The sequence below is a fragment of the Planococcus citri genome, chromosome 1 (genome assembly GCF_950023065.1).
Source record: "Planococcus citri chromosome 1, ihPlaCitr1.1, whole genome shotgun sequence".
NCBI lineage: Eukaryota > Metazoa > Arthropoda > Insecta > Hemiptera > Pseudococcidae > Planococcus > Planococcus citri.
Window position 1 is genome coordinate 47,881,268 of NC_088677.1, and position 139,115 is coordinate 48,020,382.

The 139,115-nt window shown below is 33.6% G+C and overlaps 2 protein-coding genes and 1 long non-coding RNA gene across 3 annotated transcripts; 2 read left to right on the top strand and 1 right to left on the bottom strand.

The window, feature by feature from the left end:
* Positions 1–20,922: 20,922 nt before the first annotated feature.
* LOC135832389 (probable G-protein coupled receptor No18) lies at positions 20,923–49,310 on the bottom strand. The gene is made up of 3 exons (XM_065345607.1): positions 48,855–49,310; positions 35,851–36,004; positions 20,923–26,368 (listed from the first exon to the last, which is right to left on the bottom strand). The coding sequence occupies exons 2-3, from the start codon at positions 35,988–35,990 to the stop codon at positions 25,000–25,002; spliced, it is 1,509 nt and encodes a 502-aa protein (XP_065201679.1). The 5' UTR covers positions 35,991–36,004; positions 48,855–49,310; the 3' UTR covers positions 20,923–24,999.
* Positions 45,549–75,517, top strand: LOC135832387 (uncharacterized). The gene is made up of 2 exons (XM_065345604.1): positions 45,549–45,714; positions 73,553–75,517. Exon 2 carries the CDS (start codon positions 73,581–73,583, stop codon positions 75,207–75,209), a length of 1,629 nt encoding a protein of 542 aa, XP_065201676.1. The 5' UTR covers positions 45,549–45,714; positions 73,553–73,580; the 3' UTR covers positions 75,210–75,517.
* Positions 75,518–96,420: 20,903 nt separating this feature from the next.
* LOC135842257 (uncharacterized) lies at positions 96,421–137,752 on the top strand. The gene is made up of 2 exons (XR_010558099.1): positions 96,421–96,704; positions 137,554–137,752. It is a non-coding gene; the product is annotated as an uncharacterized LOC135842257 (long non-coding RNA).
* Positions 137,753–139,115: the final 1,363 nt, after the last annotated feature.

Sequence of the window (139,115 nt, forward strand, 5' to 3'; positions counted from 1 at the left end):
AAGCCCACACAGTTATGGCATCCAATTCCAAAGAATAGGAATAGGTGTTTATTCTTAAAGTTTATACATGTTGTATGTCAAGTGTCAATATCGATACATTAATATTGTTCTCTTTGATGTTTTGATTTTTTTATAACGATTTCGGCTTATATGGATTGTTTTTGTAAAGGAAGTATAAGACTTTGGTAGCAATGATTGCGTGAGAAACGATGTGTAAGATTTGTTTATAAACATCTCGTGTATGTACACTGTTACAAAACTGCTCAGCACTATTTTTATGATGTTCGATGTGAAGAATTGTATGATTATGGAAAATAATTTTCAAATGAGTAAGCACCAAGGTGTATGGAAATGGTACCTTACAAGTACAGTTCGACTGTATGCATTTTTGTCCGTGGCATGAGATACTTTTTATTGAATCTTCTATCGTCGGGTTTTAAGTGTTATTTTTGTATTCGTATATTATTGTATTTCTTTCTTGAAAACTAAATGTTCCATAAATTTACTTAATTGTACGCTGTAACGTCTTAATAGGTATATATGAAAATTGTAGGTGGAATGTGTACTTATCAAAAGAGTTCGATAAAAGTTTCAGCATGTAGTTTTATATGGGGTACTTAAACTTGTATTTACTTACTTAAAGTTACAGTCGCATTTTTAGAAAATGTATAGCGCCAGTACAATTGTTGTTGCTATTGAATCTGAAGGCTTTTATTTGCAAAATTAAAAGAAAGGTATACCTAGGTACTTAATGTTTTCTAAATTAGCGAATGAATCGACGAAAATTGTAATATTGCAGTTTTAGCCTTAAAATATTAAATTAATATGTTTTGGCAACAAAATCACAACATATGGAAGGATTCTCGCTTGCGTTTCAAATAAAATTATGAATCAGATGTACCTACTTCTTACTCGCGCGTTCAATTATAGAATGCTGACATAATATTACTCGTAGGTGTTGTTTTTTCCATACATTGACCTGTTTTTCTCAATATCATAGTGTGAATAGGCCTGTGTACAACAATAACTACAAATCTATGAATATACTTTTATAAATAAGTGTTAATACCTACTCACTTAATATAAATATACCAACGCAAAACTCGATGCGAAGTTGCATGTACATGCATATAACTACCTATGTATGTAAAAAAATATATCACCGAGTTTGTTATATAAGTATAATATTCTTTAAATAGACGTTCCATTTGTACTATGAGAAATGACATTTTCCGCATTCTCAACACAATTCAAAGTTTATATTTTGGCTTAGTAATAATGATAGGTGCATGATTCGACGTTTAAGATAAAAGAGGTAGGTAGGGTGCGATACTTTGTGACCATGAAACCTCAGCGGATATCGTGGTGGAAAAAAATACCTTCAACGAAAACTAGGCTACCTAGGTATATCGCGCATAAATGCAAGTCAATGATAATGAAACTACACATGTGATTGAGTTTACACTCTTATATAAATGGTTATAATTAAACAGATTCTTATCAGCCCTTGACATCAAATCATTTAAATGAAAAATTGAACTGCTGAAAGAAGGAAATCATCGTGATTCGTCGTTTGAATGGACAATTCACAGATGGATGCGCTATGTGAATTGGTTACTGCTTAAGATGATGAGCCTTCTCTTTTTAACATAAAATTCTCCCTGACAATTCTTACATGGGTGTTATTTTAATTTTTTTGTGAAATATTTAGCTACACAATTGAACTACTCCTATGAAATTCAAGTGAGCGAAGGGGGGTTTGGGGGCGCAGCCCCCAAGAGCGAGTTCCGAGGGCGAAGCCCGAGGAACGAGTATGGGGGTTGGGCCGCGAAGCGGCCAGGGGGCGTAGCCCCCTAGTACTAAAATAAAATACGAGCGTTGTGTAAAAAAAAAAAAAAAGAAATCATTAAAGAGAAACAGGACATGCGACTTCAAATATCTGTGATTGCTTATGGGAGGATTGAAATTAAAGGGAAAATCTTTGCGGTGAGAGAGCATTTTTTGACATTTTGAAAACTCATGTCACAATTCAACGCTAATTTTATGTGAAATTCTGAAAAGTATGGTATCATTTTCTGACACATGAATTTCTCTTGAGGCGATTTGCTTGGACGAGTAAGTCAACTTGGAAGATTACTTGGTGTATGTACTTTGGTGAGCATTTGAATTTCAAGATCGTAATGGATACAGTGTCACAAAGATTGCACTCAATCAATTCATTATCTGTGAGATAACTTCTGAAAAGTAATTCCAGTAATTCCATGACGTGACATATAGGTACAGGGTGTTCCAGAATAACCTTTCACTTTTGTTTTATTAGTAGCTCTGAGAGAAAAATGGTTACGGAAATTTTTTTATAACCAAAATGAAGTAGAAATGTGCCGTTTTTAGACCATATATTTGAGTTTTCATTATAAATTAAGTTTTAAAAATTATTCCACCAAGATGTTTTCCATCATTTTTGACACAATCGACCAAACGTTTTTTAAAATTATTGAACACTTTGTTGAGCATTTCTCTTCTAATCAGTCTTGATTCACGAATAATATTATCTAGGAGCTGTTTCAGAGTCCTAGGATCATCTTGATATACTTTTGACTTGAGGTAACCCCATAAAAAAAAATCACATACTGAAAAATCAGGGGATCGAGGTGGCCATGAAATTTCTGTGTTCAGCGAAATTATTCGATGACCAAAATGCTCACGCAATAAAGAAATCGTGTCCGTTGCGGAATGACAGGTAGCGCCATCCTGTTGGAACCAAGTAACTCTATACTTGTGTCTGCGTTTCAATTCAGGAATGAGAAACTCGTTTAACATTTTGCGATACCTCTCACCGTTCACCGTTTCATCAAACACATACGGTCCCACTATACCGAATTTAGCCACGCCCATCCAAACAGTCAACTTAGCGGAGTGTAGAGGTTTCTCCTGTATTATCATCGGATTCTCTGTCGACCAGTAGCGCATATTTTGTTTATTCACATCACCGTTTAGATAAAAATGAGCTTCATCAGTAAAGAGTAACGAGTTCAATGGAATCTCACCAGTATCAATTCTTGTAAGCATATCCTCGGCAAATGATTTTCTTCTCACAAAATCAGTTTTTTGTAACTTTTGAATGATTAAAATCTTATATGGATGGAAACTGAGGTCTTCAGATAAAATTCGTTGCAGAGAAGTTGGTTTGATTTTTAAATTTAACGCTCGTTTACGTATTGAAGTGGTAGGGGTAGTCTGTACTGAATGCCTTACTCGGTCCGTTGTTTCTGGCGTTCTTACTGATCTTTTCCGACCTGTAGGCTTATTTTTACAAGCATGAGCGGTTTTCTCGAAGTTTTTTACCCATAATTTCACTGTTGGCCTCGATGGCACTTCACTTTTACCGGTAAGTTTAAAATGTTTGCGGAAGGCACGAATTGCACTAATGTAAGAGTCATTATTTTTGAAAAAGGCCTTTACAATAAAAGCGCGCTGCACAGCCGTCCACTTCTCCATGGTAAAAAATTAATACTGAAACATAATTCGGCATGTGTTGGCTACCTGGAACCGCTTTTACCATTCCCCTAACACCATTTGAACGCAGATCAGTGCTCACCAAAATGTGAAAGGTTATTCTGGAACACCCTGTACATACGTAATATTGAATCTCGTATTTTATATAGACAGGATTCTGGTGGGAATCAACTTGATTTTGCTCTATAGTCAATTTGTTCGGTCATCTGGTCATCAAATAACTATCCAGTCTGACTAGCAGACGATTTAAATTTGGGCTGTCGGCTTTTGATACCTTGAGTATAAAGCATCGCGGAGGAAGAGGGATAAATATTTTCTGTATTCTTGAAACACTTCTTTTTCTGAGAGTGAGACACTGGCTTAACTATTATGACAATATTTCATGGGCAGTTCTGCCTTTGTTTATGGTAAAAACAAGACTAAAATACACATGAGAAATTCTTTTTTTTTCAGCAAATTTCAAAGTGGCACGGTTTTGTTTTTATTTTTATTGCAACGGAAATTTGAAATATCGAGTATTACCTATGCGGAAAAAATTTAACGTTTTGTAACACAACGAGAAATCAACTTTAGACTTCTGATTTGCTTGTATTCATTATTCGAATTCGAAAGCTACTCTTTATCTTTTGTCATGAGACATTTTTCAAAAAGTGAATTTCATTCATTTTTGTTTGTTTTAAAAAGTTATTAATCGACTTCTTCGACTTGTTTTTTATTTTTAAAATATTCGAGTGTAGGTGATTTATTAAATGTCTATTTTTACGCTTTGAGCTCCGATTATTAAATTTCTCTTTCAGGTTTTTCTTTTCAAATGAAATTAATACTTATCCACCTTGGAATGAAAAACTATTTTCAAAGGTAAAATTTTAATTTCAGTTTTCGACAAGTGAATCAATCGGCGAAAATTTTCGTGTAATGTTTACGTATTCAGTGTTTAATTTGCAGTGATCTGATAAATTAGGTATTTCTTGTGTCTGGTGATCGAGTTGAAGCATTTATGTGAAAATCTTAGCGTCTGAAAATTTGCTTATTTATGTAAGCTGAAAAAATCTGTAAAGTGAATCTAAGAAATTTATTTTCTGTAATGTTGCAAATTGTATAGTTCGCCCTTTGAATCTCAGCTGCTCAAGATTTTACAGGTTGAGATTTAAAAATTATTAGATTTTGAATGGGCTGTATGAAGGCAGATTTTGGTATATCTATAGGGTGACCCAGGAGTCCGGGAATGTTTTTTTTGGGGGTGGTAGGGGAGTTATAAATTTGTACCTACTGTATACTTAACTTAGGCGATATTTAATACTCTGAAACATTTTCTCATCTCGTAATGATGCACCTAGAACTGATTTTTTCTAATTTAAAAATCTTAACTCAATCCTAATTCCATCCCATTTACGCACTTCATGTTAAAAATTCAAATTTGTAATTACAGACGAAATCGTAATAACAAACCTGAAAACCAGCGTCACTTACTGACGCTTTTCCGCAAATCTGCTGTTCGTTCGCGTAAATTCGAGGCGAATAAATTTGCACCCGTTTCTGGTCGTGCCTTTTTGAAAAATTACGTAACGGTAAACTCGAAAAAATGACGATAACGTTGTTCAAATAATAAACGCCGTCGGGCTGATGCCGTCACAAAGAAAAATTTCACAAACGATGACGCAATTAGTTGTGTTTTATTTGAACATTTAAAATAAAAATCGACCGTGAACGCGGCTGGAAGAGCCTTGACTTATCATTGTGTATGTCAAATTTCGAAAAAAATTTAATGTCCTCGAGAAGTGTCACCCGGGTATTATTTTTCTTCGGTGTGAAAGTAATTGAGTAGCCTATAAGTATTTTTTTGAACACCTAATCGCGTTCGACTTGGAAATGTTTTGTTATACTTTCAGTCTTCCAGTGAAGCCTTGAGAATGAACGTACCTAGTATGTATTTTCCCAAAAATGGCCATTGGTGGAATAAGCTTTGAAATTTTGCTTAGTTTCTTTTCGAATGATTTTGCAGAAAATCATGGCCGAAGATCCACTGACGTGGGCTCTATGAACATTTCTCCTCGTCCCGAGGTACAGCTATAGTACCAACCTTCCCCCTCGCAACATACGAGTACAAATGCTTATTCAAATTTATTTTATACGATAGAATTTCTCAATATACTTAATTGATTTTTCGGTTTTTAACCGATTCTTGACGATTAGGAATCATACCTAATTAAAATTTTGCTTTTCATTTAACGTTGTTATTTTTTGAACAAAATAATATGGTTTTTAGGGATGAGAGAGATAAACATCGATTTTGTACGTTGATTAGACGAAAAATATACCTGTAAGGTTACCTTAGGTAGGTATTTGATGTAAGATTCACGCTTACAGTATACACTAGGTAGCTCGAAGAAATGTTGATTTTGTTCATACAAAAAAAATAGCCAGTTTCGTATTCGTGTGCGTGAAATGTGAAATTTCTAAAATTAATAACACCGACGACGACGTGTAAAAAGCCTTATCGGACACGAGCGTGTGTATAAAGACGATGATATAATTGTGTCAATATTAAGATAACATCAAAGATAACGGATTGCCGCGTCTTGGCGCGAGTCTGTCCCGCAACTTCATTATTCGAGGTCCGCCCTTCAACGATGTAAACAATAAACAGTAATGAACCTGGCAAAAATTACACCTGAGGCGATGAAAACAGGTCATAGAATTTAGGGATTCGATTAGGTAATTTTGTCGATTTTCGAGCTTTGTTTGAAATTTACTTAATCCTTTTCCTTTTTCTCGATTTTTTTCATTCCGTTTGTACGTATTGTGCTTGATGATAATATTATGCTCTCGCACCGTCGCACATGATCACGCGAGTCGGTAAATTCGAACGGGTATTAAAAAGGTATGCTGAAGGCACGCAACGTACCTACCTAGTACCTACAAATAAAAATTTAATTTATTAATTTCAGCAACAAGAGGGTCATAAATATTCCACTTTTTTTTTCTTTTTTTTCTCTTTTTGGCGGACTCGTAATGCGAAAAAATTGTTTAGTTGAAAATGAAGTCGTTAAAATGCAAACAAAAGGAAATGAAATTTTGAAGCTATTTATATTTTTAATTTTGAAAACACATCACGTGAAAAATTCTCACATTTTTCTCCATTCGTTATTCTGTAGGTATCTGTATTCTGAATACACATTAAATAAATGGCGATAATCGATTTTCTTACGAAATTGATAAAATGTCCCCTCCCTCGGGTCAAAGTATAATACATATAACGATGAAAGATTTTCCTTAAAAATTTCATAAGATTCAAAGACAAATGAACCAGCGAGTGATATAATAGGCTAAAGAATATTTTAAATATTCGATTTAAATTATCGGAATCGAGACTTTCGTAAACAGCTTATAATAGGTATTTGACCTTAAATTGCGCAATGTCACGATTTTGTTTGAAAATTCGATGTTTAAAATTTTGAATACCCTCGCTAAAAAACGTTGAATTCTGAAACATCTCAATCAACGCGCTGTTCCATACTTGATACTTGGGAAACAATTTTCAAACTGACTTTCGTGGCATTAAAACCGATATAGCATTCAATTGAAAATCAACGTCGAAAAGACGAAAAAAGCCTTCAAAACACGATGTAACATTACGAATATTTAATTTGATCAAACACAAAAATATCTGCGAATTTGATAAAATTAAGTCTAGAACTTTCTTTACAAACGAACCCGAGAGCCTTAAATATTTACAATCGAATCATAGAAAAGTACAAGGTTATGAGAAAAAGGGATGAAAAAAAAAACAAAAACAACGTGCTCGCGTAATACTATGTACTGAAAATTTGCAATATTTTTCTTTCTCCAACTCGCTATAAGCTGAACAAATTACCATAATGATATTACCCCCGTGTCGAGATGGTAAAATTTTGCGAATATTTAAAATTACCTGCGTCAAAAATCTAATTTTGTAATTTTATTCAAATACTTCGACTTTCTTTATTGTGGTAATGAATTTATACGCAATGGAATAAACTGCGTATTTGCAAAGCTTCAAATTACTCGTTTTTGATCTCAAGTTCGAGTCACGATTCGAGTTGAGAAATTTCAACTTCGGCCGGATTCATTGTTAATATGATTACAACTTCGATACAACGCTTTCGTCTCATAATCCACTACTTGTATCACTTTGTTTCTAATTTTCCAACAATCTCGAAAAGTTTATTGAAAGAGTCCGCGTCCGTATATCTCGATTCTTTGTGTTTCACGTGGTGATTGTCTAACGGGCATTAGCCTAAACCTAAACCATAAGAATCTCGGTTTTAGTCTGAGAAAACTTTTTTCTCGCGGTCAAAAAAATTTAATACGAGTATCTATCGACGATATCCGTAATCCGTATAAATTTGATAATTTCCCAACTGAAGGCAGTTTTCTAGAAATACGAGTAAAAGTATGCACACGAGTAAACGTAGTATCTTTTGGTCCTTAGACCGGCGCGGCGCTCGTGACTGTCTTTTTCAATGAAATTAGGCGTAAAAACCGATGCAAAAATAGCTCGAATTTATCATCAGGGCATTCAGCACATACTTACAGCTCCTTGTACTCCATTCGTTGTTCTCAGAATATAACTCGCAATATCCGTTTTCTTGAAAGATTCAAAATAGGTACACTCGTACGCGCTGACATTGAAAATGTTCTTCACTTTTTTTTTCTTCTTATACTTACTTTACACAATAATCAGTTTAAAGGAAGAGATAACCTTAGTGTATTTTAAAATGATGTTGCCACGACGTATATGATGGTCCACATATTCATATAGATACTAAAATCTTTATGATAATAGGTAGTAATTCTTCAAACAACCATAATCAATTTCAATAATAATTGCTTTCGTTTTCGTAGCCGCAGATTTCCTATGCATTTGTCGACATTCAAGGACGATCGATTATTTCTCCAGAGTAACTATAAATACACCAAGTAGAGCGTTTATTTTAGACTGCATTCGTTGTTGCAATGCGTGCAACGAGAACAAAAATAAATAGGTATATCGAAAAAGTACAATTGATGGTTTTCTATTTGTGTGAAAATACAATTGAATAAAAAAACTTTTCTATTTGCGAAATGAACAATAATAATGCTCTTTGATAGAAAGAAAAAGTCGGCACTTAAGCCAAAAACTGAAAACAAACTCATCGTATTATATTGGTGTGGGTACATTAAATATGTACTCGTAGTTAATTTGCCTAATATTATTGTATTATTCATTGAAACTATGGAAGTTATTAAAAAAAAAGAAAAAGTCCAGGGAAAAAACCAATAGGTTCGTTCTGAAGGCGTCAAAAAATCGTTAAGTAAATAAATCGAACTTTTTAGTTTTTTTTTTTTTTTTTTTTTTTACTAAATACGGAGCATTCTGTTCATGGTAATCAAGTATAGGAAAATCAAAAGCTTAATTCAAGAATTTCGGAGGTTGAAAATTGAGTAAGGACTAAGGACCAAATCTTGTATTTCAATTTGATCAAATTCGGTTTTTTTTCTGTTAGATATGGCTAAGATCATATAGATTCATAAAAATTTGCGTGCCAAAAATCAATTTCACCCTTATTGTGATTTCAGAGTCAACATCAAACGATCAACTATAGACGTAAAAATTTACGCTCGTAAATGAATTATCGATTGGTTTTTGCGTTCCAAATTTAGGTAGGTACCTTTACTGTTGGCACAGAAATTTAATTTAATTTATTGACATTGAAAAAAAAATGTATCCTTGAAAAACAATTAGTGCAAGGGAATTAAATGCAGCGATGGAATATGCTCGTAATTTTAATACCATCCTTGTAACTGTTTTAACGAAATTATCGCGTGCTGTTTGAACATTACTACGATGCCACAGTAGAAAAAAAAACACAATAACGATACGATATGATACCCACCAAATTAGCGAAGTGAAATGTATGTATAGATATTTTTCCGGTTTTTCAATACTACCTATACTTAGCTATATACTTATACGAGTAATGCCATAAGCTTAGAATATTTGTGCTTTACCTATATAGACTCCTTAAAAGCCACCTATATGATACTTAATTAAATACTCACAAATTAAAACTGTACGAAAAATGATTTATGGCTTATGGCTATTAAAAACCAATGAGGAATATAATGTTGTTCACTTTTTCAGGTAGGTAAGATACTGTTGGAACTTTTTTTTTAATTTTAGAAAAATTAACGTCGCCATATGGGGACACGTTTCGATTCAAAATAAAATAAGTGAAATTAATTATCAAAATTTCCTGCATAAATCTGAGAAAATTCTTAATGTTGCTTATTCGTTGTACTAGGTGGATTAATCTCAGTTAATTTATTAGTCTTCAATAATTTTCATTAGCCATGAGAAAGTAAATTTTGTTCTGGGAAATTTTTCATTTAAGTAAGGTACTAATCCACTAATTAGTATTCGTTATTCATTCTAGGAAAGTACCGTCTTCGCATAAATTTTATATTGGTAACAACCGAAAGTTGAAATAGGTAATTCAGATGATTCGCAAATTTCTGAATTAAAAAAAAATCGTGGTGGTGTGTACGTTTCACTGTGTCATCGTGCCCTAGAGAATCATCAGTGTTCGATTTATTTGTCCAGTTTCTATTTATGAGTCATTTAAAATTTTTCAGTTTATCAGATCATCTTTTTTTCTCACTTGGATGCCTACTTACTGATAAAAGATGCCTCGCCTTATTTAAAATTCGTATCGTTATTTATTTTCTCGCCAGTGATCTAAATACTCGTGTTGAAAAGAAAACACAGATCACCGTGACGAATAAATAATGATTCGTGTGGGAGGAATATGTGTTCGCACGTAGCTCTACGGAGATTTTTCCACTTTTACCGAATTCTTTAATTTTCAGCCAAAAAATTTTCCGATGTCAAATGCGAAATAATTGGTTATTCGGCCAGGTCGAGTAGATTCGAGATCTTTTCTTCCCTCTGTGGTTGGCAGTTAAATGTTCAGTTGTCAGATTTTTTAACAGTATGGTATTTTTTCCTGTTTTGACTGCGTTGAAGTAACTTTGTTTGTAGTCAAGCAAATTTGAAGTTGTTTTTCAGATATTATTTCTACTTTTCAACTTCTGCTCGTCAAATATAGTCACTATAGTGAAAAGCTTTTATTCGCGAGGCTTAAAATACAACTCAGTAAATTTCACAATAAAGTTGTGTTTATGTAAAAACAAATTTAACTAAAAAATTCTTAGATGAAGTTGTGCTGTATAGGTACAGGTAGGCACTCAAATGTAATTTATAAAATTATTTCAAGCTGGCACTTATACATGGGTATATATGAATTTTATTGTGGATAAGTATTGAAAAACAAGAGTATTATCGCCTATCGGAAGTGAAACGATGATGAGACGAAATTATATGCTAATTAAAATTAAATATTTTTTATTCGTCAACGTAACCCTAACCAATTTGAAAAAAATTACAATTTTCATCTTTTACTCGCCGCATAGCTACCTACCTACCTATTCATTGTAAGTACGAGCACAATGAAAATGTTTTTAATTCGAATGAGATTTTTTTACCAAAGTTGATTTTAGCGTGTTAGAAAAAAATTTAAATATCAAAGTATGAAATTTTTAAAAATAATTTACGAGCCGGTTTGTAAAGAAAACTCATCTCTAAATACGGCGTTTGGAAAAAAATTACTCGCACGCGAACAAATAAATCAAAGGAAATTGTGTTTGACATATTTACTAGTGAAATACCTACTATACGAGTACATATACAAATAAAATATGCGGTTTACTTTATTACAATGATGTTTTTTGTTCGAATGATTTTTTCAGACTTTTTCGAGTAAGCATGCAATCTTGTGAACGACATTTTCAAATTAATCAGATTTGAATTCGATGCAAAATTTGTACCATTCTGCATGAATTTTTTTACTCGAAATGTTTCAAACAAAATTTGTGTAGCATTTCCAGAGCTAATGCTCAATTTATGATTTTCGTTGGAAGCGGTGTGCAGAATCATGCTCAAGATGTTCCAAAAATTCTGTGTTAATCTCTTGGATTTAACTGATTACGCATATAAAACGCAAATATTTGGGAATTTTCGGTGACTTACTTCGTATTTTACAGATCGTGAAATTTTTCGTTTCAGACCCGATTCTGAAAATCTCGTTTGTATCATCGCAATTGTACGAAGAGGTACAATTTTAAATGTAATTTTGTTTTCCAAGTAGGTAAATGTTATTAAGTAGGTAGGTAGGTAGGTAGTGGTACATGGTATTGGCAATGAAAAAGGTGTACTGAAACTTCCATAGCAAAGGATTCACCTTTAAATCACATGCAGTTGTTGATTCGTAGGGAGAGGGGATGTCGGTCGTGTATCTTTCTCAGCCTGAGTAAATGTGCTGCGATCATTGACGTTATACCTCTTTGATAGAGATATAACGTCAATGGCTGCGATACAGATTCCGTTGACAGAACGTTGCAATTTGGTTTTAAAAATTATGAATGACACTGATATAATTTTTTTTAAAAATAATTCGAACAGGAAGTCGAAAAAAAATGATGAAAAATCGGGTAATACGCAAGAAATTCTGTAAACGTCTCAGAAACGACTTGCCAACGATGATTTTTTTATTACGACTATGCTCGATTGTACGTGTCTATGTATTTACCTATTTTATTCTTCACCTAAAAATATGGACTAAGACAGCATTTTATTTTTTGAAATCATTATTCTAAAACCATGAACCCTGGCCTTCTCGAAACCATCACAGTTCAGGGCGTTACAAACCCACGTGCGCTGTACGTATAATGTATTTATCCTTAAAACATTTTTATTTTAGAAAAAAAAGTAGAATAATTATTGTATGTACGTACTTAGATATTATTTGTATTTTATCTTTGATCTCGAATGCAGGTAATCATATAAAGGTAAAAAATACATTCGCAATACGTATCAACGAGAATTGATATTTTTTCATTTAAGATTGCGAAATGTTTTTGCAACCAGTAGGTCTCTAGGTAGTAGGTACATATTATTTTGCGTCAAACTAGCGAATAATTTTCTCAAAATAATACCATAGCATAGGTAGGTACTAAGTAGTAAGTACGTAAACCTGCACTGAAAGAAATAAACAGTATTAGTTACATTGAAACGATGCACTCAGTGCATTAAAACGCAGTAATTTTGGTATAGGAATGAAACGCATTAATCAGTACATATTTAGAGAAGTAACTATTACACAGAAGTGCGGTAACCATTCCATCGCTTTTATTCAACAATATTTAAAAAGTGGGGGGGATTGGTACTATCAATTTCACGTTTCTCCGCACATCTAAATAATTCTCACTGCAACAAATTTTTCAAGAACTTACTTCCTAACGAAAATTTTCCGACCTAACCGGGATTCGAACCTGGGACCTTTCGTTCCTAACTACCTACACTTAACGACATGGCCGCGAGTAGAACATTTGATTCAGGCCCTCGAAGTATTTATAGGGTTTTCACTGTTGAAAAAAAAATGATTTCATTGCAGTATGGCGATGTACTCAGTGCATCGTTTACTGTATTCAGTAAATCACTACATGGTTCTCAGTCATGTTTAAGGAATGTAATCATTGCTTACTATACGATGTAATTATTACCCACCAAACGATGTTTTGAATACCATGTCTGCAGGACTGAGTCCCCAAAGAAATGTATTAAGAACATAGAAACGAATTTTGAAAAGTGATGCAATAAATCCATCCTAGCAGTGTACTCATTCCATCACTTGATGCATTCTCTGATTTAACCTATGTAATCATTACATCAAAACGAGGTAATTTGAAAATTACTGTACTGTGCAGTAACCATTGCATCAATTTCGGGACTGAATAAAGCGTTTTGAAAATCATTTCTTTCAGTGTGTGCATACTTACATGTACATTTATCTTGATAGCATTGTACATAGATTTCAAAAACATGGAATTTTAGCGCATACGACGCGACGTTGATTTTTTTCAAATTACGTACGAATTAATTCGGCAACGAAATATTCAAATTAGATTTAGCTTGAGGAGGAAATCAAGTTTTTTCCTAACAAATTTCGTGCGTAAGTTGCTCCGCGCCGGGCTATAGTTACTTGTTCTCGTATGTATTTCGAATAAATTGCCATAATTTTGTATAGACGTAAGCGCATAATAATTCTGTACGATCCCACGTTGACGACAATGATGACATTCAGTTTATGGTCTTATGTACATACATACATACATACATACATACATACATAGATTTAAACTTAGTCATTGTGGTGCCCGTTTTAAGTATACGTAGTCATTGTGGTGCCCGGTTTTGGGCTTGTGGCGCCCAAATCGGGCACCACAAGGTCTTTTTATATAAAACGATGCAGAATCGAGTGAAATGCACTCTAAGGTGAAAAAAAAATTTTTGAGGCAGGCACCACAAGTACCAAGTTTATGTATCGGGCACCTCTATGACTAACTATGATGAAAAATCCAAACTGCACCAAAACACCTTTATCATACATATATATGTGATCCTCTATGTACGCGGGCACCACAATTACCATAAAAGACCCGGGCACCACAAGGTACTAGGTACGTGTATTCATACATACTGTTTTATAACATGACATTATTTCAGCTGTTTGAAGCGTGTTGAAAAATTTACTTTTCAAATTTGACACTTCCTACATAAATTTTACTTACTCGTTTTCTAAATTGTCGTGGGTATGTTTAACGTTTTCAAGCGCGCTGCCGCTGTACAATTCCAAACGAAATTTTCCGCGAGAAAAAAAAACCGCGATGATACGTTGAAAGAAAGCCCTTTCTGAACTTTACGTAAATTATATTACACGCCTATGGTAAGAAATTTAAAGGTTTTCCGGTCTCGGGAAAATAATGGAATGCTATACAAAGGTTCATTCTGAGGCTTGTTTTTGCTGTGGTTAGTTCATACTTTACTACCGTATGCTGTTTTGTTGCGGTTGGATTGTTTTTTAAAGCTGGTTTATACTCGTATATATGGATGGAATATTTTATGCCAACTTTCCAGCATTTTCTTGGTAAAACGATTCTTGTATTTGCGTATGATTGACGATATAAAAGGTGTGAATGTGAAGTGAAAAAATTCTTCGTGTAAGTGAAACGTTTCTAAAGCTGTGAAGCTTACACCTACTTATCAATATGTACCTACTTACCTGCCTACCCTACATGTTTTATAGATAGGTATTCCTGGAAATTTTAGTTTCTTGAAATGTTCGCGAAAATTCGGCATTGTGGAAAGATTTGGTCAGAAAAGTTTGCGAGAAATTTTGATGGAAGTTGGAAGTTTCATGAGAAGAAAATTAATTTGGGAAAATCTTTGCCCGTGTAGGCCGTTCGTTGATGCTTATAATCTAGCGATAAAAAATCACAAAGATGTACGAGTGCCATAATACAGGTGTGAAAGATGTTCATTTTTTTATCGAGCTACCCAATATTTCATTTATATTTTATTAATCGATTTTTCAGGAAAATTGACCTTTTACCTTGAATACATCACGAGATTTTGGGCCATTGTTCATGAGAGAAAGTCACGAACTCGGGAAGTTTAATGCACTATGTAAATGTGCAAGCAGAATTATCTATTTGTGGCAGGAAAATGAGTGTACTTAGACTTACTGCACGTACCCTCCAGAATTACCTATTCTATTCTTCGAGCGAATATCTTTTCAGACTGAGAACGTTGAGAATACATATTTTCAATAATAAACTGTTTTAATGAATCATGAAAAAGACTTAGTACATATTTCGATCCTAGGACTGACAGTAAATTAAAGTACGCATGCGAATGCGGTGCTGAAAACGCGCTTTCATATTTTACGTAGGTAATGAAAAATATCTCACAATGCAAGCACCCATAAAAACGCTCACTTTCGGTGCTTGTAATTGTAATATACTAGGTTGTGGAAGGGAAAATTATACCTTGATTTTTCAAGCTTTCTGCCTTGATGGCTTTTATTTGAAGAGCTCAATTCCAAAATGTGCTTTGTCCCAGATTTTTATTTTTGGCAAATCAAAAACAAAATTCGTGCACACACAAAGATGTTTTAATGTCATTTTTCAATATCAGACAGTGTAGTGTAAAGTATTCCGAAAATTTTCCCTGCAATTTTTTTTTTCAAAATGACACCTCTTTGTTCAATCTGTGTACGAAGTCGCGAAAAATGGGACTAAGCACGTTTTGGAACTGCATACAGATTAGTTTCAAAAATTATCACGTTGAAATGCAGTACTTGGCACGTTTTGGACTGGTACAATGTTTTGTTAGGTAATGGACTACTGCACCCTATTGGACTTGGCACTTTTTGGAGTGGTAGTTTGGTTGAATAGTTGAATAAAACAAATTTTTTCATGACATTTTGCCGGCAAAAACAAAAAATTTTTTAATCAAATCTAACGCCAAGTGGTACGTGCGGCGGCATATTCCCGCGCGTACTGATCCCCAGTATCTTCAAATTTATTCTCAAATATGTACTCAATTTAAAAAAATTTGAAAAAAATCATTTTGAATAATTTAAATTTTGCACAAAAATTCATTATAATATATTTCAAAAGAAAAAAACTTTTGTCAAAAATCAACTTTAAAAAAAATCGAAATTGTAAAAAAAATATGAAAAAAATTGAAAAAATTTTTTGCCTGAGGTCTCAATCGAACTGCCTACCTTCCGTTCTGCAATCCATCATCACTGCCACAGGGCTGGCGCTACGGATTATTATTCCGTGTTTTCAAACTGCATACAAGCTCAAACAGTGACGAAAACTACTCTCTCATCATGCATAAGCATACATGTATGTACATACGTATAAAAGGTGCCCCTTTTGCTGCAGATTGACGATTTTGATCAAAATATTGGACTAAGCACTTTTTGGAATTGTAAAAAAAAATGAAGAGGTTTTCGATGCCCTGGATAGAGGCGTTACAGGCTAATTTTTGGCTCGTTGACATCCTCCCTTTGTGAGTGACGATCTAAACTACAGAATTCCGTCAAAAAACGTATTTTTTTTTTTTTGGACAAAGCACATTTTGGAATTGAGCTCTTCATTTATTTGTGTGAACTTTTTTTGTTTTTTGCCGTTTTTTTTTTTCAATTCCCACCCTTCGAAGTTTATACTTTTCACTGAAAAAACGGTGCTTGTCAAGTGTCACTTTTTTAAATGAAGCGTAGTGGTATAGCCGAGTCCCTTATTTCAAAAATTGACATAAGTTTTTCCAGTGTTTGTACGTTTTTTGAAATCTTTCTTGATAAGGAATAAAAAGTATCTCTCTCTACCTACTCAGAGTTGGATGAAATCGCGGAAAATTTTTTTAATTGTAAGTTACGTATATTACAAAATTATTTCGAACGATTTAAAAATGTAAGTCTGCTGCTCAAAGTACCTTCAGTTTTAAAATTGATTTTGAACTCAAATAGAAAGTTTATGCGACATTGCAATTAGGGAAATTTTTAGAAAGAATATTATTCTACGTATTTTTTTTTAGCTTATATACTTATGCCTAATTATTTCGCATCACACAAATGCCTTCCTTCCTCCCTCTTCGTAATGCGTCTCTGAAAAGCTGTATGTATAGGGTGTGTAGGTAATTTTGTTGACAGAAAGATGATCGAATTTTGATTTGTTTGTTTTGCTCTCATGCTCCTAAATACATAGATAAGTTCAACTAACTTACGAGAATACAATAATCCTCCAAAAAAAACTCTTCAAAAAAGAATTACACCCCGCCCTCTCCACGATTCCTAATGAACCTACTCCATGAACAAAAATTAAAAATTTCAGTAAGAAAATGTTATGATATCATGGTGGAATCCGCCCCTAAGAAAAACAACCTACCACTTCACCATTTATCGTATAAGACAATCTATGAAACAGCTAATGAGCCAAAAATTTGGGGGCTGACAAATCTTCCACACTCCAGAGTCAAGATGGATTACTAAACTCATTTGAGGGATCTGTCCGCCCAAATTTTTGGCTCATTAGCTGTTTCATAGATTGTCTTATACGATAAATGGTGAAGTGGTAGGTTGTTTTTCTTAGGGGCGGATTCCACCATGATATCATAACATTTTCTTACTGAAATTTTTAATTTTTGTTCATGGAGTAGGTTCATTAGGAATCGTGGAGAGGGCGGGGTGTAATTCTTTTTTGAAGAGTTTTTTTTGGAGGATATCAGTACTTTTTTCCATATTATTGTGATGAAGTGTTTAATCTAATTAATGAAAATAGCATTGGTGGCAGGAGCATGCAGAGAGTGGACAGATTACTGGACATTTGTCATTAAACTGACTGGAATAAAAACAGTGGGTTTTCAAGAGTGATGGGGGAAGGGGTTGACCAAAAATTTGCCGATCAGTTAAAAAAAGACTTTCAATTTTGTCAAATAAAATGACAAATAGCAAATATAAATCTCTAAAATGAAATGAGAGATGAAATGACAAGTTTACCAATAATTGATGAAAATACCTATTAAAAAAATTATTATTTTCCTTTTTGAATTTTTTGAAGTTTCAAAATGGAATTTTTTAGTTCAGGAAAAGGATAGAAAAAATAGCTGAGTGATGCGAGTGAAAAAACGTTCAAAAATTCAAGAGGTGAAAAACAATGCGTTTTTCAGGTTCCATTTTTTGGCTTCAAAATTTTGGAATTTAAATGTCAACTTTAAAAAAATTTAAATTTTGAAAATGAAAACGAAAACCAAACAAACCTGAACAAAGTAAAGCAAAACGTCATTTCAAGAAGTAAAAAAAAAACATGTTTTTTCAGGTGAAAAAATGTATCTTGTTTGTTTTAAATAAATTTGCGTAATGAAATTTTTTCCATGTTTACTTTAAAAAAAAAAAAATGGGCAAAAGAAAATTTGTACTTTAGGAAGTGAAAAACAACGTTTTTTTACAATTTATTTTTAAAAATTGAACATGTTAAATAAAAATCATATTGAAAAAATCAGCTTACAAAATTAAAAATTGAAAAAAAATTTTGATTCTGATGGGGTTTGAACCCGAGTCTACTGCGTGGCGAGCGGAAGCTTAAATCATTCAGCCACTAGGCTGTTCAACGTTTTAGCGCATTTCAACTGCATACAACGCCGCCAACACGTGTTGTGCTTCAAAGTTAACGGTCACTTTGATATTGAGCATTTTATGCACAATAATAATGATTATTGCGCATAAAACCAAAGCTCCGTTTACTTTGAAATTAGTAAAAGGCACTTTTACCATGTTCAGAGTATATTTGAACAAAATTTCAGCGTTATTGGTGCAGTATTCGAAGCTGTAGCTTTGTCTAAAGAATCAAAAATGGCGAAAATTAGTATTATTAATTTACTGTTTCTTTAGACAAAGCTACAGCTTCGAATAGGGCACAAATCACGCTGAAATTTTGTTCAAATGTACTTTCAACATCGTAGATGTGCCTTTTGATGTACGTACATCTATCCCAGCTTTGGTTTGATTGTACTTTGGATAAATATGCTGCTCGTTTTTTCAAAATTTGTCATTTTTCAGCATCTTTAGACTCCACTCAAGCTTGATGTAATTGGGCTACAAAGCTCAATTTTTGCATGAACATCAAGTTTGTGGTGGAGAAGTGCCTTTTGATATTTTGGGTCAATTTTGAAAATTTTTGGGGCCCAAAAAGGGGGGGTGCAGGGTCAATTTTCAAAAAATTTACAATCTTTTGCTTTTAGTCAGTAATGGTTGACAAATCGAAGCTGTATTCCAAATTTCATCAAAATTGGTTCGGCCAATCCTTCAAACTTTGAGTAAGTGTTGAAGAACAATTTCGCCAAAATAACAAAAAAATGGCTACTTGAAACTTTGCGAATTTTTATCGTACAAAAATTATTCTTATATATTCTGAAAGGTCTTTGAAAAATAAGAAAAAAAGTATCTATGCGTTTTTTGAATAAACGCATAGTTTTTGAGAAAATTGCGTTGGAAATATTCTGGGTACACTGTCTATAATTCTGGGCTAACATTATGAAATGATTTGAGAATATAACTCCGTCTGGCGTTGCGCCGCCTACGGTAACGCGTTTCATGACGCGTTTGAAACCGTGGGAGGGCGGGGTGGCAACGCTACCGCGTCGCCTGATTTTATCACCTCATGGGTGTCCAATAAGTCATTATAGCGTCACTGGAAAACTAGGTACTAAATTCGTTTCTCAGTACTCAACCATCAAGGTCCGAAATGGAAAATTATAGGCTTTGGTGCTAAAAGATGTATATGGTGAAAAACTAATTTTAGCAAATAAGTTATACATAGTTTTATTCTATCTATACCTCATCAGTCATCAGATGTAGTAGTTTAGCTTCAATTTTCAACTTACAAATTTCAAAATATTCCTGATGCTACCAACTACACTTGTTTTGAGGAGAGAGAATCACGAAGAGAGGAGAGGAGGAAAGGAGAATACCGTGAAAGAATTATTGCAGTCTGTGCGATGAGTTTGAAACATGAAATATATTTTTCTGAAGATAGGAGTAAATAAAACAAAATACTTACTTGACCATCGAGGCAATTCTTTCGTTCCCATCCTCCTATGTAGCTTTATAGGGTAGATATTCCATTCCAAATTGTCAACTTGTTTAAAATGCAACTCGAAGCAACTTTCAGAAGAAAAAGAATGAAGAATAATCAAATACGCAGCAATCGAATCGTCAAGTTTTCGTTTTTTCTTTTTCTTTTTCTTTGTAGAATACGAGAGTAGGTAGAATTGAATTTGAATTCTCCGTAGGATGTGTCGGTCGCGTCGCGTCCTCGCATCGCGTATTTCAATATTGACATTATTACGCTACGTTATACATAGATGTTGTATATGTGAGATTATTTTGGAAATTTACAACTAATAAGCTGTGTGAACGGAAATTTGAACCTTTGAGCTATAAAGCTTCCTTATTTTGTTAGGTACGGCAAGCTCTTGGGAAATTGTAAAAAAAGAACTTATTTTTTTCGTACCGCCTACGCATATAATAGGAAGTCGATTATAGCTACTTAAATTGCCAATTGCATTAATCCTTGAGCTAGTTATAGTTTGAAGCTTTTCGCCATGCGATGGCCTCTTACAAGTAATAATCATTTTGAGCTCGAGTTCTTCGTTTGAGATTTTTTATTACGATGATTTTTTTCGCTCTCTTTTTCGTTGCCGACTGAACAATACGTTGTGTAATTTGCGGCGTTGATTGAGCCCGCGCTTATGATACCATCGCCATAATTAATTTAAAACATCGTTGATATCATTTTTTTACACGCGAGTTTGGCCAAGTAACATAATCGTAAAGTTAACTCGAAATCGTAAAACGTCGACCATTAATGAAAAATCGCGTATCGTTCTTGTGAAACGGGTCACTCGCAAACAGGAGAACAAAATAGACGAGTTTTTTTATTTTCTGGAATTCGTATATTAAAAACATACACATTAAGTAGGTAGGTAATCTTTAAGCGTACAATCTATAAGTAAGTACTAAATATATAATTTATTTTTATATATAATAGGTATCACAAATGAGATCAAACCTAACACAAAGAATGATAACTTGAAACAATTGGTACAAAATTTTGATCTAAAATAAAACACGCAGGATGTTTTAGTTTTTTCACGAATTGGCACAATATTCATAGCACGAGCGTACTACTGAAAGTTAAAATAAAAAGAAAAAAAAATCATATAAAAAAAAGAAGAATAAGTAAAGAGAATACTTCGACACAACACATTCACAATTTCACATACTTTTGCACTCGTTTACACATTTACAAACATACGAAACAAATTCGTCGACACATAAAAACAAAAAATTAAAAAAATACATTACAAAAAAAGTAATGTTAAAATGTAAAATATTAGTAGGAACTTGGAAAAAAAAGTTAAAAAGTGTAGGTATATTTGATTACACCAAATAAATAATGACGCAAAATACATAGCTGCGATTCGATTCCATTCGATTCCACATACGAAAAATAAAGCAAAGGTAGTTTTACAGTTGGTAAAAAAAAAAAAAGGTCAACTATTAGGTATAAATTATGATTTTGTTGTTATATACATATTTCAAAACCGATAATGATTAACTTAGGTATACAATAAGGTACCTATAGGTATTGTTTTTGTTTTCTTTTTTTCCAGGGACTATGACCTTTGTTGTGCTTGGTTCATTGCTTCGTTATAATATCGATCATCTTTTAGTTTACTATATAAATATGTATTAAGTTAATTATAATTATAGAATCGCAACATAATTTGGCAAAAAAGAATATGCTAGAAAAATTCATTTGAGAACTCGTTAAGTATAAGTAAGAATTTTGCTACGTTTTCCAATAGACTCGAACTCGTTCTGTTTTTACCGTCATCGTTTATAGCAAACGGTGTCAAAAAAGTTGATCAACCTAATAACTTAGGAGTAAATTTCCCAGTTTCATAATACTTGTATGTACTTATTCGTTACGCGACGTCATAGTTGCATTTAAAATTTTCAATGATTCCCAAAAAAAGTGGACGAAATGAACTTGGGAAACGTTTCTTTTACTGTGAATATTGATTTGTGTGAGAGGAACGAAATAGTTCTGTAATTTTTTAGTTGTAATTTACTTGTTCGTTAATTACTCGTCTCGTATATTCGTAGACTTGCTATTATAGGTAGCTCGTTGATGCATAATTACTAGAAAATTTTCATCAAAGGGGAAACCCCTGTGTACAAATTCAATGTCACAACGTGTAGTACCTAATTGCATTTTGAGTGGGTTCAAAAATTAATTAAATTTTATTTCCGATGATTGTTATCGTACCTATAAAGCCAACTTTTCGGCATGAAGTACATACAATGTATCCATGTCAAAATTCAACTGTTTGTTACGATCGTTGTGAAACAATTTTTCAAGCGCATAAAAATGTCATTTTTGATAAAATATTACTAATCGTATAATTTAAAACATTATTCTTATTCGTATAAAAATTGGTACAACTTTGAACAGCATTGTGGAAAATTTACGCACGTGAAAAAATTGATCTGATAAATAAAAATTCAACGACGCCGACGCCGACGTATCTTTTTACGGTTAAATGCAATTTGTGGAAAAATTTCGAGTTAACGTTACTCGGTATTATTGTATTTTTGAGGCTGTAAATGTGATCGTATCGAGTTTGAAGGAAGTTTTCTTGTATTTGGTATTCTCGTATCCTACCGAGTTGGTATGTTCGTTAAAATATCATCGTTACAGTTGCGTTGTAAATAGCGATGTGTAGACTTGGTCGGTTGAAAAATTATCAGAAAAGTCGAAACGGTTAGGTACTCCCGAAATAAAAAAAAAAAAAATACTCAAATCGCGATTAGAAGATAGACACACGCAAGCGCAATCAAAATTGAAATTTCGACTTGGAAAAATTCCTCTATATAGTTTACGAAACTAATATTATAATAGGTAGATGAAAATAGGTACATAGCTTAAAGATGCCGATAATATAAACATAAGCAGAATCGAAGTATAGGATTATGAAATAGGAAAATTCTGCTCTTTGGTATCAAATTATCGGTCCACAATAAATAATATAACCTCCTGAATTGAAAAGTTTACGCTTAGGTATTTTTAGTACAGGGTTCCTTTTTTCAAACGATTGATATAACATAGAAAAATTCTTAAATTAAAAGGATTCGTTCAAAAAAAAAAGGAAAAAAGGTATTTTATAAATATCATTTACGAATAATATGTTTAAAATCACAGAGAAAAAAAAACTAGAATCTCGAGAACTCTCCGCTCATTACGCGACGATGGTAATTTTATTTATAAACTGTTCCCGATACTTGGCAGATATTCGAATGATTCGGCGTAGTCGAGTTTTTAAATACGAGGAAACGAAGAAGAAACAACGAAATAAGAAGAAAACGATTAAGTAACTAGAATGACGTAGTTATGTATAAATTTTGGTCCACATAATTGCCGAATCTTTAAAGAAGCATAATAATTAGGTAGGTAGGTTACCTATCAACCTATACGTATCATGTGTAAGAAAGTACAGGTTAAAAAGAACAGGCGATTCAATTAATATTCAGGAGGTGTTAACATTGTGGTGGTTCTTTTTATTCTGGTGGTTATTTTTTGCTCCCTTCTCTACACCTAAGTAGTTGACAATATTTATGGAGAAAAAAAATGCTACAAAATTTCTGTTTTCTGATTGCGAAAAGAAAAATGACAAAAAGATGCTTAAAATTGAAAAAAAAAAATTCTAAAATGCAAGATCTTTCTCTAAAATTTTTCTATTTCTTCACGGAGAAATGGTTCTGCAAATTTTTGACTCTTTTCAACAAGACATGTGGGAAGTTGACACCTAAAATTAAAGGATTGAAAAAAATGAAAGACTCTTTCACAACTTGTCAGTTTCATTTCCTTGAATAGGAAAACGGTTTGAACTTTGGCGTGTTCTCACAAAAAAGAAGTCGAAGGGAGAGAAAGAAGGAGAAAAAGAAGATTTTCTCATTACTTCCACTCGTCACCATTCATTCCTTTGTAATTGATTTTAGATGAAATTTGAAGTTATTTTTAAAAATGAATTCGTTTTGTAAAATTTGTTTTATAGTATTTATACGTCCCTCTCGGCTCTCACGTCAGTTCTAGAACAACCTTTAAAAATATTTCCTTTTTTACTGATTAATCGCCTTGATGTTCTCGCTTTATTTTTCATTGAATGTTCTGAAACTATTTAAAGCACTCTCCGTTAAAAGAAACCAGATAGAAATTGATGCGAATCATCACTCAAAATTTTTCAATTTTTTTAACGATTAAAATTTTCATAGTTTGCTACGGAGCAGATTAGAATCACTTGACCTCTGTTTCTGAGGAAAGCAAAACTACTATAATTTATTCCCTATATAAAAATCGTCAACTTTAGGAGTAGCAGGATAAGATGTAGTAAAGTTTTAAGAATTGAAAAATAAGAACCACCTAAAACTAACTTGACAATGGGCATTAGTCGTACACATATATCGACATCGTTCATCACAAAAAAAGTAGGTAAGTCGAATAGTAAAAAAAAAATAATAATAATAATAAACAAACCACACGTCGAACATCATCAACACGAGTACCTACAGTACACCGAGTAATACACAGAAAGAAACAACTAAATACGAGTACATTTAGTAGGTATGTATATTATTCAACCATCCTTTACGGCAACGTACTACACGCTGCTTGATCTCCTCGACTTGAAAGCTTCAGCTGTACAGTCAGCAATAAAATCCATAACACTCACTCGTATTCTTACAGGCGAATTTGCCTGAAGTACACATCCATCTCAAACTCGATCCTTTGGCTGTAAGAGCGCGAACTAGGCGTTCGTCTGTCGCTGCGGAGGAGACGATATCATCGTGACCAAGAGAGAGAGACAGAGAAAGAATAAGAGACGCGTACAGTACAATAGAAGAAGTTTCTATAAAAAGTACCACGTTGGCAAAATGACTAGATTTCTTCGACGATATCGCTTATTGAGGCGGCCGACGTCGAACGATGATTAGACCCGCTGCTAGCATTACTGGAAAAGGAACTTCGACTAGTATCTGTTTCCAAGGCGATTTCCGGTAGGTGCAATGCTGTCTGATTTCCCGTTTCTATTTTAGTCACGCTCCACACCTTGCTCAAAATAGAAACGGCTTTTTGAAAAAACGCTGGACTTTTGTTAGCTGGTACGCACTCGATTTCGTTGCCGGTCAACGAGATGAGTAAATCGGTGTTCTTTTTGGCCAGTTCCGGATTATTGTAGATGGGACGTTTTTTCATGGATTTGCTGCGTCGCACGGCGTTCAAGTTATCGTAAAAACTGGTTCGACGTTTTGAGATACGAAATAACTTACAGAGTTCTCGATGGATGCGTCGATTACGGTGGGCGAATATGAACGGCGAGACGACAGCGTTCGACGACAGTGACAGGATACCTAGCTGTTTGACGAAATGCGGCAACATGATTTTGCCCAGTAACGGAGAATGAATGAGTATCATCAGCGTAAACGGAAGCCAACAAAATAACGCCATCACGATGACCAAAGCCGAGATTCTGGCCGCTCTGGTTTCTTCGCGATACCGGAACATGCTAGCGTTGGATATACGATGCCGTAATGAGTTCACAATCGAGCTAGATGTACTCTTGAGGCTGCTCTTGGTAGACGAATGATGTAACGGCCTGGGCAACTCGACGTTGGCAAATTTCTTATCGTTTGGATCGAACTCGACTGATTCGTGTATCGTGCTGACGATCGTATAATCTAGCGGCGCCTGTTCCGCGACGCAATTGCTAGCTGATCCGTTACGTTTGGTGCGTTGATTGTTTTCGTGGGCCGCCGAACAGATACTCATGTAGATCCAGCAAACAGCCACGAAAGGCACAACAAATACCAGAACCACGAATACTACAGGAAATGCCATCTTGTAAGCGTTTGGCAGAAAGTCGAAGCCACCGAATTGTTCAAAAGACGAGCAAGTTAACCACGTGCTTTTCTCGTTAACACTCAAGCTGCCTAAAACGCCGAATAACACCGAAATCGTCCACGAAACAGCCATCATTATAACTGACGTGGTGGCGTTGATCAACGAGTGATACCGTAACGGATCTATGACCGCGAAATACTGATCGATACCTATCATCAACACCGACAGTACCGTCGCAGTACATAAGGCAATAGCGATACCCTCCTTGATGGCACATATTGGAACGTAATTACAAGCCGCGAACTCGGCGCCTCCGGCGATCTTCCTCCAAACGTTGTCGAGCAACAATAAGGGCAGCAGTATCCAACAAGTTATCAAGTTGGTTATTAATAAGTTAATTACGAATCTGAAACAACACAAAAATACACATTTTTTTTTTTAGATATTTCGTATTGCCGCAATTTTTTGATTTTAATAGCTTACAAATACGTACACAAAACTTTTAATAAGTATTAGGTATACCTTAAACTAAAGTACTAGGCTTTATTGAGGCGCCGCAATCGTATTCAGCCACACGCCACGCCGGAAATCGTTAAATGTTTTATATTCGTTATAAAATTTTATAATTTTATGTAAATTTGCACCGATCTGACGACAACGGCCAAGGAAAATAACAATTAGTTTTTCATTGAGTAACTTTACAACTTCAAGTACATATTTGTGAAATTTTTTTAGCGGGATTTTCCAAATAAAATTAACGTTCTTGCGGATCGTTGAATCGTTAAAAATTGTGAGAGGAATGATGGTACTCATTCGAAAGACACGAATACATAATTATGTGTGTAGTAGGGGGAGGGTGTCAAGGGAAGTAAGGAGAGGTATTCAAAAAATTATAGGATATTCAAACTCAGGATCAACTCTGTAGTCTGTACTCTCAGAAACGTCAATAATTCTTAATTTTTGGTGGTTTGACCGTGTTTCAGCCGTTCAGAACACTTATGTGACCCACTCCGACAAAACCGACCATTTCGACGAAAAAAAGTTTCCGAAATAATGACGTTTAGAATAAATTTTAAGGGTTAAAAGATCAGATTTTTGAAAAAAAAAAAAACATTTCTTGAAATTTTGTCAGAGCGGGTCATATACAGTGAGAGATTCAGACTGATCAAATCGAAAAAAAGGTCAAATTTTGACCACCTGCATGAGTACTTTCAGATTGATAACGATGAATATAGCGCTTCACTTTTTGAAATTTTTTAAGATCTTGATAATAATTTAGATTTTTTCCCTTAGGGTTGTTGAGATATAAGGCAAAGTAGGTAGTTGTTTTTGTTTTTCGCTCAGGTAGGTACCTAGGTATGTGTAGTGTAGTAGTGTAGTGTAGTGTAGTCTTTTGACTACTACGCTGCTTCTCCCATTTGACCCGGAACATTGAAATTTACACGAGTTTATGAGGCTGTAGTTACATATAAGATCTTAAATTTGTATACCTATGTATTTCACTCAAATTGCTTTCTCCCAATTCTACCTCAAAAAAATTAGATAATTAATTTGTAAAATATATATGCAGGTGTTCTAATTATGGCTTATCTGTATAACCTTTTAAAATTTTAAACCGGCCAGTACCTAATCTTATACGTAAGAAACGCATGACGGGTGTCATTTATTCGGCACCTATAGTTTTTTATATTTCGAATTCCTATTCGAACAGATCACTATTTTTACACAGTCATAACTCATAAGTCACTAACGCTAATCGTCTCACGTTTAAATCAACTTTCAACCTATTCGTAGATGAAATTCCGACTCTCTTCCACATACAACACATAACGAAGCTTAATTAAGAACTGTAATTATCACTGTTACCGCGTGCCTTCGAAATTACGTAATGATTTTAACGACTCGATTCGAATCAACGGTTTTCTTGATTTTAAAGAAACCAAATCGCGCCTGTGTTTATTTCTGTTCACAATTTATCGATAAGGTTTGCCGCAAGGCCTTCGAGAAGCCAGATGAGGTTGTTAGGAATTTTGGATCACTTAGTGAAATGGCAAAATAATCGATGACTTTGCTGGAAACTGAACTTGGGAAGGGTACCTATGTTCTTATTATGTTTCAATTCACTGTGAGAGGAATGTAATGAATTTTGAGGATCATGACGTTGACAACTTTCGCATAAAATGAAAAGGTAAGCGTGGCCATGTTTTGTCACTGTTTCAAGATCATTGAACTGAGAAATACTGCATTGTCTAATTCAAGGTGCTATTATTTTGTTTCGAGTGATAACGATCATATTCGATCAGAAAAGAGTCATGAATCTATGGTAAAGGAATTTTTTAGGATAGGGATGTTCAGACTTTAAGCTTGAATGGACCGTTTCTTAGGATGAAGGAAAAAGTGAGGAGGTTAATCAGTAATGATGCTGAAAATGAAGAAGGATATTAGTTTAAATATTGCGTAGTTCTGTATTTTCGAGAGCTAAGTCCATCCATTTTTTTTCCATTTCGGTACACCCTGCAGTCCCTGCGCCCTTAATATCTTAAAATTTGCATTTCTTCAAACTATAGAAATGATGAAGAAAAAAAAACGAATCCATACATACACTCGATGTTTTGAAATATTCGTAAAGAATCTCATTTTTTTTTTAATAGCACCAGTTCGTAACGAAACAGGCGCGAGTCGTGAAAATATGCCTACACTATGTATACCTACAGTAAATTCACTTTTACCACGTGTTTCCAATTAAATTAAATCATTTTTGCCTATTCGAAGGGGGAAAAGTAATGATAATTTTAACGAAATTCTCGACTGGTTTGTCCTTAGAGGTGGAGATATCAACTAAACGTTTAATCTTGAGCAATATAATCAAGGTAAACACGTGATTTTTCGGCGACAGTGATACGATTTTATCGCTTTAATGTGATTTCATCGATGTAATTCGTGTTATAAATCATACGTGATCGAAAAATGATTGGATATTTAAAAAAGAAATTTTTTATGATATATTTTATAGGTAATTCAAATATTGCGCCATTTTTGATCGCAAAAAATTAACAATTTGTTGAAAGAGGAGAAAAAACAAAAAAAAATGGTTTTTAAAGTTGAAAAAAAAGGTACGATAAATTACACAACATAAAAGTGCAAACTCGTTGAATGATTTGAAGGCCTCAAATGTTTGATATAATGAACCAATCAATGAGTTAAAATGATCAATTATGATCAAATTGAATTTACATACCTTCTTTTGTTTAGGTTGTGAATTTTTTAATGAGCTTTATAACATTTTCCAAGATATTTTTAACTCAAACATGAAAACTTTCTCGTTTTTTTTTTCCTTTCTTTATTCTTGCACTAAGTAAAAAGTTATGTTCTTAATCTAAGAGAAAAAATTCCATAGGCGTATGAAAAATTACGAATTGCACCATTTTCATGTTACTTTCAACGCCATTTGAAGTACAAGAAAAATGCTCAGTTTTTATGTTCATCTCACGAGTCATTTAAAATCGCGTGTTAATCATCCAACGTGCCAAAAAAAACTCTCATTAATTTTTCAGCGCTTTTTTTTAGATAATGTGGCAGATTAATTATCCAAGTTACGTAAGTAAGTTAGCGATACATAGAATAGAAATGTTCGCTTATGGGTTTGATTGAATGAAACTGGTTGTTATAAAAGGTGTATGCAGATTGCGGAAAAGGTTAACCGAGACCTTGAAAATATCGCTTTTAGGTGAACGATTCTATTTTTTCTTTTTTTTCTCTCTCTCTCTCTCTTTCATTAATGCACACACAACGAGAACGACACATCCTCGCTATTGATAAACCGATTAAATTGATCGGTTTTTGCTATACACGAGACCTTAATGCGAATGCGAAACAATTCGCAAACAATGAACAATGCTATTTTGGTCGACCAATGTATACCTACGAGTTTTACCTACCTAGAGCTACTGTATGCCGTCGTCGTCGACCAAGTTCATCTCTTCTATTTAAAACGAGCTAGGTATCGGCTGGAATTCGTAGAAATGATCGAAACGTGCAAACTTGAAATTGGAAGTCTATAGGTAGGTAACTCGAAACCATAAACTTTTTCAATTTGCATTCGTCACCGGCCGGAAAGTTGAAGTGAAAAAAGAGGGTTTAATTGGCCATCGTTGCATGAAAGTTGTCGTAAAAGTGTCAAAATTTTAAAAAAAAATCCAACGAAGGTTTGATGCAAAACTTGGCTGGTTAAACGAAAGCGAAAATATGAATGAACCGGAGACCGACCTCATTAGTATTAAAAAAAAACTCGAGTCGAGTTATGATGTCGGAACGTTTTACGTCACAGAAGATCGTTTTTCACCGACAAACATATGATTCGAAACTGACGATTTTCTTGAATCGAGCATCACAAATATTATCCAGGTTCGGTGCGCTCATAAAATTAAATAATGACTCGCACTTCCGTCTATTGTGATGACGTGAAGTAATTCTGCTATGTAGTAGGTAGGTACATTGTAGACGTCACCAATGAAGACAAAAGAATTCAATGGCCGACGAAAGCGAATTTTCAAGTGCACCGTAACCGTACGGTACCTCTATGTAAGTTTGGCCTGGGTTCAGATAATGTCGAGCAAGAGGTGTAGGGCGGAACGGTCTTGTGCTGTGTTTAATCTTACATTATACTATCTCTGCAGTATATATGTTCGATATGTATGCTTTGAAATGCTTACGAAGCCTTTGAAATTCGGCTTAACTTCAAGTACCTACTACATATACTGCCACGAAAATATAAATTAATTCGATGACATTTTCAAGTAATCAGTGTTACAATACTGTGCGCCAAAGTATCTTATTACCTTTATATTCGTAGTTGGAAATCTCACTCGAGTTAACCAACACCTACCTAACTATGCTACTATGCATAAATCTATTTCCCATGTGTGGAACATTAGGTACCGTTCACAGGACGCCAATAGGTACATTATATGTAGGATTTAAGTGTATAAAATTATACATTTGTTACATCATTTTACACACAGAATTTATTATTTGAACAGAATATCTAGAATGAACCGATAATCGAACTAATAATCCCCACCTTATTCGAGCTTATCTATGCTTGGTTAATACGCGAGGTATTTAGTATGTTGATACAAGAGAGCTTTTTAAATTTAATGTGTACAAAAGAGAGAGACAGAGAGTGAAAAAAAACATACTCGCGTCAATTTGACAAACCCGAGTATTTGATAAAACCTCATGTATGGCAAAGAAATTACTCGAAAGATTACCGAGGCTCGCGTTACCATTTGTATTATATAACCAGATTAACATACGAGTATGTAATCGATCAACATTTCGGACACGAGCGAGTAAAATTTTTTTTCATAGATATCCAATTTGAGGAGATTACAGGTGTTTTGAGTAAACACATAGGTACTACGTACGTACGTAGCCTATTCGTATACGATTTATAATTAATATACTTAATTTTTTCATTTATCTCTTTTCGTATACGCAAGGTTAACGAATCGTTGAATTTGATGGCTGTTACGTAGGTAACTCGGCTGGTAATTGGATAACTCACGATAATAATTGTGTTGAAAAAAAAACGCGTAATTTTTTATTTACAAACAAGGTGTCTCTTGCATACTTGCATACTTAGTTACCTCATTTTCGCAGATTTTACTTTTTTCGAGAGAAAAGTTTATCAAGGAAGAAATTTAGAAAAAAATGTGGAACGATAAGTTCAGGTCATAAAGTTGACCCTGAACCCCCTCCCCTCATTATACAATATTATGTTAATCCTCAAGATGTAATCTTTTGACCTTTTACTACTTTTTGAAATAACCCGCGTGAAAAATTAAATTTAAAAAAATAATAATTTGAATGACGTTTGCTTTATTAGCCTATTTATCTCTAAAGTGCTTTAAAAATATGAAAAATTTCATTTTTTTTTCCTTCGAATTGAAAATATTTGGGAACCTTTAGTGACCTCTAGATAGTATCAACACGTTACTCTATATTTTTCCTGCTCTTATTTATAATCGTTCTCAAAATTGAGCGGAAATAGATGTAGAGCTAGTCGAGGGTATCATCCAAAAATGAGTAGGCCTACGTAAGTACATATTTGAACTCACGTCAGTACCTCTGAGGCTCTGAAAACCTAACTGACGACCCTCTTTAAAATTCAATGTGGATCTGTGAGAATTTATCTTGTTTAATCTTGTTTACGTATGTATTTTGTCCAGTCGATCAGTTTCAAAAACTTGATTCAGTCGATCAATTCATTTTCGAATTATTACAGAATCATTTTAAAAAATTTAAAGAACAAAACATCTCGTGATTTTAGTTTCTTCAGAAAATCATGAAAAAACTATAATAACTGTAGTTTTAAAGATTCTCTGCTTGTGAAAAGGTTATCATAATTATTAGTTCATTTTTACCATTTCTCATCACTCAGGCTGTCTCTTTCTCACGAATGAGCTCATTTGTTTGATACATTTGTTGATCCCTATTTTATTGTGTGAAGTGTTCGTACCTTTGCTTTAATAAATTATAAGGCAAAAGGTTTCGAATATGCTGCAAATATAAAATGATCGACCAAAAAATGTCCGAATAAATAATTCTGCCAAAATTTTTCATCGCTCAAACGGCCAACCATTTCGTCATAAAGGAAACCGTAGATATAGCACCTAAGTAGCTGTAGGTACCTGATATCATTCAAGGACTACACGTGTTCTCACAAACGGAATGAAGAATGCTTTAAATCATATTAGAAATTAATCAACCATTATGGTTAATTTGACCGATTAACCTTTTCTTGTAACATCGATGTGGAAACGTTCACCATTGTGTCTGAAACGTGTCATAAAATTAAGACATGGCAAATTTTCATTACCAAGGGCCTATTCAAATTTCCCCGCAATTAAGATGAGCATTGATAATACGAGCGGAGCGTAGAAAAATCTAGACAGATGGATGGATTGGATACAGCCGATGGAAAATTCTTAATTACCTACCGTACTCGGTAGTCAGACAAATTAGCCAGATTTGATTGTTGCATAGGCCCATACCGCTTCGAACGAGTACCTAATTAAAAGATATTTCCTAAATCTATGCTGTATTCTCCGACAAGTTTCGAGAGAATTTGACTAAAACTAGGGAAATTTCCAATTGTTCGTAACCGAGTATAAATTTTGAAGCTTCGTATCGCACATGTTTGAATGAGCTTTCAGGTTTGAAATGCCTCTTTGGTAAAACTTGGCGAATTCAAATTATAATTCGGTTTAAATATTGAAATTTCCCACGTGGTTGGTTGAATTTATGTTTATAACTAGGGCATCCAGTGGAATACGACTCGGTTAATGAAGTCTCACAACCGATGCCACGCGAAGTGAATTTTTGCGTAAGGTGTTGTTGGAAAAATCGGTTAATGGTGTTTTTCGCTAGCGTATGCGTTTCTTTCTGTTTTTCTCTTTCCATCTTTTTTGTTTGCTTCTTTAATTAATGGCTGAGTTGTGTGTATTTTTTTCCCTTTCGTATTACCTTTGCGTCTCTCGCAGGGATTATCTGTTGAAACACGTTTTGTTTCAAAAGGATAAAGTAATGGTTTACTTTGCACTTTGTTACCACGCATAAATTCAAATAAAGCTTTTTCCGACTTGGTCCGACTCCATTGTTAATTAATACCAACTAGTCGACGAAAAGAATCTTACATAAAAACTAACTACAAATCTTCCCAACCATGATACAGATGTTATCCGAGTACCAACTCCCTATTGTATTAAATCAAACTGAAAGTAAAACCTAAAGAAACGTCTGAGATTATAAAAATCGTCGACGAAAACAACGAAATTTTTCGAATCGTCTGAGCAACTTTTATTTATGGTTTGAAAGTTGTCATTTTTTAAAAAAGGATTAGGTATTTTAAACCGGATTTTTTGCATAGAATTATGACTAAGTATACGTATCATCGTGGCAAATTCAATTTGAAAAATTTGAAAGGCGACGACTTTTTAATATTTTTGAAACGTTAATTTTAATAGTCTTTTGAAAGGTTGGATTTTTAGCACATACGAGTACATCTACCTAAGTACATTGTTTAGTTTATTCGTTATCTGGGAGAGTAATGAAATAGAATATGAGACCGAGAAATTAGCCCTATGCACGTAACTGTGCTTTTATTGTGACTTGTCACTGACATATTGGCCTCGGCGTAGGAAGACCATATTAAAGGCTTTGAAAATGATTTGTACATAATCTGTCTTTTGAAGGCTCGACCTTTTGACGTCATCAAGTTGCAACAACAATATGAAGTCAGTGAAGGTAGCTGAATGAAGCTGAATTCTGAGAGTCAGTCTCGTCAGTTGGGATCGTAAAATACAAATTCGAAGCAGATGGCGAGGATAAAGTTGAGAAAGGTGCATGAGGGTAATGCCCCTTACCAAACAAAACATTAAAACAGGATGTTTTAGGTGACGGTCAGTCGAACTGTTGAGGTCAGGGTTTCGTGGATACAATGGCTCGAGCAATCATATTTTCTCACCAGCCGTTGGTTCAACATAGAGTTGGATAATTTGAAAAACTAGTCGAGATTATACGAGTACCTAAATTATATAATTCCAAAATCAAGAATTCGGCTCTTATGGAACCTTCATTCTGCCTATTATAGAGCTTTTTTCGTATTTTATTTTGATTAAATCGACGGATTTTTCGGGGTCGAACTCAAGATCATGTTACTTCACACTCCATTATTGTATATGTATAATAAGCAGGATAAGGGATGGAAGATACGCCGGAGAACATCGTTACAAAGTTTGTTGACACGTTGTTTATCTTGGCCGGGTTTACTTTCGAATATTTTCAGATGAGAAAAATTTCCCTCTAAAATGAAAACTTTTCGTGTTCTAAAACAATAGTTGCTTTTTCGATACAAGATCATAAAACGAATCTATGCTTCGAGGTTCGGTTTAAATGGCAAAAAATTACTTCCATTCAATTTACTCGAAGCACGACTAACTCAAGAGTAGCATTCACCTTTCTAACAAGTTGGCTACGAGTGTAATGTATTGTTTTACTCGATACTCAAGAGTGTACCGAGTGTACTCGAACTATGCGTGAAATTGAGAGGTAATCGAACAATTAAAGCACCCTATTTAGTGGTCACATGTATAGCCATTGCCATTTGAAAAATACAATATTCACCGCGAGTTGACGTATACGAAAACACTTTCAACTCTCGAGTTATAAAAAGTATCGGAGCGGCGACTCGTCAACGAGTCACTTGAGCATAGCACTTACACTTACTCGTAGTGGCGAAAATATTCGTACCTACACCGGGCATAATTCACTTCCAGACGTAGATTACGATGAGTATTTTTCGTTTATTTTTCAGACAGTTGAGAAAATTTTTAGACAAGTTGTTTTTTCACTTCGTCGACGAATTGCCTTTAAACATACAGCCAAATGTACACGTGATAACCGAAAAACAGTACCACATTCGTTTAGGATGAGTTTTTTCCCCTCTCTTTTCGCTTTCTTTTCACTTAGAGGATATTTTCAATCCTTCGAGAAGACGTGCACGTGGATTAAAATCGTAATATGCTACGATGAAAAGCGTATGGTTTCAGTCGCAGTAGGTGATCGAGCTATTTTTTTCTCATATTTATTGGGCTGAAAAGGTCTAAAAAAAATTTCCACGATTGGCGCCGAAATACGTAAACAATTAGAAAAAAAATGAAACTACTACCTCGGAAGGTCATAGAATCGATAAATTATTCGAGAAACGTTGCCCTCTCTGTACCTGCTCTATACCTTTACCTATAGCTGCGTGCAGTCATATGTTGTAGATAGATAGACGTACATTGCTCTTTACATATACGATAAAGTGCTTATTATTAAACTCACCTATTGGAAATCGTTCGTAATCCGGGTCTACGATGGAATACCAATAACAATAAGGAATTACTGATCGTTGCGATAATCAAAATGACACCAATTAGACTGTTTAATATCACGTTTTCGCTAGCGCTCGTCTGTACTACCATTCTTGATATTCGTTCTGTAAAAATATAAAAAAAGCCAAAAATGTCAACTCGATTTATCTTTTTACGATTTTACGCTTGGTAAAATATTTTATACTACGTGAAAATTTTTATTACACACGTATCGTTCTTAAAATGTCGTCGTCGTTTGCATTAGAATATTATACATTATACGAATAATACCCAGTAGTAGGTAGGTACCTACTTTATATCTAGTAGCAAAATACCTTCTCTCTGTACTGTGAAACAAACACACGAGTGAAAAAATAATTCGCCATCGTTGTTTGAAAATGCTTCCAAGTAATTGTACATTGTTAAAATTTTCTCAAAATTCATCCTTCTTATGAATAAATTATTAAATCGAGCTTATGTAATATATGCGGATGAATTGGTAATAGGTACTCTAAAGATTTTGACAGCGAATGGTAATTATTTTTATCATTTCGGGTAAATAAATGATCGAATTTTTCCAACATATCATTACATCATGGCGGCAGCAGGCGTAATTAATTATAATATTATACAAATGCCTCTTTTTTTTTTTTTTTTTTTTTTTTTCATTCATTCTTCTTTTTAATTGAAAGAAAGTAAAATTTAGCGCAGCTTCATGAATAATGTACGAGTAAATTATCGTATCTTTGTGTAACAGATTTTAACGTATTTTTAATCGGTCTAGCCGGCATTATTAATTGGTGAATTGTAACTGATGAAAAATGATGATCTCGCGAGTATACATTTGCTTAGATCTTTTTTGATTCGATTACAAATAAGTAAGTGAAAAAAAATTCCACAATGAAATTAGATACGCGTATTATGCGAGCATCATTGACGTATTATAGATAAATGCAATCCGTTGGGAATCGAAGGATGAATCTGCATTTATTTGAATAATGCATGTATATTGTATGGTGTGTTTATCGCAGTTTTCCGGTCTTCTTTTTTTCATTCTTTAAAAAGAATTTTACGTTTATGAACTGAAGCGAGATATTATAGACTCTTCCAAAGAGTATTTTTAGTAGTGATGCCTGTGCGATAATTTCGTTGATTTTTCTCGTCGATAAAAAAAGCTAGGTTATCTAATTGATGCGTGTAGATTACTATATCGATAAAATGCTGTATGATTTTATTTTAAATTAAATGTCATTTATTTCGTATACGGATTCGCTTCGATAAAATGCTTTTAATGATGAAATAAAGAGTCAATATGTAACGGATGTACGAGTATTTAATTAAATTCGCTATTTTTAGAAATAAGTTAGAGAAAGTTCCAGAAGCATTTTTTCAGCCAGGGTTTTATGGTAGGTAAGGTATGTTGCTTCGATCGCGTGGGCAGCTAGGTTAGAAACCAATGGTTTCAATCCCCTTCCCTTATATGTAATTTGATAGTAAAAAAGGTAAGTAGGTAGAAAAAAAAAGAAAATCCACCAAATGAAATTTTTGGATCAAAATTGGATTTTAATACTAGGCATACTTATAAAGACTTTCTCAATTTTTGTAACTTCTTGCATTTCTACGCAATTAAATTGTACATACCCATACCCTGTACTTATTGAATACGTAATTTCTTATCATTCTGGAAAAACACCTCAAATTCTTAATGAGATTCTAATGAATAAAAAGTTGTGTTTTTTTTGCGAAAAATTGAAAAAAATTTAATTGATGTTAATATTTTACTCTGCAGCAATGATAAATAATTATTTTCACACTATAAGTTGTATTTTAAGAGAGGGCGAACGGTGAAGCAAATTGTGATAGTTCTTCACTATACCTACTTTACATTATTTTTTTTTCTTTTCTTTTAAGCCTTTTTTGATCTTTTCAAAACAACCTTCAGCATTTTTTCTGTGCATTTCTTCGTTTTTTGTCTTTCTAACCATTCAAATATTTACCTTCCCATTTACTTTTGAGTTTTCTACATTTCTACAACGTTTTAAAATGTAATATAATTTTCAATTGTTTGGAAATAATTTTTCATACTTTTTGCTTTGAAAATTGTTTCGAGTATTTTAATAAAAGATGTTCAAGTTGGTGTGTGTGTTTTTTTTATTATTATTATTTATTTCTTTTAGATTATTTTTGTCATGAAACTTGAGAAAATCTGTTTTACTCTGGAAATTATTAAAAATTAATTCGTTGTACGTATTTATCTACAAAAAAAAAAAAAAAACAAAAAAAACACAATTATAAACTTGAAGGTTGTGGTTTATATTGTATGTATACAAAGCCAATTAGATGTGGGTAAAAATATTTTTTAAGGGAACACGTTCTATTATTACCTACTTTTATCTCGTATTTTCTTGACAAATAGGTACGATTTGTCAACTCGATTTGCGATTATTCCAAATCTGAACAAACTCAAGATGTAGTATGTAGTAATTATTATTCTTTGAAATAATTAACACGTCAACACCGAACGATTTTTTTTCCTAATAAGACCAACTCGATCACATCATACGTCGGAAACCTAACATACGTTCATCAATTGCTCGAGAAAAACATGAGTATGACTCGTACTTTTCGTAAGAAAGCAATTTGAATAGCATTCGAGTGAAAAATTCCATTGTATGTACATATTATTAGAAATATCTGAAAAACTAGAGGTTGACAGAGAACTCGAAGTATTTTTTTTCTTTCGTTTCGATACAAAAAAGAGAATAACGATTGAAAAGATTTCAAGTACTATTTGATTCGTTTCTATACAAGGAAACCGTGTCTGGTGAAAATTTCAACGTCCATGTTGCAAGAAAATGAGAAAAAACGGATCCAAATTTTTCGCTTTTATTTACGAGCATTTTTTTGCATCTCAAATGACTGTCGAGGTATTGCTGGTCGAGTCATCTCATGAGATAGTGGAATTTGTCTAAAAAATTGGTTTTCAAAAGAGGATTTTCTTTTCGTGGAATTTTTTTGTTGTCATTTGAAAAGATTAAAATAGTAGCACGAATTTCAACTCGTTAAAGTTCTCATCTCTCGATATAGATTTAAAAAAACTATGACGTGATTTTTAACGAAACATTAGCTGCTACGCGACGCCTCTACTGCCTTTTACTTTCGCGCATCTAATTTCCCTCCGCTGAGAGTAAAAATAGATAAAATCCAAGCTGGAAAAAATCGTCCAATTTAAAACATAATTTTCCGCTATATTCACCCGATTAAAATTTTCCAGCTAAAAAACTCGAATAATTTATCGGTTAAAATTTGAAACGTATTCGAGATGACCTATACTTACAACCCACGATTACGCAGCGGTGAATTTGTTTCGCATAAATATAACCAACCGCCCAAAAGACGGGTATCAAAATTCAACACGTGTCACGTTGAAAAATGTTTAATACTTGTTTATTATGATATCGTGCTCAGCGGGTGAAAAAAATTGAAAAAGCTCTCTTAATCTGGTCTAAAGTTGAAAAATCATTTCCATAACCTGCGGCGAGGCGCGTGGCGCGGGCGCCTGCTGCGGTTTTATTAAAATTGAAAAAATTTTGCCTAACGTTATCGGAAATTTCGAGTCGAATGAGAAATTAAATCGGAAATACACCGTCGGCTTCGACTTGGTATTCTCATTATGCAATCTATGGCAGAATACACGTTCGTCGGTGATTTTCAATTACGCGCAGCCATAGATAGGTTTATCGTCCAAACGGTTTTCCAAATTATTTACTTAAAAAGCCATTTGAAATTTAACGCTTGGACGAATCGCGATTGATATTTTTAGCCGGAGGAAAAATGATGAAATTATTGGTCCTCTTCGACGCATCCGTTAGGTACACGTAACTAACGCTGATTATCTCGCATTACGAGTAGAAATCAAATTCAATGTACTTGTAGGTATCCAAGTTGGTTCTTTCACAGTAACCTGAATATTTACATCGTACTTAATTTAATTTCAATTCTAATCCATCTGTGAACTGATATCAGACAAATTTATCGATTTCTACACATCGGGGCATCCCAACCATGATGATCATAATCGATCTCAGACCGGCAGTCGAATGCCCCTCTCCCTCTTGCGTTTCTCTCGCTCTCGCAGATAAAATACTGCCGCTGAGTACACGTTACTCTATTAAGTACAGGAATCCTTATCGATGATGTAAATTGGATTTTTCATTTTCAACATATGGATGGATATTATGATAACACCATCTGTATGCAAGCAGAACTCACAATTATTAGTCAACAGTTAAAACCCAACGAAATTCTAATTACTGTGAAATGCATTTCACAAATGAAATAGAATGTATCTACTTAATACTGCTCCGAGGGTGGTTGAATATTAAAATAAGTGTGAAAACAACTGGATCACTCGAATAGGGGTCCTGCAAGAAATTTAAAAGTATACAAAGTTATCACGTTAAAGTCGTTTATGATTTCAGAAGGATTCCAAGAATGAGTAAAAGAATAGGGCTTCACACACTTAATAGTGTCGGTTCTGAATTTTGTTTGTTCAATTTAAATTTTGAAAGCAGATTTTGCATTTTAGTTAGGTTCAATTTGAGGTACTCTACTGAAAGGAGTTGAAAATTGAAACCATTTAATTTTTGTTCAACACTGAAACATTAGGTGAGGACTGGAACTTATGTAACAAAATATTCACCTGTAAATTTTCCAGAAATTAAAATATCTTTGGGCAATAATTTTATCAATTTTTATTTATAATATATTTTTTTAGATATGCATCGATTTTTTGACCCTCAAATCCCCTCCTCCTCCTACAGAAATGTTGATATGGGCGTTTGATATGGTATTACACCTACTTGATTCTTTTTTTAAATTTTTCATGTAAACATAGAAAACTCGTACAAATCTAGATTCCCAAAAGTGCGGTGATTGGGGGGGGGGGGGTGGGAGAGGATTTTTTTGAAAAAAATGTCCATGCTAGTTTCATAATTTGTGAAAACTTTGACATCTTGCGACGTTTCATGAAATTAGCAGAGGGCGACTGATTAATTATACCTACCATCTTCATTGGACAAATTTTCAGTCAATAAAAACCAAAACTGACCTTTTTTAGTACACACGTGTTTTATGTTATACTTATGTGTCAAAGTCAAACCGAACTTCTTTCACAGAGGACCCGAAGAGACAATTTTATTCTAACATTTCAAATAACACTCAAAAGTTGGCGACACTGGTGGGCACATCGCATATTTCAACTATACCTAGATCCATTTTCAGACTCGTCGACTCGTACGCGTCTCGATATTCAAGGATAGGACGGAGGTAGACAAAAATACAGGATCATTAATGGTGAACTGTTTTTACTCTTCTTTGTATGCGCAATAATAACAATCAAGTACCTAAGAATTCCATTCTCTTATGTACCTACCATTTACTGAAAAACTCGACACAAATTCCAAGAATTGGTGATTTGTTCAGACGGATGGACTATGTATTCACCGAGCCAAAGTCCATATGGTGTATGTCTAGTTGTCTATACGTACTGATAAGAGATGAAAAAAAAAGCTAGTTGGCAATGAACTTCTAGCCACTTAATCGTGGATGCGTTTTTATAATAGATTTTTAAAATATGTTTCACGCGTAGGATTTGCCATATGGCCTTTAGGTATGCGTTTGATTCGATTCGCAATGTAGGTACATACAGGATGTCCATTGTCCACTATCTGATAGTCTTGATTTGAATGAACATAGACAAGCTGGATGGTCAAGCGGGGAAACAGCGACTGCTAATAGAATTGGAAACAAAACCAGAAAATTTTTTGATTGCGAGATGAAACAAACGACATTTTACTTCCGTCTCTCATCGTCTCACTTCTCTTGTAACGACAAACATACTGTTTTTGTGAATTTAAAAGAGCAATATTACATATGAGGTGAAAATTGTGAAAATCGATTCATCAGTCTTGAAATCTGAAACGATTTTCCTAGCCGAATGAAAAAAATAATCGTCAAGGAAACACTCATTTTTGAAAATAAAAGTAGCTACAGACCGGAATGGTAAAAAAGAAGCCACGATTGAATTATCAGTCGTACAAGTGTCAAAATTTTAAAATTCATTGAACAATTTTAATTCATGTTTTTTAACAAATAGGTAGATACGTATATACGTACCTTGATAATGATCATATTTTTTGTCAAGTTTTAATCACAGATTTACGAATTATCAACTGCAAGCGTACTAGGTACTATGGGCTCATGTTTGCGTCTTTTCTTTTAAAATACTTCAAAAATAGGCCACAGACATTCCTGACAGCCATAAAGTTTTGAATCATTTCATCAATTGGATCACTAATAATTGCCAACTTATTCTGATCGAACTAGGACATCCGGTATATTTTTCAACGAGATTATGAGTGTAAACTTGATAACGACTTTTTACTTGTATACGAATATGACGTATAATGTAGTAAATTTCTTACAGCACTGACGAGAGAGAGAAGAGAGGTATATTGGCTCTAACATGTACATTACAGAAGTTCATATTAACCTACACCTATGCGCCAAGGCGCGAGCGGCGAAGGGCTCTCTATTCTAAGATAAATAACATAATGAGATAAAAATAAATGAAAAAAATACAGCCAAAAAGTGCAACATAGGCAAACGTGAAGACAATTGAGTGTAGAACAAAATAAATAAATAAATAAATAAATAAATAAATAGGTAAAAACAGGGAATAAAAATACAGCAAAAATGTGCAGACTAAACACATGCCAAATAATCAAAATACAATTTAAAGCACAGCGTGAAAGTTAATTTGAGACACGCTAGGCCAGAGATTAACTAAACAGAAAGGGGCACAGATGCAAGGTAGAGTGCAGAAAAGTGAGAAAAATAAATGAGTAAATGAATAAAAACGATAAAAAAAATAAATAAATAAATAAATAAATAAAAAATAAATAAATAAATAAATTAACTAATCAAAACACAAAAGGCAATATAAGACACGCTAAGCCAGAGATAAACCACACAGAAGGAGGCACACACAGACAAACAAAAGTCAGCCTGTATCTAAAAGCCACTCAGCCACTTTTTTCCTGAACCGTTTACCAATTTTCAGTTGCCTAAGTTCAGCAGGCACTGAGTTATAAACACCTGGAGCCTTAGATGCTGCCTGCATTGTAGATCTAGTCCTGTTGCAAAGCTTCTGCCCAGCTGCCCTAATTCCCCCCTGCCTGAGACCGCTCCTATTCACTGTACCTACACCAAACTGTTTTTTATTCTCATGCACATACGCCGCAAGGGAAAGAGTATACATTTGGTCTACCTTGAGTATCTTCAATTTTCTAAAGGCGTCTCTTGTTGTTTCCCTACGTTTGAGTCCTTCAATATTACGAATTGCATGTTTCTGTAAGCGCCTAATAGGCTCTAGATGCTGTCCAGCAGCTCCACCCCATACAAGGATGCCGTATCTCAGGACAGAGTCAAACAGGGAAAAATAAATTTTTTTTAGGTGATAAGAAGAGAAGTAACCTGAAAGATAATACAGTAGCCCATTCAATTTACGTAATTTCGTTTGTAGGTATTTGCAGTGTTCACTCCACATCAATTTTTGGTCCAACATAACTCCTAGATACTTAACTCTATTCACATGAGTAAGGGCAGGACAGCCACACCTCTCCCCACAGTCCACTCTTAGATGTAATGTGCAACTTTGTAGGTTTTGAGGCTCACGAAAGGCAAACGACATAACCTGGGATTTTTGAATGTTTGGTACAAGTTTATGAGCTGAGAACCATCTCTTTAGAGTCAGCAATGCGTTATTAATTTTTTGTATCAGGGTGGTCCAAGTTCTAGCAAAGAACACAATTGCAATGTCATCTGCAAACGCATATATAGTACCTCCTAAATTTAAATCAAACAAATCATTGACGTAGATGAGAAAGAGCAATGGTCCTAGGGTGCTTCCTTGAGGCACGCCATCATCCACTCTGAGAAACTCACTAATAAAGTCGCCCAATCTGACTGCCTGTTCCCTCCTATTCAGGTATGAATCAAACCACTCGTGCATTGTGCCTCTAAATCCAAACTTGAACAATTTATGCAGCAAAACAGAGTGACAAACTGTATCAAACGCTTTTTTAAGGTCTATATAAACTACTGCCACATTCAAACCTTTCTCTAGTAAATCAGTTATTTCTGAAACCTGCTCAAACAGAGCTTTATCAGTATTCTTCTTAGGTAAGAAACCATACTGTCTGTCGCTAAAGAAATTATATTTTTGCAAAAAACTTAATATTCTTTTTTTTACAAGCTTTTCGAATACTTTTGAAATAACTGATAACAGAGCAATAGGCCGGTAATTGTTCATAAGATTTCTGTTTCCAGCTTTGAAAATTGGGACAACTAAAGCCTGCTTAAGAACACTAGGAAAAATCCCTGCAGTCAAAGATTTATTAAACAGAGTAGACAATGGACCAGCCAAAATTTCAGCATTTTCCTTCAGCAGCCTAGCAGGTATAGAATCGAGACCAGTTGTAGGTTTTGAATTTAAGCTTTTAATCACTACAATCGTCTCTGCAGGGGTAATATCAAAGATCTGGAAACTGTTACTTAGAGACTTCTCAGGAAAGATTGAGGTTGGGATATTTTCAGTATTATTTGAGAGATTTTCAGCCAGATGAGCAAAGAATGAGTTGAATTCCTTAGCTATTATTTCACAATTATCTTTCATCGTATATGTCAACCCATTGATCTCAATTTCCTCAATTTGTTTATCCTTTTCCCCTTTAATTTTTTTGATATGCCTCCAGTATTTTTTTGGTTCCCCTCCAAGACTATCTAAGAGTTCAGAGTGGTAGCATCGTTTCTCTGCCCTACTTTGTGATACCACTATTTTAGATATAGATTTGTACTGTTCCTTAATTTCAGGACATTCTGGGTGTTTTTTAGTCAATTTATATAGTCTGTTTTTTTCTGCACTAAGTTTAGCCAAATAAGAGGAAGCCCAAGACGCGCGAGTACGAATCTGTCGATTATTACTGACAGAAACACGTGAATTTTGTACAATGCTGCCGAGTGAGTTTGACACCAATTCAAAGGCGCCCTCAATGTCCTCCATTTCCTCAACAGCTGACCAATCAAACTCAGTGACCAACTTTCTCACTTTTGGAAAATTAATTGACCTGAAATCCCTAATAGATGTCTTCATGCCCTCCGCAACAAATGTCAAGTGAGAGAGAGTTCAATAACATCGCGAAATATACTTCTAATCAATAAAATATTGAATAAAAATATTCCTTATTATTTATACGTTAAAGTACACATTTAATCTAGAATTCTAGACTGTACATCGACGAATGTAACCTGTAATCGCATCGGCATTTCCTATCAATTAATTATCAATCTACTTTATACATTATTTATAAAAACACGTGTCGATGTGGCGAGTATAATATTAATCCCCTCATCATCCAATATGTAAACAAACAACCGGAAGACCGACCAAGCGAGCATTCGTGTGTTAGGTTTCGGAAAAAACGCTGATCGATTTTCACATAGAATAGCAAAATTATGAGTATCTAGTGTCTCTTCTGTCGTCTACTTGCCACAATAGGCTAATTATTCGCTTAAAGCTTAATGACTCACGTGTCGGATGTTTTAACGCGTGGCTGAATAGTTTACAAGGTTTTCTATTGGATCGTCGTCGCGTCGTTCGTCGCAAAATTATAATAAAATTCCTCACAGGTATAAAAGGCTTAGGCTCGAAGCTCGATTATTTTCAGCTGAGGAGAGTTACCAACGAAAATATGCGCGTATTTTTCTCTCGAAGGTACGTAATAGTGAGCTATATGTATGGGTCTGTGGGTAAATTAATCGTGAGTCGAATGGCCCGAAATTTAAACCTTTAGCGATTAAAGTTTGTTTGTATTTTATTAATAAGAAAGAAATTAGGCGATTAATCATGTAGTGGAACTTTTTTAAAGAATTAATTTTTTCACGTAATGCCATTAAACGCAATTCGACTGAAATATTAGACGTATACCTAGACCTATGTACACTGAATTTATACATTCGAAAAATACGTTCGCAAAATTTGCACGCAAATTGAAATTTTCCGTCTCGTTTTATTTGATTTAATGGTTTTTATATTTTGATATGGTGTGTATAAAAATTTAACGTTATCAAAGGTCGTTTTCAATGTGAGTAATTATAGGTTATTTAACAAAGTAAAGTAAACCTTTGATTAGGTAATGCCAATTAATCGATATATTTGTAATATATGATAGGTACTTTGTTACGTTATTCATCGTATAATATGACTGATACAGCATTAAGTAGGAATATGCCCGTTTAATAAAACAGACATTTTAATAATGATTTTTCAAATGAAAATACACATTTGTTTTTATGCAAAATTTCTGCACGAAAAAATCCATCGCTTACTCCGAAACGAAATCTGAACTATACGATTCAATTTGTTTTTTGATTTCTTTTACTATTATTGGTTTCAAAACCTACTCACACGCCACGATGACGTGGCGAAGCAAAGAGAGAGGGAAGTACATATAAATACTCGTACACGAATTTTCGTTGAAATTGAACTTTTTCGCGTTTTTATTTAGCTTGGACTTTTAAATTTTTACCAAACCAAAATTTTTTTTTAAAAATTGCACTTTTAAGTACAAATTGGTAAGTATAAAGATTCCAAAATGTAGTAGCCCTCCAACACAGTGGTGCGAGGAGGGGAACTGGCATACAAATTTGTTACTGTACGCTCAATTCTTGGAGGAAATACAGTAAAAAAATTAAGTCAATATTTCTCAATAGGTACATTAAAATGATGAAGAATTTTGTAAGCATAGAATAATTCTAAAAATGACTGAAAAGTTTGAAGTTGTCAAGTTGGAAATGTTCTGAATTTTCATTAAATAATATAGGTAAAATCAGCTATATTTAGAGCGCTAAAAAGAAGCAAAGGGGCATTTCTCTCTGACCAAATTGTCTGGGGGATTCGAATAAAGAGGCTCGGATGAATAATAATCAAGTATTAGGTATAGTACATTATAAATTTTCAACTTTATTTTTGAAATCAAATATTCATCAAAATCAGAATTTGCAATTGGGAAAAACATCATGGATGGGGAAGGGGAAATTGAGAAATTGCCTTTTTTTTCAGTTAAAGACTATTAGGTACCTGAAAATGTTAAATCAAAATATTCTAACCAAATGTTTCATTTTGAAAATTGTTTTTCTTCGTGACGAGTTTTACAGTACAATTTTCTCTCGTTCGTTTTCAAATTCGAAAATAATGAACCGAGTCTGATTTGTCAAATAAATCCAAATAAATTAAGTATCAAAAAAGAAAGAAATAATCGTAAAATTTCACTGTGTATTTCAACGCTCGCGGCTGGGAAAATCTAATTTCGTTGAAATTATTCGTCTTCGCATCACTGGCACAATTTTTTTTACGGCTTTGTTTATTTTTGTTCACATATTGTACGTATTTTTTAAACAATGTAAATTTTCGTTCCTAAAAAAGGCTCGTAAAATTTGCAGAGATAAAATTTGACCCTTCACTTTGCGACTCCACTTGAGCTCGACTGGCGACTAAGTTGGCTAATTAATTTGAAAAAATGAAGAAAAAAACTAGATCGAGGTAATCTACTACGAGATAGGTACCTAATCAAATGAAATGGTAGGAAAAAAATTAACAAGAGAAGAGGTACCTCTAGAGCGAGTCTCGTTTAACGAAACGTAAAAAATGAAATAACAGAACTGAAATTTAATTCGTTAGTAATTTTGTTGTTTTTTTTTTCGCATTATGAACCACAGCCACACGCAGGAGAGAAGAAGAGGAAAAAGTGGAACATGGTTTTTAATCACCATTTTATAAATATCCGAGAATACTGGAGACGACAGAGTGAGGCAAATGGCGAATTCCTCGGATAAACCGAACGTACTTTCCTTATGCTTTTAATATTATTAATTTATCGTTTGCCAACATAAGCCAAAAAGGAGATGCTTTTTGAATTCTATGCTGTTTCGGAGTCGGAGTGGACCTTAAAATGGGTCAAGTATAACCAAGATTAAGAAAATTGCTCGTCGTTGACCTAGTAATTAGACTGTCGTTTTTAAAAGTTTATAAAATAAATAAACGAGTTACTCGTACTCGTATATACCGCCAACAACGAGTGTATGTAGATGAGAGCGTTTAAAAAAGCTTCCAACAATCGTATGCTTTCATCGTATCGAATTAATATGTTCGTTTCGGGCAATCTCCATAACGCCACTATTACGAAATCTCCACAAAACTTTGGAACTCCACATTTCACTATAGTCCAAACAGTTTTAATCACTGTATGGAACCTTTGTATATACCTTATTCTCACAAAAGATTACCGCATAACCAAATCAAAATACCTATTCCACAAAGTAAACTTCCACTTTTTTGTTCTTTCATACATTTGTTTGCCAAAAATATATAAGATGATAACAGAATTAAAACTTTCTATAACACAAAACCTCCACAACTGTTGCGGAGTCCACAAAAAAACTACGGAGGTTCCACATTATCACCAAGACACAGTTTGTGGAGGTTTCACCCTCCATAACTCCATATTTTTAAATTTCGCGGAGGTCGCTCGAACACACCTAATATGTATTACTCGCGTATAATTAATCGACTAAATCGAGCGTTGAATTTTTTATGTGTGTTTGGAAATTGCCTGGTTGAGTTGGGGTCTGGTTGGAATGATAGAGGTTTTTATTTGGAATTGTAATTTGTAATGGAAAACGAAACGATGAGTTAAGAAATATGAATAATTAAAGTAGGTACGATATGATGTGTTTTCAACTTGAATGGGTATGGATCACAACAGGGGCCAGGAATCATACCAGATTAGAATAAATTTAATTTCAAATTGAACTAAAATACATATTAATGTTGAAATTGACAGAAAATATTCTTACCGGCTTAAATAAAATGGTTAAAAATGCACCCAAGATAGAGTTGTGTCGATGAATCGAACTATAACAGTACCACAAAAGATCGCGTACATAAAAATGCCATATTTAAATTACGCGAAAATGTACTCGTATGCCGTAAAAATAGCGGGAAATTTAAAAATTCTGTTATACGATACATGGAAAAATCGTTTAAATAAAATAACAAGTATAACTTTCTAACTTGAAACAACTCGTAGTAAAAAAGTTATAACTCGACGGAAAGAAAAAACCCTTCGAACGCAAACATAACGTAACGTGCACGCGTTGAACTGACTACCTCGCCGGACGAATTGATAATAGATCGGAGACTCTGTTATCAAGCGAGTTAAATAAAGTACTTCGCCAATTGCGCGCTGAGAGCGCCGTAACGAACGTTACCGCCACGGTATCCGAACGCAACATAGTCGGGTTCAGTGATAATGGAGCGTACTGCTAGTAAACACAGTAGTATTGCTAGAGAAAGAAGGAAAAAAACCTGATGAAACAGGTGTAAAAGTGGGAGAGGGTAAGAGAAGATAGTACCTAACGTATGGGATTACCATCTCCGCGTGGAGTAAGGTCGGATAAGATTCTTTAATTACCTTAACCGTTGACCTGCCTGCCTGCCTGCCTGCCTGCCTGTATGGATTTTTTTACCCTAAACTCGTCTATTTTGCAGGAATTTCCGAAACAAATATTAAAGTTGAACTATGCAACCGCGATGCGTCACGCGTCTTGCATCTCGTTTCTCGCAATGACGCTCAGCACTATAATATTGCCTACGGATATTGATGTAAATCCAATTTTTTCTTGAATTCGCCGATACCGATTCCAGTTCCGCGTACGGTACTATTTATGAATGGAATATTTTCGAATCGTGACGAGATGGTTGTTCCAGGGAACTGGGAAATACAACGATCTACATTCGAGAATATTCTCAGAGAATTTTTTGTACAGATTCAGCGAATGTAATGCAAATGAATAATGTACATATGTATAAGTATATTAATAACTAATAAGAAAAGTATTGACGCACCTCAGAATTTTGAAGAATAGATATGTACTTGAAAAAAAATTGAATTTAAATGATCACTCATTTTGGAAATTTCAGAATTTTTCTCAATTTTCTTCAGAAGATGATGTTGGTTTCTGAAGCGAAATTTACAGCTGATATAGTCAATCTATTTAAGCTTCACTCCACCAGCAGACTTCTAATTCAACTGTAACATTTTTACCTGTCGTGCCTCTGGCCTTTGTTGCAGTAATGGCACGTTAATGGAAAAAAGCCAAGTTTATAAAAATTTGCTCTAAAATTTCATCAGCCAACATTTTTTTCGGTTGTTTATCTCGATTTAGACCCGCGAAGAAAAAATTTAATGCTCCAAAGCACAAAATTTCAATCCCTTTTTTGAACAATTTCAACAGCTTCCCATAAAAATTGTTTTGGCAAAAAAAAAATAATAACGCTGGGGTTTTCAATTTTGATCAAATTTCATTTTATGGTTTCAATTTAGAAAAAAAAAATAGGTAAAAATTGAAATTTTTGAAACATTTTTTCTTTGAATAAAATAAAATTTTGTGCAAGGAGAAAAAGCGTAAAAACTCTGAAAATTTGTTGTAATTTCATTTTGGAATTTGAAAGAGAACTTGAGAACGATGCAAGTTTTTCATTTCAATGCAAGAATTGAAAAATCACTAAATTTGAAAAAAAAAATCAAAATCCAAAAAGAAATTACCGACATTATTAGCAAATATGATCGAAAATTCAAATGATAGGTAATTAATAAGTAGGTATATTATATTTCCCATACAAATCCAAGAGTCTTTTGAAATTGAAATTTTTTCTGTTTAAAAATTCTGATGCGGCATAGAAATACAGTAGCATCCGTTTTCATACTTCAACCGAATTTCCAATAATTTCAAAATGAAATTTGATCAAAATCGATTGCTTCTTTATTTGTATCAAAAATATGATTTTTAGCACTTGACCGATAACTACATTACCTACACTTCGTATTTTTCAATAAAAAGAAAAACAAATAGTTTCGTGATATTCATTATCATGGCTTTTTGTTTGGTTTAATTTTGCACCCTGTATTTCCAAAATAACCACTCCAACTACTTCCAAAAAATTAACCACTTTCTAACCTACGCACTAATCCAGCAATGAATTTGCGAAAAATACAAGCTTGGCAAATTTCGAGCTCTTACTCGTATCTTAACGGGTTCCGTGAAAGCTCTCGAAATAATCGACATATTTTATTGGTATCTAAAATAAATAAATTCAACGACATGATAATTTTATCAGCGATGTTGTCAAGTACGCTCCACTGTTAGATTGTTACTGTACTTCGCCATATTGTCGATATGGCACGACTACTGCGAGCTTTTTTTACTATATTATAGTGAATATTTAAATCGACCATGCGATTCGCTGCGTAAGAATTAAAAAAAGCTTGAAAAGTTCGATAACCTTTGTGATATTCTTAGCGAAGCATATTTTACTATATCGACCTACTTCTCGTAAGAAATTTACGCTCGATTTTTATTTTTTATTTTTTTCGTATCGTTTGATGGAAAACAATTCGATAAAGGAAAAATGAAAGCGAGAAGGAAGAAATTTCCAAAAATATTCTTTGCTTCATAAAAAGCTATTTTTTTCTCGTTCCGCCATCTAAGTATATGGGGTTTCTTTTCAATGTGAAATGTAGATCAAGGTACATTTAAACAGCATACAACTGTTAGAGAAACACGCAAATAAATAGATAGGTGTTAGTTGTATCAAATGACATGGGAAATTTTCTACAATTGTGTTCAAAACGATGCAATGCTTCCCGAGCACCAAACTCATATACACATACAATTTTAACGACCTTTTTCAATTTTACTTGATACGAGTACAATTAAAGCGTTGAAAATAAACTTGTGTATAGGTGCATAAATAAGCCATAAGGTACCTAGGACCTACCTACTCTAGACGAAGCTCAATATAGATGTAAGTAGATTTTACTTTATGGGATGTTGGAGGACAAGATCAATTTTCTCATAGGTTTAGAATTTAAATCCCGTTTGAATGGAATATCTGATGTAGGTATGGTACTAGGTACCTATTTGTGTCTTCACCTCTAAAATGTATCTATACGATGCTGTTATGGAAAATGAGTCATTTTCAACTTGGGTTATTATATCGAATAATTTTAATGTAATTTGATAACTTTTTCAGTGTCATTGCGCTTTGACCTGAAGATTTTGTCGCATAAAAGATACTTTTCAATAAGGTTTTCTTTTTTTGAAAGCATGGGAAATTTGATTCTTTCGTTTAGAAATTTATTGAATACGAGTGCACGCTTGTTTTGAATCAAGGGAGGATAAAAAGACTTCAAGTAGGGCAAAGGGCCAATGTCACATAAGCAAAAAAAATCTAAATATATTGTTCGAGTACTTACTGAAATTAAGAAAAAATTAAAGCCAATCCAACAGTTTTGGCAAGACTTGAGCGCAATGAAATGCAAAGTTTTTCATTTGGTGAAAAAACTTCTGATCATTAAGAAATGTTTCGATAAATTAATAGCACAGTTTGTATGTTTTTTTTTTTCAAATTTTTATTTTCTCCTATTAAAGAAAATAATACTTAAGATTTTTAATCCAATAATTTCTGTTTTTTTTTCTTTTCTGCGTCTAGCTCCTTATCACATGAGAAAAATGTGACGGAGTCGGAGAATGTTCTACACATCATGAACTAAATAAATGAACCGTTCTCAGGTAAATTGAAAATAATTTCTGAAAATTATTGAAATTCAATGAACATAAATGTATAAAAAATACAGTCGTGTAGACATCAGCAAAAAACGCCATAAAATCTTTAAAAATATTCGATTCGGCAGGATCCTTCAAAGTCTAGAAATTTTCTGTTTTAAAATTTCAAGAAATGTGAATGAGCAGCTGTAACTTCAGAGATCTTGCTTCGTTTTGAGATCACAAGTTGAAAAAGGATGAACGCATTTCTAAGGTTTAAATTTTCCAAAATAGCTGTCCATTTGCACTTTTTGAGATGTCATAGCACTTTTTCAAAAAGTCATTTTTGAGAGAACATTTTCTGTGTAAAAAAATGATTAAATATTTGAATAGAAATCCCCTTGGTCACTCAGTCACCAATTTTGATAATTTTTAATCAATATATCTACTACCTACATCGAATCTATGAATCTGCTGATTTCAGTTGCCCAAATTGAAGATTGAGGGACTCGCAGTTTTGAATCTTCAAAATACTTCAAAAATGAGTAGGTAAAATAAAACAATCAATTAACTAGTCACCATCTCAAAAATAATAATAATAATACACATTTTTAGTCATATTTGAATTACAATTTTGACGTAGGCGAGGATGATGGTGTTTTTTAAGTGTCCAGTTTTTTCAAAACATGCCTCAACTCTAGGCGACTAGACACAAGTGAGAAAACGTGTATTTTTTGAGCCCAAATTTAAAAAAAAATTACCCTCCTATTTTGAAAAGTGCGATTGGAAAGCTACATATCTGGAAATTTTCTTTTTAGATCATATTCTTAGTAATTACTTGGACGTCTTCGGGCCTTTTTTAAAATAAGTTTGAAAAAGTATGTTTTTAGCCTTTTTTTGGGGGAAAAAACTCCAAGTAACGAAATGAGATGATCGAGCCGCTACAGACAATGCCTCATCCCACCCAAAAAATATATGTTATACTTATCCCGGATTGGTTCTCTATTTGTGTGATTGAAATTTAAATAAGTACATATTTGTACGTATGTCTAGAAATTAGGTTTCCCTCGATAACTGGTCACAAGTTTGAATCTTCATTTTTCATTGAACTGATGGACAATAAGTTAGGTATAGTGCGAATAGCTAATTGCAAGTTTGTTTTCATTATTTTCTTTTAAAAATTCCAGTCTGCTTCTGCAGCTGACCATAGTTAAATGTTAAATGTGGCTAGACTGTTAAAAATAGTTCAATTTGCATATTAATACAACTAATAAATGAAATTTCGTCCAATTTTAGAATTAATAATACTTATCTATCTATGGCGTCCGTCTTTCTTAAGAATGCATTCATATAAAATTGAAATGATTAGTAGATTATTTGTATTAGCAGTTGTTTTGGTTTTTTGAACTTGTCATTTTTTAAATTTTTTAATGCGCATGCCATAAGTTACATACCTACTTACATGCATATTTTTCTCGCAGTTGATAATAAATTTTTGACTGCGGCGTAATATAGTACATAGGTACATATGTATATCAAGGGAAAATGTGAGTAGATATGTGATTACGTGTGGGTAAGTCTAGATATTTATCTAGAAGTAAATTACGACGAAACTTTAAATTTCTGATTTTTAAAAATTGAATCAACACTTTCAACAAACGTAAAGGTCACACGAGCCGAACTCTTTGATTGGTAGGGGACAGAAATAAGTACGTACATATAGTAGAACAAAATAATTGAATATTTGGATGGTCCATGAACTCAGTATATCCTTCCAAAAAAAAAAAAATCCAGTCAAACTTTGCAAAAGTCATTAGTCATTACTTTTTGCGATAAGATGAGTGCGCCATATTGATCTTCAAGAAAGATATGCATATTTATCTAATAAATTATTATGACGATAAAAAATTCTAAACAAAAAAATCATAGACGATTTTAATCACTATAAAATATAGGTAAACGATGGAATTCGATATCTTTTTATTAAGCACGTCTCAGCTTGAAAAACGCTGACCAGGAAAGGTCATCGTGCTTCGTGCCAACGTTAGTGTACACTTAAAGGCAACTTTTAATTCAAACAAAAGATAATGAAAACAGTATTAGGAAAGAAAACAAATGAAATAGTACACTCGGAGTATGGAAACCTTACGTGAGCGGGCAACTTATGTAAATTTCAAACATTACCGTATACGACGAGTTCCGTTGGTAATAATACTCGGTCTTGGTCGTATGATGTGCGGTCATTTTGTCAGCGAATGAGTTGCATTATTATTTTTGCACAAACCCAAAGATTTTATGGGTTAAATTCGATGATCTGAATAATAATGCACAGTTTACACGGTGGATACGAATTTAACCAACCAATTTTGCAACTATTTGGTGTAACGTCGCGTCGTTTACTCCGTATTCATGAGCGATTTTGGAAATTGAAAACCAGGCAATTGAAAATTTTAAACCAGGTCGTTTGGGTTTGTTTTCTTTTTATTCGCGAAAAAAAAAAAGGTTTCAACAAGGTGACCGTCTCATATCGAGCTGCTCAAAAATTCCAACATCGTTGAAAATAACCAGCAACATCCATTTGTTCGAATCGTATAAGCTCAGATGGCCTTATTTTCGTACAGCACTTCAGTCGAATGTATTTTTCATTGTCCCGTGTTGCGAGAGGAAGAACGCTTTTTTGATTTTATTCCTTCAAATTTCCAAACGAATGCAATTACACACGCTACGTACATTTCGACACGTAGGTATTTCATTCAATCGTGTCAATAAAATTTGCTGACTGGTTTTCTTGGAATAATATTTTTAGTATTCGATGCATTATTTACATACATATTTTGCCCAATTTAACGAAACGAGAGCGCAAAATATGGCCCGATTTTCGCGTGTACACGAGCAAAGTTTACGTACTTGATGTACGACCGCGTTAAACAAGTTTTTGGTTTTTACGAACCCTCCTAGGACCCAGCAACAAGTAAATAAAATAAAAGGAAACGTTAAATCTCATCTCTCCATTGCGCTGTTAAAAAGTTTTTCAGTTTTTGTTATCGTGCCTGTGTGAGAAAAGCGCCAATAAGATGAGTAAGGCCGCTCATCAGAGATGCTGCGTTAATCTTCATAAACATTTGACGAGCTATCCATCCTATAATTTTCTATCGCAGTTTTCTTTAATCGCTTTCAACTTTCCCTCTCCTTCCGTGAACCTTTTCATATCAACTCCGCCGTTCACCGTTGAATACACTAGGCAACAATTTTTGACCTTTTTTTTGTTTTCGGGTTGAAAATGGGCTTAATCGATAGTTTAGACCCTAAAACAAAAAACAGAGTGGGATTTTTCAATTTGAGTTGTTTTTGTGGTCAGGAGAAATGATCAAAGTTGCAAAAATGGCCGTTTTTGCCCTATTTCACGAGTTTGTGGTGACATCAGTATTATGTTTCAAAAAAAACCAAGGTCATATTCGGATTCTACGCACTTTTTTAAGTAAACATCTTTACCCGATTTTTGATTTTCGAACATTCAAGCGCATACGGAAGATTTTCATTTAAAACACGAGATTTTTACTGCACGAGAGCCTCGCCCGCGCGAACACGGTTCCGCGCCACGAGTACGTCGTGGAGTAACGTCAGCGTTGCGCGCTCCAAGTTTTAAAATATGTTTCAAACAAAAATCATCCGTATACGCTTGAATGTTCGAAAATCAAAAATCCGGTAAAGATGTTTACTTAAAAAAGTGCGTAGAATCCGAATATGACCTTGGTTTTTTTTGAAACAGAATACTGATGTCACCACAAACTCGTGAAATAAGGCAAAAACGGCCATTTTTGCAACTTTGATCATCTCTCCTGACTACAAAAACAACTCAAATTGAAAAACCTCACTCTGTTTTTTGTTTTAGGGTCCAAACTATCGATTAAGCCCATTTTCAATCCGAAAACAAATATGCCGTTGCCTAGTGATATCGTCAGATTATTTTAATTGAAAAACTGAAAGCTTACCATCAAGGGTTTGGCCAATATGCGGCCAAAGGACAAAACTATCCTGTAAGTTGTGCATTTTTTTGCTCACTCATTTTGTCCATTGAAACTTTTTAGTAGGTACCTAGGTATATTTGAAGAGAATATCACTTGGAAACCAACCGATATTTGAAACAATAATCCCCACCCTAATCGAGCTTATCTTTACTTAGTTAATACACGAGTTATTTAGCATGTTGATACAAGAGAGCTTTTTTAATTTAACGTGTACAAAAAGAGAGAGAGAGAGAAAGAGAAAAAAAAAACATATTCGCGTCAATTTGACAAATTCGAGTATTTGATAAAACCTCATGTATGGTAAACAAATTACTCGAAAGATTATACCAAGGCTCGCGTTACCATTTTTATTATATAACCGGATTAATGTAATCGATCAACGTTTCGGACAAGAATGAGAATTTTTTCATACCAACTCGAGCACGAGCAGGTAAAAATAAGTATCGTTTGCACTTTTAAGGTTATTTTCAGAAGCTGGACGATTAAGAAATGCATCGATAGCGTTTTTCATGCTGAATTTACTTGTACATCATTAAAAGAAATTGAAAACCGTTTTTAAAAAGGCGAAAGATGGTCAAAGAGAGTTGAAAAGTGGAAACCTCAAAAAACGCATCTGGCGCGCAGAATGTGCTCCTAGGTCAATATGGACGTGGAAGAAAAGAGGTCGTAAATCTCTTTTTGAAAAATGTGTTCGAAGAATTATTATTCTTGAGTAAAGCGTAAGATTTAAAGGTGAAATATTCTGCGAGTGAGATCGGCTACGTTACAAAGTTATTAACCTCGGCGCCTGGTTTACAATTAAAATTAACGATATTAAATGCCGCAGTCGGGTCATTATAGCAAAACGCTTGGTCATGTAGATATCCCTATATGGGTACTCGCCACTCGGCGTGCGGTTGAAAATATTGTACATTACGTATAATTTTACAATCGTATAATCTGGATTAATAATATTTTCAGACTTTGCTGGCCAACATCTAATCATCACGTTTTCAGCACATGAATTACTCGTACACTCGTATAGAATTTTACACGCGGTAGCGCTGCCGGTAATTACGGTCGCGGTATTTCGTATCCTAATTTGCGTTCTGTTGGCATGGTCACACCTTGTACTTGATTTTCAATGAATATGTCATTATCGACGATCTGGCATTTTTATTCGCCAGTTAATCCCTTTTCGATAAAATGCTCGAGGAATTCGCGTCCATTCGTATGTTTGAAGAAGGCTATCCAATTTCTGCGTTTCAATTCGCTCACTCGTGTCATTCAAGACATATTCGATAACACTGTCCTCTTGTATAGGTTTAGGGTATTATAGTAAGTTTAGGTACCTACTTCCTCTTGAAAATCATTCGTTCACCTCGTGTCATTGTGGACGAGTTGAGGAATGTTTAAGGTATGGGTACTTTACTTACTACGAGTATTCTATATATTTGGAAGTTGGGTAGACGAACACAACGACGAACAGAATCCGACATGCGAAAACTACGTGGAAAAATTGGCAGCTATAAAATTTTCTTCTCGAGATAAGGGAGGAGCGGTCACACCTTCGGTGACAACCGAGCTCTATAAAAATTGACCTTTGGAATTCCTCCGAGTATTGAAGGGTGTAACACGTTTTTCCTTTTTTTCGTGGTTTCCCACCACGAAAGGTACCGAGTTGATGTTCGCGTTACTTTTGATCTGATACAAATGGATAGGTAGGTAGCAGGTAGGTAGTGTACAATACGGATGGGAAAGGATCTTTGTACGTATACTGTGAAAAATACCCTAATAACGGCTATTAGCTCGTTCGATGTACGGTATTTATTATTCAACGATGCGATGTCAGGCCAGACTAAAAAGACCATAAAAAGTGTAATAAGACACGAAACCGTAAAAACAATCGAAATTGATAAAATTCCATTGTATTGCGTATTCTATGATACGGTAAATTGTTGGGTGTGTCTCGGGGACGTTGCTGGGTTTTTTATTTCCTTTATCGTGTTGTGCACTATGTTAGACCTTATTGTTATCGACTAATTGATAAATTTTCATTGATAAAAAATTGTATGCGAAGCAGTTAATCTTCTGTCTGCAATGTAGGTAGGTACTGTACAAGTGTAGGTACAATGAACATCGGCGAAGACTACAGGTCATGTTTGAAGTTCATCATCGCCGACTACGATTATTCCAGCTCGCGATTCAAAAGGGAGGTTTAAAATTCAAAGGTCAACGAATTATTTAACCGTTATTACCTTACATTCGTAAAATTATGTACCACTCAACCACTGTGGAAAACACACTGAATAGAAATTAATTGAGAGTCGACGACATACAGTCTCGTGTTGGATTTTTTCCATTTATTGTCATGCAAAAGTTTCGAACGAAGTGTGTTAATGAAGGATTTATTTGGGTTTTTGAACCTATGTTCCCCGGTTACTCGGCCTATAAAGCGAATTGTAATTTTTTTTCTTTTACAAATTTTTGGAAAATTTCGAAATAATTATCTAAAGGCTTTTAAATGGTGTCATTTTTCAAAAAAAAACTAAAGCTGAAATTTCTTATAATTTATATCAACTCTCCCTCTCTCCAAAAAAAAGGTAAAAATTAACGCTCACTTTGTATTCTTTTGATTTGCATGATGATAATAAATAGGTAGGTACTTCATAAAGTGAGATATTTTGAGCAAAAATGGGTCCAAAAGATAGTCAAAAAGAGCCCGTCGCCGATCCGAACTAACTTTGCCTACGTAGTGTACCTATACTCGAAGGGGAAACCATGCACCTAATGATCGATTTTCCCAATACAATATTATGCCCTTTTAAAAATTGAAGAGGCGGTACCTAAATTTACAAATTTCAATTTTCTGATTACAGTAGTTCATGGTGTAACTTTTTGAAAAAAGTGATTTTTTTTTGTTAGGTAGGTTAATATTTTCTTTTTCATGACACTTTTCAACCATTAACATTTCTTTTCAGCGATGTTCCTACTTTTGATTACCAGAGTATATACACACTTTTTACGCACATTTCGATCAAATTGTCTAAATTCATTTTTTTGTTTAGATTTTTCGAACGCCTCCCTAAAATAAGCGAAAAAATGACATTTTTAACTTCAGATTGATTAAAAAAAAAAAAAAAAAACAAGTTTATCGGAGTAAAATAGTACAATACATATTCGTATTTCAAACCTGTTTGAGAAGGAATCGAGCATCTGAAATAAAATTTTTAATGGTGCGAAATAAAAATATTTGCGATCGCAAATGTTCAAGTCACTTTGCATTGTAGAGGATTTAAAGCAATATTGGATTTCAGAGAGTGAGGTTCGGGGAGGTTCAAGAACTTGAATCGCACCTTCGGGCTAAGGGTTGACCGAGAGGTTCCGCACATGTGGCCACTCTCAAAGATAACCAAAAACACACTTTTTTCAAAAGTTATCTCTCTTTGGGGACCTATGCTTCAGCCCTCTTTACAGCTAACTAGAGGACTCAAAATTTTCTGATCAGTTTTTTCACTTAAAGTAAACTTTGTCAAAATACAAGGAATTTTTTCTTCTCTCTAACCTAATGACTACGTATATTATGCTTAGCATGATTTTTAACCTTCATCATTTGCCATTTTCGTCTTATTGAGTCATCGTTTTTGACTGTTTTGTTGAGTTACGAATAGAAATGGAGTGCAATGTGCATGCTTGCTGTCTTTTCTTTTGGTTGGCCTTGATCTCAGTTCTCAAAAATGTCATATTTAGGTACGTAGTTTTGATATGTCTCCAGATTGGGGAGACCTCTAAAATCTGTAATGAAAATTTTCGATATTGCGGAGTTGGGAAAAAATAAAAGAACGCTACTGAATTTTTTTGTCCGTCATTGGTGAAATTCCTCCAGCGACGAAATATGTTTAGTTGCTCCTCCCTAGCCCCATCACCGCTTTGTATATAATGTTGGTTGGGCTTTTCTTTTCATAAGGTCATGGAACGAGAAAGAAACACGAGGTAATATATTGACTAAGAAACTGTTCGGTTGGCTGTAGAAAATTCGAACTGCTTCAATTTTATTAACTATAAAATTCCTCTCAACTATCTGATTGCGGCAAGTTTTTCTTAGATTTATCGAATTTTTCCAATTTTACAACTTTGTTGCTCTCTTGCGACAATCCTTATTAAATTTTCTGGGGAAAAAAAGGCAAGTGAAACGAACGCAGGTAAAAGTTGAAAAAAGTAAATTATTATGACTTTATCAAGGATAGGTTGTAATACTCAAACTTCTGATAGGTATTAAAAATGAAAGAAAACAAGAGACCAGCGTACCCGCTGGTCCAAGATAGTTTTTGCCTTATTGCGTTTTGTGTTTCTTTTTATGAGAAATAAGTAGTTTATTCAACTAGGGAGTAAAATTAAATTATAACCTCGGTGCTGTTAAGAAATGAGAAAAGAGATTTTTCAAAAATATACACCTGTCCTCAGGCAGGGAAAAAATGCGAATTGCTACTGTTTTTTAGTGAGAACTGAGAACTTGAGAAGGGAATTTTGAATGTTTTGTTCTCAACTTCGCCGTTTGGCATTTTGTATCATCGTCATTTGGAATATGAAAAAAATAAAAATAACAAGGGACCTTTACAAATTGATAAAATTTACTAAAAGAAATAAGAAATAACTTTGACAACAATAAATTCTGTGTTTCAACTTTCATCGTGTTAATTTCATTTAAACGTACAAAAAAATATGAAAATATTGAAAATGTAATAATTTGTCTCAGTTTATAAAAGTTAGTCTCGCAATCGGTTATTACGAATACTGATCGTTGATTGGTTTTACAGAAACGCTTCTCTCTGATTGGTTATCTATTCAAATACTGTACGCTAATTGGCTTTTGGCTTTCGGCTAGAAGTGTAAAATTCGTGAATTTCATGGAGTGTGGAGACTGATTTTGGAGAAAACAATATAGTTTTTCGCGACCAGCGCAAAAACTATAAAAATGGATAAGAAAAACAATCGTCGTACACACTAGACGATTAAATGAAAATATTTTTCATAAGTACAAGTACAACGTTAACGTTGTTGAAAACTTTCCGCGAATTCCCCATCGAGTGTTTTTTTTTTACAACTTTTTATTTTGATTTCATCGTATAAAATATTTAAGACGAGGAAGTCTGCACTTCTTGCTATGTACGGTGTACGGTAATAAACAAATTAAACACCTTCGAAGATAAACGATGAAAACCTCGCGGAATGCATTATACCACGCCTCGATGAGTAAACTAGAGAAATTCCAAAACGCTGCGTTTAATTATGATTGACATTTAAAAAACATGAACTAATGACCTACTAATTGCGACTTTTTTTTATATAGAAAAAATGTATATCGCATTTCAAGTCGATAATTACTCAGGTAATATAATTACGTCATTGTGTATAAGACGATGTAAAAATAATAGAAACTCAACGGCAGCGTACGTCGTCGTCGCGTCGTTGTCGCATATATCTATTCTATATTCTTAACCTTACCTACCTATTATGCTGAAAGGCGAACACGATTAGCCTATTTTACCGACAAATCAAATTAACTACGTTTTTGGCATTTATTAGTTAATAAGTTTAATTTCTCTCGGGTTTTGTGATGTTCGCGAAGCAAACGTTTTAATTAAAAACTACCTCCCAAGAGTCAATTCTTGGTGAATTTATCGATTTTGCGCAAATTTTAGCTAGCACTTAGCACAGCACAATGTCCAGTTGTAAAAGCATTATTATACGTACTTAATTATAACTTTATATAAATTAATTTGCGGTAAGTACGTACGTATAACCCAAAAATTTTACATGGTCATTTCGTTAGAAAATTTCCACAACCGACTCTCGACTCCGAGATTTGCTGAAAAATTGTACCCTAAAATTTTCAAACGATCGGTGAAGTAACCAGGATGTTGGGTTTTCTTAGTAAAGTTATAACTAATTGCAAACTGATGTTATTTTTTTCGTAAGGGTAGATAAAATGAAAAAAAAAACCGGAATCAATCAAACGTAATGGCCGGGTTGATCTAAATATTAGCCTTCTAAACTGGTTCAAATTGTGTAATCAACGTCGTGAAGTTAGGAAGCTATTTTCCATTACGTATTTGGTCGAGCAATATACCTATACTTATAGTAAGTTCGAAAATTGTTTTTCAATTTTTAATTCCGTTTATGGCGGATGTTCTATTCTATTGCATTGTATGTACATATATTCGGATACGAGAAAAATGTTCGCGTTCAATTACCGGTTCGGATGCAAAGAAATATCAAACTTCCAAATTTTATGTTCGAGTATTTTCCACAGAAATTAATTTCATAGCTATAAAATAACCTTGATGGTTTTCGTAAACGAGGATCCGGCCTAACGTATGTTCAAATTGTAGGAAAATAAAGGTGAGAATAATTCTGATTCATTTTCTTCTTTTAAAATGTATCGAGGAAAATTTCGTTGTTATTGGGTTAAATAAGAGACTAGGTCTGTGTTACCTTGTGAGCGAGAAAGTAGTAGCTGTTATAAAAGGGGTCAAGAACAAATTTTGGTGCTTTTCTATAAGTATTTTGAAAGATGAATCACATGAGACTATTCCGAAGGGATGAAGAGGTTTCGGACAGTCCCAGTGCTATCTTTTATACGGTATATGTATGCCTATATCTACCTATAGTAGGTAAAACAAGTATTTACATCTACCTTACCTACCGTTATATTATTCTACGAATAACGTAAAAATAATCGATCTTTTTTCTTTTTTTTTCTCCGCTTACAAGTGTGGTAGGCTTAGGTACATAAATAAGCATGAAAATTTCAAAAATTTGTTTAATAATTGTTCATATTTTCCCTGCCTTTTCCAACATCCAGATTAATTTTTTATAGGTTAGTTGATCCCTGGAGAATGGAATATATAGTTTTTCCTTTGTCTTCGTTTTGTTGGAGGTTGATTTTACAATAGAAATGAATAAATTACGACTTTATTCTGCTCTAATTTCTTTCAGCGTTGAAATATTTTTTTGCAATAAAATTAACATTCAAGAAGAACAAGATGTGCCTAGTGTAGAATATCAGAAATAGGGAGTGATTTCTTATAACATGTAGGTACCTATGTTTAAAGTGTAGGGTAGGTATATTTTCACACTTTTATTATTTTGTTTAGGGAGGTGGATGGGGGGGGGGGGTTATTGTGAATCTTATTTAGATTCCATCAGTTTTATTCAAATACTATGTTTTTTAAAATTATCACTTGCTTGGTGTGCACTATAAAAAAGACGAAGTCTCATGAGACTTAGCGGTTTCATGCTACCTATCATTTTTTAAAACGAATTTCCAAGTTTTGAAATTTTGAACTCACATCTTATACTAGTTTATGAAAAATAATGGAATTATTACGCGTGACGAGGTGAAATATAGAAAAAAACTAGAAAACATGTCGTTTCATCTCTGTTCTGTACCTGCATAATTGTGTATACTTTCAGTCTAGTTACTCCGCTGAAGAAGGCAACAAGTGTGCCGAAACGTTCGGGTATTGATAATATTCTAAATATATAGCGTGAAAAATCGACATGTTTTCTAGTTTTTTTCTATCTTATACTAGTTGGTAATATGGTATCAACTGATTGATTGCGTAAGATTTATTTTTCGGAGAATTGCTCCTTGAATATAAATACTGCAGTTAACGAACAAAAAAAAACACTCAAAGTGAAAAGAAAATTCCAGTGTAGGTATTTGTAATGGCACAAAAATGGTGCTAAAACGGTATGAATTTGACTTGAGTAGATAGTAGGGCAGTATAGGTAAGTAGGTATATCAAAATAATATGTAGGCACCGATTTCCTCAAAAAATAGGAAAATTTCTAGAAAAAAAATTAATGTCATTATCAAAACTAATAGGTATCTATAGTTATTGCTTATTTTCAGTATTTATTTCATTTTCTCCGTTCTTCGTTTACCTCCTGATTTGAGAATTTTTGAAAGCTTTTGCTTTGGCTTTGCTTGCGCCGCTTTTCTTTTTTTTCAAATTCGAATAGGTAATGTTTTTTTTAATGAATTTTTGAAGGATTTGCCCTCGCTCCGTTCCGGCTACTTGGTTTTTCTTTTTCAAACCCGAATTTTCCGCAATAATATTTGAAAAAAAAATGAAGAAAAATGAGCGATTTTGTAAGGATCTTACAACTTTAGCGACAAACCTTCGAATTTGCAAATTTTGTGCACTTTCTCACAAATTCAAAGCTTGGTTGTTAAAGTTGCGTGAAAGTTGGAAAATCCATCCAAAATCGTAAATTTTCCCTCAATTTCGTCAACTTTTTTTTGTCAATATAACATTTAAAAATAAGCAAAAAACGCTCGAGAATGTATCTACATACTTATTTGTACATATTGAATTATAAATTTTTGAGAACATTTGTTCGCATAACATACCTAGTTTTAGCAATTCGTTAATTTTTTCCAAGTTATTAAAAGTCAAACAGAATATCTCAAAGTCGTCTTCAACATGAGTAGAAATTTCAGTAATTCGTGATTTTTTTTAAAAATTTGACATTATGTCAAGAATTTGTTGGCATTTTTTCCAAGTTCTTCAAAGTGAGGAATATTGTGAAATTAAATTTTTTTCTCCAATCTATTTCTCATGGCTCGTATTGAATTTTTTCCCGACGACTATGGCGGTTTTTTTGCTCATTTAGTATGTACCAGCATTTTCAGGAGGGTTTAAATTCTTATATGAACCATCAACAATTGACTGACTTACTTATGTATCTATATGTATTATCAGATTCTCTTGCTCGTACGGTGGAAATTTGTGCTCACCTAAAACAAAAAAATTAGTAAATTTCCGATTATTGTATTGATAATCATCTCATTGTCAACATAATTATCTAATTTTAAAGCTAAGTTAACGGTGCTCAGTGTGAAAAAATTATTAGGCAGATTTGGTATAGCTCGACCAGTTGTATGCATTTTAACACATCGATGTTTCGCTGTCAGTAATCTGCGAAGTGCGAATACGATGTATGCTGTACAGTTTTTCATCAATTCGTATACCTGAGCTATGATCTATAACTCACTGAGAATAAAAGGTCAAAGAAAAATTTGTATACCGCAACCGCAAATGAACGAAGGAATTCCCATCACATCCATCGACAGTACCTATGACTTTCGAAGGTCAACTAAGGTAAAATGACCTTCGTATCATTAGAATCTTACTCGTAGATCGAATTTTGCTTTCGTTTTAAAAAGATGCGTTGTGCTGTCAAGTGAAACCTTAATTCATAAAGATGGCTGATTCGACATATTTTCTATCCTGAAACGATCAAGAAAAAGTGTCGAACGTCACACCAAACAGCAGTTTATTTTCGAATAGATCAAACCGTACAGACGTATATACCAATCCGTCATTACAATATACGCCTATAAAATTTCTAACCGAGCGAATAGGTAAGTATGTATGTAGCTACTAGCTAGCTACAACGACAACGACGACACATTTTGAAAAAAATTTCGTAATTGGGCGGTAAAATTCGAGAGAAAGTGAATACGAGAGTACATAACAAAAAGCGTAGGTAGGTGAGAATTGCATGTATGTACCAGTATAGGATTACCTATACTATACCTATTATGGAGCTAAAAATGAGGCAAAGACGTGAAAATTAGGCACTTACAAAAAAGATGACATGACCTTGAACGTGGAAGTCATTACAAATAAAGTTCGGCATTTGAGTTAGCTGAATATAGGGATAAAATGGGTGTTTTTTGAGTGTTTTCTGTATATGTGTTTGGCTCGCACAAATACTTACCTACCTAAGTATATTGAAAAGGATGAAACGTTGCCTCGGCATTTTTAGGCTTTACAGTATATACACATACACGTTTGTATCGCGTGTAATCTAGCTTTTGTTTTATTTGGTCGACAATTACAAGACGGCTAATAAAATGCCGTAGTAGGAATACGTGACTTTTATACCATTTTTTTGGTTTTATTTTTCGTATTTATCAATTTATGGCAATTTTCAATTTTTTTTTATAGCAAAATATAAATCCAAAAGCTATAGGTAGGTAGAGAGGTACATATAACTAGCTGCAGTGAGGTTGGGTTCTAGGTGAGTGTAGACTGGCTGATTTGAAATGAAATTTCGAGCGAATTTCAAGTGTGCTTTGCAAACAGCGAGTGCAACGCTACAAACGTTTAATTAAATGAGAATATAGGCATCGAATGACTCATTAAAATGTTCCAAGCTGGCATGGCAGTGGTTGGATTGTGTACAGTGGTATAAGCAAAGTAAACAGAGGTGTAGGTAATACAAGGTAGATATGCTTGCTGCTACAATACGATACGATACGATACGTTTCATAAATGTAATAAAATTATTCATTTGTACATTCTAGTAAAATGTTTACAATCGTGTAGTACACATTACACTCACACTATACACAGATAAACGTATCAAAAGGCTAGCTAACAATATTGTCACGTTGGGAAACAATAATACACCGCTAGCTTTATTACGATTTTTCCTCTATTGTATTCGAGCCGTAGAGTACCAAAAGGTCAACACAACCGCTTTCTCAACCCATACATACGTGTATCTGAAGAAATCACTCAGCGGTACCGAGAATGAACTACTGTGCAAATCCAGCTCGCGTAAACGTACTGCATTGTACACATACCATACGCTATGCCATGCTTTTCCTAAAACTCGCCAATTGAAAAGTTTTAATAGAAATTCGACCCAGCTTCCTACGTAAATCTCGTTTTTTCGATCAAATTTGACAAAACCGCGACTAAGAAAACTCATTCGATTCGTGAAATTCGACTCGCAAATGGAAAAGCTTCTGCTTCGCATAATGTAGCGGAAAGCAAAACAATACTAAGCCAGGTGGTATCAATTAATGCGTCATCGATATGTAGTTTAACTTCATCTGTATGTGCGGTAAAAAAAAACCGCGCTGTGTTCGTCCTTGAACCATCTTCATTAGTACTGTTATCATCGCCGATGCAGACGTCAGATGTACATTAATCTACGAGTAAGTATCATACGAACCATACGAACTCGCTGTGTGATCCTCTTATGTAACCAATTATGCTGCACAATTTATAAATAGAGTCGAAAAAAATGCGAGTGTGTAGGTATTCGAATAAATGACTGAAAACCTTACAAAAGATGAGAGATAATTGATGCTGGAGCGTTTTAAAAGAGTTTATTTGTAGCGCGATGAAAAAATCGATGATGATGGTATCGAACTTTTAATTAGAAATTTGCACCAAAATACGTACGTTTACGTAGGTAAGTATGTGATTTACTATTTTTGGTATTACACCAACGCGATTCTATCAACATATACCTAAGTACCTAGGTGGGTAGTAAGCTGTTGAGTATTAATGTAGGTCTATAGGTACATACGACATACAAATACGTACATGTATGTACATGCATACATTTACTATTCAAATATTCAGCTCCTCAGCGGAATTCTTCAACCCGCAAAAGCTGTTGAGATGAGTCTCATTCTAGCTAATTCATTATTCAGCGAAATCTGTATCATTTTGAGGCAGTCATAATTTCAAGGCTTTCAGAGGAGCTTGCTCTTATGAATGGAAAAAAGAAGCAGAGTAGATTTAACGGGAAAATATATAAGGAAGCGAAATCGCAGGGAAAACCCATCGTGAAATTCGTAGGTAGTAGGTACTTGACTTGACAAGTCTGCGTATTAATTAGAGAATCGTTGTTACGTGCAGATGTTTTGTTCTCGAATTATGAGGAAACTTGCAAACTGCATCAAGTTTTTCTGAAACTTGCCTGCTTGGAAAATAGAATTACATAGCAAGGGGTTTAGAAATTTCGTAGCCTAAGTAAGATTTAGAATATCTATTATTTTTCCGACGACCAACAAATGTTCTTATTCCTCAAACTGAAAGTGATTTGCCTACGTTTGAAAGTGAACGAGTTAGGTATACGTAAGCAGCGAAGTTACATATAAGGAAGTTGCATACTTGCAGCTTCCAAAATCCATATTCTCAAAATTCTTTCCCAATTTTTTTCAACGCGCACTGTCCCTTCGATTTCTATATTATTAAGCACTGAATTAATATTGTTTTCTTTTGGTGATTGAAATCGAATCGAATGGGGCGTTTTGTTTTTGTAATGTAAGTAAGTATTGAGTATAAGATGTAGGTAATTACGTACAATAAAATTGAATACTTGGGTAATTCTCAAAAAAAGGTAAAAATCGTGTACATGGCAAATTTCTCAAAGGTTTTGGCATGAATTTTTTTTTTTGGTCCATTCAAGGATCATCCCCCACATATTTCACATATGGTATTCAGATTTTTAGCCCCTCCTTTCATTGGTGTACATTCGATTTTATACCCCAAATGTCCTTCGACTTGGCTGTCACACGCCATGTTTTCGAAAATGAATGTTATAAAGTGTCACGAACTTCATCTTTTTTGGGAAAAATTGATACATTCTCATTATCATAGAACACGAAGGTCCATTATTGTGCAAATTGCAATTGCAATAAGTCCATAGGAAGCTCACATTTAACATTTGAAAACTGTCACACACTTTTTGCGCAAATTTTAGAGCAATTTTCAATTATTTTTGGTAGCTTCCCAATCCAACATTTTTTTCTGGTGAATGGCTGCACTGGTTCACTGTTCTCATAGAAATGTTACCCCGCAATGTTATTTTCAAAACCTACGCAATGGTTCGTTCAGATCGTACTTATCTCTGAAAATTTGATATTTTGAAAAATCGGTGTCCTTCGGCTTGCCTTTTTATTTACTCCGATGAACCCGGAAAAAACGATAATTGAGAAAGGGAAGTTATTCTACATGATAAGTACACATTTATTACGTGTTAAGAATCGAATAATGTCCAGTAGGTAAGGCTAGAAACGAAAAAACGTTGAGATTGTCCTTCGGCTTGTCCAGCGCGTAGTTGTCCTCCGACTTGGCCAAATTTCGGACAGCTGTACTTTTATCGCGCTAGTCGACATATTACACGATAATACAAACAAAATTTTACATTTTCTCCCTCCCCACGCCTCACCACTACCCCTACCAAAAAATAAGTCCAGATTCCAACTCTGCGGTCTGTAAAACATAAATCGACATATTACACGATAATATAAGCAAAATTTGACATTTTCCCTTCACCTCTACGTGAAAAATAACTCCAGATTCGAATTCTACGACCTCGATAACATATCAATCAACGTATTACACATCGATGAGGGTCGAATCCTAATAATCACCGTTTTAGGGGGGATCAGTGCCCACAGGGGGGATCGAATTGAGACCAACACTAGAAAAGGGATCTGGGACATCCATAAAAATGATTCCCACTTGAAATTTTCCAAAAAAATGATTTTTGTTTTTCAAAATTATGCACATCAAAATTGACCTTTTTTTTTTTGAGAATTACCCACTTGCAGGTACGGCTGTAGCCCAATGAATTAAAAATGACTTTCGGTTTAACAATTCTCTCCCTCTTTCTCCCCTCCAGTGTCATTTTACAGAATTCCTTTGATGTTTCAAATATGCAAATATTATTTTTCCTCTGAAGCCTTCGTGAATAAGATTTTTACTTTTTATTTTTTTTCAATATGAGATGGGAGGAGGATGGAGGAAGCTTGTGTGTCCCTACAAAAAAACGCGCTGTAAGTTTCTCACCCGAGCATCTTATGAATGTTGCTTATAAGGTTATTTTCTGTAATCTATACATTTTCTAATATGAATAATCAGAAAAAATACTGAAAATCGCAGGCGTTTATAAATATATCTACTTTTTTTCCGAAGGATAATTTCATTAGGGTTGAAAAAATTGTATAAGACGTAAATCTCTGAGGTTTAAATTCAGTTCTTAAATGGGAGATAGGTAAGGTACATACAAATAAGTACGTAGGGTAGTTTCATAAAGACACGCGTATCGAGTATAGCTGTTATGTAAGAAACGTTTTCACCATTATCCGCACACATGCGGACGATCTTCCCAGCTCTTCATTATTTTGTTTTGCAATTTGTTAGCAAAAATTACTTATCGATAGTTGACCAGTAAGAAATTCACGCTCGAAAAGGCGTAGGTTTGGAGGTAATGTACCTTTATTATGACTGAATAGAATACAAATAGATTACTATAGTTATACTTACGACTAAGGCAAAATAAAACTCGGTAGGTAAAGGTATCGTATATTTGTCGAAGTCGAAATGAGCATATTATTATACGTATATACCTAACTATAGCTTCTGCTTATGGTTGTGATCAGCAAGAGGCATCTGTTCGCGTGTGTTTAGGTACCTCTCTGGTTCGTCGTCTTCATATTCATGATTACTTTTTAATATGTAATTTCATTTGAAGTATATTTTTAGCATTGTAATTTGCGACCGTACTATAAATAAGCGATGAGATTTCAAGAGCAGCGTCCAACTTAATCAGGTGCAATAAAAATTTTAAAAAAACATCGAGTACCGTCGCGTCGGTCTCTCGTCTGGTCTATGGTCTAAGTCTGCCGTCATATCCGTTGGCGTACACCACAAAGCAAACTGCTGAGAAAACTCGTACACCAGAATTAAGTATAGTACTGAGAGTTTAATCGATGCAGAAGGCCCCGCGTATGATTAATTTATACATCAAGCGATGACCATATGTTTACGGGAGGTAAATGAATGATTAAATTTTAGCACCTCCGCGACTTCATGGCAATGATAAATCGCATTTTTAGAATGGCGAGCGTGATACTATATAGGTATACGAGTATTCCGGTTGAACGCGGAACTATTCTACACACGGGTAGTTGAGAATAAATGTGATTCATTTTCATAAACCGAATATTGCATACAAGTACGTAGAATGATAAATGAAAATTTTCACAGCGTATTTTCGTTCGGGTATCATACCTACGAATGCAGATCGGCACGAAGCTCAAAATCAACGGCGAGATTGGATCGGGAAAAAAACGTATCGAGATGATTTAAAGTCCTGTGCTTATGCGTGTGTTTTTTCCAAAGCGGAAGATTCGGATGACAACCGTATAAGGACTGAGGAAAGATTTTCCATAAATGAGTCATTAATCTTTGAATGAATTTCATTGGAGTGTGTTTTTCGTATCATAACCTAATTCTGTCCGATGTTTTTTTTTTGCGTATTGATGAAATGATGCTACTTTCCCACCGTAACACCGTATGCTGAAACCGTGATAAAAATGATCGATATAGCTCTGCTGCTCTGGTAGGCGTACGTTTGCATTTGCAATATACGTATTTCCTATACGTTTTACGTGCAGTGTCAGTTTTATCGTTTGATTACGTCTTAAATTTAGACTTTTATCTGGTGTATTCGTATTTATGAACGTGCCTCTTCTCGTCAGTGTAAATTACCTATATCGAAGTCTAAATCTTTACTCTGACGTATTTAATAGGTAGGTCTCTTCAGTTTTCACTTCATAAGGGAATACCGAATACCGAAGTTTTATGAAGCAATTTCTATGACCACACAAGACTACAGACTACCAAGTACCAACAAGGATACGAAAAAAATAAAAATAAAATAATACGAATGATGCAAACATACTTTGGTTGATTTGATGTTTCAATATTACTCTACCTCTACCTACAATGATTGATTAATTAAAAGTTGCATAAATGCTTTAATTTTATTCCTTAGGCATTAAAATACCTACATGTGTATTCGAGTACATATTTCCGTTTCCCCCTTTTCCCGTTTTTTCAAATAATACATTTATATTATAATAGGTACTTACTTAGGTTTCATCGATAGTATTTGAAATGAAAAATAATAATTCAAAAAACCCTGTAGGAAAACTTTTTAGTTTGAATGTACGTTTCTGGACCTATTTCATATTTAGTAATGGGCTAATCAGTTTAAAACGGACTTTCAAGTTTTTTAAACATTTTTATTTTCATTTGCTCTATTTATCTTTTAAATTATGATTTAGTAGGTATCAGATAAATGCAAACACACCTGCCACGGTCTTTCACTCAGTTTTTCTCAACATTTATTTTCTGCCCCCTCCCCACAATATGTAGTTCAGTTAGCTTGAAAACTAAAGAGTGGCATCACAAAAGGTAAAAAAAAATTTCTAAATACCAAATTCCATATTCTGCAATTTACAATTGAATTATCAAAACTTACTATAAAAGAGATGAAAATAGGTACATACATACAAAGTATTAGGTACCTAAGTTTTTCGCAAGAATTAATTTTTGGAAATATTACAAAAATAAGAGGAAAATACTTGATAGAACTATAAATAAAAAAATTATTTCATGAGTTCAAGGAGTCTAACTAGGTATAAGTCGTCCTATAAGTTCTGCATGCTATTGCAATAGGTATTTAATGAATAAGCGCTGCGTTCGATATAAAGATGGTAAGAACAAATTTGAAAAACACTCGAATGAAAGGGTTTTTTTTGAGAAGTAGAGAATATGTAGAATCTGAGCAACTCTGTGCTTGAAGTCCTGCTGAAAGTTTGAAATGGTTGTACGAAACAAACGGATAAATGATGTAGGTCGCGAGAATTTTAAGATGAGATAAGTACATATCTACGTATGAGACATTGAGACGTGTTACTGGACTATTTTGCCATCGAGTCTACATTTTTTGTATTTTCTAAATTCTCCCATTTAACAATTTTTCTGACAATGAGTAACTTTCAGCTCGAAATGAATATTTCCATCGAATTGGTGAAAACCCTCTAATTTTTTTTTTCACGATCACCGCACTTTCTTTCGATTCTCAAAAACGATGATCTTATGTGCACAGCAGTATAGATATTTTCAATCTGACGTCATGCATAGTTGAAAATATACTTGCATGTGCAAATGTACCTAGCTCAGATTTACCGAATATCTTAAATATAAATAGGCCTACTTAATAATTACTACCCAGGTACTTAGTTTTTTTTTTTTTAAATTCTCATTTCAGATAATATTTAACGGAATTGCGAACATCAATGGCAATGGGTACTTGGTTGGAAAGACGGTTCGTTTTCTACGAATGTGTACCAAAATTGCAAAACATGGCCAGTCAAGAAGTGGCGTTGCATCTGTGGCGCAATTACTTCAGTCTAGTAAAATGCGGAAAAATACAAGTAAAAACGGGCAGACGCGTTATCAATGAGCATCAGCACATCAACTTTTCAAAAACAGCAGGCAAAAGGTACTACTTTTATTCGTGCTTAGCTTTAGGACTGGACGAAGACTATAAAGACGGATCGGATAAATTGGTAAAATCATTGAAAATACCTCGACTTATCGAAGAAATGTTGAAAGAATCTTTGGATTGTATTCGAAATGAAATGGAAAATCTTATTTGCCATTTTGAAGAAAATATTTTTGACGATGGATTGAAAAGGTATTACCTACAGAGCTACAATCCGAATCGCATTGTTTGGCATCAAAATGGTAAAATTGATTACAAAGCAAGCGCTTCGAAAATGTTATTCGATGAAAATTTGAAACCAGAACAAAAATTCATCATAATGTGTTTTTATGGAATGGTTGACGAAATAAAACAATTCCCTGCGAGCTCACTTCCAGATTATTTCCGTCAACAACGTTTTCCTGCTGAAATTTCGTATTGGTTTTATTGCCTTAAAGAGGAATTGTATAACATGGTTCGTGAAATAGAGCGCGAATATTCCGCCATGTTTCCTGACGAGGAATATCCTTCTGTCGATATCATGATGGCCATTCTGTGTGCCAAGCGAGGTAGATCTCTACCTTACGCCTTAGAGTATTTTTGGAACCGCTTAAATGAAAACGACCAAGTATTGGCCGCAGTTAAAATCTTACCTGAATCAGTAAAAGATCAGAAATTCATACTAACGAGAATGTCCTTATTGCAACAATGTCAGCTTGTTGATCAAATTCCCATCATATTGATGATGAATTTTTGCGAAGAATTTGATATGCCGGATAATGCGTTTCTAGTTTGGACACGGATAAAAGATCGAATTACTGGGGAAGAATTTTCACAATTTTTGGGAAACGTATTTTGCTGGAAGAAAGATTCTGAAAAATGTATGATTATGTTGAGCAACGTTTGGGATTCAGCTTCAGATCATCTTAGAAAACACGCTGCCCGAATGATGGTCGACCCAATGTTCATATCTTTCCAAATCAAGCAAAAGTGTTCGCCAAGTGGTTTCAGATTTTTTATCAAATTTTTGTCAATGGTGAATGGGCATACCAGAAACCAAATGATTCTCGCCGAAAGTTCGCATATCTTTGTTCAGATTGTTGATGATCTGGATATCATGATTGAAATCTTAAACCTGTGTATACCTCTGGAATCAGATATACTCAAATTCAAGGGTTCGATTATGAGATCCTCTATGATGATGAATTGTTGTACGAGACTATTCAAGGATTTAAAGTTCGACGAATTAATCACTAAAGTGGCATTTTATTCGCCAAATGCTTACATTACTCGAGAATTCATCAACGAGCTTCTGAAACCTGACAAATTTGATGTGGAAATATGGCGAAAATTGAATGCTTTCGTTGACGCTACTTTTTCAACCAATTTATTAACCGCATGCGAATTAAGGAGACAGCTAATTCTGTCGAAAAAGCCGTAGGTGTTTATTTTGGTTTAATGTGTTCGATATTTAGGTAAACGTTTAATTCTGTCATTAAATATGTCTGTTGGTCAAGATTTGTGATTCTAAAATAATTATTGATGTACCTAATTCAAACTATTTTTTCTCGTTTGAAATTATTTTCAACGGAGAATAAGCACTTAAGTTTTAATTCATTTCCATTTTTGTTCTACATTTCTTATGTTTAAAAAAAAAACGATTCCTATGTGAAATCAAATGATTAAATTATGTATTTTGTAAGCTCCTTTTACACGCTGTTCTTATACTGAATTATATGCGTAAATATTTCTAGAATACCTACTTGGATGCATTTTCATTTTGTGTCCATTCTATCGAAGATTTCTTTCAAGCAGAGCTGTAGCTAGAGGGAAGCAAAGGCGACAGCGTGCTCCCCATTCTACATAAAAATTTGAGTGATGAGTTGGGAAAATGAGCAATTACAGAACTACATATTTGATGAATTTTCGAAATATTAGGTAATCTAAAATTTCAATATCAAATGCTTACTCAACTGAATCGAAAAGAATAAACTCTTCTTATAAAAAATGTTAAACACGAATTTTCAAAAGTTTCTGCCCTTGCAATTCTAAAAGAAAAAAAAATTTTGAACTTCCCCCTCCTTCCAAAAAATGAAAAACAAACTCCTCGCTCGCACTCTGCTTCCAAGATTTATGCGCAGTCTCGAATACTCTCAACGTTAAACATTGGAAATAAACGCGACACTTTTAATTGACACTGTGGATCGATGCTTGTCTTTGAATGCAATATGAAATAAAAAAGTTGAATTTCGATTAAAACTCATGGTTACTTACCTATTTCAATTTGAAATAAACTGAATCCGAATTGAAAAACTTCAAAAAATTATTTATTCTAAGAAATCAAAAACTATGGAATTATCAACCAACATTGGAGAAAGAGAGAGAGAGCGAGAGAGAAACTGACTCATGACTACACATGGGTAATGCATATGTCAGCCTACATTGCAAGCATCAAACTGAGGAATGAGCTACTAAACGAATGCTAAATTTGCAAAATGAGCCGAAGGCGAGTGAAGTAAGTAAATGCACTAGTCATGCGATTTCTTACGACGACGTGTCGATATTACGCATGCATTGTAAATGATCTAAACTACGAGTATTTCTCATCGTGAAGAAAAACGACTCAGTTTGTTGAGTAGGAGTGGAAAAAAGTCCACCAAGTTGAATAAAGAGTCGCTCTAATGAGCATATTTTGTATATCGATATAGGTAGGTACGTATTGTGCTTAATTTATTTTTAGAAATAAGTTCTTTGTACACACATCTTCGATCGGTAGACCTAATAATATTTTCTTTTTGATGTGTAAAGAAAAAAGATACTACCTTGAAACCTCAAAAGTATATTGCACTCCTGACATTGAAATACGTTAACACTAAGAATCGAAAATAAGCTAGGTACCTATACAAAATGCCAACATCATAATTGAATCCGATGACGCTAGTAATGATCTCGAAAGAGAAAGCTTTTTGTGCTATAAAGAGCTTTTCTCGCGTGTTCCCCACATCAATAGCTCCTATGGGTACCTAAACCTATAACCTACTGCCAATTAGGTGCTACGTACAAGTACACTTTTACAAGTATGAATACCTAAGTTGATTTTTTCTGTTGGATGCGATTTGTAAATATTTTTCGATACTTAACTCGGGCTCGAAGTTCTCGTATACTAATTATCAATAAAAGGTAATACCTATAGGAGTCCGTAAAGATTTTATTAAAAGAATAAAATCACCAAATTTCATTTAGATATCTATCATTGCGTATTGAATTGAAACAGAATCGATTTAAATCTTCTTTTTAACCCATCGTCGTCGAAGGGAAAGTTCACATATTGAAAATTCGCACAACTATATAATAAATTACACGGTACACGGTTAAAATTTTCATACTCGTAATTTGTTATCGTAGTACCTATATAACGGCGAGTATTTCGACGAGTTTTTTATCCAATACAAACGAGATAAGTGATAATCCCTTTTTTTGTCAGTTGAAACTCTCCATCATTTGTCGAAAAAATATTTACTCGAGAGTTATAATCTGTACGCAAAATTATTTATCAAACACGTTTGACAGTTTTCGAAAAAAATTATATATTTTCCAGGTGTTCTCAAATGTGATGATTTTTTTCTCAGTCGTCGTATTCTCGTTATTACACACCTAGAAATAATTTGAGATGAAAAAATTATGTTATAATCGAATTATTCATAAATTATTTACGCCTTACATACGACAAGTTGATAATTTCCTGTATTAAAGGATAATAAATTTAACGATCGTGTGTATTGTGTAATGTTAATGTAAAATTGATCTTTCGCGTATGGCGGCGTATCGCGTAATTGATAACTTATTATCCATTATCGAGTTAACGCGCGTCATTATAAAAAATAAAAACACCGATTTGTGGAAAACAAAACACTCGATGCGACGTTTCGCACAGATTTCTATGAGTTCTTCATAGGTAAGGTAATAGGTAATCAGAAATGACTACGACTAGAAATCGTAAAATTACTCTTATTTCGATTTGTTCGTCTATGAGTCATTTTTTCAATTTAAATTGATAAGGTATGTACAGGTAGGTATACTTGGAATCTGGACCGAAACGTATTTTAAAAAGTCACGTTTCATTATTATGTACATAATGTACCTACTAATGAATTGATGTTATGGGCCTTTATATACGAGTGTCAAGTATTTTTTTAAAAATTCGCATCGGGTGAGAAGAGGAGGAGAGGGAGATGCTCGTGTAGAGTACCTAATTTCCATAATTTTTTGGAGGAATTGTTAGCAACAAAATATTTTGTAATCTTATGAAAATGGGGGGGAGGGGAATAATGTTTTGTACAATTTATGACATTCCTTTAACAAAATGGTCTACTATTAGGCTTTAGTGTAATTTTTTTCAAAATTTCAGCAAAGGCTTTGAGCTTATGCTAGTTTCTCAGATTCTACATCCTCGATCGACTTGAAAATACTATCTCCACTTAGTTATTTGGTCATCGCTTCCGCTCATTCTTCTGAAAAGAGCATCGTGGGGAGGGGGACGCAGAGGGTAGCGTAACAAAAAAAAATCAGCTGGATAATCGTCAAATCAAGTAATTGAAATTGAAAAAATTAAATCGCATTGTTTTTCGTTACTTTTCCACTATATTCACATTTTACAAACGCAATTCCGATACTATAGTTAGAAAAGATTTCTAATACTTAACTCATGTTTTCAAAAAAAAAAAAAAAAAAAAATCGAAAAGAATTAAGGAGCAGCGTCAAATTGAGGAATCTATTATTTTGTAGTCATAGTCTCACTTCCAAGTGAATAAAATAATACTTTTTGAGACTCCAAATTTTCAAAGAAATTCCATACAAAATCTCTAAAAGTGCCATCTTGTAACTTCTGATTCGTTTTTTTTTCATTTATTTATTTGTGCTATATACTTTGGAAATTTTAAGACAGCTGTAGAACCCTTCATTCTTCATTGGGAAATTGACATTTTTTTCTAATCGTAAGCTACTCGTACATTATGGGTTCACGGTTCACATGCTATAATAAAAAAATAAAAAAAACTGAGCAAAAACCCCGAATGAATGGCCAGAAATTCCCTTGTATGCGTTCACATAGCTTTCTTAATACGAGTAGGTAGCACCAAATCAGAATTCGCGTTTACTCCTTAATCCTTATAAATTTGGGGGAAAATGGTGTGGGATTTTCGAGTCGAACGTAGGTAAGTCTTTTTCAGCACTTTTTCGATTTTCAGCTTCATTTATACATAAGCAGGACTTTTTCTAGTTCTCCAAGACTTATAGAACCAAGTAGATTTTTTTCATTATTATTTATTGAGATTTTTCAAATTTTCAACTCTCAATACTTGGGCATAGTTTTCTGGTGTCTGGTTAAGACATTAGATTGTCACGTACGTACTTTGAAAAAATTTCATTGCCTTTATATACCTACATAAGAAACAAAATGAGAAACGGTTCAAATGTGCTCGCATTTTCAAAAAAATTCCTACGATAAAAAATTAAGCATTTTTTTATATTATTGTCTAACAAGTTTTATCGTAAAAATTTCAAAATTTTTGAAAATTTTTTCATTTTATAGAAATGGTTTGAAAATTGTAGCAACATTTTCAACTTATGAAAGAAAAATTTTTCAGTTTGTCACGATTTTTAGATTTTTAGCTGTGGGATTTAGAAGCAGTCTTTCCATGTTTTGGTACCACACAATTTTGACTGTGATGGAAAATGCAAAATATAGAAATTAATTCCATTTAAAATGAACATCTCTGAGTAACGAACGAAAAATTCGAAAATAAGGAGCATTCCAAGGTTATTATTTCAATGAAAGGTTCTTGCGATATTCAGCATTTTTATATTTTACTGAAAAATTTACATCGTTGGTGATTTCATTGAAATAGAATATTTTTGCTTATGAAAGGGAGGTATGAAGACTGAAGAGGGAGCAAATAATAGTCGTGCATACGATTAAGTAGCTTTATTGTATTTATCCAACGTCCGAGTAGAAACTTTTCAATATGAATAAACGCTAACAAAATGATTCACCATGTTTTGACTCGCGAATATTGTTTACGTTGCACTTTTATAATATCGGCGTTTTAATTTTCTGTGTTACAAGAGTCGAAAAAATGAAATCATTCGTAGTTTGAATGAGAACCATGTTTATGATGAGCTTCAGCAACAACAATAACACAACTGTCCTGCCGATCATTAAAAGTGATTAATTTTCGTTACAGAATTCACTCTGTGTAATTTTTTTTCCACGAGTTGAGCATTGTTTATAACTATTTCGATTTTTTCCCTTCAATTCGAAGAAATATAGCGAGATGTTGAAAAGAATTTCATCTGGTGCAATTAACGCGTTTATTAACTGATTTTTCCGATAATCGAAATCATTCTGTGAACATACATAGATTGATAATCCAACGCTGACATGACATGAAAAATGTACCCGTAACGTGATAATGAAGTGAAAAAATCTTCGATTGTTGTCTAAACATATCGGTTACGTGGAATAAAGATAAAAAATTTCGTTTGTAATCGGATCGCAAAATTTCTATTTTTAACGTTCGGCGTGAGTTTAGTGGATAAAATTTACCAACGTTAAAAGTGCTCTGAAGTACCTACTAGTACCTACTACCTACACCTACCTACATTGGAAAATTGTAAAGGTAAAGTCCCTTATCTCTCGTATCATGGTGGTTGATTTTTGTTCGTGTGGTGTGAAGAAGTGAAGACGAGCTCAACTCTTCTGTTAGTGTATGTATGTATTACATAAATATTTGAGCATCGGCTTGATAGGTTATTCTATAATCTATACCTATTCTGGGTATGTGGGTTATTGATGCGGTGTATCGTGAAATTTAAGTGAAGTTTGTCCAATGTAGGAAAAATTGATTTTTCCGATAAATTTAAAAATGGAATAAAAAATAAGTGACCAGTTTAAAGCGTGGAAATCTGCATCAGATTTTTTTCGAAGTAGATGCCTTGCCTATTTAAAAATATGTTTATACATATGTGCTGGACATTGATACATTTTGGTGACCACGTATTGCTCGACAAAAATGCAATTGACTAATTTGACATTCAAAGTCTACTTATTTTCAAAATTAGTATTTGATAACATATGATTATTTCCTGCTCAGTTCTGATGCCAATGCAAGATTTTAAAATGAAATTTCTGAATTTACGACGGGATAACGCTTTAAATTTTTTGTTGTTTCATGATCGAGTATTAGTTAATTCCCCCCCCCCCCCCACCGTTTTATGAGAGAAAGAAAGAAAAAATGTGACGTTGAAACCGAGCTAGTTGCTGAAGAGTGTTTTAAAATGAAGTTTTGTTCAAAAATGTCAACGTGAGGGATGCCTGTTTAAAAGTTTTAAAATTTGAAAGTTGAACTTTTTAAAACTTGAACCCAAACTCGAAGCCATGGTTTGTGTGGAAATGAGTTTTTCTGTTGGTTCAAAAAACTTTCAAAATAGGAATTTCCAAAAAAAGTCAAATAAGTCATACGAGTAGGTATTACGATATAGCGAATTGCGTGTTTTCGAAAGTGTTCAGCAGTCAGCACTCTCGAACCTTATTTTTTCAAAATTACTCCTTCACCTCTCCCCCAAGCACTTCCTCTATAAAATTTGGAAAATATACTGATCAAGTCAGATGACAATGCATATATTGAATTGTACGAGTGTTTTTTAAAGTTTTTGAACGCAAATATTACTTCATTTGTTTAATTTGACCTCCTCCAAGCGCACAGCTCTCTCTTTATTCAGGTCAATTATTGACCCTCCCTTCAAATCGATAAATTTCGCTAGGTATCTTTATTTCAACAGAGAAATGATTTTTCGTGTTTATGAATAAGATGGATGCTGAGGGAGTGAATGGTTGTCCGCTTATTATTGTATTAGATTTTCATTCTAAGTGAGAGAATACTTCGGTTTTTTGGTCATCTCATTATAAACTTATTCTAATACCACCTAGCTTGGCCTTCGTTCACAATTTTTACAGCATAAGGACGAAAGTGATCGAAGGACGTGAAATTCGAAGTAGTAGGTTCATTTCATTTTCACCTACTCTTTTCGCTGCTGGTAGCACAAAAAATTAGGCCGAGCAGAAATATCAGATTTAGAAATTTCACGAATTTCCGAATCAAGAGCTCTTTAGTAGACGCAGACGTTTTTCAAGGATATCGATAGTCTTGGAATTTTTTCAAGAATTTAAGATACGTATTTCAACGAACAATTTTTCGAATGAACTTTATCAAAATTAATACCGACTGAGAATTTCAGTGAATTTTATAAATTTTCCCGCCGGACTTCGAATTTTGTTTAGCGCTCAAGGAAATTAAATGGTAGCGAAAAAAAGGTATTAGGTTTGCTACAAAATGATAAAGAGAATAAAACTGATCCTCCGCTTTTATTGAATAAAAAAAAATGGAACAGAGTGAAATTAAAAAATGGCGAAAAATGTACTAAGTATATTTTTGTATCATCGCCATACCTACGAGTTATCTACTCTAAAAAATAATTATGCTCGATGTTAAAACATTGCGGGCCATATAATTAATCGGAAAATTCTACGATAGTTTAATTTTTTGTCGAAATAAAAAAAGACCGAATGAAATTTCTCTGGTCTTTATTGTTCGCGGAATTTCTCCGTAGAAAAAAATCCCATCCCGTTTCACCTTCGAGCGTATTACGTAAATGAAGTGACCTTTCACCCCTCGAAAAATAATAGTACCTACCGTAGGCATATTCAATTTTTTGTGTGGTAAATCTCGTCATAAAACCGCGTTAACCTATCGGAATCGGATGAATTAGACAGGAAAAAAATTTGTATACTGTATAAAAAGTGATAGACAATCGATAATTAAGGTAGTGGGTAAAATATGGATGTAGCTAGATGTACTCGATCACACGAGGGGCAAAAAAGCAAATCGGATGTAAAGAAATATTAATTCGTAATGTTGAAAAAATTTCGTAAGTTGATTAAAGCAGCGAACGCGGCAAAATATACTTTATTAATTATTCAGTAGGTGAAAATTTATTATCCTACTAATTATCAAATTAGTTAAATTTTCAACATTTTACGACCCGCTATTCCGCCTATTTCAATTTCGATCGATGTGAAGGTTTACTGATCGTGTATTGTTTTCAGTTTGATAACGTATCAGGTGTTTTTTTTTAAGAAGATGCACACATATGTAGGTACATAAAATTTTTTATCCAAAACGACTTTCCCTTGCGTGGCTTTTGTTCTTTGTTTGATACTCGTACATGTTCTGTGTCGAATTTTTATCGTAAATATTCTAAGCGCCTCGATTAATTCAGAATTGATTTCGTTCGTGTTGTTTGAGATTTCTACAACGAATATGACACTGATTAGCCAATATTTGTACCCAGCTGATCTATTATAGTTGTTAAAAGAATTTCATTAACCTGTTTTAATTACGCTATGAAATCATTAATTAAATTTTTTTGGTCATTTATCCTTTTGCGGCGATTGTGTATATTTTACGCGTTTTTTTCTCAATAGCGTGGACTGGTTTTCAAACGAGAGTGATATTTGCCGAGTAAACTCAGTTGCGTCTTACCTTACTCACCTATTTATAACAATGTGCTGTATGGCGTGACAAAAAATTGATTGTTTTGACAAACGGTTATTTTGTGAAATGGTTTTCACAGATGTACCTACTACCTAGTACCTAGACCTACACTATGTGCTGTTGTCTTTCACTTAAGGCGTCGAACGTTTTTATACGATCACAAAGGATATTGCCATTATTTCTGTCCATCGTCAAGTGAACTACAACATAGATACACCTGACTTTGCGTTGATTTTGGCGCCGTCATTGGTGGGAATTTCCCAAAACGTGAATCAATATTTTGAATAATTTTTTTCATCCTGACTGGGAAGAGGGAGGAAAGGAAAAAGAAGAGAGTAAAATTCACTTTCGAATGCATATTTTGTAGTTGATTATTTTTCAATTGAATCCTATCCTTATACATTAACCCGAAAATCAAAAGTAGAACTTTTCTGTTGAAATTAATTTTTTTTTGCATAATTTCTCCGCATGCATACTCGTATTTGCACTCTACACATGTTTTCTGTGTCTCTGAAAGAAAATTAATTTACAATTTAAAATTTTACCATTTTTGAAGAGGCTCAAAAATCAACCAACCAATCAATCAATCTATATTTATAGTAGAGATGTGAGAGAATTTTAAATTGGCTAGGTATGTAATGAACTCTAAAATTATCAATTTATCAGTCGTGAAGAGAAAAATCTGACTACATTTATGTAGGTACAATACAATGGGAAGACTGAATTTTATTTTGATAACGCCAAGAGTGGTTTAGATTTTTTTTTAAAAAATGCAACGAGAAATAATTGGTGTTCAATGTTTTACACCTTTTTTCAATTTTTTCCTCGTATATCTCGAAATTGCTAGAAACTGGTTTTAAAAATGCATGATTGATTGAAATCACTTCAATCTGTTAGAACTACCTATTAAAAGAGTGAATAACAGCAAGCTCCTTCTGTTCGAATTTCTCGCGAAAAACACGTTTTTTAAAAATTTTTTAGGACATCCTGTACCAAATGGCCTATAAAATTTCTGATTCACGTTGAAAACGTGAAAACACACTGAAACATGATTGAGATAGGGAAGAGGAGAGGATTCAAAAAGTCGCCCGATTTTAACTATAAATTCATTGTTTGAAGAATAGGGAACCTCGGTAGACTGTTAAAATTCTTAATGGTTTTGATTTAACAAGTGAACTGAGAAAATACTGATAATTTTCAGATCATCAATGGCCGGTTCTTTCTGGTCACATTTTCACTACAGTCATGTTTCAAGGTCCAATTTTATACTATATTGGACGAGGAGGGAATACTGTTTGTTAGGGGCCCTCTTTTTGAAAAAACTGTCTGAAATGAGGTAAAATGTGATTGGGTGATTTTTGTTTTAACTGACCTACCACTAACGTAGATCTTGAGACCTACTTTTGACATCTGTGAGAAACTTTTTCTCACTCATTTTAAAAAAGAGCTTTAGAACGCGACGATATTTGAAATAGAAAAGCAACCCAGAGCGACCAGACCTACAGCTGCCCAATCACAGTTTTTAAAATGGTTTGTGGAGAGGGGATCCTGAATGAGAACAATAATAGATCTAATCTAATTATATGTACTTTTGACGAAGGATCTTAGTTCTTGGAAACAAATTTTTTTAAAACTCGTAGAGAAAAAGTTTCCAGTTGAATTTGAGAAACGTGGCGTCATTCTTTCGTTAAGATGGGGTGGGCGAACGAGAGAAAAATTAGGTACTGCTTACAAAAAAGGTTTCCCAACAGGCAGAAAATGTTTTAAACCGGACAAATGCTAAATCGAAAGAGCGTAACCATTCAAAATTGCGTGTGCTATAAAATGCGATTTACATACGGTTTTTGGTGAATTTTTAAAAAGTCAAATTATGGACCAAAAATGCGAAAAAAATTACAAATTCATCAAATTGATCTAGAAAGCTGAAGATTTTTGACATGCTAAATCTATTGGAAACGGTTTTTAATCGTTTTAAGCAGCTCTGGAGCCGACGGCAGAGTTTTGAAAGTTGAAATTTTCATAAAATTTTACCCAGTATTGAAGAGATAAAATTCACTGTGCACACTCCAATTACAACTTGCCGAATCAATTGGAGATGGTTTCAAACTATTCTGGAGCCTATACAGATATATTCTGGACAGGTTTTCAAAAAATGCCACAAAAATGGAGCAAATCAACTTCAGCACAATTACATATTATGTACAAAGGTGATTTCAGCTTGTTAATGAATAATGACCTACTCGACCTCGTGTTTATAATTATGTAGGAACTACAAAAATTTTAGGACGCCTTTTTTTCGAAAATTGGAATTTTCAAAATATGGCCAAAAGCTTCAGAATAGTCGGAGTGAAATCAGGGTGTAATGTAAATGTTTGCTTTCCAACCTCGTCTAATAAAATTTTGTGGAAATCCCAACTTTCAAAAAATCTGCTGGAAACTCCAGTAGGTAAACGGTTCGATAAAACCATTTTCAAATTATTTGGAGGGGAGGGTCAAAAATAGAGTATTTGATGAAATTTTGAGTTTTTCGTTCTTTTAGCCCAAATTTGACGTGGAAATTTGCCAAAAATCGAAATGGGATACTTCCCTTGCCATGAGACGTCCACATCATTAGGTATTTTTATTGATTCTTGAGGGCTATTTGTAAAATGTATACTCGATACGAATTTACATATATGTGAAATCGTGTCTATAACTATTGCGACGACCTATTTACTCTTCTCCCGTTTTTCGAAAGACCATTCATTCATTTTCTCTTCATATTAGGTATGAGGAATAATACTTTAGAAATATTCATCATTTGTCAGATTTTCAAAATAAAGCAAAATTTTCTCATATGAAAGCATTTAGATTTGAATCATTGGGCTCATAGTAATAAAATTTATATTGAGCAATCAAATCTCGAAAAAAGGTGCAGAAATTGAACTCAGACACGGAAATTGTTCACGTCCATTAGATTTAATAAATCACTTACATAAGTTCAAACTTCTTCCTATAATTTTTTTTCAAAAATTTTCACGGGTAATTCTTTTTTTTTTTTCATTTACACGTCCGAACAAGTTGAATTTTGATAACCGTAAACCCCCTGCAGCTTTTAAATGAATTTCGTCACCAATTAATCGATAATTAAAGACATTTCTAAGGAAATGTTACCAATATATTTCATATGTAGTGCCTAATTAAACACCTAATTATTGCTTAAATACGTCGCAAAGGTAAGTATACCTACTCGTAATTAGATGTTGAGAAAAAAGTTGCCTATTTTGTCTTCCGCGTAAATGTAGAATGTAGATATACTTCGCGAGTGTGCTGTCGGACAACTGAAAATTTCGTTCAGTAGGTAGGTAATTATTCGCGAGTGGAAAAAAGTGTACGAGTTTATTCGTCGAAATTAAGGCATATTTACGTCATTATTACGACAGATACTAATTTGTACGTAGACTTGCCACCTACGGTGGTGGTATTCGCTTCGTCATGAATTCCAGTTTAAGAATAAGATCGATGAACCAGGCGCAACTGACGTATAGCATACGTATTCGTAGACGTACCTTACCTAGTATTATAGGTTATGCTTTCTTACGTACATCTGCATACGTCTACGTATTAACTGCGAATACCTGACCACGGTTAACCGCGATGTTTGAACGGGTTCACATGCGGCGTGATCATGATCTATTAATCAAGGTTGTCGGTATTTTTCAATGTTATTCCACACCAGCGCCGGAGGAGGAAAATTCTCGGTCGTTTATGCAACTGGCAATACTTCCTAGCATCGCGTAGGTACTAGGTACCTACGAGTATGTATAACAATAACGATAAATTTTCCAACAAAGGATGTACTGTACACCACGTACACGCCTCCTACATGCGCAATTAAAGTCGCCGAGTTATTACATGCATTAATCTTGACTAATTAACGGTTTATTCTGGTAAAGTGTCGAAAGGAAATCATTACTTGGCGACGTTACGATCACATGATCAGCACGCCGAATTCAAATTTCGTTTTCCTCGGCGCGATAAAAACAACCGGCGAAAGAGGAGTGCAATCTTCGATTTGAATCGATCATGTATGAAAACAAGGTTAGTAACATAATAATATTTGGGCACGTGTAGAGCTCGTGAATTTTTCAGGGGGAAAAAAACATAAGTTAAGTGACCCTATACGCATCTATGCATTCGTTCGAGAGTTAGGCACTGAACGAGGAAAGATGGCGGGAATATGGGTCTCAAATGGATTTATTTTACGAGAAAGGGTTTAAGACGACTAAATCTAGATGTTTGGCACATGTCCTGTTTCTTCCATTTTATTCCAGCATGTTTTTTCTAAACTTTTGTAGGTTTTTTCTCAACAATATTTCACATTTGCGTTGAGACATTCGCGAAAAAAAAGTCATATTCGGGTATTGTTTTCACACCTTCTTCCCCCTCTTTGCCAAATTCTATGGTATTCGCGGATAAAATATATTTTCGAAACGTAAATCGAATATTTTGTCGAGTTAACGCGATCGTCAGTTTATAAGGGTATTCGCCTTTGGGAGAAGAAAAAATTCTCGTCGTGTTTCTTTTCCACTTATAGGTATTAAAGAATATTAAATACCGCCATTTTCGCTTTTTTTTTTCAACGACCCGCGTAAGTTTTATCGCATTTGCCTATCTTGTTCGAATTACGCGATGTGAATGTGCTGCAGATCTAAAAATACCATTTGTTTTCGCATTAAGGGAGAATGCCATGTATGAACTGTACAATGTGCAATGGTAAAATTAGGTTAGTGTTATTGCAAAACGTGCTATGGTAAAAGAAAGTTGATATACTATTTGTTCAAAATTCTATCTTCTTACCATTCGTATAATGTACATACGACTTGCTCTAGCTCTCAGAAAGGGTTGTGGATTTATGCTGTCTAAAAAAAAGAAAAGAAAAATAAAATAAAACACCAAACGTATCGTTGTATAAGGGATACGAAAACGCACACACATCGGAGATAAAGTTGCATAGTACCTACACATGACTAGCAAGTAAATACTAGTTTATAATATAGAGTAGGTGTGTGGGGAAAATTCACCGGGGGAAAATGTGGTTCGTGGCTATGTATAATTCAGCTTGCCGCAGATTCGTTTCATATGTTTCAGGCAGACGGTACTATATTCGATGTGTTGAGATAGGGCCGGAGAGGGTGGAAATTGCAAAATTATATGAATTACTTATTTCGTATTTTGCATTAAATATATGTACAAGTACATACCTACATAGCTACATGAAACATGAATGTGGGTGTGGAAGTGATGAAGTAGGTACTAAGGTGGCGTAGAAGTTGCAAAGAGTCCCATGATGTGTAGATGCAATTTTTCACTCAATTTTTCCTCCCTTAGTATCGAAGTTACCGTAGTTACGTTCTCATTTTTTCCATCTGCGAATTTCCCAATCCTTTTTATTCAATTTTGGAGAAATAAAGTCAGTGTGTAGCTATGCTTGCCCAACTTTTCGACATCCGGGAGTAATTCAACGAATAAACTTTAGAAATTTTCATAAAATAGAAGATCAATTGAAACGTAGTGATCGCAATTTTCATAGAAAAATTCAAGATTGGTTCAATTTTTAACTTTGGAAATTGAAATTTGCTCTTGCTGAAGAAAAACTTTTTAATTTTCAAACTGAATTTTTTCGGTTCGTTTTGTCCCAATTTTTAAACCGTAATTTTTGAAAGTCAACGACTTTTTTAATTCTTTATCATGGAAAAATTTTCATTTTGAATGAAGAGGAAATCGAATTTGTCAGTTCTGGAGAAATTGGCATCGCCGTAGTTCAGATGTAAAATTTTCTCCGATAATGCGTGAAATTCTGAAATTTGATATAATCACTTATGTTCTGTTTTCCTAAAACAAAAAAGGCCCAAATTTGGCCACCCACCCTGAAATGGTCGCTCTGGTGTTCGACTGGAGAATTTGAAAGCCAAGTGTGAAGGTCAGTAAGTTTGAGAATTTGGAAGGGAAGGTTCAACATTGCAGAAGTCATCAAAAATAGTAGCAACTTGAAAAATGTTCAAACAAATCTTTTCACATGATGCTAAAATTTAAACTAAAAAGTTTTGAAATTTTTTTAGAAAACACATTACGCAGAAGTTTTTAAATACTAGGTATAGATGCAGACGCGGTACCTACTACCTACCTATAGCTATTTTACATGTATCGTCGAAGCTTTCATCCACTTTAATGGCAAAACATGAGAGACCTTTATAGTGGATTTTATTTATTCGGGTGTAATTTTTGGTAACTTATAGGTAAGTATGTATCTTACGGATGATAGATTTTTCAACAATGACAATCTCATTGGTCTTTCAATCTTTGAAACTTTTCACAAATTTTTCATAAGTTCAACCTCCGAAAAAGTTTAGTTGTCGAAATACTGTCCTGTTTAACAATAACTAATTTTCTTCTGTTGCAAAAGAGCTGCTACCAATTCTCATTCAGATTTAGTTTTTCCAAGTCCGGACAAATAAATATTTTCTGAAATCCTTGAATCACTTGCGAGAAGTGTAGACTGTAGATATGTACATATTTGGCTTTAGATTTTTATTGCTCGCAATATTTGAAGACTTGAGAAATGTACATTCGATCGAAATAAATTGGAATTATTTACGTGACATTAATACTTACACCTACCTACTGTACTTTTTTTTTTATTCGGACGAATGATTTTCATTTTGAGTGAAATGTTGGAGAAATCATATTTTCGTTGGCTAATGAGGTATGAAAGACGAGCACATGGTGTGGACAAGTAAGTTAGAAAACTATTGAAATACGAGTCAATAATCTCTATTCAGTTGAAAATTGTTGCTTGGTTTCATATTCTTATTTTGTAGCTACTCTTCGTAGCTCTTACCACTAACGTCGTAAAAATGCAAATATAATACAAACCCGAAGAATAGATTGTACAAAGATGACTTTTTACGTATATTAATTTAATAAGCGATTCGGGGAGCATAACCTGGAATAACTCATTATTTTTGCAGTCATTTTTCTCATTGACGATAGCTACCTAGGTACATACAATACTTATTGCCGCATTGCTTACTTTTTTATGTATTTTGGGTAAGTACATACATAAGTAATTGCTTAGAAAACTATAATAAACTAGGATAGAAAAATCAATGTTTTCAACTTTTTTTTTGAAAGAAGGATTAAATAGCAGCATACTTGTTTAAATGTACTTGTACCTATACAGGTATCTATGAAGAAACAAAATTCAGTGAGTAAATTTTGAAGTTCAACGTTTCTTGTTGACTAATAGTGGTAACGGTACCCATTTTCCATTTACCTACTCTCTAAATTTGAAACAGTGAAATTTCACTGCTTAGCAGTCACGACATTTTGGCTTCTTAAAAGCAGTAGTTTTTTACTGCAAAACAGTAAAAAATTTACTGAATTGATCAGTAAAAATGATTTTTACTGACCAATTCAGTAGATTTTTCACTGTTTTGCAGTAAAAAACTACTGCTTTTAAGAAGCCAAAATGTCGTGACTGCTAAGCAGTGAAATTTCACTGTTTCAAATTTAGAGAGTAGGTACCTCAAAAGATTTTCACATTTACTTTTGCGAAACAATTTTTTTCAACGAAAAAATTTCTGCATTCTTTTAACGTTGCTTTCTACGTACGTATCCGGTATCTACACTTGAAAAAGCAATGCCACACATAAACAATATGATTTTCGAAAATAATTTTTCACGAATACCACCCATATGGTCGATCGTAATTTTGCGCATACATAGGTTTCACACATAGACTAACCTACTCGTCTAACCGTAAGTATGAATTTTAACCCAGTCAACTATTTGAAAAGGGGAGAGGTGTCTAGTTTACACTGAGGCATTCGGGATGTAGGCGTTCGGGATATAGGCATTCGGGTTACAGGCATTCGGGATATGGACATTCGGGATTTCGGACGTTCGGGTTACTGGTTCGGGTACACGGCATTCGGGTAAATGGATTCGGGAATACAGAAATCGGGATTTTGTCATTCGGGAAAATGTCTTTCAGGGAAGTGGATTCGGGAAAATGTCCGGTAATACATAAAAAGTAATTTTAACAAAGGCTATTTATGCATGAGTCGCTTTGACGTGTACTTGGTGCACTCTGCGGAACAGAGGGGTGCGTATCCGATTGATGTTATATTGAAAAAAGTGTCACGGGACAATTTTGCTGAGTGATGCTTAATACGAGTACGTGATTTTTTGTTTATCTGTTTCTCACCTCGTACAAGCAATTGAAGCCGCCTGAGTTGATAAGTTATACATATCAGTAGACTATTTTAAAAACCAATATGAAAAAAACATGTTGATACAATTACACATCTTATGCAAACCGATTTACTATTTCATTGCATTGATTTACCTAAAAGAACTGGGGCATGAAATTGTAAAAATCACCTACCTAATAGAATGAATCGCGAAGAAATATGTCGGCGGATTTTAACCAAATTCAGCAGGAACCTTCATTTCGAGATGAAAGTTATTCAGAAAAAATTGTAGCTCCGATGATGTCCTTGGGGAAGGGGGGACGTATGGACCCTCAAACGGGGGAATTTTCGAAAAAAAATCGTGGTTTATTCGCTCCTGTCGCTACCCAACCTGTTTTGGGGAAAATGACCCACTCCCAAATGAAATAAGTATTTGAAATTGTGTGTCGATCTATTTACTTATCTGCAATTTTGAAAGGGTTATACAACCGTAAGAATCGATGCGAGGGTAATTCTCCAGAATAATTGTCATATTTCAGAACCAGTCTGATTTTCTGAGAAACAAAATATTCTTCATCAGATTACATGAAGTCGAGTGTTCATGACAGAATAAAATTGAAGGGTAGGTACCTATATTCAAATGATCCATCAAGTTGCTAAAAAATTAAGCATTTACAGTAGGTAGTGTTTTCTTGCGGCGTCGCCTTCATACGCCGCGGTGCGACCCTGCGATTATGGCGCCCCCCCCCCCAATGATATGATATGAATTGTCCCCATAATTACAAAAGAAATCGTGATTGGGTAGGTACAGGTAGTACTTGTAGTATGAGGTGTAAATTATTTTAGGAATATCAAATTTAATTTCGGGAGTAGCGACGACTGTTGATTTTTTCAAAACTTAATGTTTCTTGAAAGTTGAAAAATATGGCTTAATTTAATTATCCATCGCGCATCGCACTCCGTGTTCTGTAATCTTGCTCCTTCGATTTCAGTGGCCCGCAAACCAATTTACGCTTGTGTAGTCTGTGTAATATGACCGGGCAAAATATTCGACACCTCTTTTAGAACACCTAGAATGAAGTACATGAAACAGAGTCAAAAGTTCAACGTTTTCTGTTGACAAATCCTCAATAGGCTGCTAATAATGTTTCAAGTCATCCCATTCGATTATTCCAGAGCGTCCAGTAATTTCTTAAATGTACCTAAAGAATTTAGTCCAAATTCAAACATCGATTAAAATTTCAAATTACGATCATTTATAGTATTTCGAGGGTGTAAATTTTCTATCTAAGATTCACACTGTGTGTACACATACTTTACTCTCCCAATACTTTTGCGTATCATTAAACCACAAATTGAAATATTTCTGAGGACCGAATCGAACCGCAATGTGAATTATTTCACTAAGGGATGTGAAATTTTCAAATTAGAAACTGGTATATAACTGAAATTGTCTCGACTTCGGTGGCAACTGCGGCCACCAGTACTGTTACCTATTCGTCTACTCAATAAATTTTAAACGTTGGAAAATGTCTCCGCAAAGCTTTGTGTACTTATTTAAATTTACCACTCGGCGAGAGAATTTTTTACGCAAAATACGAGTTTTCGGAAGTTGAATATTCTCAAGGTTCGGTTCGAGTGTTTTTGTTTTTATGTAAAATGCATTAAGCGTGCAAATTTGTGAAAATTGTTTCGTTATCGATCGAAATTTTCATTAGGGATGGAAAACACATGTCGAAAAATGTACACTTATTCGTATTATTCGGATTGTTTACCGACAATACCCGCCATTAGCTTAATCCAATCTGGCGTTGGTGTAAATTATTACATAAACAAATTACCAATAACTCAGCGGTATGCCACTTAAGAAAATTTCTTCGCTCGTTTGTCGTGAAAAGATTTCGAGAAATCGATGAAAAATTAATTTACATGACCGTCTGTCGAGGTGACACACAAAACTAACCAGAATATCAGTTAATTTCTTCCAACGGGGAAATTTCAAAGAAAATTAAACTAGTTTCGTATGTACGAGTACTCGAGTAGATACATATATTATGTACCTATTATGTTTACGATTGTTTGGGTGTCTTTTCCCTTACTCTCTCTCTCTCTTCGTTTCAATTCACGCGTACTGCAGGGTATAAATTAGTCTCTGAGGTCAGTCACTGACTTCCAACTTTCCATATCCAAATATCAAATTCTGGGTGGTAAATTTGTATTAAAATGTTGTCAACACGAGATTGTTAGTTGAGATTTGAAGTAAAAAGAGAGGGAAAAAAACAAATTATAAGTAACTACTACGTTTAAGTACGTAAAAACGAGGGTAACGAATATTACGCCCGAAAGTGTTATAAAAGAATTAACGAACTCTGTAAATCGTTTCTTTCATTTAATCCTTTTCTATATTTAAAACTAAACCTTGAAAAAAATAATAAATTTTTTCGTTCAAACTTTCACATTTTTATATGAAAAAATTTTAAACTGTATCACATTCTTTACTTTTTTTTTTCTTTCGTCTTCCATCATTTTTTTAAATAGCGAGAATTTTCCAAAATGAAAAAAGAAAAAGTGTAATAAATCAGCGCAATAATTTTCAAGAGCGAGGTCGGTTACTATACACGTGAATGTGTGGTGCTTATGTGATGAATATTTCATTAAAAATTGCGTTGGCCGTCATTCAAACGACTGGCTCTTTTAACGGTTTAATAGCCCTTTAAATTTAATATCGAAACTAATCCGCGAATCTTGGCTTGGTTTCTTTCGATCGATCTGGTAAACAAGAGAGGTGATAAATCGTCGATTAAATAATACAGAACAAATGCTATAACATACATCGGTAATTAAGTATGATTGTAAATAACTCATGCTGGCAATATGGGGAAAAATGAAACGCAGTTGTACCTATGCGGAGAAAAAAAAAGAAAAATGTTAGGTACCTTAGCTTATATACGAATAAGAAATAGAACTAACCGTCAACATAATTTTTTTAGACGTAGATACCCGTACCTACTTATGAAAATACTCAATACGAGAGACACGTGAGAGAATACGAGAAGGAAAAAAACGCGAATATTTCAAGTTTACCGGAAAAAAGCACCGTTTATTTGTACGATAAAATGACTGTATACCTATAGTCATTTGAAAAACATCCGCCAAAGGTGCGAGAAAAAATAATAGTTATCTTACGTTGTAGTTGGTCAAGTCGGTAAATCTTCACTTCCCCCTATGGTCAGCATGAGTCATGGGATAAATGAAAAATAAACCATTCGACTAATTGAGCTGCAAGTACCCTCGATAACTGCGTCTTTTGTGGACGTACGTACGAGTGAATTGAGAAAGGTTGGTTTAGTATAGGTAATAGGTCTGAGTAAAAGTGGTCGTCTGTGTAATAGGCTACACGTATGACGATGAAGAAAAACAAATTAGATACTCTTTTATGAGATTGCCTTTACACGTGTTAGTGTTGGTCACATACGCGGAAGAGTAGCCCATATTACACATGTTGTTTTTTTTACGTGTCTGAAGCAAGGAATTTCGATGGAACAACACCCTTTTTCATTTAATTAACGTCAAAAGATACAAGAACACAATTTTCGTATCAGGTTAACATTTCTAGACTTTTATACAGGTAGGTAGAGGTACCTAGCAACCTAAGAGTGCATAGCTTTAACAGAAATGCTGGGAGATGTGGCACTTGGAAGTGAATTTTTTTCCTTGGTTCGTTTCTACTCGTATAGTACCTACCTACCTTACTTTGCCCAGTAGACATGTTAACGTCTCGTATACATGAAATTCGCAAATACCTGGAAAACTTTTACCAACTTAATTCATATATACGTAGATACTTTGAACTTTTTATATATAAAATTCTATTAAATAAACTTGCCAAGTTTGAATGTAAACTGTGACAGTAGTTTGGTCGAAGTTGAGCGTGGGTACGGGTAAATCGCAAACTGGATAACGCCAGGATCATTATATGTTTTCATTTATTGTTTTCCCTGAAAACGGGTCAAATTTCCCACTTTTTTTCTCTCCCTATGGTATGTTTGCTACGTACATCTTCTACAAACTTTTATAGTTACTCGGTTGGTATAGGTAAAACTGCGTTAAACCTGCAGCAAGAAAGAGGTTTATGTACGTACCTAATCTATGAACACGTATATTTACCAGCTGAGATTTTATTAAAAGTCGTATTCATTTTGTACCGTTGTAATTAGATGGGTGATTCATATTTTTTCCCGAATCAACGAATCAACCAGCATTTATAATATCTACTTAACTTAAGTATACCTTTTTGTGTTTTCGTATGGTTGGTAAAAAATTTTGCATAAAATTCATTTTTGATCATTCAAAACGTTTAGGTTGAGACCAAAAATGAAAATAATAGGTAATAATAATAATGAACAATTCAAAAAATACACCGCGATGAAAAGTTTTGGAAACTGGATTTTATTTTTTGCAGTTTTATACCTTCAAATGTATATATTTTGGGAGTTTTCTATCAGATTTAGTATTTTTTGAGAATTTTTGAGAAATAGAACCTTGAAAAAAAACGAAAAAGAATGAAAAATATTTGAAAAATTTTAAACCATCAAAAAAGGAATATGGATATTGAATTATAAATTTTCGAAGGCGTTAATTCTTCTAATTCTTGGAATCGTTGGCTTCAGCACTTACGATGATCCTCATTGTATAATTTTTCGCAGTACTTCCACCTCACTTTCGCAATTTCCTCTGCATTTGTGTTTACCTCGCCGTTTTCTTCTCAAATGATTTGTCAGCTAGCATTGAATTCTCTGGTTATAGAGCGGATCTTCTGGAATAAGAGGCGCGATTTGCGAGTCCAGCCACATGTGTCAGACAGACAGACGACCTTGTGAAGACAGACAGACGGGCCAATGACCGTAAGAGGCTAGACAGGCAGACAGACGTTAGACAGGTAAAATCAGCGACCATGAAAGTCTAGACACACGGAGACCAGACAGACAGGCAGGCAGGCAGGCAGGCAGAAAACCTTGAAAAGCCATACTGATGGGGAAAAATGTCCCGAGGCTGGACAGGCAGACAAACGACTTTGGGAAGCTAGGCAGGGTAAGTCAGTAACTTTGAGAGTCCAGACAGATGGGTCAATGACTTTGAATGACTGGTATTGAATATTTCAATGAACAGAGGGCTCCGTATTCAACATTAATGACAGAGGAAATGTAATTTTTATTTTTATTTTTTTTTGAAAATTTGGCCCCTGAAAAATAACTTTTGCCAAAATTTACATCCTAAACGTGATTGTACATGTAATTCATTTTGAAAAATTCAAAATCCCATACGACTATCGATTTTCCATTTAGGCCACTGAATTTTTTTTTTGACCAAATATGGATGACTGAAAAGTTCTCTTCTTGGGCGCTTGTCCCCTTTAAAAATTCAAATTTCTCGATTTTTATTGATTTTGCCCTTTGTTCTCAGATTTGTTGTCTAGTAGAGCATTTCCCAAGTTATGAAGCTATACTTATAAGTATGTACCTATATACGATTAACATACTTACTTGAATTTCTATGAAATTTTGAAATTTAAGGTCTTCAATATTTAAGAATACTTTTATCGCTAAGAATTTGGGGTTTGGACGATGTATGTACTCGGCAATACAATTTCATTTTCTAGTTCCAGTCCACCTTAAGAAATTAATGATATTTCGTTTAGTTTGTGCATGACGTTGAAATTCGTGTCTACTGTCCAAGTAGAAAATCTGTTAAGTGCGGACGTATACTTATTTGAGAATAAGTTACATTGAATTTTTCATTCAGTTTCGCGCCTCATACATGGTACGTTCGTCTTTCATATGCGCTTTTACATTACTGTATGTAGGTACTAGGTAGTGAAAACTTCTCATTTAGGGAACTTCTGGCTTCTTTGCGGTTTAACGAAGTACATAGCTGAAAGTTTTCTACACAGAAACGTACTATTTAATAAGCGCAAAATGAAGATTGTGCTCTTTACAATTAAGTTTCATGAATTTTAGACGAACCAATGCTTCATATTTCAGCTTCGCTGAGTTTTACCTAAAAGCAAAAGGAAAGAAAATTTGTTTGAAATTTTCTTTTAGAGAACTAAAAAAAGTTGTTGAGAAATATTTTCTATAGATAGATATTATTCGTTAATAAATTGAATAGACTATCTACAGATCTTAGAAATGATGTAAATTTGAAGGAAGTTGTTAAGGAAAGCAAAATCAAATTTGTATTTGAAGATATTCGTAGAATTTAAAATCTCATTTGCCTACTTCGAATATTAAATTCTTTCCACTACTCTCCCTTTACCAGCGCATTTAATTTTTTCTCATATTAGGTGCCTATCTCTACATAACTGTACCGTTTGGTGATTTTTTTTGTTTAAACTGAGTTCAAATATGCATAGGATATTTTGTTCAGAGCATGGAGGTTTTTTATTGGAGTTTCGCCTAGAAAAGAGGTCATATTCGAGCTCTATGTCTAAAAAACAAAACAAACGATGTGCCATATTGCCATACGCACGACATTTCAAATTGATAAAAATTCAATCTCCAGATACCTAACTATTTCCTTATTGGAAAATATACCTAATGTTTGAAATTGTTAACTAAATGGCATCGTTACACCCATCGAAATAAAATTGAAAACATATTTCCTTCGTGAAAAGCAACATTGTAATGTGAAAAATTTTCAACGCCTCGCGTGTTAGGAAATTTTTACTCGTAATATGTCGGTGAATTTCCGCGTTAATAGGAATATCATACTTAATAAGGTTTTTATTTCGCATCGGTGATCCAATTTCTAGAAGATTTGTCGACATATCTATCGTGCAATGCTACCAAGACTAATGTACCTCTACCTACCTACTTTTAATGGAAAGTGGCCGAAAATAAAATCCTTTTCTGTGTTTCATTCTGCGGCCGCCAAAACATCACTGTAATAAAAATGTCAAGATTGTATTGAAAACTTCCATAAGGTCGATAAACAATAACACGAGACAATGTTCGACGCACGAGCTATTTTAGTCATGCAGTCTTTCGTTTGTATAAACAAGAAAAAAATTTCACTCGAAGGAATCTTCAATAATTAATAAATGGTGCAACGCAAATATCTATACTCGTGTTATTGTGCTTTGAAATGTTACTAAACAAAGTACTCGTACTTGTATGTAGTAGGTACATAAAATCAGTTCGAAATTTAATTATGAATTTTATTACCAGCGTGTGGATACGAGTACGAGTACATGTGAGTGAGAATAGATTTCAGACAAATTACATTATTACATTTAGTATGTATGGAAATTTTAAACAGCTTTTTCTCATTTGTACTTCAACGGGTATATCATAGCAGTATATCTATGTACTTGTACACGGTACAGGCTCGTCCCAAATATGTGAAATTATCAAACTCGACTGATACAATCTGTTGATACTGTACTGCGGATCGTAAAAATTTAACAATAAAAACACGCAAAAACGATAAAATCGCGTAAACCTCGATTAGATGTGTTTTAATTGTGTACACCTAGACGATTATTGTTCGAATGTACGCGAATCGTGCACGTGAGACATCTTTTATAACTATTAACTATTACCTACACGCGGTTAATGAATTGTCTTTTATTGCATGTGCACTGTTCCATATAAGAAGGTTAAATTTCAAGCAAAAAAAACTGGTCGTAAATTGCACGCATAAGGAGTCAATAATACTTACGTGCGTTCATTGATACTAACGAGCTAGTAGCATTTATTATACCTACGAGAGTACGTCTACGTACCTAAGTACACTTTTGTCGGTAGTTGTACTTATGCAAAGATATCAATCGCGTAGGGAATAAGGAACAAGGAGTATCGTTGAGCTTTTTCATGGTATGCAGTCTTTGGGGAATTCAGCAAATTCATGAAAATTTCAGAGAATTGAATAATTTTTGCCCCAAAATCAGTGAATTTCGGAAATACATAAAATTAATTATTAACGATGAACATTTGAGTCAGGAAAAAAGTACAATGTTGCGAATCTTGAAACGGATTGTCCGATATGGTGTAGGGAGGGGGAGTTGAAATGCCTTAAAGTTTTTTGAAAAACCACGGAAATTCCCCTAATCGAAGAACTATTGTTGATTTATGAATTAAAATAAGTACTATGATTTGGAGTGTAAGAGACTTAGAATGAGTTGGGGAATGGGGTTTGAATTCTTTTCAAATTTTTTAAATATTTTTGGCGCGTCGCATATCCTTTTTGAGCAAAAAGAATTCATGAAGTGTTCTAACGGGACATTTCAAACCCTTCTCTCTCCTTCCCAACTCATCGCGAGTCCCTAATAACCTTCCTGTTTCCAGATCCACATTGTTCATTCAAATTTTTTATAGTTGAAAAAATAGACCAAGGTGATAAAAAAACCAATATTGTCAAAAATGTTCGATGTATTTCAACCATACTCTCCTCTCGGATTATCTCAAAACCCTGACATCTCAAATGTGATAAAGTCCTTACTAGAGTGAGTTGTTTTCAATTTTTTTTTTTAAATTTGTTGGAACCTAGCCAAAAATTATGGCCGAATGACCACAACAAAACGCGAAAAAATGTTCAAATTTTCAGGTCAATGTCCAACCTTTCTTGTCCTTGTTACTTACTCAAAATATGACAAATTAGAAAAATTTTCACATGCTTTGAAAACATCGTTTTGATTTACCTAAGTGGTTCTCTGATGTCCACTATCAGGCGTAAATGCAAATTCGTTTTTCAATTTAATTAGGCCTACGCCATTTTAAGGAGATAATCGCAAACTTATGATATTTTTAAGGAAAGAGTTATTATGTACTTATTTTGAAAAATCATGAACTAGGTAAGAATTAACTTACTTTCAGTGTTTCTAAAGTTTTAAACATGATAATGTGGAGCCTAAAGCAAATAAATTTTGAAAAAAAATTTCAAATTGTTTAAACTATGAGCTCTTGCCAAGAGCTTTACACTATGACATGAAAATTTAAAAAAATTTAAAAGTCTTTCTGAGATCACTTGATCTTAATTTTTTGTCAGGCTCCATCAGATTTCAAAAAAAAAAAAATCCTAAAATGAAATCATCTAGCCATTGAAGATGATAAAATTTCGAATTTCAAAATGAGAGTCTCTCTAACCCCCTTTCCGGTGCCGGCTTCATAACCAAACAGCAAAAGTCAACTCCCACTATACATTTTTGTGTGTAGTAGATTTTCAAAAGATCTAGGAAATTGAAAAAAATTGGTCAGAAAATCGAGAAAAGTCAGGAAGCTTTTATTTGAAATGTTCTCGGGAATCGTGTTTTTTCGCTCATAATTTAAGACGTGAACGCACAAAAAGAAACAATGTTTTTATACCTTTGTGAAAAAAATTTACACCTGACAGAAATTGGGAAGCCTATCGAGAAATTTCATAATCAAGTCGAGGAGTTGCAATTTTTACTGGATTCTTTTGGCATAAACTTCGCATATTTTTCACTCTTTTTGTACAGCTTTGCTGAAAAGCTAAATGACAACTTATTCGATCGAGAAATTAATAGTGAAATTGAAATTTGCCTTGACGAAAATATAAAACAAGAGTAAGATATCAATTTCATATGCACTCTACAGGAATTCACCGTTGGGCAAAATTATTAAAAATGAAAAAAAAAAAAAAAAAAAAAAAATAGATCTTTATGAAAGACGGAAAAAATTTATATGAGAAAGTTTTCGTGCTTCGAAAGCAATAACAATTTTTCATATCGCTGAATACCTATCTATGCTACCTGTAGGTATATTTTATTTTACGTTTAAATTTTCCATACCTTTTGGAATTGGACTGTAGTTTATGGTATGTCTCTGAGAATAAGTGAGTAGATATGTAGAGAAACGTCGCATCGAGTCGCTTCGCCAAAATAGTTTGTAGGTAGCTAGGTACCTAAGGTACTACATACACCGGTTTTGTAAATGAGAAAAATTATAAAAAGACAATTTTTATCACTTTTTGGTAGATATATTAGGAACATTTAGCGATAGTTTATCGCTAGCTTTTTTGAGTAACTTTTTTATTTGATTTTCGTTCGCTGCAACAACGCAGGTACGAGTACATATAACAATCCAATCGCCCTTGAAATGAACGCCGCGCCGTACGGTGGCGGCCATTAACCCGATTATTTCGATAAATTGAATTCGACGCCAAAGTGTATCGAGTGTATGGTGTATGCTATGCTCAAAGAAATTTATTCAATTTTTCCTCGCATATTTTCCGCCAATACGAGCAGTCGAGCAAACGTTATCATATCTTGTAGATTTGATACTCGAATATACTTATTCGTAATATGTAAACACAATATTCTTCGTATCATTTCGTTAGATATCAGCGCATATCAGCATATGTGTATGCCTTGGAGAGGGCTCACACGCGTGGATTATCTAATGTCATCGAAAAGAAAGAAGAAAAAAACTGTCTCGTGCAAAAATCATACGCATTTTGTTGACAAAATGCGCAATTCAGGTTATTAGTTCATGGAGTACACATCGTATGTACATGGGATGGCACGCTTGACAAAGCAGAAATAGCGATTCGTTATCATCATGGCTTGATTCTAATCATTCCAGGCATGATCATAGTCTGATATATTAGATTGCTGTCTCGTTAATCTGCGAAATAGTGTAACTAGATTGCTTTTTGCAACTTTGTGTTTATTTTTCTTCCCCATATTAAGGGTTGGTACATACATATGATGTAGGTATGTTTACCTGTAAAAAAAATGTACCAGACGTTTCATTTTTGTTTGCTACGTGTCAATTTTAAACTTGAGTTAGGGTTACGTAGGTAATAGGTAATAGTCCAGGAGCTGGTGGCAATTCAATCCAACCGATAACATATAAAGCTAGGGACCATTTTAAAGGTACGAAATATTTTCGGGCGTGATAATTTTGTGAACCTGCCACTCTCTAGCCTGTCCCTGTGGGGGGTGCAGGCCCACAAAATTGGGGAAAATTTTGAAAAAACGAACTGCCAGATATATGCGGCAGACGTGTTCCAAAGTTTTTATATTGCTTAATAGGTCATAAAAATACTTACCTGTCACTCTCCAAAGTGTCCCTTCATGTGGTAAGGGGGGGTTCAAAATTTCCAAAAAAAAATAATTTTTGAATCTGAAGAGCTTTTGGGTTGATATTCACCTGGTAGATGGGTACTATTGAGAAACTTCGGTGTGGAAAGTTTCAGACCCCCAGACCCCCTCCTTTTTGAGAAACTCCCCTTTTTTGGAATTACAATAAAAATTATTTTCTCAGCCCCATGAGAACCGAATTTTTTGATTTTTTGGTATGTTGTGAACATTTATGAGAGGTATCCCCACAAAAATTTTCAACTCCCTCCCCTCATATTTACCCCTTAAATGGCGTTTTTAAAACTTTTTTTATGCTTTTTAGCTATGAAAATTGCGAGGTACAATTGAATCGGTCAGTGCAGAAAGGGCATAAGTCCATTTTTGCATTTTTCAGGAATAACAAAAAACTGATTCATTCAAAAATCAAAAAATCTCAGTAAACATGCTTAAGGTCATTGAAAGAGGACCCCAAGACACAACTTTTAGCGCAGTTTCCAAAAAAAAATATTCACGTGCGCCAGTGCTGTTGCTGCCTAAACAAATGGGACTTAGACCCTTTCTGCACTGAATTGACAAAATTTCTTTCAAAATTTCTCGGGCACGAATGGGGCTTGATTCTACATCTAAGTACATCATTTAGACTGCTATCCCGTTTAAATTGACCAAAAACCCCTTGAGTTCTAAGACTTTTTGTCGAAGTTGTTAATTTTTTCATCATTTTTCAGTTCAGAGATTAACTTAAATTTCAAAAAATGGTCTTCTCAAAAATGTTAGTTATTTTTCAAGGAATTTAAAAAATTTTACAAAAAAGTCATAAATGCGGATCCGCCCTTTTTCTGCGCCCAAATACCACTTTCCCGGCAGTTTTTCAGAAATCTGACATCACCAGTCGATCCGCCATACTTTGAAACCCCCATTTCCGCAAAAAAATTTTTTTTCAAAAATGTGACTTGTTACCTTTCTGCACTGACCGATTCAATTTTAGAAACACGTTTTTTGGATGTATTTTTGATCCCTAAACATCATGAATTTTTATTCGAAATTTTTGTGTTGGTGCGCTGTGGCGAAAAATTCGAAAAATGTGTTCTAGGCTCCTGGAAGGGTCTAGATGAAAGTAGCACAAAATCGGACTTGATGTTCAGGTTTCTGGAGGTTCGAATCATTTGAAAATGACACCAATATCATAAGAGTAACTTTATTTCGAAAATGGTAAAAATTGAGGTGGGGGACTGAAGGCTCTGGAGGGGGGTAGATGAGTGTAGCAGAAAATCTGACGTCATATTCGTGATCAGCGGTATCGAATCATGCGGAAACGACACCTTACTCGTTAATAGTTATTTCTCCCAAAATTTTCATTTTACCCCCTCTAGAACACATGAGGTTCCTCAAATCATCATGTCAAATAGAGTTTCCCTTAATAATCACAGAAGGGTCATTTTATGTCAATTTGACCAACGTTTTTGAGTCATGTGTTTCGATTTCGCTCACCCCTCAGGGGGCGGGTGGGGGCCTTTCATTATTTTCACATTGTCTCTAGGTACTCGACTCATTTAAAATTCTGAAAACATTTCCATAGATGTACTTTTTGATGTTTTTTCAAAATATTTAAGTTTTGAAATGGGATCTTTATTTTTTTTTCAATTTTTAGAAGCTTTTTTTGTCATCAAATGTTTTTTATCATGCTCAAAACCATATTTTTGTAATAAAATAATTTCTAACAGCTCATTTCATGATTTAACTGATCACACCTAGCTATTTCATGAAATAACTAGATTCTTCATACATTACCTAGGTAGACTGTGAACAATTTACTTGCATTAAATACTTTTTCGTTAATGTATGAAATAACTAGTTATTTCATACATTACCTGGAGTAAATACTTTAACGGTAACATATGTAAGCCAGAGTGTGTCCTACAGCTGTTGCATTATAAATTCGCGGTCACTTCTTCATTTCAGGATTGAAATAACACACTATGACTTGAAGAAAAAAATCAACTAGGTATATCTACCACGGTGAACTAGAGAAATGCAGCTCTCTTCATTAGATTTATGATTGATTTCTTTTCTTCTTTTTTTTTTATAAACAAGATGAAAACGATTTACTGCAGGTGACTTGACATCAAAAATCGCGAAAATGAACAACAAAAAGTATATCAGAAGGCAACTTTTTGTACAACCGTTGTAAAAAGCCAAAATGAACCCAGAAAAATCGCCTCTCCCTCTCATAAAAATGAACTCTTTTAAAGTACTACATTAGATAGGCAAAATTCGTAGAGTAAAAACAAAACTTGAAAATTTCTTATATTTTGATTTTATACACTTCAGGATTGATGATTCATGTTCATTTCATTATTCTCTTCATTCTTGGGACCCTCCAGAAAATCGGTGCTCGAACTAATTCAGTGAACCTGTTGAGTACATCATGTACTTTACTTACCTACCTAGGTGATTCATTTTTCTCACTAAAAAATGAGATCTGTATATGAGTAAGATTTGTAAAATGGATATTGTAATGAAGATCCATAAAAAAATAAAAAAGGTACCTACTTATTCGTACATAAAGTATTGAAATTAATTATTTAGAGTTTTAAATGCAGATCTTGAAAATAATGAAGATGATCGTTGAAACTTTTTTCTGCATTTAGATGCGATATTCGTATTCGCCTTGAAATACAAGTAGAATGAATTCTAATTTTTAGCCATCGGAATTCAATTTCCAGAAACGTACTCGTAGAACGGCATTTCGGTATTCTGACTCATTTTTTGTGTAGGCCATGTGCTTAATCTTCTGTTTTCGGCTGTGATCTGTCCACCTACTCGCAAGTCGGCAGTAATAAGATTACAAAGTCGAAAATTTTATCAAAACGACCAATTAGATTAATTTCTGTATTTGTCACGCTAGTGTTCTTTGCGATGTTTGCGTTAAATTAGCGTATAACGAGGTTTTATTCTCCATGTACAGATACAGCTCAAGGTCTATGTTTGCCAAAAAGTAATCTGATTTGAAATCTTTTGCATGCGTTATTACCTATTTATATTCAATCGTAGTAATCGCACTCTTACTTTTGGTTGATTTGTCCAAGTAGGTACTTACATATATTTCGACCTACATACTTACAATTATTATCTAGTGAAGATTGGGCAGAAAATTGCAAAAATATTATTCATTGTCATTATTTCTCGAAATTTTTATGCATGTGGTTTGTATTGAGTTTAGTTGTCAAATTTGAATACACTCAATCGATTTACATTGGAAAAAAATTTCTCAAACGAAATCGTTGCCTTTTTGCAAAATATTGAAAATGTGTCTATTGAAAAAAATGACTTCCAAATTAAGTTTTTACTACGATAATTTACAAAATAGGTAAGTAGATACTTATACTTATACTTACTTTAAAAATTTGATACATTATTCGATACAATAGTTCGTCCCATAAGACCAACGTAATTTTGAGCATGCAAATGAGTGGGGGAAATCCAAAGTACTGGTTTCTTAGTAATTTAATCATGTTTTCTTTACTTATACTTTATCAAAAAATCTTACTTTTTGCTTACCAAAATTTCAAAAAAATGATACTAGTACTTTTTTAAAATCAAAATTGAAAAAAAATTCTTGCATTTGGAAATTATACAATTACAAACACACCCCTCCCCCCAGTTTTTGGGAAAATGGTCGTTTAAGGAATATTATTTGAGAAATCGGATTCGAGAATGTAATAGCTGGGAAAAAAGCATTCGGGAAAAATTTACTTGTAGAAATGATAATTTGTGGTGATGACACTCATGAGATAGTGGATTTGGGGGATTGTCCCAGAATCAGAAAATGCTGGCCTCGAAAAAAAAAGTATGGGACCTGGTCAGATCAGGTCCGAATACATAGATCTAATTCAACCAAACTTCGATCTGATCAGAACTGGTCACTGTTTAGATTAAATTACATAGATCCAGGAAATGTCTGGATCTGATGAGATCTAACTCAACAAAACTTTGATCTGATCAGGTCTGGTCACTGTTCAGATCTTACCTCGATCAAACTTGTTATCCTCTATTGCATTTCCCCGGTTCACAAAAATTTCACTAATAAGTATGTACATATAAACCTGTCTACTTACCTACTCACAAAACTTTGTCGAACAATAAAATTATGTCTACCAAGTTTTCAAAAGAGTCACATGTTGTCTAGAAAGTTAAATGTTGAAGGGTAAAAAAATTTTGAAATCTTTTCAAGTACCGCGCTCTTAATTTAAGCACAAGTACGTGGCCTATTGCGAATCTTTGGAAGAAAAAAAAACTGAAGGAAAGTCGAACGAGTGATGATCGAATTTATGAAAAATTTTCCTGCTCGAGTGTTTATTTAAATGACATGGTAATTTATTTAATCTCGTATTGCTTAAAAATACACTCGTATGTAGGTACAAGTAATTTGCATTGTTTATATCTAACAACGTATAGGTAAGGTACCTACGAGAACGAGTATATAATCGAAATGAAAACATTTCTTTTTTATCGAATTGCCATTGAGGAATTTTTGTATTGTTTTTAGGAGCGCCTATACTGAATAGTTTCTATGTTACGTAGAATTTAAAAATTCATTTCTCGAGTACTTGGATTAAAATATTTTAAAACCCTTTTCTTTATTATCATTGAAACATTCCTTTCTAATTTTTTTTTTCTGCGTATCTGTACTTTTACCTTCCTATCTAGCTAGGTACTCCCAAAGAAAGCAATCGTTTTTATGTTAAAATTACGAAAGAATAAAATTCCGAGTTGAAAAATACTCGAGTGTATAAGTTGAATAAAGGCGGCGTTGAGAGTAGGTAAGTATATTTTAGTTCTACCGAGACCAAAGAGTATAATTTTTTTTCATTCAACATTTCAAAAGAATTCGAAATATTTTACGAGTTGATTATGGAAAAATTATGCAGAAGAAAAATTTCAAATAATTATTTCATTTCGTTTGGCGGAGATTCATTTAGTTTGCATAAAATAACAATGTGTTGACTTACGATACCTACGAACAAGTAGGTACTTATTACTCGTAGAGTAAAAACGAGCACAAATGGACGATACAATAGAAGGTTTTCATGTATGTTACCATTAAGAATTCTGCTAAAGGTTGAAGCTTTTAAAAGTTTTAGCGCTAGAGGTAGTCTTTCTAAAGCTTTGAAATCAGCATTTAAGATAATAGTTTATTGGAACATTAGGTTGAAACGTTAAAAAACACCAAATGATTAAAAACGAGTAGGGTCACGGGTGGTTAGTTGTCAAAAAAAAAAGTTTTTTGAAGTTTCTGAAGCCATTTATGAATATTTTTTTGCGGTTTTAGGCTCATTTGAAAGCTTGATTCTTTGCGCGTGTTTTCTTTTTTTAAAATTGAATTTTGGTTCATGTGATGAATAGTTAATGGTGGATTTAGTGAGATACTTTTTTGTGACAACTAACAACCACCCCTGTTGTAAGTTGTCAAACACGCATTCACTATTGATTTAAAAAAACTTACAATTCAATTTTCGAAAATTTTCAAAAAGATATCACGTGAGAAGGACTAAACTTTTAGATAAACCCAAGAACTTAAAAAATATCCATAAACGACTTGAAAATTGACTGGTCATTCTTTGAATTTTTTTTTGCGTAGGTAAATCGATCAATTCAACTTTTTATTCGTTTTATAGAATGAAAGGCAGAAAAAAAATGATTCAATAATGCAATAGATCATTTTCTAAAAATATTTTTTCACTTTGATGCATATTTTGGTAAACTATCTCATTGACAACTAACAATATTCCCTTTTTTGACAACTAACAACTTCTCGTTTTTCATCTTTGTACCAAAAAATTTTATTCATTTCAAAATTTTTTGTAATTGAACATGTGATTACTGAATCCGTGATAAAATTTCCTTTAAATTGATGTATAATTTATTTACTTTTGACAAATTTTTGATGTTTAAAAACGAAAAGTTCCAATTTAACATGTGTAACTTCGCACCTGTAAAATCACTTTTTTCAAAACTGTATCCCCAAATAAAAAGCTATGTTGCCAATTTTGCATGTTGGAACATTAGTAGGTATAGCATGAAGTTATTATGAAGGTTTCGTTGAGATAGCGTTCATGTATCCTCTTAAAAACGCAATTTGACAACTAACAATTATTGACAACTAACCACCCGTGACCCTACGTATATATGTATGTATATTGTACCTATATATGTACGATGGTTTTAACGTAGATATTGCGATTTTACTTGGGTGTTGATGTGTTTTTTTTTTTAAAGTATGTATCTACTATTAATTTCCCCATTAAGTGTATTTACATTTCGGTATATTATCCTTGTCCCAAATATGAACACATCTACGTATTACTGCTTTAAAATACCCGTTCAATTTGTTGTCGAGGAAAGCGGAAACGAGCATATTTTTCTCGCAAGCAAATAAGCCCGTCGAACCCGCGGCGTCGTCGCGTCTTGTCCAGATTCAGAAAGAATACAAAAAGCACGTGCTCGATCGCCTACGGGCTACGATGCCAAAAGTGATTAAAAATGTGGTCTAGAGTAAAATGCAAATTATCGAGTATTAATATACCGAGGCTAGTAAACAATTGAGATTTGTCTAATTCGTATTTTATATTCGTAGCCTTGTCCGGGTTTTGCGGTTTCCTGTCCTTAATATTTCATCAATCGGCGTTTAAAAATAAATCAACCTGTACTTTTACCCCGATTCGGCAAAATTTTCTAATAATAACCTATATTATTTATATCGTGTACAGATAATTCTTTCAATTGGATAATGATTTAGTTATTTGGACGAGGTCTCGTGATGCAGTATCGAGATCGAGTACCCAACATACAGAGATGATCAGATATACTCCAGGGTATAATACGAGTATGTGCATCTCACGAGTGGTATGAGCTAGTTTTTTTTTCCTATGATTTATTGTTTTTGGCGACGTTCCATTTGTATTATCATTGCTGCGGGTTGGTAATGCAAATAAAAATTTTCTAATATCTTTAATCGGATGGTCCTTACAGTAGCGGAGTAATGACACAGACGAACGTACTTATGGTGAAGTGTATGCTGTGAATTTGTTATTTTAACTTTTATATCCGACGAATGGGGTCATTTTGTTTGAGTAGGTATCATTTCGTTCATAAGCCAGACGTGAAATTGACTATATCTACGTTATGTTTAGGTAAAACGAGAAAATAAGAGTATTTTTTTCCTATTATTATTGCGAAAGTGTGTCTATAGCAGTACAGCGTAATATTATACGGTGTAATTTTTCGGTAGTGTACCGTGGGGTGTTAGTTTTTGGCATTTTTCTTGGTATGTTATAGGATACTATTAGGAATAGAGAGGTGAGAATGCTGAGAAAAGTCCGCAGTAAAATTTCCAATTCTTGGTTCAAATTAAATCCTAAAATGCCCTGTTGGCCCTATTGAGCATGGACTTCCAAGCATTAACATTTTTTAATTTTGCAAAAAATCCAAGAACTTCTTGTTCAAGAAAACACTAATCGTTTTTTTTTCAAATCCAAAAACATAGTTCAGAAAAATTATCTCAGGGAAAAATGACTGGATCCAATCCGATCAAAATTCTGATTTGATTAAATCTGGTTCGATCTAATTGGGTCTCCTAAAACAAACGTGAAAATTTTGTTGTACATCCGGGGGGGGGGGGCAAAAGTCAGCTGACAATCTCGGAAATCGCGCACGCGCCAGTTTTACTGCTCCAGTCCAGCTTCGCTTACTCTACGTTGTTGCCTAGCAGCGCGACTGGTTGGGTACGTAGACGTACGTGCTACGTACTAAGTGTACGTACGAGTACAATGATGGATATAATACATAAATGAGACAGCTGTTTTCGTGTTGCGTTTTTCGTGTTCAAATGGGATTACTTGGAAAAATAAGTTCTTAAAGAGGAAACATTTCAATGTTTGGAGAATATTTTGAGTTGTGTACGGTTTCATTAAAATTGATACAGAGAATTAAATTTCCAATCGTCATAAAATGTCATTGGTTTTTTTCTAAAATGCATATTTTTTGATTTTTTCTCAAATAACTGAAATTTCGTGATATGTGCAAATTCCATTCTTCTGTAATGTTCCATTTTTATATGAAGACAAAAACAACGTGATGCTCGTTCATATTGTTAAATCCATCGAAAAACGTTATTTAGAGGGCGTTGAGGTCAATGGTGACCATTTCGAGCGCTTACAGTAAGAATTTTCGCGTTATAATTTTTAAAGTTGAATTTTGGAAATTTGTTTTCCATATTTTTTCAAATTTTGCGAATTTGCCAGCTGACTTGTTGCCCCGCCCTCTGTACGTACAAATTATTTTTGAACTGTAAACTTCATTTTCAAACACGAATTTACCCAATGCAATGGTCAAAAATATGCGATTTGCAAATTTTCAACTGCTAAGTAAAACCTTGAAAGTGATCTTGGATTTTGACAGCAATTTCGTAGGCTAATATTTTAAAAATCGTTTTTCCAATTTGCTTGATCGCAATCGCATGCATATTCTGAAACGCGAAATTAAAAAAAATCATCCCAGTTGAAATTAATTTTTTCTTTAACCATGTCATAAGCCACAAACATGTACTTTCCTCTTTGTTTAAATTTTGAAATTTTCCGGCCTCAGCTGCGTTGAAAATTCATTTTTCAACCTAAAAAGATAATAGTGAGATTTTTTTTCGTGGTTATTTCCAGTCTTTTTTGTAGTTATATAGTCTCAAGTCCAGCCGTAAGTCTAAGCTGTTTTTCTTTTTTTTCTCGTTTTTGTGTTTCGCCCGTTTCTTTGCCTTCGATAACTGAAAAGTTCCATTCGAATAATTAGGTAGGTATAAATAAAGTCGGGAAATACTCGTAGAAGGCTGAATGCAAAATGGAGCGCTATAAAAAGACTATACGTATCTGCAAAGTTTTCGCTGCCCAATCGAATTTGTTGCTCATGCTCTTTCTTTGTGACAAAATTACTTCCTTTGTAAATTTTGTATTTTGAGAACTTTAAAAATTAGCGGTGAGCTGAATTTTGTTGTTAGATGGGTTGAATTTTTAAATTGTGAGCTGTCCCATAAGTGCTCATAATCGAAAAACAAAACGTATCCAAATATTGTGTTTTTATTCAAAGTGCCTTTGTAAATTAGGATTAGATTGCTTCAATTTTAAATTCAGCGGGCTGCAATAATTCCACAAAAATGATGAATTTTTTGAACCATGAAAACTTCTACGCATTCACGTCTATCGAAATTACCATCGCAGTTAATTTCATCCACAATAGATGAGTCATGTATATCTAAATCACCTACATAAAACAAGATGAGTGTAAAATGAATGTAAAAATAAAATAGGTGAACGTTTTAATACGTACGGAGCATGCGAGTGGACGTTATAGATACTATTTTTATCTCGTCTTTGTCATTATAATACATAGGTAATACAAATGTTAATATACCCTTCGACAGGACTTTTTGGATGTTTTGATCAACGTAGGTCGAATTTATTGAGAGTTTTTTGTACTCGTATCACCGCGTAATACTCATACACATTGTCATGAGCAGGACAAAAAAAAATCGAATTGACATGAGCCGTCATCAATTTCGGTAACGGACAGGTTATCATTAGCGTAGGTTTCAGTTTATAGATATAGAGTTAATGTAACGGATTAAATGTTCAAAACGTCGTAGTCGTAGGTGCGTTTGACGAATTTTTTACCACATCGTCGCCGACCTTCGTATGTCGCATGCTCATACGTAGACGTGGATGTAATATGCAATTCGCTGAATCGTGTAAGATAATTATTCATTAATATGTAGTAAACTTTTCACGTAACTAATTGACGGAAAAATTAATTAAAAGGGTATTTATTCTGTTAACTTTGGAAATTTGGTTTTCGCAAACGAGAGCTTTCGTTAGTTTTATTGAAAATTCAACCCGTTTCGTATCTTAAATTACAACTTTTGAAATGCTAAAGTAAATTTTATCTGCAGAAAAAATTCTCCCTTTCGGTGTGTAATATGTATCGTCTGTACGCATATCGTAACATATGTGTACAACGTAATAGAGTTTTCAAAAGAAAACTCTCTCTCGATCTCTCTCTCTCTTACGCTATAACGCCAACATATGTTTAGATAAACTACTGAGAAAATTTCATGATTTCCTAAAAGCAACAAAGATTAATAAAAACTTTTCGATATTCTAGTCTGGTAACCAACAGCTGCCACTTAACCTAAATATTTGAACAAATTTCAAATTTTCTGACGAATTTAGAGGGCTTTGCTCACCGAGTTACCAGTAAGTCGTCTTTTACTCGCGAAATCCATACGAAGTTCAAGTCCATCGGGGATTAGTTCATTAGCAATTTTTCCGAATTCGCGCTTAAACGCTGCTGGTACTCATCGAGTGCTCAGATCTAGGTAGATTGATTTTTGGCCTTTTATTTTGAAAAGTGAAAACCAGGAGAGGAGGTTGGGAAAAGTAGCGTAGTGAAATAACAATATAGAGCCTTGGTGAGAAACGTTATTTTTGAGCTTGATTTTCAGTACCTCTATATCTCTTCATTATGTTCCGAAAGATCCAATTTCAAATGTACGACTCATAACACTCGTATAGGTAAGCGATGCGATATCGTGAATTTTTTTGAATATATTCGTGCATAAATATTGCGTGTGTGTTGAATGAAAATACATACCTACCTAAGTTTATTTACAGGTCATGAGAAGCAAAAAAGCACGCCTGATTATAATTGGTCATTTACTCTGAACAGGGATTTTAAAAATAACTGTAGATACCGCAAATTGGTGCTTACGGTCCAAAAGTTCCAAAACTCTCGTGATGAAATTTCGGTGCACGACTTCGGCCCTGACTTTTCTAAACGGAACGAAATCGCAATTTTTGCTTAAAATTCTTAGGTACCTGCCTATGTACCTTCTGCAATTTTCAATCGAATTTTTTCAAACTTTCGGTCCACAAAGACACCATTGACCTGAATTTGAATGAAATTCGTATATTTTTTGCCTGTCTTAAAATGTGCTTTGACATAATTAGAAAATCACAACATTTCGGGGATTTTCATAAGGAAAAAGCAAAACGAGATTTTTAGGCATGATGGCATGTGATTGTTTCATGAAAATGAACATGAAATTACTTACTGCTCGAGTTGAATGAGAGCGGCATTTTTTTTTTAATTTACCTGTGATTATTTACCCAATGTTTGAGTGCGCTTTGAACTGTATTATTCCTTTTTTTTTACGGGAGAAAAAGGGAAGAAAAGCGAAAATGTTTTGAAAACTTTCCACTCTCCTCTTCAGTGAAAATCAATTTCATGAGTCAAGTACTTACTTTTTTTAAAAATTGGTTCTATTCCTGTAGGCATCATCTCGGTTAAAACATGAGTTCTAAAAATGTGAAAGACTTTTAATTTCAGTCAAATTGCCAATTCTCCAGCGAAAAATACCAACTAAAGTAGGATAAAATTCGTTAACGATCGACTTTTAATAATCTAAGGGACGCGGACGACGTTTTTATTTACGATATGACTTTTCACCAGACACTAGACCAGACAAATTGCATTCAAAATAATGATGAGAAATTGTAGAATACCTAATCAAATCGCAAAAAAAGTTAATTTTCAAACCCTCGATAATTAAAATCGATATTAATTTTTATGATTTGAATAATTCACGTTCAACGAAATTTCATCAAGTAAGACGTATCCATTATAAAAGGGCCAATATTCGGTCGTAGTTTTAAACTTTACTACATTGTCAAAGTTCAACGAACGATCATATTCGAGAAAGTTTCACAGCAAACAATGTCGTAAGTATATAGAAATCTACTACGAGTGTATTTTTCATGAACGTAAGAATTATGAAGTGAAAAATCGAAGCGTTGTTGAAAAGTAGGTTACTTTGGTCATAAATGTTAGTCGAGGAAAAGGGTGGTTTAAATGTGTGTTTAAATGTCATTACACGTTGGGCATGATACGTTGTCCCCTTTCATTGGCTGTCGACGAAAGACGTTTAAAATAAAATGTTTCTTTGCTATTTCATCGCGTAGTTGTGTGAAAATATCGCACTATTATGATGACAAATCGTATACAAGTAGTGGACATGCTATTTAGAAGAAAAAAAAGTAGGTACCTACCTAAACCTATATATTCGTTATGCGGCGCTTGAATAATTGCTGGTACGACCTCATCAAGGTGACATTGACTTTGAAATTGTATAACACCTCACTAATCATTTATTTCTATTCAAATATGTCCGAATATAATTTAAAAACGTTTAATATTTAATTACCATTGTGTAGGTGTCTAAGGCGGGTGATCGTTTGTCTGCGAGTCAGTGTCAGTAGTAAAAATACACTTACAAATTTCCTTTCATTGCTGGCGCGAATTTCATCACGTGATCGTTTGAATGCGATGCATCGTGCTCGAAACATGCGACCATTTCATTCATCGAATTAATAATAAATTTGCCGCAATATGCGACACTAAACTTGCACTTACAGATTCAAACATAAACCCAAGAGGAAGCCCTTTTTTAAAGTAAATTGTACATACTATACAGTCAGAATGTCGTTTTGCAAATACATAGAATTGCGCATCTGTTGCATTTCAGTTACCCGTGGTGATTGTATGTACCTATATATTTTAAAATACCGGTAACCTTTTTAACAAAACATGATATACATAATAAAGTGTATCTACGAAAAACATTCAATAGCACTATTCTCGTATTCATACGACGATACCGACCATTAAATTTTCCCATCTTCGATACACACACATAAGACCTAGGTAGAGGTACTACCTAAGTATAATATTTCTACGAAAATGTATCGATTTTATCATTTTTCCAAAGGGAAAATTTTGTTCGTCCATTTACCTGCACACCTAACACTGAAGTATCCACGTTGAGTATTTTTCATCGGTAATAAATGAACAATCGCTTACCGAGGAATTACGAAAATCTTGACAAAAATGGGCGTCTCGCTAAAGGGCTTTTTCTATAGCGGTGTCATTTTGATGGATAAGTCCACCTTGCGCGGTTCCTGTTCGCATCAAATTCTTTCCATATATGAAAGCTAAAAATCGTTCAAGGACAATTTGTCGCTGAGAAAACGTCTGCTGTAACGTTTATTACTTCTCTTTATGGTAGATTAAAGACTCCGTTGAGGGATTCTCTCAAAAATAGCTGCCCATTCGAAAGTGAATTTCCGACAACGAAAAGTAGGTACCCCTTTTTTCCTGCTTCTAGAAAATACAACTTTTACTCGTACATAGATGAAAAGTTTCGCCTTAATCATCTGTTTAAGATGACTTCTTCGATTCGATATAAAATTTTATATTATTTTTTCCGCGTAACTTTTTCCCCAAAATTTTCTAGATGTCCTCTTTTTTTGTATAGCCAAATAATCAGGCTGAAAAAATTGAATAAAATTTGCAGCTTGAAATTGTCTACGAAAATAGCTTCGATTGTTTAGACAATACCCTATCGTGTTGTGACAGTACATCGAGCACTGACAGTTGTCGCGTGAAATACTGAATAAGTAGTCTGGGGAGACTTGAATTTTTATACGGATGATGAACCCTTCTCCAGAGGATTAAAATTTTCTTCTTTATCACATATTTTCGTTGTTGTTTCGACGAAACATTTCGAATATGTTTCAGCTTAATCCTCCCATTCCGATTTCATCCACATATTTCTATCCATCGCATCGTATACACTTTGTGTCGATGGGCGATACATCACTTTACAAATAGTGGAATAAATTAATCGTTTTAGACGTGGATACGATAAAAAACTGTCTTTCTTATTGCCAATTCACCTTCCCTCACTCAAACCTATTCCATTCCATAAGTACACAACTACCAAAATCGAAAGACATGTGAATTTCAATGAAGATGAGGAATCATTTAGAAATATTTCCAAGAAATAATTTTTGTGAACGTATAATTCTGAACCATTTCGCAGAAAATTCCCAAGATGGAGCTAAAAGTATAAAAATAACTACTATTTTGAAAATGGCTCAAGAATATATAAAAAAAAATCAACATTTTCACCATTTCCCAGCGAAAATTTTTTAAAGTTAGGTATATCGAAATGAGACGGATATCAATGTCGACATTTTCCAACAAAAAAATCAAGTCAATTCTGATAAGACGTAAACAAAAGGATAGAAACGTAAAAAAAAAAATAATCATTAATGGTAAGTAGATATGCTTGTTTCTCAATCCCAAATCTGTATAATGAGTTACATGTAATCAATGGCTGATATCGATATTTAAAAATTCGTTCAGTTTTTCAAAATGCAGAAACAACTGAATTAGGCGATCATAACTTGAATTTCTCAATTTTCAACAAGTATTAATAGCTCATTTGGTAATCGATAATTATTTTTTAAATTACCTGCGTTCAATTTATTATTTTGACCTTGTCCCCGAAAATTGAAATATTCCACCTACGATTCTCGACTACAGATTGTTCCAGTACCAATAGTACCTACATGAATTAATTTTAGGTACTTCTTATTAAATTATACATACTCAAGAGAACGTGGGTTTGACTTGTTTCATTCGTATTTATAGTAGTTTATATAAACTGTCAGGGTCTTCTATACATAATACAATTAGCAACGTTTAATTAAAATCCTGGAGTATATCACTTCGAGAATTATGTATTAGTAGATATCTACACGATTATTTGAATACGAAAATTGAACGTTTTATTAAATTCTAATAATTGAAAGATAAATTCAATCGTACAACTTGCACCTACCATAATATCATGAAACAATATTGCACTTTATAAAATACACATAGGTAATTATATATACCTGCATATAAGTAAGTCTACAAACCTAACTATATCATTGAATAGGTACCTATAATGATAGAACGTTAGTAAAACATACCCATACCATATACTACATTTATGTATCTACAACAAAATTATAGAATTTTTTCACCGCGTTATTCAGGTCTTAAAATTGAAAATTTCAACCTGCCGTGCTATCTATCATTTCTCAAATCCCACTTCCAACACTGTCACTAAAGTAATAACTTCCCTTCCTATTCGAAAACATTCGGTTGTATCTATCTACTTCATCTTTCAACCACACAGCTAAGAATCATGTAAGGTAAAAAATGAATCGTCCCACAAAAGTATGTACATAAATGAACGCCCTGCTGATGTAGCAAGCAAATTGATAAAAAGTTTATTTTAAAAGTAAATCGCCCACAACAATAAAGGACTTGGTGTTTGTTGTATTTCCCGAAATACCCGACTAATACCTATTGCATAACTTACGCCTACAACCTAGACTCGAACATGCAGTATTTTTTGCTCTTTTGACGTTGAAGAAAGAAATCGAAAAAATGAAACAATACTGCCTACATTAAAAAGGGGATGAAAGTTGCAGCTCATATTGGACTCGATTTCACGAGTACCTTTAGAAGCCCCTGAACCTCGTAGAATGATGAAAATAACAGCGTATGTGAGTATTCTTTATAATTTTTTGGTAGGTACTAGTTACCTACCTAATAAGTTTTTAAAAGGCATACTATTGGCAGTGAGTAGGTATCAGGTTGTACGCGAAGTGAGGGAGAAAATTTTCGCGACTAGTTTTCGAAAAATTTTTGTTTTTTCTTATTTAAGTTGAATTGGCGGTAGAAAATATCGAGGTAGATCATCATTGTTACACCACATTTCATGGAAGAATATCATTTTGAATATTAGATAACTCTCGACAATAAATTACGCCTTTATTCTCATTTGTTACAGTAGGTTAAAGTTAGGTACCAAAAATGAAGAATTTCAGGATACTTACGCCTGGTTTATAGAGTGACTTTTCAAGGCAGATACAATAAGCAAGCAGTTAATTTTAAATAAAATAATCGAAATTTTGAAACATTTTCTTACTTACTTATAGCGGTTTTTATCATCATTCAAACAATAAGTAGGTAAGTGTCATTGTTTGTTAACTTACTTATGATGGAAAAAAAAGGCATCAAGTGCGCCAATTAAATTAACAACAAAATTGCAAACTTGAATTTCCCTCATTAAAAATTCTCATTACAATATTTTCTTAAAACCAGAAAGGAAAAAAATTGCAAAAAAATTCACTATAAAGAAGAATTTGCTGAATAGCATGAATAAGTATACGTATGCGAGTAGCACTAGCATAGGCTTGTTCGGAGCTCTTATGTTAATAAGCAAATTTCCATTCGACTATTTCAACCATAACAACGAAACGACGAATGTATCTAAGTTTCATTTGAATATAATGAACAAAATATTAAAAAAGATTGAAATGAAAAATAAAAAAAACCAAGAGTGAAATGCGAAGCAAATTGTATCAGAAGTCTGTAATTCTATTTCAAGGTTAAAAAAGTCTAGACGTCGCCTTAGGAATAATATCAAATAAAAAAAAATTCGCGGAGATCAGTTTTTTCCGAGTTCCAAGTTAAATATTTATTTATGTGCTTTTCATACTGACTATTACTCGTGTTTCGGCATTTTTTTCGAATAAAAAATAAGTAACCCTTAACATACCTACCTATAATATACAGTGTAGGTATTAGATGCTGGGTAGGTACATAGGTTCTATAATTCTATAGGTACGTGCTCACGTTAGCCTTGATATTGTATTATTCGCAAGCCATCGATCATCACGATAGGTAGTAGGTACCTCTGGCAAAAATATCATCACTAAGGTAAATATTATACGATGAAATATTACGAGTTATACTATTCGACCCGGTTTTACTCACTTCCTGTTTTATTTTCATCTTATCAAATAAAAGGCTCGATTTTCGTACCAGAGATAGCTAAATGATGATGGCTAAATGACCAAAATAATAATTACCTTCATCGTTTCATAATTCCAGCCATCCGGTCGTATTTTCATCTCGGAAGTATGTTCGGGCTATAATATTTCCCATGGAAAGTTCATCAACCCTTGCCGAGCTGAATTCTCATTTCGGGAAATTTACGTCAATTTGGGAGATTTTTCAGTATCAAACTTAATCCTAAAATCGTTCCGTGAAAAGTTTAAATTTTTTCATGTCAACATGTAGGTAAATAACAAATCAATGTCCGAAGTAGATTTTGTAGTAAATAAGTATTTACATTTTTTTATTCTACTGTTGTACTATGAAGAGGGAACAAAAAGCTTTGAAACTCTCATTCCTTCATGATTCATTTGATATTAGAGGTCATACGTAAACTTTAAAACGATTTGGTTACAATTTTGATTCAACTCCCTCCCCCTTCAATTCAATCCTTACTCTTCTCCAGTCTGTTTTGAAATCTGATCAACAATGGGAGCCGCCAACCCAATCACAATCGCTCGTAGAGTTTGTTCATTTTCTCTACAAAAACACACGAATGCCCAAAAAAGTAAGTAGGCTATAAAAAAAGTTTTCAATTTTTTTTCAAAGAAGTAAATTTCCAAAAATGTAATTATATGCAGCAGGAACGTTTATAATTTTATATGTAGGTATTAGTGTATATTTTGTTCTGTCATCATGTTTGAAGACTTAATTTGCTTCCTTTTTGCAATTTTTGAGATTTTATAAAATTTTTCGAAAAAATTTAGGCTTTGAAAATGAAAAAATCGAACAATTATGAAAAAGTGGAGAGACGTGTCGATTCTCATTGATTCGAGGGGCCTGAGTTCTTGCATTTACTTGTTTTCTGGACTTGAGCCCACCATACTTCTTATCTCCTTGTTTCAGAAAAATTGACTGCCGGAGGAGGGAACGACCGAGAGATCGAATTTAAAAAATAAGTATACTTAGTTAAATTATATTTCAAATGGAGGGAGTGGAAGGGAAGTGCCTTGAAGGATATTTAGAAGTTATTTAGAAAATAAATGAATTTATATGTACTCGTACCTACGTATGTATGTGTATTAATGCTCTGCAACTTTTAAAACTTGAAATCAATGTGTCTCACGTAATTTTGATTTTTTTTTTTTTGGTTCTTTGACCATGTTTAATGGTACGAAAGAAAGAGGAGAGGTCAAAATCAAATTGAAAAAATCTATTTTGATTTTTTTTTCAATTTTGTCAAAATTGGAAGCTTTTAAATCCTTTTACCACCCGAAGAGTTCTGAAATTTCATTTTAAAAATTAATTTTCTGAAAAGAGCTTAAAAAAGGCTTTGACTGAAAATTTTTAATGTATTTGTAGTTCAGAGACATCGAAAACTAAAATTTGGTCTAGATGATATTACCTACCCTTATTTCCCTTCTTAAAAATAAGTTTCCGAAAAATTATACATGTGATTCAAGGTAATTTCTTATCGTTTATAAATATCATAAAGTGAAATTTGTGAACAGGTTGTTTTGAGATCTGTAGACAACTTTTGGTATACCCCCAACCTGATTGAGAATCGTGATTCAGAATCCCAATTCATGTCCGCTCGCCCTTCCTTTTCGATCCTACCTATCAACAAATCAGAATTTAATCTCAACTTTCCTTAAGAAAATTTTCACAAACTCATTTTCCTGTTTTAATGAGATAGAAAAAAGTTGGTCGAATGATAGGTATGTCTAACTTGAAATGTGGGTAATTTTCTATCAGAAGATTTGTTTCATTTTGCGACTTGGACGTAATTAGTGAGAATTGTTTAATTGAATTGTACCATTGAAAGCATAGTACAAAGCTAGATGTCGGCTTAAAAGATGCGATGTTAGAATGTTTGCATATTTTAATATTTATTGGCATAATATACACGCGATGCTTATACACTTAATGACGAATTGTACTATAATTTAAAGCTATGAAATTATACAGTCGTTTTATTATCATTATGTCAGACGTTAATTACCATCCAAAGACAAGTTTTATAATTATTTTAAAGCCTATGCTAATTTAACTCGTGCAATTTTAAAATTATCAATCATACAAAGACGTGTTCTTTAGAATGTGTAAAATTTTATGAACTCGTTAAATGTAAATGTACCAAGATTAGAGCGCATAAATAGGCAAAAAATAATTATCGTTGCATTTTTAAAAGAAAATTTTATTCGCCGACGTATTTGTAAACTAATTTAACGCTGATAAAAATTAAATTCGAAGCGATAAAAACATTTGATAAATTTTCCCGCCAATATAATGATTGAATTTTACGGGCATTTGTGTGTTTAACAGTAAAAGTTCTATAATAATGACTGAAAAATTTTCAAACGTGATAGTCAACTGAAACTATAAATTTATCAAGTAGGTATATACCAACGAAAAAATAAATAAAAAAATTGATAAAAATTGTTAATGAATTTACAAAACACTATGTAGGTACTTACTTTTTTAGTAGCTTAGGTACTGAAAAAAAAACTTATGAAAGCAATACCCGAAATGGGCGTTTTCTTCGAACTATATTCAAGACGTTTCTACAATATAGAAAACAAATTCCGGGTTCATTTTTCTAGTTTCCTTTTGGGCTCCGTTCCAGCTATCAACTTGTTTTAGAATGTAACTCAGTCTAGATCTAATTTCGGATTTGAAAATAAAGTGTGGTACGCTTTTGCGAATTTCGCGCTGAAAAAAATCACGCTCTAGAAAGCATTGTTTTGGTGGCGTTTGTGAAAAAGTTCATGACCCCGGCGATTACCCTAACTCGAGGTAGGTTTTCATTGCGGATGAACGTTTGACAAACAAAATAGCGTCAAGGAGAAGCATAACGGATACGGTGATTATCCCAGTTGGCAATTTTTCAGCCGGCCGGTAAAACAAATGTAGATAGAAGAGGTTTTTTTTCAAAGTACAAATTAAACGGCGATGAGCGAATTTCAATGAAAGTGTTTCATCATTAAAAACAGCTGTAATTGCTTTTATAAACCCTGAAAATGTTTCTAATTCGGCATTGGATTTTGTTTGTTACGGATGTCGAATTTCGATTTAATATAAATATTTTTCATTAATGTTAGATTTTTTGTTAATGTATTTTGAAATGATTGTGTAGGCTGAGGAGAGAGAGAAGGGAATTTCAACTTTTGTTTACAAATATTTCGTAGAAATTCACAATTTGTTTATTCTTATCGTACATCGATGAGGATGGAGATTTGATTTTAAGAATATTTCTAATTAGATTGAAAAGTGATTTTGAGTCGGACAAATACTCACATCCCTTCTTTCGCTTAACGTTTAATTGAGAGCGATGAAATGGAAATATTTGACCGCTCAGATCGATTGGTGGTGATGGCGATTTCATAGTCGTTCAGAAGCCTCTATAGCAGATTTTTAATTTATAGTTTTGGAAAAATTCTCATTAAAGGAGTTAAAATGGAATATACTTACACGTAAAAATAAATCTTAGCAAAATCGTAAGATTTGACATATTTCTGGTTTTTATTGATATGGTATGGGTTGTGAAAAAATTTAAATTTTCCAAGAATTTTTCATCCTCGAAAATAGGGCTTGAACAATAAATGACCTTTCTCAATACATATAAAAATTTAGCTCAAATGTAAGACAAAATCGCAAGGGAGCTTTTTACTGCACAAAATAATAATTCATCGCTGTTAATTTACGTTGAAATCCAGTAGGTAATTTGATAAAAATACGAGAGAATTTCAACAAGTACCCATTCTGATCTAAATAAGAAAGGGCTGCATAAAAGTACTTGTCTGAAATTGAAATCTTAATTTCGTTTGATTTTAATCTGTGTGTATTTTAATAATGATTACGAGTACATGCGGAAACATCTACAACATCTTTTACCAATTACCTGCCGTGGAAAGATTAAACAATGTCTTGGTTTTATATCGTTAATGAAATTCTCGCCGTTTATCACGCGATGGGGAAATTTTATAGTAATTTTTCACAATTACACGAGACTGAATGGAAAAGTGAATTTTCAAGGCCGGTAAACTCATTCGATTAAAATTAATGGATGGTAGCTCGTTGGTAAAAACTTGTACAAGAATTTTACCATGATGGAGCAAAGTCCTACAAATAGCAACCGAGCATCAATCAATTTTCTCCCTTATTTTGCGAACATGTTCAAGTATGAAGTGTTGCAACATAATTGAGGATAATTTTTTAAAAAGAGAGAGAGAAGACAAAGAATATACAAAACCTCACATTACCTACATACCTACTGAGTGTTTCATAGGTGAATGGTCTCCTTTCTACTGGTAAGTAGGCATCACATGCTGAGCATAAGTGGGTATGCTTGCCTATTATTTGAATTGAAGGGGACGCCTGGAGAAAAAACGTTTTCAATGTTTCTAGGCAATTTTGACCCTCATAATTTTCTTCCTATTTGAATTTTTTTTTGACTTGTGATTCTGATAGAATTTTAGCGTCTTCTACATAACTCAAGTTATCAAATTTCTAGTGCATTTTATATCAATAAGTATAAATAGTATTTTCTCTAAGTACTTTAAAGTAATTCTTGATGATCAGTTCAAAGCACTCACTCATCTCGATTTAATTAGATAGTTCACGATTTACATACCTATGCACAAATTAAGCTATAAATATTCAATCGGTCTTCTTTTCCATTTTAAGGATTCTTTTATTGATTTTCTTCTGCACTAATTTCTTAGTATTCGAAATAAAATTCGTATTATTATTTAATATTATGCGATACTTTTCCTTTCTCGTGAAATAGGTAATAAACGCATTTATTAGCTTTATTTTTCGAATAGTGTACAGATTAATGTAAGTAAAGTATGCACCTAAACCTATATTGCGTTTCATTGTAAAATTACATGCTAATTAAGTAAGAAAATTCCAACTCAACCTAATTACTCGTTAAATAGTGCGATGCGTGAACTTTTCAGCTTTAATTTACATCTAAGAAAGCGATAAAAAATTCATTGTGGAAAGTACTTACTCGCATTGTGTCGAAGAAAATATCGCGCATATACGTTGAAAAGTTGTTAGTTTGTATTAAAATATAAGCGAAAAAAATCACAGTTTTTTTTTGCATAACGTTTTCCCTCAACGAAATGGAAAAATAAGCGTAAACTTTTACGATATGTCGTCGTAGCGATAGAAATTATTTAATAAAGTTATTGTGAAACTTAATCCCTGCTGCATTAAGTGTGTGAATGTATATAATTGTGTACATAGAAAGAAAGAGCCAAAGTTACCAAAATTCATATCACCTAATTAATATAATATTCTTTTTTTTATGTGCTTGGCTTTCGCAAAGGCATACAACAATATACCTACCTACCTAATTATTTTTCTCTCAAGTTCAAGAGTAGGTAAATATATTTTTTGAGTGTTTTCTTTTCTTTTTTCTTTCTTTATTTTTTTCTTTTTTTGACTGTATACTTGATGACTTAGGTATAAGTACATATGATGATGTCAGTTATATGGAAGTCATGAAATCTGTTTGAAATTGTTTCTCAAAAATGAAAATAGGCTACTTTTAAAAAAAATTTTTTTTGAAAACTGGAACACCGAAAAATCGGCTGGAGGCTCCAGAACGGCTCGAAACCGTCATCAATAGATTTGGCAGGTCGAAAATAGAATAAGTATAAACCAAATTCCAGCTTCCATATGGCCAATCTGCTAAAAGTTGTTCTATTTGGCCCAAAGTCGAATCTTTAAAAAATCGTCAAAAATCAACAAATGAATTTCAGCACCTGATATTCTGGCGAGTGATATATTTTGGAATCCTCTTTCGATTTCCCTGTGTCCGGTTCAATAATTTTTGTGCCAGGTAGGACAGTTCCCTAGTAAGGGTGGTGTTTCATCACCTACGCCAGTTACCTCGAACGAGCTCAATATTGCGAATGAAGAGCTTAATTACCTGTATGGTATATTGAATCTTTCCTATACGAGATTAGACACAATATCGAGCGATAAAGTGGCTATAAATACCGTTGGGTAGACATTAGACAGTTAGACAGCGGACACCAGCTAGTAGTTTACATGTTTACTTTACGCGGTAGTAAATTTGGGCCTAATCATACAGTGTATTGAAAATTCCATTCCCCCGTAACCTATACCTTTACCTACCTTTTATTAATCATCTAATGAAAGATTTTGAAATTTTAATAATAGTCATTTTGAAATTGGAAAAACACACGAAGATGACATATTCACGTTAAAAAATCAATATACCAAGTGACCGTCAAAAATTCGTCCGGATTCGTTAACCTATAATTTTTTTCACAAATCATACGCTTATACTTGTAGTCTTGCACACATTTCAAAGAAACGTACTGGCCAATGTATGTATTTATAAATTCAGCTCCGTCAATTCATTTAATTAATACCCAATGAAATGTGCACGAGTATTATTAGCGAATTTTAAAATCAGTATCAATATTTTTTCTTAGCAGTCTGCGGTTTAGGTATACGAAATGGGTTGAAGATTATACCAATTTTATAATCGAATGTCTCTTTTCGCGTGCTTCTGCGATTGCTTGTAAAAATCCTTCCTCATGTAGCCTTCGTGTGATCTTATTTACATAGATACAGAGATTGCAACCTAGACGAAGGCTGACACGGTTCTAGTCTCAGTCTGCGTATTTGGCCGATTAAGTAATGAAATGTGACGTACTTTACCTAGGTACCCACTACCTACCTAAAAACACATACGGACGAATTGTTTACCCTTTGCGTACTTACCAATTATTACTTCTCATGAAATTAATATTAAGTTACCTATGCTATAGGTAACATTTTAATTTGATCGAATCACGTCATAACGATGCATTTAATGACGTTAGTATCGTGCATAACACATCGAATTGTAGTGTACTTGGAAAGTTTAACGCTCCCAGATTAACTCTCGGTTTACGTACATATTTAATAAGTGTGCTATAGCTAAACGTAAGTTGCTTTAATTACAATATAGGTAACCGAAAATCAACAACATGAAAATATTTTTTGTAAATTAATTAAGTTATATCAGAACATCGCTATAAGAATACGTAATTTTTCATTCGAACCGACATATACTGGTAGGCTTATTTTTATTTCAATATTTACATGCCATTTCCATATTGTATATTTTGATCCAACGATTTGTTTGCTCCTAATTTAGGTTAGGTGCCTATTGTTTTACCGACTTTGCCGTGAAACGGAAAAGTAAGGTATTGTATTTGTCATGATGGTTGAGGATTTGGGCGGGGGTGGGTTTTCTTGACGTTTTGGAGTGTGCTGATCACGATAAGACATATGGCGCAAAACGAGATAAGTTTATATATATGTTGTGTACCAAGTCCGAAATTGTACAATTCGGGGTTGGTACAGCCAATTTTGTACCATCTCCGAAGTGTCCGGACCAAGCGTGAATACTACTTTTTCATCGGACTTGGTTTGTACCATGCCCGGAGGGTCCGGACAAAGTGTTCGACTTGGTACAATTGTGTTGTGCAAAGTCCGAAATATAGTTTTATAGTGAATGAATTCGAATTTTACACCCCTTTATACCACACATATTGAACCAAATAAAAGGAAATTTAAAGATGACTCTAAAATACACCACCAGCAAAATTTTCAGGTGCTGAAATTCATTTTTGCTGATTTTTGGGGGAATTTTTAAAGATTCAAATATTGCTACACTCACGTCTCAAGAAAAAAAATAAAAAGATCAGATTGAGGTACCAACTAAAATGCTGAAATATGGTTTTTACTCTCTATTTCCAACTTCTCGAGTCGTGAAATTCTCGTACCTAACTCATTTGAAAACTATGCACTAAAACTTTAGATTCCAAATTCATTTTTTTAATAGATTTTTCAAAGTCAAAATTTTACCAAATTGTTGTGAAAGACTGAAATTTGGTTTGTACCATTTTTCTGAGTTAATAGCTGATTTCTCCATTAATTTTTTAAAAAATTAAAAAAATTTTGGATTTGAAGTGTACAAAATGGTTTTGAAAAAATCGATCAAAAAGGTCATAAAGATCGATGGCTAACCCGAGTTTATGCTAAATTTTAATTTGCCTGCGCGTAAATACGGCCCTTTATTTTTTTTCTTGAGAAGTGAGCATAGCAATATTTGAATCTTGAAAAAATCCCCAAAAATCAACAAATGAATTTCAGCACCTGAAAATTTTGCTGGTGGTGTATTTTAGAGTCATCTTTAAATTTCCTTTTATTTGGTTCAATATGTGTGGTATAAAGGGGTGTAAAATTCGAATTCATTCACTATAAAACTATATTTCGGACTTTGCACAACACAATTGTACCAAGTCGAACACTTTGTCCGGACCCTCCGGGCATGGTACAAACCAAGTCCGATGAAAAAGTAATATTCACGCTTGGTCCGGACACTTCGGAGATGGTACAAAATTGGCTGTACCAACCCCGAATTGTACAATTTCGGACTTGGTACACAACATATATATTTATTTATATATAGCCGCATACAGGTAAACTCATAACGTTTTGTATAAAATACAAACTCACGTCCCACCTATAACTTCGTTGCTGTGCATGCGCTCGACGCGTCACCCCATAGGCCTGATAGTACTCGATGTTAGGCCGCGTTATATTCGTTAACTTGATTTTTGGGTGACCTGTGGAGAGGTATCTCATTGCCGAAACATCAATTTTTTAGAAAAGCTTTTTTTTTAAAAGTCCCATACATCTCTGTTTTTCGCAAATAGCTTTTTAACAAAGCATCCTACAAAAAAATAACCAGCTCTGAGCAGAAAGGAAATTTTATGCTCTACAATTTCCTTCATTGCATTTTTTTCATAGGATGCATACTTTCCTCGTAAAATCAATGTTAATGTTGAAAAACACGAAAATTCGGACCTGTATAATCAGCTCTAAATTGAAATTGAGCAGTCAAAAATTCATTTTAGTCGATTTTTGACCACGCGACGTGAAAGAGGAGACCTTCAACCACCAGAATCACCAAACAGAACTTAAAAAATGATTATTGGCATTCTTGGCAATAAACACCTTTTCCTTATGTCCTAGTACATAATAATTAGGCTATGCACTCATTTGAAAATTGAGTCAAAAGAGAAAGTGTATAAACAGCAATCTCACGTCCCTGCTCAAACTTTGCCAGTAGACTCCCCACACCTTCTAGATTCATATGGCACCTCATCGAAAAGTCACGTCCTAAAAAGGTTACGAGTTTGCCAAAACGTTATGAGTTTGCTGGTTAATCTATAAAAAAGTTACGAGTTTACCCCCTAGAATATTTATATATTTATTTATATATCAATTTATGTATAAATTTGTGTCACGCTGAACTCAAAAGCTCCGAACTTTAAGTCGAAACTGATGATGGCAAAATATTGCTTTGATACTGAACTAGAGAAATTTTTAATTTGGTCGAAATCGGTTCAGCCGTTTACGAGATATGAACGTTTGAGTGTGTTTCAACGTTATGGATAAGCAGAAATTTGTGTAAACCCTTATATCTCGCAAACGACTCACCTCCAACAAACAGATGGGGTGGTTAGGGTGTGTAAGTTGCAGATTGGTACGCCGAAGGTCGGGTGTTCGAATCCCGCGCGAGTCAAGAGGAGAAAATTTTTTGTTGATTTTTTTGTTAATTTTTTTGTTAATTTTATCCGTCCAAAATTTTTTTGCCATAAAAAATCAAAATTTTTCAAAAATTTCTAGTGTAATTTTTGTTTTAACAAAAACCATTAAGTTTTTGGTAAATAGCCAGTAAATTTTGATAATTTTTTTTTTTTTTGTTAATTAATAGTAATTTTTAGTAAATAAAATGATTAGTTATTTTTGGTGAATTACTTGTAATTAAAGTTGGTCGAAAATTTTGGTAAATTGCTTGGGTAATTTTTGGTAAATTGGTAAAAACCTTTGACAGTAAATTACTGGGGTAATTAAAATTCGGTAAAAAATTGGTAAATTAGTGAGGAAATGTCTCGTAAATTACTGAGGTGAATGTTGGTAAATTGCTGGGGTAATTTTTGGTAAAATGGAAAATTGGTAAATTAGTGGGTAATGTCTGGTAAATTACTGAGGTAAATGTTAGTAAATTGCTGGGGTAATTTTTGGTAAATTCGTAAATTTTGGTAAAGTCGTAAATTTTGGTAAATTAATAAATTTGGGTAAATTCGTAAATTTTGGTAAATTCGTAAATTTTGGTAAATCGGTAAATTTTGGTAAATCGGTAAATTTTGGTAAATCGGTAAATTTTGGTAAATTGGTAAATTTTAGTAAATTGGTAAATTTTAGTAAATTGGTAAATTTTGGTAAATTGGTAACTTTTGGTAAAATGGTAAATTTTGGTAAATTGATAAATTTTGATAAATTCGTAAATTTTAGTGAATTGGTAAATTTTGGTAAATCGGTAAATTTTGGTAAATCGGTAAATTTTGGTAAATTGGTAAATTTTGGTAAATTGATAAATTTTGGTAAATTGGTAAATTTTGGTAAATTGGTGAATTTTGGTAAATTGGTAAATGTTGGTAAATTGGTAAATTTCAGTAAATAGCTAAATTTCAATTCTGGATAAAAATTAAGCCATTAAAAACCTCTAATTTTGGTAAATCGGTAAATTTAAGTAAATTGGTAAATTTTGGTAAATAGGTAAATTTTGGTAAATAGGTAAATTTTGGTAAATTGGTAAATTTTGGTAAATCAGTAAATTTTGGTAAATCGGTAAATTTTGGTAAATTGGTAAATTGGTAAATTTCGGGAAATAGGTAAATTTCGGTAAATTGGTAAATTTTGGTAAATTGGTAAATTTTGGTAAATTGGTAAATTTTGGTAAATTGGTAAATTTTGGTAATAATTTTGTTTTTTGTCAACAATTTTCCTGATATATTATTCCACTTGTAATATGACGGTTACGTCTTCATGAGTACGCTAATTTTTATTTGAAAATCAATTTCATAAAAGTGTAATATGATGGCTACTTATGATTGACTATTTTATTTTATCGATGTTTTCGACTTTTCGTATTCATTAAATCGGTAAATTTGGGTACTTCCGCGCATTTTGAAAAATTGGTAAATTTTTAAGTAATGTCTGGTAAATTACTGAGATAAATGTTGGTAAATTACTGGTGTATATTTAGAGCAAAGTCGGTTGATCTTGCGAACTGCGCAAGATGTTTTTTGCTGTTTGCTTTCTATATAATATGTACATTACCCATCTGCATGCATGATAGATAAGGTCGTACCTACAATAATTGAAAGTAGTGCTAAAATTATGAGTGTTTGCTATCATCAGACTTCAAATTAAGGGTGAAGGGATTTTTTTCATATTTATGTTTAAAAGTTTGGATTTTAGATAGGTACATCGTAGTGAAGATCTTGAAATATGTACACATGATCATGATCATCTTGTACTTTCTTTAAGATGAGTTCAAAATAAATCAGAAATGATACAAAAATATGAAAAAAGTATAGATATACCTAGTTATGATAGCCAAAATTGCCAAAAAAATTGTAATAAAAGTACCTACCTATCAATATTTTAAAATTGTGTCTTAAGAAAAATGATATTTCATTTTTCAACCTTGTGATTTCGAGTCTATTTTTATTTACTCATATATATCATTCGCGTGATTTAATCTAGGCTTGAGCAGGCATCTGTACTTACAAATGAATTTGTGAATATGTTTTACATCTCCTTGTGGATAAGCACGTGTAGCAAAATGTGATAGGTATTTGGTAGGTTTAATGATGAGAATATCTCGCAGGGGTTATACTTATACAGCGTCGAAGTTGAAAATCATAGCACTCGAGTACGATATAATACATTCTAAATGCTGATAAATTAGAAATCCATGTAATCAAAATCGATGTTGTCTCCATTAAAGAAGTTGTAAGTATAGTAGGAGGTCATAAAGGCGTAAGCTGCAGGTGGCATTTTTCAAACTATGTATAGTACAGTAAAAGCTTTCGAAACTACCGAAAGACATTTATTATAGTTGAGTTACTTTGCCAGCTATTATTACAACAGTTTGAACGCTTTAGCATTAATGAGCTTAGAAAACGCGAAAATACCGCAAAAATGTAATAACGCGAAAAAGTTATTACCTTTATCGGTTCCGAAGAGTGAACCGTGGTTGGATTATTTTTTCAAGTACCTACTTCTACCACCCAAGTCATCTTGATTCTGTTGCTACTCGTACATGAGATAAAGTACAATGGTCAAGTCACCAGAGCCTATAGCTTGGTTAATACGTCACTTGTGTGCATTTTGAATTTCAAGCCATTCTAGAACCTCCAGCACATTTCTGGAAAAATATACTTACTGCTGAATTTGCTGAAATCGACCTTGGAAAAATGTTACGGAAAACAGGCCTCCATTTCCTCGACATGTACAGTTTACGCTCTTACAAATTGGAGTGCATTTTGGGTAATTTCTTCGGAATTCTTTTGGTGAACAAGAATTCCCGAGAATGTGCTGGAGACTTCAGAACCATTTAACACTGGCACCAAAGCAGAACGGTTTTAAAAATGTAAAATTTTTCTTCCCATCAACTAGAAAAATAAGGGCTACCCTAGCTGGTAAAAAATCTTCAAAAATGCGAAAAACTAATTTTTGCGATTTTTTCCGCTCAAAGCGGTCAGTTTTAGTTGAAATTCATTTTCTCGCAATAGGTCATGAGTCATAACATAATAGACCAATAACTACACCACCCGCATTAGTCAATTTTTTCCATGCGAATCGTGTTGTTTTGAGAATCTCTGATCGCTCTTTCGGATTACTTACCGAACCAAAATTAAATGTAAACTCAAAATAGGAGCATCGTATATTTTAATTTCAGAAAAATTGAAAAATTTCGATTTCTTCAACTCATTTTTCTCAAAGTATACCTGAAGTTTTATTAATTTGAAAAAATGCACTCATCGCGGCTCGAAAAATCGAAAGTTTTAAATTTCTCTGAAATTGCATCTAGATACATATCTACACTCGTAGGTACAAAGTATCGAGAAATCAACAAATCAAAGACTTGATGCATAGAAAACATGCTTATAATTATTGCAGCGTATTTATCTATCAAATGTATGCTCTTGCACATTCTACAATGATTACGTTGTTCATTTTTTCCACTTTTATTAGATAATACCTCGTTAATGATCGAAGCGAAAGTATATTTTTCCGTAAGTTCATTGATAGAATACCTACATTCATTTAAACCATAAATCGATAAGATCATCATATTTTTCGATGACATTTCCATAGCTATGAGAAATACAAATATGAAAAGGTATTGAGCACAATATTGTTCAATTGCTTAATGCGAGTTAGGTGGATATGTATCTTGTGTAATTACCTGGATCGAACTAAAGGCAAATTATTGAAAGTTCAAAAAAGTGAAAAAATGTAGGTATGTTTGTTTTATAATTTATGTTCGTTGGGCTCAGTTTTACAACTAATGGTAGGTATACATTTTTTGAAGCATCCTCTATAAAATAAAAACCTTTCTATTTTCCTAAAAAAATCAATCAAAAATTATTCAGTTTTTTCAACTTGAAAACCAAAATCAATTTTACAACTTTAAAAAGAAGCGAACTGTATCCTCTCTCTCCACCCGTAATTACGTCTCGTAACAAGTGAAGGAATGGAATCTGACAATAAAATGACTCCCATTTTAAAAAAAAAATGAAAACCGCGCAAATAATTTAAGGTATTTGATACATAGCTCCATGAAGTTATCTAGGTACCTACAGCAAATAATACTTTAGCATAATAAGATGAACTCTGTGCGGGTGGTCGGAACCTGTTTTCGTTTCTCAAGCAAGTTATTGACTTATAATGTGTATAAATTTATTATTGGATGTGACCAACGATGCCGAAGGTATAGCACCTTTTATGAGAGAGTTTTATTTATAAACTTCCAGTATTTATTTTAAAATAAAAAACGTCCATTGATATAATAAATGAATACTTATCATTCCAGGGAACTGGTTTTATACCTATACAATTTTGGGGGTTAACGTAAATTTACAATCCTAGGTTTTATGTTTTCGGTATGTATGTACATAATATGTAGGTATATTAAATCATACCCAGCGCGTATATTGATCCAATATAGAGCAAGGTCAGTAACACCGCCGGCCAAAAGACGGAATAAAGTAAAAAAAAAAAGTAGCGATTATTCTTACTAAAAAATGTCACAAAAAGATGAATTAGTGTTTTAGCGAGTACAAGTACACATTACATAAATATTCATACGTTTTTGTAAAAACACCTGATACCTACCCGACCACCTATTAGCCGAGATAAAATGAGGTACCTAGTACCTACCTAATTAATATTGTAGCATTTTATATATCTTCACATAAAACGGCACCCAGTCAAGTAGCCACCTACGTAGAAATTATTTCATCGTTTGGGGATTATTTGGTTTGAATTTTAAGAATTGAATGAGGTATTAGGTGAAATTTAAACGTCTTCTTCATCTGCTGGGATTTATTTTGCAATTTTTATGAAATTTTAATCATCGAATCCTTGCGAGTGATTATGTCGACGGAACCTTTTGTGGTATTTAGAAATAAGATACCAAATCAAGTATCTATTTACTTCAATACTCCTACGCTGCTTGTATGTACGATGTACCTATATTGAAACATTTTCGTACATAGGTAGGTAGAGGTACGCGAAGGAATATCGTCTTGTGAAAAATTAATATCTGTGAATTTTCAATTTCACTCTTTAAAAAATACTACATACTGTGCGACGTCACAAAAGGTTGATTCGGATCTACCTCGCTAGGTATTGTGTTAAAAGATTAAAATGTTCATCTTCATTCATACCTAAAGCATAAACGAGTGGGAAGTTACATTTGTGAAGTCGTTCTCACGATCCAGACTATTATACTCGAAAAGGATTTATTTTTTTTCTCAAACGAAATGTTTTAATGTGTACCCAACCTTTGAGAAGAAAAAAACATAGTGAAACGGTTTGATTTTTACCACCCTCGCGCTTCTCCTCCCTTGACAAGTAATTTGTGAGAATTTATGAAGCAGAAAAATAACAAGGCGTACATATTGAATAGATCAAACGTGAAATTATTCGCTATTAATTCATCGCGCCAGGCTTTCGCGGTATAAAATTGAAGGCATTTTTTCCCAGCAAAGGTTTTTTCGTAACAGTTGACATAATCATTTCTATCGTCTTGCTCGATGAAAATGAATAAATACTTATTTTCGTTTTTGCGGAAAATATGTGTAACATTATCATACAGCTCAAAAGCCCCACAGTTTTCATTGAAAAGTCGTTTGAAAATTCATTAGCTCTCCAATTGAATTGTTTACGTAAGGTTACATGCAAAACATTTAGATTTGGGGCTGAGAAGGCTGCAAAAAAGTTGAATTTGCTGAATCAGTTACGTCTGAATAAAAAGGGCCGTTAGTGAAAGGGGGCCGGGTGGGATTTTGAAAATACTTTTGATCTTAAAAGTGAATTTTTTGAAAGGTAAGTATAGAAATCTTAGAATCGCTGAGCTCAAAAAATTTCAAAAAGGTTTCACAAAAGTGCTGCGCTTTGATTCGCAGATTTTGTTGGACACCTACCTACCCTATATTATTGTTTATTATTGAGGGTATTTGATTCCACTTCAAGTTTGCAATATGTCGTTGGTGAGCTACAAATCTACAATATTTAAAAAAAATTATAAGTACCCTACATATTATGTATTTGAAATTTTTTTATCTTGATCGTAATTTTGCTTCCTTTTTGCAAACTGGATGTCGGATGTCCCAAAAAATTACGAAGCAAAAAAAATTCACGTGGCACTGTTTACAGGGCAACTTAAAGTATCCCCTTTCCAATTAAATTTCTCAGTAAGTGCTCCTTCGTGACTGATTTTTTTTTGGATACCCTTCAAACCCTTGCACCCTTAATACGTTTATAATACCTAAGTGTAAAAATCTTACACCCAAAGAAAGGGTCTTTCACGAGATGTAAAAGGAGAAAAATAAGCTTTATAAGTAAATGATTTTACTCGAAGAAATAGAAAATACTTCAGACCCAAATACGTAGGTATGGTTTTGTAAAATGTAAAAGTATTACGAGTAAAATCCAAATCCACTTTAAATCCAATGCAAACAAAATTTGAAAATCGATTAATCGAGGTTGGCGTAATTTGTCTATTGCAGTTTGCAGGATCATTGTTATATTTTGTCGGTACATGCGGATAGGTTTCTTCGTGAAACCAGTTTATTGACGGTTACGAGACGGGTATAATTTGAAATTCATATCAACTGTCAATCAATAAATAACATAACCGTTAAACGTACCTGATATCTAAGTCGAAGAATCGGTAATTAATCGGTGTAGTTGAACGGTTACGAAACTTGATTCAAGGCGATATAGGTACTGTAAGGTATGTCTACTTCATGACTCGCACCTCCACCAAATCACATCGACAGTATTGCGTATTTACCCGCGAAAAGAGAAGATAGTGTACGAATACCTAGGCGAACTATCCCTTCTTAGGGTGAATTTTAGATTAGGCACCACTTACACTTTTGACTTTGAAAACAAACGACAAATTTTCGCGACTATTGGTCATGCATAGAGGACCACTATTCGCGTACGCGGAGGAAAAAATTGCTTAGATATCACATTTTTAAGATCTCAACGCGGCATGAACTTTATTAAGTACGATGTTCTGCTGTATACTCGTAATAGTAATCGTAATGTGATGATATAGCGCGCGCGAGTACTTTTCTATACCTACTACATAGGTACTTTACTGTCGGCGTGTATAACGGACGCATAATGCGAGACAAAGCTTCTTTGATTCTCCTCGCTCACCTCTTGATTCATTTCTTCACCTACAATGCCATTCTAAACGGGTATCCACTCTTGGTGAATCACTAACACGCTGGAGGTTGGAGAATAACTGCGATTCCAGAACCAGAGCTATTCGTAGGTCTATACCTATGTGTAAATAACGTGAGGTTTCATATGTGTAGGATTGTTGATCTGGAGATACCTATTACCTACAGCACTTTAAAAATTTAGTTCTGACTCTGTCCAATTCTGTGTTTTTGGTCTTGGATGAAACATCCATTCTGCGAAGTACATACATACATACGAAGTCCTGATTTTTTTTCTTTCTATTACGATACAATATGTTAACGTAGGAGCAACTTAATTCAACGTTTTAGTTTTCAATTTCAATTTCAACTTCTCATGTTGAGGAAATTTTGTGTGCCTTGGATTTCGAAATAAGTAGAAATGTTGATGTTTGGCAAAAATAAATCATTCTCAAAATTATAATCTAATATTGAACAAATGCTGCATTTTTTTGAAAATAATTTTCATTTTTTAATACTTGAAGAAAAAATTAAAAAATACGCCAAATACGGTAGGTAGTTAGGTATCTGCAATTCTGATAATTTCTTTGAACGAGATAAAACACTTCGGAAGGATTTTATACCGGCGATTTTGATGAATAAATGTATTCATCGAGTAGGTATACCTAGTGCCATCTTCATGAAAGTTTGTTCAATGATTATTTTTTTCGTAAAAGACGAATGAACTTCAAAGTATAACATTTTTTAGTTAAAGTAGCTCTACAAAGACCGTTTTCAATTCAAAATTCCTAATTTTTTTCTTCAATTTCTTCAATTTTCTTGCTCATAAACATGCATTTTACATAATACACCTATTTTTGATCACTCCTTCAATCTCGTTGCCTCTCTTACTACTAGATAGGTACAATAAATGTCAATGAATGAGATCATCTTCGTTCATTCTAATTTGAGTACCAATTTTATTCCTATTTTTTTTTAATATAGGTAGGTACTATTTTTCTATTTTTCTTCCCGTTTCGAAAAAAACAACACTCAATGCTTCCATTTTTTCAAGTTTTACTACAGTTTTTCTCTTATATAGGTACTACGTAATTTAACCAGACGTGTTACCATTTCATCTGATTTTATTTTATTATTTTTTTGTGTGTAGGTATAATAGTTGTTGACAAACCATAAAACGAGACATTGGATCTTGAGTACTGAGAAGATTGACCCCCGAGTAAAAATGGTGTTTTTTAGAATTCAAAATTTTATCGAGGAGTCGTAAAAACCGATTATTGAAGAATTTTTCATTGCTGTATCGTTTGACAAACGAAAAGAACTGAGCAGTTGCGTTTCCAAGTGCATAAGTAAGTACCTACGTATTATTTTATATACCTACTTACATCCAATTCCCAAGTACACACCTATATTATTAATCAAGACGTGAAAAAAAAAATAAAACAAGAGCGTCAGTACCTACTATTTTTACATAAAATGGCAAAAAATTATTATAAAAGTCAAGTGTAAATGTAATGTCTACAAAAACGTATGCAAATTAAAATTTTTTCTGAAATCACTTTTTTGAAGATAGGTACTTGATTATTGTACTTAATTACGTACGTTACTGAATTAATTTTGGGAGCCAGCTTTATTCATCTAATAGACTTGAATCAAAAGAAAATGGACGAAAGTGTTTAGTTTAATGTTGTAAATTCTCCTTTAAAACAAAAAAATCGTGTTTATTCAAATTAATACTTGCCACGTTTTTTAAGTCGCGTAAATTTTTTCTTGTTTACACAGAAGAAAAGATTTACTTTAGGTAAAAAAGTTAATTTCAATGATTATCTGCGAGAAAATTTCATGTGAGAGGCGATAGCCTGCATTTTGCTTACAAATGAGATTAATTTATTGGTTTTCAAACTACATTGCAATTGTAGTATGTAGTCGGGTACATATTTAGCTGTGTTTATGAAAACGAATCTAACTGAAGTAACATTCTTATAGAAACCAATAATTTCGAAAATAGAACCATACTAACTGTTGCGATAGTTTCTAAATGTGATTTAGTTAGTGTTAGTATACCTTTTCCATGTTTTCTGAACAATTTGGAATATTTTAATTTCATATTTAATGAGTTAATGGTATACATTTCTATTAATTATGAATATCTTGGGATAAAACGCATGTCAGTTATATGTAAGTACTCAAGTTTTTTATAATGAAAATGAAATGAGTGTTTGATGTATTTTGAATCACAATTGAAGAATTAATTTTTTATATGTAATTCTCATTTTACTGAAAATTGTATATGAAACTACAAACTGTCATCTTATCTATTCGTTTCACACTCACAATATATTTCGAATTACCTACGTATGTAGGTACATAGAAAAATTATTTTTTCACTAGTAGGTAGGTATAATAAAATTGTACCTAATCGAAAAGTGTGAGTATTTTAAAATTTAAATTCACGAAGAAAAAGAATATCTTCGATGACGAATAGAGCTAAAATTATATGTCGACGTGATCGGTCAAGTTTATTCATCACATTGAAGCCACCTATTAAAAATTGCTCTTTAGGTGCGTAACGATTTTTTTTTTTTTTTAATTGATCAACTATAAAATAAACATGAACGGAAACGAAAGAATTCCGTAGGTTGCCAACGATCTTTTGAAATTGAAATAATTTACGTAGGCGATGAACTAAAAATCAATGGTCTTGATTAGCTC

Bases quoted from the DNA above. Each gene is read 5' to 3' on its own strand.
- LOC135832389 (XM_065345607.1), bottom strand. From the start codon at position 35,990: ATGGTAGTACAGACGAGCGCTAGCGAAAACGTGATATTAAACAGTCTA. The intron at 26,369-35,850 runs GTGAGTTTAATA...GTGTTGTTTCAG, and splicing joins TTACGAACGATTTCCAATAG to ATTCGTAATTAACTTATTAA.
- LOC135832387 (XM_065345604.1), top strand. From the start codon at position 73,581: ATGGCAATGGGTACTTGGTTGGAAAGACGGTTCGTTTTCTACGAATGT.